This window comes from Polypterus senegalus, chromosome 3 (genome assembly GCF_016835505.1).
Source record: "Polypterus senegalus isolate Bchr_013 chromosome 3, ASM1683550v1, whole genome shotgun sequence".
In the NCBI taxonomy this organism is placed as follows: Eukaryota; Metazoa; Chordata; class Cladistia; order Polypteriformes; family Polypteridae; genus Polypterus; species Polypterus senegalus.
The window spans coordinates 277791313-277935491 of record NC_053156.1 but is presented as its reverse complement, the minus strand read 5'-3'; the positions used below and the strand labels follow the sequence as shown (position 1 = coordinate 277935491).

The 144179-nt window shown below is 38.8% G+C and overlaps 1 protein-coding gene and 3 long non-coding RNA genes across 6 annotated transcripts; 3 read left to right on the top strand and 1 right to left on the bottom strand.

Moving 5' to 3' along the window:
• Positions 1-30004: 30004 nt before the first annotated feature.
• On the bottom strand, positions 30005-33659 carry LOC120526910. The gene is made up of 3 exons (XR_005633232.1): positions 33370-33659; positions 32027-32203; positions 30005-30239 (listed from the first exon to the last, which is right to left on the bottom strand). It is a non-coding gene; the product is annotated as an uncharacterized LOC120526910 (long non-coding RNA).
• A 17341-nt stretch (positions 33660-51000) lies between these two features.
• Positions 51001-52136, top strand: LOC120526908. Its single transcript, XR_005633231.1, has 3 exons — positions 51001-51297; positions 51781-51843; positions 51940-52136. It is a non-coding gene; the product is annotated as an uncharacterized LOC120526908 (long non-coding RNA).
• Positions 52137-76621: 24485 nt separating this feature from the next.
• LOC120526210 lies at positions 76622-123478 on the top strand. 3 transcript variants are annotated; one of them, XM_039749249.1, is made up of 5 exons: positions 76624-76887; positions 83510-83740; positions 86635-87000; positions 87844-88194; positions 123328-123478. In XM_039749249.1, exons 2-5 carry the CDS (start codon positions 83647-83649, stop codon positions 123468-123470), a joined length of 954 nt encoding a protein of 317 aa, XP_039605183.1. In that variant the 5' UTR covers positions 76624-76887; positions 83510-83646; the 3' UTR covers positions 123471-123478. The 3 variants fall into 3 exon arrangements, with proteins under 3 accessions (XP_039605184.1, XP_039605183.1, XP_039605185.1); XM_039749251.1 differs by lacking the exon at positions 123328-123478 and adding an exon at positions 99486-99594 and having other exon boundaries at positions 76625-76887; XM_039749250.1 differs by lacking the exon at positions 83510-83740 and having other exon boundaries at positions 76622-76887.
• A 3132-nt stretch (positions 123479-126610) lies between these two features.
• On the top strand, positions 126611-129294 carry LOC120526209. Its single transcript, XR_005633100.1, has 2 exons — positions 126611-126707; positions 128556-129294. It is a non-coding gene; the product is annotated as an uncharacterized LOC120526209 (long non-coding RNA).
• The last annotated feature ends 14885 nt before the right edge of the window (positions 129295-144179 follow it).

Genomic DNA, 144179 nt, shown 5'->3' with positions numbered 1-144179 from the left:
GATAGATAGATAGATAGATAGATAGATAGATAGATAGATAGATAGATAGATAGATAGATAGATAGATAGATAGATAGAGGATGCCACTGAGCCCCAACCCCTGAAACATACCAACACCAATACAAGTCCATGGTTCAAATAAATTAATTTTATTTTCACAACACCTTTACAAATCTCTATTTTAGTAACAGCACCACCCAAGAACAATTTTCCCTCTCTTTTATCTTCTCTTTCTACTCCTCATTGTGAGCTTCATCCTCTGACTCCCAACTGACTCCCCGAGGTGAGGTGTGAGTCATTTTATACCTCACCCAGGAGTACTACCAGTGTTGTAGCATTGAAAGCACTTTCAGGTCAGGTGGAAGTTCCTTAAAGAAAGGACATTCTGTCCCTGCAGCTCCCCTGGTGGCACCCAAGAAATTCAGTAGGGCTCACTCACGGGACTGCAGTCTTTATAAGTACGACATGATAAGCTTCACATACCTGGATTTGAAGATTTATAACCAAGATCCTCTGAGGGTCTATCAGGTTGGATGAAGATTGTTAGTGGTGTCACAAACTCCACAAAGAGCCATAGCAAGGTTTGGGGCAGCCACCCATATATTTGGTTTCCTGACTGCAAATTGACACAAATGATAGCACTGCTGTGCACAAAACCAAGTCCAAAACAGAACTGAGGCAATAAGGAAAAGGTGGAGACTTTTAAAGGGGAAGGCAGGAAGTGAGGTTAAAGAGGTCGGGCTCATAAGGGTCTTCAGCCATAGGCTCGAGCCCGGACGTGACATTACAGGGGCCAGAGCCGACAAGGTCTTCTTCCATAGGCTCGGTCCCAGAAGTGTAGTCAAGAGGACCAGGTGGAATTTCCCGTGAATGGTCTGCAGGAAAGGGAGAAAAAGAGCCAGTGCACTCTGCTATATCCCGGTATGATTCGGAATTGCCCTTACTCAAGCCCTTTAGCTGCCTCCCATGCACACGTGTGTGACAATGGACAGCTATTTTCAGGTCTCTAAAGAAATGTTTGATTGGCTTCAAGTGAAGGACTGGCTGGATAAGTCTAGAACATTCTCAGAGTTGTCCCTAAGCCACTCCCATTTTGTCTTTGCTTTGTGCTTAGGGTCATTGTCCTATTGGAAGGCAAACCCCTCGCCCAATCTAAGGTCCAGAGTGCTCTGAAGCAAGTTTTCATCAAGGATATCTCTGTGCTTTGTTCTTCTCAGATTACACTTAAACCCGGCTAGTCTCCCAGTTCCTGCTGCTGAAAAATAATGTCATTTCATGATGCTACCATCATCATTCATTTAGAATGATGCTGCACAAGTGGTGAGGGGTGCCTGGTTTCCTCTAGACCAGGGGTGTCCAAACTACGGCCCACGGTCCATTTTTAATTGGCCCACAGCAAATTCTTAAATATACAGTAATCCCTCCTTGATCGCAGGGGTTGCATTCCAGAACGGTGAACATCCGTGAAGTAGAAACCATATGTTTTTACGGTTATTTTTATATATTTTAAGCCCTTATAAACTCTCCCACACTGTTAACATTATTAGAGCCCTCTAGACATGAAATAACACCCTTTAGTCAAAAGTTTAAACTGTACTCCATGACAAGACAGAGATGACAGTTCTTTCTCACAATTAAAAGAATGCAAACATATCTTCTCTTCAAAGGAGTGCATGCGTCAGGAGCGCAGAATTTCAGAGAGAGAGCGCTCGCTAAGAAAAGCAAACAATCAAAAAATCAATATGTGCTTTTGTGCTTTTAAGTATGACGAAGCACCGCGATAAAGCATCGTTTTTTAAGAGGAGCATCTGTATCCTCTAGGCAAACAGCCTCTGTGCAAACAGGCCCTCTGCTCACACCCCCTCCTTCAGGCTGAGAGAATGAGAGAGAGAGAGAAAAGCAAACAATCAAGCACCGCGCGGGAAGCATATCGTATATCATTGAGGAGTTTTATTTAATATGTAATACATGCTCTGATTGGGTAGCTTCTAAGCCATCCGCCAATAGCGTCCTTTGTATGAAATCAACTGGGCAAACAAACTGAGGAAGCGTGTACCATAAATTAAAAGACACATTGTCCACAGAAATCCGCAAACCAGCGAAAAATCCGTGATATATATTTAGATATACTTAGAGTTAAAATCCGCGATGGAGTGAAGCCGCGAAAGTCAAAGCGCGATATAGAGAGGGATCACTGTAATGAAATATGACCCACACGCTAAACTCGTTTTTAACAGTATTGTACTTCTTAGGTTTAACACAAGGTGGAGCTACTGTCTTGATCAAGGTAGCATCTTCACAAACAAGCGCAACCAAAGAACAATTTTGCTACAGGTGACCAAAAATGGCAGAACCAAAGAAACGCACAATAGCAAGTTAGTGCAGAAAATTTCAGACATGGTGGGAAAATTAATAGTTCTTCCTAGAAGTCAAGGGCAAGTGTGACTCTTTAACTTGCAATGAAACTATTGCAGTAATAAAAGAGTATAATGTGTGTTGACACTACAAAACCAAACATTTGACCACCACGTCCTAAGGGAGATCAGAAAGTTAAGCAAATGGTGGCAAGTCTGCAAGCTCAACAGCAGTATTTTTTATTTCCTAACAAAACACAAGAAAATGCCACATTAGCCAGTTACAAGTTTAGCGCAACTCACTGCCCGTCACGGGAAACCTTTCTCAGATGGTGACTTCATAAAACAGTGCCTCACTAAAGTCACAGGAATAATGTGCCCAGAGAAAATGCAGGAATTCAACAATGTTTGCTTGTCCAGAAACGCAGTTGTGCAGCAGACTGAAAATTTGTCAGCTAACTTAAAACATCAAGGGTCAGATAAAGCTTGTACTTTTGATATTTACTCAATTGCATGTGATGAGAGCACTGTGTAATACAATAAATGAAAACCAATTAATGGAGAGCTGTGATGCTGTTTTTTCTTTAAGCATATTCAATTATAAAGCATAATTTACCCATATTCAATTGATTTTGCTAGTTTAATACACAGGAGGTGAGGTATACAGTTTCCAGTTAATCCAAAATGCGGCTGCAAGAATTATTACAAGAACAAAAATATATGAACACATAACTCCAGTTCTTAAATCCTTACACTGGCTCCTGGTTAAGTTTAGGGCAGATTTCAAAATCCTCCTTTTAACATATAAAGCATTAAATGGCCAAGGTCCGGCTTACTTGTCTGAACTTATCATGACTTACAAACCTGAGCGCACATTAAGATCTCAAGATGCCGGTCTGCTTATGATTCCAAGGATTAATAAAACAACAGTGGGAGGTCAAGCTTTTAGTTACAGGGTTCCTAAACTGTGGACTGGTCTGCCTGCTACTATAAGAGATGCCCCTTCGGTCTCAGCCTTTAAATACCAGCTGAAGACTCACTACTTCGGTTTAGCACACCCTGACTAGAGCTGCTGATTAACTGTACAGACTGCATCTCTGTTGTTAGTCATTAGCACTAAAACATAAGTAACATGATAGTTATAATTGAATACTAACCCTCACCTATTCTGTTTCTGTTCTTGGTACTCAAATGTGGCACTTGGTGCCACGGCCCATCTGCCAAGTTGTTTGCCTGCCTATGGTAAAGTCATCCCTGATTGAGGATCACAGGAATCATGGGAAAGAGGGGTCCTTTCATCGGATTGGCTGGCCCAGCACTGTTTTAGCCGTGGAATGGCCACATGGGGAAGGCAGCTTGATGGATGAGGTCTCCAGGACTCTAAAAATATCCATATCTTATTATGTGATATCATCTGCCATTAAATTCTGCTCCGTACTTCTAAAATTTTTATTTTTATGCTGTATTAAGGATTTGTTCTGTTCTGTGTATTGTATTGTATTGACTCCCTTCTTTTGACACCCACTGCATGCCCAGCCTACTTGGAAAGGGGTCTCTCTTTGAACAACCTTTCTCATTTTCTTCCATTTGTCCCTAGAAGGTTTTTTTGGGAGTTTTTCCTTGTCTTCTCGGAGAGTCAAGGCTGGTGTGTCAAGAAGCAGGGCCTGTTAAAGCCCATTGCGGCACTTCCTGTGTGATTTTGGGCTATACAAAAATAAACTGTATTGTACTGTATTGTATACAGGAGGTGGCCTAGCCCTTCGTATATTTCTCTGTATGTGACCCCCAGAGAAAATACTTTGGACACCCCTGCTCTAGACACTATTCTTGGTTTCGTTAGAATAGAGAATCTTGTCTCTCACAGTCTGAGAGTCCTTTAGTTGCTTTTTTGCAAAATCCAAATGGCCTTGCATGTGTCTTTTGCTGAGGAGAGGGATCAGTCTGGCTACCCTTCATAAAGCCCAGATTGGAGTAGTCGTTGTCTTTCTCATCTTCACTCAGGTTGTCTGGAGCTCAGTCAAAGTGGCCATTGGGTTCTTGGTCACCTCTCTTACCATGGCCCTTCTCCTCCAACTGCTCAGTTGGGCCAAATGGCTGCTATAGGAGGATCATAGATCCAAATTTCTGCTATTAAAGAACTGTGTAGGCCATTTTGCTCCTGGGAACCTTCAAAGTTGCAGGAAGCCTTCAGTTCTACATCTTAACACAATTCTTTCTACAGACCTCAGGGACTGGTTTGTGCTCAACTATGGGACCTTCTATAGACTGGTGTGTGTCTTTGACAATCGGGTGTGTTCAATTGAATTGACCTCAGGTGAGCTACAAAGGAGGTGTAGAAACACCTCAATGAAAATTAAAAGAATGGGATTCATGTGAGCCAAATTTCAAGTGTCATAGCAAAGGGTCTGAATACTTGTGTCAACATAATATTTCACTTTTATATTTTTACTAGCTAACATAGCTGAAATACCGGGCGTTGTCCGGGAGGAAAATAAACAGTTTTTTTTCATTGTTTGAGAAAAATATAATAAAAAAAAACACAACTTTAAAAATTAAAATAAATAAACAAACAATGAAGACTATTGTGCTTGTCTTGCAGTCTTGTATATATTGTGGCAGGAAGCTGGGGGCCAGACCAAGCCAGGAGGCCTGGAAGAATCAGAAGGCAGTTTATACGTTCCCCAGGCCACAAGGGGGCAACCACCCTGGACAAGGAAGGGACCACGGAGACGGAGCAAGGAGGCTCAAACTCATTGGGGCCCGTGGCCGCCACCAGGGGGCACCCTAAGCATAGTGGTGCCTGGGAGATCTGCACTTCTGCCACACCTAGGAAGGTGGAGGAAGGACCTTCCAGGGATGCCCGGAGTGCTTCTGGGTGCTCATCCGGCACTTCCGCCACACAGCTTCGGTTTTGCTTACGGCTCGGCACGACCCGGAGGTTTCCCTTCGGTTCACCAAGTCGTTTTGTCAGGTGCTGCACAGCCGTCGAAACTGCATAGTCAAGCTGGAGGGGAAGGCGATCACGCCATAGAAGATGCTGGGACAGTGGACTGAGCGGCGTGGTGCTGGAATCTCCGGCAGGAGGAACATGGCAGTGCAGGTAGGTGATGTCTGTACCGTAAAGAGAAATGGAGACGTGAGCAAAAGAGTCTCGGTATTGTGTGGTTCTGGTGACCGAGTCGCCGCATCTCCTATAGTGGATGCGACATGGAGGGCTGATCGCATGGTCGGAATGGAGCCAAGACGCCGGCTGACGAGTGCCGTGGATCTTAATGCCCTACTCCCAAAGCCAATGTCAGTCTCTCATCACTCCACAGGGGTGCATACAGCCAGGGGTCTCTTCCTTTACCTTAAGGAGACTGTCAGGGAGCCCCAGAGGGAAAGGAGGAACAGGAGGTGTAAAGCCGGCACTTCCCACAGAGAGAGACATGAGCCTCGAGGTCAGCGGGGAAGACAGTAATGCGAGTGGTCCCGTTGGAAAACCCGAAGAAGGGGGCACCAAGGCTGCGGAGCAGATGCCGAGGTTTCGGCTGCCAGCGTGCCTGCCGAAGGGGGGAGCATTGGCCCTTTTCCATAGCGGAGGAAGCAAAGCGGTGGTGTCAGGGCAATGTCTCTACCCCTGTTTCCACTTTGTGTTTTGCAGGACCGGGCCCTGGACGAGTGTGAGTTGGACCCGCTTCGTGGGAGACCTGCTCTCGCAGGATGGGCCGCTGCACCCAACGTGTCTCCGCTGGTAAGGGCAGTGTGGCAGGAGGCTGGGGGCCAGACCCAGCAGGGACACCTGGAAGGACCGGAAGGCAGTTTATACGTTCCCCGGGACATGAGGGGGCAACCACTCTGGACAAGGAAGGGACCAGTGGGATGGAGAAAGGAGGCTCAAACCCACTGGGGCCTGTGGCTGCCACCAGGGGGGCGCCCCAAGCATAGTGGAGCCCGGGAGATCTGCACTTCCGCTACACCTGGGAAGGTGGAGGAAGTACCTTCCAGGGACGCCTGGAGTGCTTCCGGGTGCTCATGCGACACTTCCGTCACACCAGGAAGTACCACCTGAAGAACGTCAGTGAGCACCTGGAGCACGTCCGGGTGACTATAAAGGGGGTCACCTTCCTACAGTCAGGGAGAGAGAGTCGGGAGCTGGAGGAGGACGAAGCTCCAGCGAGACGAAGAAAGGCGGCCCACGGATGTTAAATGGCCCGTATAAGGATGTTTGGTGTTGGAAACACTGTGTGTGTGCGTGACTTGGTTCTTGGGGACTGTATTATGAATAAACGTGTGGGTTTTAAGAACTACTGGTGTCTGTCTGGTTCTGTCCATTCTGTATGTTATCCAGTTGATGCTCGGAACCAACCAAAAGTCCCAAAAGTCACTATACGCTTTTAATAAATTCCTAAAGATTACACAAGAAACTGAGTTTATTAATATGTGCTAGGCTTACCATCACGTTCTAACGCCTCGAAGACTAGTTGTATACCTCCACATGAGCACCTCCATTTTCGACAACTTTCAGCCACCATCGGACGCAAGCCTCTCCAACATTTTGCATCATCTCTTTCCTGACCTTGCTGCAGGCTGTGCGGATTCTTTCCTCAAGCTGTGACAGGTTATGGGGCTTAGTGGCATACACCTTGCTTTTAATATAGCCCCACAAAAAAGTCACAAGATGTAATGTTAGAGGAGTGTGGAGCCAATTGGAGGGGACCCCTTCAACCGATCCATCAGTCAGCAAACTTGATGTTCAGGAAATCTCTGACTAACCTGGCAAAGTGGGGAGGGGATCCGTCTTGTTAGCAATGTCACTTCTCACCTGAAGTTGTGGCAGAGCAAACTCCTACAGCGTCTCCAGGTAATTTTCCCCTGTAACGGTGGTTGTAATAGAAAAAAGGAGGTGTATAGTGACTTTTGGGACACCCTGTATTTAATTTCAGAAGCAACAGGCAGGCGGTGGTGCTCAGACATAAAGAATGCTGGCAGTCACCTCCAGCTCGCCCTCTGGTGGCATACAAGACCGCAAGATTACCCCCCACCCTACCTAGAAGGGGTTGGGTTAGGGTTGATTTCATCCTACAGTATTTTTAGTCAACCAATGAGAAATATGTGTACCAAGTTTCATGAAAATCACTCCAGCCATTTGAAGCGATGCTGGAACATACAGTACATGCATATACACACACGTACATTGACTTTTATATACAGTATATAGATTACATTTTCAGACATTCTAAAAATTCTGTTTTCTCTTTGTCATTTCGAGGTATTGAGTGTTGTTTAATATAGGGAGAAAATTTAATTTAAATGATTTTAGCAGAATGCTGCAGCATAAAAAAATGTGAGAAAAGTGAAGGGGTCTCAATACGTTTTGAATCCACAGTATATCACAGTACAAGAAAAAGGGTTGTAACCCTCAACCAGTTACTGTATTTTTAGGATTTTATTTGGGTATGACTCCCACATCCCAAAAATGTGCAAGTTAGTTTGGCTATTGACCATAATTTGGTCTTAGTATGGCTGAGAGTGTCCAGCCTAATTTTTTTAATTTCACTAAATCCTTCAAAGCTCCAGCTGCTGAAAGAAGAAGGTAGAAGGTAAATAAGAAAATGATTGGGTGTGCTCCTGTGAACTATGACTCAGACAGACTGGTATGATTTCATATTTCTTCCATTAACCACCATTTAACCTCTGTATAATTTTCTCATAGGGCATACAAGTCTCTGGCTCCTTAACTAGGGTTGATCGCTGCCTTGCAGACCCCACTGCCACAACAGACACCAGCTCCCCATGACCCTGAACTGGAGAAGTGAGCTAAAAAGTGACTGGATCAATGAACGCATTTGTGTTTGACATCTTAGGTAATATGTCTTGAAGACAGACCTGTCAGAGCCCACATAAGCTTGCAGCCATTAGACTAATGAGAAAAACTGAGTCATGCTATGCTGTTACATAACCTTTTGTTTTGATGTAAAGGTGTGGTGCTTGGCCTAAGGTCTGACAGCTAATGATTTATAGCTTAGCTGTAATTTTGAATGTTTACTGAACTAATTACTTGGATTAAACATTATGGGTTTCATACATAAAAGCAGCACCTTTTCACTGGCATAAAATTAAGTCTTAATAAACTAATGGCTGTTTAACAGGTTCTAAAACCCCATATCTTTGCTTTTTCAGCAAAACAGCAAATTCTGCATCTTTTACACAGTCCACACTACAGATTGAGTGACTCACTCCAGGTCACCCTGAGTGTCAGTGGATAAGGCTGAAGTCACATCTTTGTGGTGCACAGTCCAGCAGGTATCCTAGCAGGCGACCCCTGAAGTCCTCTGTTGCCATTCCTTAATGCCTTCAAGCAAATGTTTTGATTTTGGGTGAGGATGCTGTGGTTTGGGATTGCCACGTCTTTAGTAATGCATGTGTCTTGTGACTTCTCGCAATTGGTGTCTGCACCTCCCTTCACCGTATCTTCACTTTTCAAAACAAATTAAATTTCTTCTATGGAACGTTTGCCCTTGCCCACAAACACACCTCATCAAATATTATATGCTGAGCCCTCAGGGAGTAGGTACCGATTTATTTAACCACCTGAGATGTTTTAAATCTGAAATCCCACCCCTTAGGTAAATTAAAATATCGTAATTGGTGACTGCAAACCAACCTGCTAAGAGTGAAAGAGAGTCAAACTGAAAGTGCTCAGCCATAGACTGGAAACGTGTTACAAATTTGGTTTCTGTTTTGTATCCAGTGCTCCGGCAAAAAAGTGTTGCATCATTGTGTACTGAAAAATAGTGTCACATTACACAACTTCTAGTTGGAGGAGATGTCAAACTTGACAATTGCAGTTTCTGACCTTGTCGTCTGGGTATGTTGATTATTCAATGACATTTCAGCATTTCAGTTTCACATTTGCGAAGTATTGTGAGTTCACCCCATTCTCAGAGCTGGTTTGCCATGATTTAAGCTGAAAATTCATAATTTTAGTCTTCTCCTTTAACCTCCTTATTTTTTCTCATAAAACCATCTAAAAAGCATTGCATTTTTTTAGCTTGAAAAATGATATTTTTATTAAATCTCATCTTTCTACTGTGAAATGAGCTAAACACTAAAATTACATGAAATGTAGGAAGTATAATAATCCATCCATCCATTTTCTAACCCGCTGAATCCGAATACAGGGTCACGGGGGTCTGCTGGAGCCAATCCCAGCCCACACCAAGCACACACTAGGGCCAAGTATAATAATGCTACAAATAATAATAATAATCCTCGCAGTAAGGAGACCTGGGTTCGCTTCCTGGGTCCTCCCTGCGTGAAGTTTGCATGTCTCTCCTCCAGGTACTCCGGTTTCCTCCCACAGTCCAAAGACATGCAGGTTAGGTGCATTGGTGATCCTAAATTGTCCCTAGTGTGTGCTTGGTGTGTGGTGTGTGTGTGTGCCCTGCGGCGGGCTGGCGCCCTGCCCGGGGTTTGTTTCCTGCCATACTCCCAGTGTTGGCTGGGATTGGCTCCAACACACCCACTGTAGTTAGGATATAGCGGTTAGGATAATAATAATAATAATAATAATAATATGAACAGCACACTGCACATGTGCAAGTAATGAGAGCGTCACTTTCAGATTCCCAGAATTACGTTCGATTTCACTGCCTGTTTCAGTTTCACTGCCTGTAGACAGATTCACTTCTTCATTACTGCTGATGAGAGGCATTTTTTAATGAGGCACCATTATGAGGCTAGGTGAAGAGCCATCTACACCGTTGACTTGGTAATGCTCAGGCCTGATGCCTATGTAAGACCCACCTATACCATTGCCCAAGTAATGTTTGGCACTAACTCAATTGGCACTTTTACAGCAGAGTAAACCTCAGGTCTTACACAAGATGAGTCTATAACATTACCCTAGTGACACTCGGGAATATCTCTTTTAGCATCTGTTTTTACAGCCCAAGTGACACTCAAGTCTAACACTAAGGGGATTAAGAGAAACCATATTGTGTACCAATGCCAGGGTCACCTCCCACATTTATTTCAATTTAGGTTCAAAGACCACCTCCTACAAAATGAGGGAAGCATCAAGGGTAAAAGTCGATTCATTTGTATTCATTTTAGAGGATGAATTGATTCAGGATGAATCATTTTTTAGTAATCTGTATTGGAACTGCTGTGCAGTTTGACATTTAATTTAAAGCACTGAGATGAAGAATACGTTCTAGTACAGGGGTGGCGAACTCCAGACCTCGAGTGCCGCAGTGGCTGCAGGTTTTCATTTTTACCATCTTCTTAATTTGTGACCAGTTTTTGCTGCTGATTATTTCTTTTAATTAACTTGACTCAGGCCCCATAGTTGTTTCTTTTTCTTTAATTAGCAGCCAAAAAATAATGAGACGTAAAACAAGCCACCACATGACGAGCTCCCCTGTGCCCATTACACAATATCTGAAATTAAAGAGAAGTGATGGTCTTGGTAAGGTTGATCTCTCAGGTCACTAAAACATTTTGACGGTGCTGTTTAGAAAGAACAGAAACAGAATGAGAGCAGCAACAAGCTGTGGAATTAAATAATGGGTTTAATTAACAGCAAGAATTGGCTTCTCATTAAGAAAGTGACTGGAGTGAAATTAATTGGAGTTTGAAGCCCCAGTTTAGCTGGTCATCTGTTGGCTAGTTTCTGCTTGGCTGTCATTTAATGAAGAAAGGAATCAATTCAGAGGGCTGAACTCTTCTAACAGGGCTATTAAAGCGATGGGGAAAAAGTTAATTAGCACTGAAAACTGGTCACTGATTAGGAAAAGAGTTAGAATGAAAACCTGTAGCCACTGCAGCCCTCCAGGCCTGGAGTTCACCACCCCTGTTCTAGTAAATTGTAAAGGAGACTTCACTTTTTAGAAAATTGCTTACAAAGAATTTCTGAAGTTCTAGTTATAGAAAAAGCAAACAGTTGTGTAAAATCTCATCATTTGACTATTATGCCTTACATATTTTAAGCCAGGAGAGGCCACTATTGCTCAACAAAAGAAAACTCTGCCTTTAACACAGCGCCTAAAATATTCAAAAGAATTCTTCACCTCATTTCATTATCTCTGCTCAATGATCTCGGGACATATCTCAGCAGCAATGAGTTCAGTAAAGGAATAATTTTAGTTCTGGCCAATACTGCACCTGCTCAGCAATGTGTTTTCCCTTTTAATCTACTGTATTAACATGAAAATCTTTAAATACTTTTAGATTGGGGTGTCCAACTCCGGTCCCGGTGACCCGCAGTGGCTGCAGGTTTTCATTCTAACCCTTTTCCTAATCAGTGACCAGTTTTCACTGCTCCTTTTCCCTTTATTTTAATCACCACGTTTTTAAGGATTCAGTCCTCTGAATTGATTTGTTTCTTCATTAAATGGCAGCCAAACAGAAATGAGATATGAAACGAGCCAACAGATGACCAGCTAAATTGAAATGTCAAACTCCAGCCAATTTTACTCCAACCAGTTTCTTAATGAGAAGCCAATTCGTGCTGTTAGTTAAAGCCATTATTGAATATCATGACTTATCGCTTCTCTCATTCTGCCACAGCAGACTGTTGATTTTCTGTTTTTTCTAAGACCACCATCAAGATGTTTTGGTGAAATGAGCAGACCAACATGACCAAGACCTTCACCTTTATTTAATTTCAGGTCAGCTGGTCATGTGGTGGCTTGTTTTGTGTGTCATTATTGTTTGCCTGCTCATTAAGGAAAAAGAGACACCTGAGGGGTCTGAGTCATGTCAATTAAAACTAAGGCAAAAGAAGTTAATCAGCAGCCAAAACTGCTCACTAATTAAGGTTATGGTTAGGATAAAAACCTGCCGCCGCTGCGGCCCTCCAGGAACAGAGTTCAACACCCCTGTTTTAAATGGTTGTGGTAGACAGCTACAGATCTTAATTACTTTCCATGCCATTATTATTTTTAATTAATTAGGGTGGTACAGGGGTTAGTGCTGCTGTCATATTGGGTTCAACTCCCAGTGATCACTCTTTTATATCAAGGTACTGAGTAAATAGTAAAGGAGACAGAGCACACCCTTGAACTTAGTTAATTGGTACAGAATCTAAATGGATGGATAGCTAAATAGAATACATGTCAGTATGTTAACTCAGATTTGATACAAAATGTTGATAGACACCTAGGATCAGTCGCAGTGTACTTGAGACAGTACTGCACTAGCAAGACCAGACCATATAATATGGTACTAAGAGGAGATGATCCACAGGTTCAAGTGCTGTCTCAGCGGGAGAAGATCAGTCTTGGGTTAAACTAACCTACAGCTAGGTTAGATAGTTAGTTAGTTTTGGCCTCGTATTTCTCCTGCGTTTGCTCATCTGGCCATCTGAATGTCTGTTAACAGCACTGTGAGAACAATTAATGTATCATTCCCTCTCAATTGAAATCCTACTGCTACCCATTCCTTTTGATTTAAACAGGGAAAAAGTACATCCTCGTGTAAACTTGATAAGGAATAATTGCAACTAGCCAACCCGCGGCGTTGCATACGCCGCATAATCAGGATGCTTTTTAAATGGTTTTTAAGCACAGAGGAAAAAATAAACATTTGAAAAATCTGTAATTTAATAAACCACCATGAAAAGTAACATTGCAACAATGCACGCTACGAACCAACATACAATTGTCCTGAAAACCTGGGAATTTCTCGTTCGTGGGGAACAATTGCAAGCCACGGTCTCCATCACGAATGGGGTTCAACGGCTTATCCACGCCTCCCCGCGCCGGGTAGACACACGTTGATCCATTCAGTGTAGCGCGCGTGCAGTACCGGACATATAAGTGCATCACAGACCTGTTAATGCTCAATCTCACGTGGCTGAAAGCCACTTGTCCCTCTAAGAATTTGGACGCCGACCGCTGTTGGGTCGTGTAACTATTTAGCAGGTGGGAGTCTCGTTTGTTTTCGGAAATAACCAGCCAAATCGCTCCACCAACTAAGAACTGCCATGCACCACCACCCACGGAATTGAGAAAGAGCTATCAATCTGTCAATCCTGTCCGTGTCCGGGCCGGGTGAGGTTTCCTGTGTTGAGTCAAATGAAGCGAAAGGCTCCACACCTTGTGGTGCCCTTCCGTCAATTCCTTTAAGTTTCAGCTTTGTAACCATACTCCCCACTGAACCCAAAGACTATGGTTATCCGGTTGGCTGCCCGTTGCGGGGCCTGCATTGGTGAAGCAGGTGAGATGGTAATGAAACAGAGGCACAGGGCTTATTGGTTTTTAAAGACTGCTTCCTTCATTGGGTTTTAACCAATGCACGGAACGAACCAACACACAATCGTCCGTTCAGCGCTCAGGGTGGAACGAGAGGAGAGGAGAAGGACATCCACTCCGCTCCCTCCGTCATGCTAGTCTGCTGATTTCTCGTCCAGTATGCACTGCCTGCTCATGTACCCACCTTCAACTCGTCACTCGAGTCGTTGTCGTCTTTGCACAGTCCAGATGCACCTGTGACTCAAGCAGACTTTTCATTGCTCTGTGCGGTTTTGGCTGCCTTTCTATATATAATCCACCAAGACACCCAACCACGGTGGGAGGGGGGTGTGTATAAAGTGCAGGAGTATCTAAGAAGACGCATGTTTGTCGCGGATGTGAATTGCTGTATGTAGCGTTTAAAACAGTTTGCTATAGTGCACGCGATCGTGCATCGTAACCGAAAACTCGATTTTTAAAGACTGCTCACTTCATTGTGTTGTAAAGGAACGTTTTAAGGATCCCATGGGATACCCCTCGCAAACAGTTTTACACGCCGCATATGGCGATTCACCTCCGCGAGAAACATGCCTCTATTAACAGTCAACATGGGTCGGAGTTACATGTGACCTCTACGACAGATGAATATAAATGACGCCGGTTTTTCTGTGTCATCGCGTCTGAGTTGGTGGCCGTGGCTCTGTGAGTTGTCGTCGTATCCAATGGTCTTGGAGTTGGTGGGCGTGGCTCCTTCCTGCGTGCGCCATAGGTGTCTCACTTGTTGGCGGCTTAGTGAATCCACGCCCCTTCCGGCGTGCTTTCATGGTTGTCTTGCCTTAGTGAATTATATATATAAATTGTTAATCTACATTAGATCAAAATGAGTGTCCTTGTCGTTATTTCTTTCGACAGGTAAAGGGACGCTGACACACGCAAGTTGCTGCCGCTCCTCCCTGTTAACAACACCTCCCTGTTAACAACACTTTTCGCAAAATTCGCTTTAATTCTACACTTTCTCACGCTTGTTTTATTTCTTTTATTGTACGTATAGTTCGTGGATACAGCCGACTTGAATTGCATGGATTTGGCTTAATATTTACAGATTTTATGGACTCTACTTTGACTGTTAACAGCTGAGTCTGTGGATCGCGGGACGAGACCTGTGAACATTTCTTTGTACCTGGAATATATGACCTTGGGATGATCTGTCTCTGTGATTATATTCGCTATGCTGATCTGCTCCCGATTCAATTTACAGTAGGCTACTCTACGACTGGGATCTGATCTGACGCTCATACTAACCTGGCTTATGGCTCCGGGGCGATCACGCATGAAATTACCAAGCGTTACTGTTTGTGGCTGTGTATTGGAACCTCCAAATCCTGCTACCTCTTCCTGCTATGCTTTCTGCTGCTTTGCTATCGCCGTTCACCTCATATATGCTACCACACCCGCCTGTCCTAATGGTTCTGCTATGCTGTGCTGCTTCTCCACTGCTTTTCAGATAAGTATTGCCCAGTATCATGCTAAAATACTCTCATGACAAACTCCTTCTTATTAAACAGTTTGTCCAGAGCAAATGGTCTGATTGGAACATCCTAAAAGACGCCGGTATTTTGAAGCGCCCGAAATATATACATCGCGGGTCAGGTCGCCGCCAATGAAAAGACAACCGGCAGCATTTGCTCAGGAATAATCCTTCCTTCTCATGGCCCTTGAAATACAAGTGTCAGTGTGCCAAATTTACAATGTGTGGAAATAAACCCTGATCACGGCTCTGTTCAAAAGATGCCTCATTAACTAATATTGCACTGTTTAACTCGAGATCTCTTAATGGCAAAGCATTGGTGCTGTCAGAACTCATCACTGACACCAAACTTGATATACTGTGTTTAACGGAGACTTGGCAAAAACCAAAAGAATTGACGTCTCTCACGGAGGCGACTCCACCTGGTTTCACTTTCCATACAGAACCTCGCAGCTCTAGACAAGGAGGTGGGCTAGCGGTAATTATCAGAGCAGACTTAAATATCAAACGAATCCCAATTGACTGTCCACTGTCTTTTGAGTGCCTGGCTCTTAAACTAATAACGGAAACAGGTCCTGTCTCACTCATTGTTCTTTATCGTCCCCCAAAATACAATGCATCCTTCTTATCTGATCTGATTGAACTTTTAACCCACCTAAGCTCTTACTCTCAGAGAATTATCCTTCTTGGTGATTTCAACATCCATATTGTTACTACTACATCTAAACTGAGAAATGAATTCCTATCCTTACTGGACTGTTTTGACTTGACACAACATGTTGATTTTCCCACCCACTCTGGTGGTCATATATTGGATCTGATCTGCACTTCTGGACTATCTGTTGCCAATATTTACAGCACTGATTTGGGACTCTCTGACCATAAAGCAATATTTTTTACTGTCTCACTGCCTTTACCTCCTCTTATCTGTAAATGACAAATTTCTTACAGAAACCTTAAAAATATCTGTCCCTCTATCCTTTCTGGATCCATTTCTGATCTTTTACTGTCTGCACCTATTCCATCAACACTAGATAGTCTTGTTGACCACTATAACTCAGCCCTTCATTCAGCATTAGATAAAACAGCTCCTTTAAAACATAAGGAGGTTTCCTTTAAACGTTCAGCTCCTTGGTATAACTCAGAATTGCGATCTATGAAAGCAGCTGGCCGATGCCTTGAGAGAATGTCACATAAGACTGGCCTCACCTGCACATCCAGGCTTTCTCTGACCACCAAAGAGCTTACAGAGAAGCACTAACTGCTGCTAAGAACACCCACTATGGCAGAATAATAGAAAGTGGCCACATAACCCAAGGGTTTTGTTTTCTGTAGTTAATAAACTACTCAACCTGCATCTGGCCCAACTACCTCTTCTACTGAAGTCTGTGAGGATTTCCTCCACTTTTCCGTAACAAAATTAAAGATCTAATTAATTCAATTAACATAAATACATCATCTGTTTATATCTCTCCCTGTTTTCCCACTCCATCCAGCTCCTTCTCTAAGTTCTCACCAGTCACATCTGCATTTGTTAATAACCTGCTTTGTAAGATGAGGCCGACTACTTGTGTACTGGACCCCATAATCCCGACTGCTACAACAATAATAAACTCATCTCTTGACACTGGCTCTGTGCCGCTCACTTTTAAAATCGCTTCTGTAACCCCAATGTTAAAAAAGTCTGGTCTTGATGTTGACAATCTTAACAATTTCCGCCTATTTCCCACTTACCTTTCCTGTCAAAAGCTCTTGAGCGTGTTGTAGCCTCCCAGCTCACCAATTACTTAACCACTAATAATTTGATGGAACCCTTTCAATCTGGTTTCAGGGCATGGCACAGCTGTGAAACTGCTCTGCTACGGGTAACCAATGATTTGCTTATGGCAGCAGACTCTGGACAAACCAGCATATTAATTCTATTAGACCTCAGTGCAGCATTTGACACTGTCAGACATGACATTCTACTGTCCAGAATGGAGAACATGCTGGGTATCTCTGGCACTGCCCTCCAGTGGTTCAAGTCCTATCTGACTGATAGGCAAGAGTTTGTTAGTCTTGGCAACAGCAGATCCAGCTCAGTGCCAGTCACATAAAGAGCTCCTCAGGGCTCTGTCCTCGGCCCTCTTCTCTTCTGTATTTATATGCTTCCCTTGGCCATATTATTGTAGCTATGGACTGGGCTATCATTTTATGCAGATGATACTCGACTCTACTTCAATGTTAAAAGTGGAACTTCATCAGAGCTTTTTCAGCTCACAACCTGCCTTAGTGAAATTAAAACCTGGATGGAGCAGAACTCTTTAAAATTAAACTGCAACAAAACTGAACTCCTGCAAATTGGGACTAAAATGCAACTTAATAAAATGAGCTCCTTCCCAGTCCATCTTGGTGGTGATCTCATCAGACCTGCCTCTACTGCAAAGAATCTTGGTGTCATTTTTGATTCCTCCCTTTCTTACTCCACCCACATAAATCACATTAAGAAACTTTCTTACTTTCACCTCCGTAACATATCCTGTGTTCGCTCCTTCCTCTCCTTTTCTAATGCTGAGAAACGTGTCCATGCTTTTATCACATTCCACATCGATTATTGTAATTTCCTACTGGCAGGTGCCCTTCTAATCTTATATCACAGCTCCAGCTTATTCAAAACTCAGCTGCAAGAGTCCTTACTCGAACCAGCAGCAGCGAGCACATCACACCCATCCTGCTCCGTCTTCACTGGCTCCCTGTGTCTTACAGAATCGAATATAAAATCCTACTAATAACCTACAAAGCCTTACATAACCTTGCGCCAAACTACATCAGTGACCTTCTCCATCACTATGTGCCTGCCGCCCACTAAGGTCCTCTGATTCTGGCAATCTTGTTGTGCCCCACACTAATCTACACTCCATGGGTGACAGGGCCTTCAGCTGTATAGCCCAGACTCTGGAATGACCTACCGAAATTAATCAGGTCAGCTGACTCCATGAATTCTTTTAAAAAACAACTCAAAACGCATCTGTTCAGGAAGGCTTTTAGCTCTACTTGACTTCATTCCCCTTCTCTCAGTTTACCTCTCTGTCAAGATGCTCATGTAACCTGTGTGTGTGTGTGTGTTAGACCATCAATTCTGTTGTCTGTTAGGCTTTCTCTGAATTTACTGTCTTAATCTTCTTTATCTATTTATCTGGTTTGTACAATGCTATATACTGTATACCCTGTCATTCTTTCTTATATTCTGTAAGTGCCTTGAGCATGGGAAAGGCGCTATATAAATACAATGTATTATTATTATTATTATAAACATTAGTCATAGTGTGCCCTGAAATCCCTATACGGAAAGTAATAACGACAACAGGAACACTCTAGTAGAATCGTATCTGAAGCTTATTTGTCTCTCTGTAACTCAGTTTTCAATTTCAAAGATAATACAGAAGATCTTATACTTGTCATTCATTATGCTTCAAGTTTTTCCTAATAGACCAATTAATCCAACAATCACCAAAGCATATAAAGTACCTCATCAGAGGCTCAACAATAATCATAATCGTCATAGACTTCACAGCAGAGCACATGCTCAATATAATACATACTGTGAGAGATCTCATATCAGATCTGGAGGGCAGCCACCAAATTATCTCCAAATCACTCTGAAGGAATGCAGCATTACAAGAAACTTGCAGCTTCTTCCAGCGCACATGTTCTGAACTGCCAAGGTAAAGGAGCTCATAGCTATGGCTAGGTAATGGAGAGTGAAGAATAATCTCTTTGGCAAAGTGACTCACATTTTCTTTCACGGCTCCTGAAATAAAGTGTCTAAAGGATTGAAACTTTTTCTTCTTCTTCTGTAGCTATTCCCATTTTCATATGGGGTAGCTATTTCTTTTGCCTAGGTTTCTCTGATAGAGGTTTAGGTGAGATTTTTTCAGCCGGATACCTTTCCTCCCCCTTTAGCAGAATGGCTTCCTATTGGGCAGTATTGTAATTTTTCTATCTTGTCTTCTGACACAATGGGCCTCCAGTCCTTCATCAATTTTGTTGGACATTTTCTGTCCATTGTAACACAGTAGAGTATCTCAGCAGTGGTGAGACAGGTCACTTAGTCCATCACACACACACACACACACACAAACCAATTAATATTGTACATGAGTGAGTTTGAGTAATCAGTCAACCAAACTTATTGTTAGGATCTGCCTAGTTATGAAGGGAAACTTGCTCCTACACATACAGTAGATATTGACAAACCTAGGAATTAAGTCCAGCTACACATTACAGCAGTTTATGGACACCTTCCCATCACACCAATATGAAGTTGTTGCTCATCCCATTCTAAAGCCATGGGCATACTGTAAATATGGAGTTGCATAAGTATGTCAATCCTCCCATGTTCTCTTTGGGGCTTTAACAGTTTCCACTATCCTGGGAAGGCTGTCCATAATATCTGATGTAACTGTGTGAATTTGTGCCCATTCAGTTAAAAGAGTATTTATGAGGTCAGGAACCTGTTGAATGAGAAGACCTTACTCATAATCTGCCTTTCTAATGCACCCCAAATGTGTTCAATAGGGTTAAGGTCAGGGCTTATTCAAGTCCCTCTGTGTCTTTACGGACTTGGTTTTGCGCACAGAAGCACAGTCATGCTGGGATGTAAAAGGGCCTTCACCAAATTGTTGCTACAAAGTTGGAAGCACACAATTGTTAAATATGTTTCAGTTTGCTGTAGCATTAACAGTAAACAAGGGGCCCAGACCAAACCCTGAAAAGCAGCCCCAGACCGCTATCCCTTTTCACCATAGTACCTGTAAGCACTATGCAGTCCAGAAACTTGCATTCTCTTGGCATCCACCGAACCCTGGCTTGTCCATAAGACTGCCAGGTATTGAAGCATGATTCATCACCCCAGAGAACACATTTCCACTACTCCAGACTCCAATGGCTCTGTGCTTTACTCTACTCCAGCTGATTCTTGGCATTGTGTATAGTGATCTTGTGTTGTGTGCAGCAGCCATTGAAATCCATTTCATGAAGCTCCCAATGCACAGGTCTTGTGCTGTGTGAATGATGCAACAGAGGATAGGCACCTGGGGTTTCAGCACTGGCTGCCCACACTTTGTGAGATTGTAAGGTCTACTTCTTTATGGCTGAGATGTTAATCCTCCTTGACACTTTCACTTTACAATAATATCTCTTTTAGTTGACTGGAGATTTAGCAGAGAAGAAATTCCACATACTGACTTGAAGTAAAGGTTGCATCCTCTGACACTGCCATGTTTATTGTCACTGGGCTCTTGAGTGTGACCCATTGTACTTCCAGTGTTTGTCATTAGAGACTGAGTGGCTATGTTAAGAATGGGGACAGCTGAAACACCAGAACTCAATCATTAGGTGGGTTGTCCACATACTTTTGGTAATATAATGTATCTGGAGCTGTGACACAGCCGTGCAAACCATGGCACCACTGTAAATCCCCTAAATGTATACAAATACAATGAGAAGCACCAGTCAGTCAACCAGCTTATGAGCATTAAAGAGAGAGTCCATTATTCACATTATAGTTCATAATTCTACAGGTGTGAGGAGGATTCTGGAGGTGAGGCTCATCATGAAAGGCCTACAATACATTACAACCATTGCCCAGTTTTAAAAGTGTTTCTTTATTTATTGACCAGTTTCTTTCTACTGCTACCTTCATCCACACTAAGTTTGGATAACATATGTCATGAACTGTGGCTCAGTGGACTATAAACCCTTCTTTGTTGGTCTTACTCAATTTTCACTCAATGAGATCTTCTAAGCACGGTAACTGTTCCCACTCAAGCCATTTTTATAAAGCAGGCTTGGCATAAAGAGTGAGGTTACAAAACACTAAGAAAAGAAGGCTCAGAACTTTCTGGGACTAAGATCACAAGATTGTGAGAACAACAGGCAATGCTTGTCACCTTATATACTGTTGTTTTAGTTTCTATTGCAACGAATCATCATTACATCCTCCTTTCGCAGCACTAAAATTGTAACTTTCAGGCCTAAATAAAGTTGCACTCACAGTAGTAGATGAGGCAAGAATGCACAGGTATTGGTGTGCAAGTTGGCCTAAAAAATGGAACAGGGTCTGATTGTCAGTACAGGAGGACATCAGACTCCTCAGTATGGAATGGTAGGCTTAGTAACTTGATAACTCCTGTGATGCCTGTGATGTTGGTACCTATGTGGTTGTGGATGGGACTTGATCATCTATAAATGGAAAAAAGCTTTGCTCTCTTTTTTGGTGGTTCAGAGCAATCCTTTGTAGTTCATCATTTTTGTGGTGAGAAAGAGTACCTTGTTTGTTAGTATCGCTTTGATGTTCTGACTTTCTCCACCCATTCACCAGTCAAGACTGAATTTTGGATTCATGGTGGCAGCCAGCTGAAACCACTCCACTTCAAACTTAGAAACATTTTTCAATTAAAGATTTCATTGCTTGGACAATTTTGCTTCGTCTCAAGGTTGCCACAGCATGGCAAAGACCTCTGACAAATCAATTCATGTAACTAGCAGTTACAATTCTATCAGCCTGGTGTCAGTCTGCTGCTTTCTCAATGGGCTCTAGTGATTCACAGTGTCATTGATTCACTTGATCTCATTTATTGTGCATTGAACTGTGCTGGAGTTTGCAGTTCTGGAAATACATGTGAAGGTATCAGAAGAAATGATCTTAGCATGTTCATCTGCTGTTCATCTATGTAGTTCAAAGATTCCCATTGCTGTTGTTGATGAGTGGTCAAAATGATGTCTGCATACTTTGGCCATCAAGATTGTCTTAAGTAACATGTAATACATGCATTATACTTGAATATATTTGATGTGCTTGTATTTTACATGATTTATAATATTTTAGGTATAATATTTAGCAAAAGCAAGACAAATTATCTCAGAAGTGGAAATTTTTGGAAGTTATTGCAATTAAATTCTATGTCCTTTTATTCCAATTCAATTTCAATTCTTTTTCACTTGAAATGGGTGCAATTCCAATTCACATTCCAGAAAGTGAACTGTCGAGAGGATTACTTACCTCAGCAGCAACATTCATGTCTCTGGTGAATCTTCCTATGAAGTCATTAGATGGATTGGGAGTGCATGAGGGGGTCATGAGGTCACTGGAAAGGGGTGTGTGGCACACAGGGTATCTTTACAAAAGGACGAAGGTCCAAGTCTTTAGAATCCTGGTGCTTCCTGTTTTGCTACATGGTTGCAAGACATGGACGCTATCCAGTGACCTGAGTAAAAGACTGGTCTAATTCAGTGCTGTGTCTCTTTGGAGAATCCTTGGGTATGGCTGGATTTACTTTGTGTCGAATAAGCATTTGCTCATGGAGTCCAGAATGAGGCACATTACCTGCATTGTGAGGGAGCATCAGTTACGGCACTACAGCCATGTGGCGCAATTTCCTGAGGATGATCAGCTCACAGGATCCTCATTGTTAAGTGGTTGAACCATGCCAAGGGAACACCCACATAACACCTGGCTGCAGCAGATAGAGGGTCACAAGAATGTGTGTCTGGCTGGGAGGTTGTCAACCAGTATCTTGAGCTGTTTCGTCGTGTTCTGGGTGCAGCAACGCACTATACCAGTGCATGCACCCCATCCTGACTTAAACTGGAATTGACCGAGCATTCCTAATTTAATTCATAAATGATTGTTTCGTTACTTCAGATCTGCATATCTTTCATTATGATGATCACTTCATAGCAGCAGAAACAACTCCAAAACTTTAGTATCACATGCTTAAGGTACATAAAAAAAGTTAAAGTACAATTACTATTTTATAGCTGCCAACCTGATTAAAGTACACGTTGGCACAAGTTCCTTTATTGCTCATAGCTTTCTTGGGACTTCTACAGTATATGGTTTCAAGGTGTGGGACATGGCATGCTAGTCACAACAGGGCTCCAGAGTTTAAATGAAAAGCATGGCAGGTGACACCGTGTGTCTTACCATTACGGCCTGACTTCTTTACATACTCTAAGTGCAATGTGCACATCTTTAGTAAATGTTTAGTCTTGGTAGAGTAATATATTATTCTACTTTCCCCTTTTGTATTTTTAATATGTAGCCTTTGTCAGAATGCCTCAAATCTCACAGACTTACCACTGTTTATAAGGTATTATAGTATATAACTTCTCCCCACCTTCCCTTCTCCATCTGTAACCTCAGGAAATTAGGTGTAGTAAAAGACAAGCAGGAGTTAAGTTACAATTTAAATAATATATTATTAATAATATTCATAAATAATAACAATATGCAAAGTACATTTGAATATTGGCAACCACACAACCTGATTAATGTTGATGTGTAGTTTCAGGTGGCACACAAACTTGTTAGTTACTTAAAATGTCTCTAGTTAAGGCAGTGATTGTCAAACATTCATATTTCTCGCCCCCCGTTTTCTACCTGGAATTATTCTCCGCCCCCTGCATAATATAAGATAGATGAGAATAACCTGTGATACAACTAACAAAAGTATGATACTCATGCGGTGTTGCGGTATCCTATCATTTTTACTTCCATAAGATTTGCATCTGTTCGGCTAACTTCGATGAAATATTTGCAGTTTTTTTTTTAAGTGCTTTAATAACTGTTAAAATGCCTTGTGTGGTTTTTGGTACTAATTCTAATCCCAAAAACAAAGAATAAATTATTTATTCTTATTTAATGATTTTTTTATGTAAAGAAATGATTAAATATGTTTTAATTTTTAAAAATGTCGTAAACGAGGACATCGATGAAGTCAATCTGCGCGAGACAAACGTATTTCGTCCAATAAATATTATACTGCTGTTAGTTGTATCATGAAAATAACCCAATATGCAGTAAATTATTTAACTCAATTTGGCAATATTGGCTATGCTGCTAATGTGGTGCAGTCACGCCGCATTATCACCTGATGTACTGTTACTCGAATGTACGCGACAGATACCGATACGTCTCGAACTTTCTGGATTGAAAATACGCGACTATAAAAGCAGCAGTGGCGGTGCGACTCGTCATAGAAACAAACTTCAAATAGGAAAGTAGCTCAGAGTGTCTATCTCAAATATCAAACCAAACCTGGACAGGCTGTGTACTTTAAAGCAGGCACATATTAGTCATTAGATCGATGCCTTAGAAATGTTTTATTTTAATTTTAGTTATAATGCATTCATTGTGATTATATGCTTGCAAATTTATACTTGAAATAAAAATGTAAAAAATTAATTTTGATGTCTTGTTCATTTATTCGACACCCCCCCTTGTACAGCTTCAGTGCCCAGGGGTGCGTCCCACAGTTTGAGAACCGCTGAGTTAAGGCATCATTTCTGGTCAGCTTTCTTCAGAAAAGGCCGCATGCCTGTCTCAATATGGCTGCCGAGCTGTGCTCTTCATTGTGTTGTCCTTTTCAGTTCATGATGTGTTAGATGCTTGTTCATCAGTTTGGTGAGAGAGAGAGAGCGAGGTAAAGCAAGCAAATTTAAAGGTTTTCTGTCCAGCCCCTACAGCCAATAGGGTGTCGTGGTACTTAATGCCTTTTGATACAAGCCAGTTCCAAAACAGCAATACTTCAGACCAATGGGGCAGAGAACACCTTCACACCTGCCCTCATGAAGTTTGCCAGTTTGGCAGTCTGGCTTTCATGTGGGGGTTGACTGAAAGACTTTAGCAAGGAAACATTTACCAGACGTTTCAGGCCCTTCCGCCAACACTTTCGTAAAATTACAAAGATCCATTCCTAAAAGGGGGGAAGGGGTTGTTAACCATGAAACCATTGCTATTATTATCAATAATGTAACACTAATATTACATTGGTTTGTCTAAGTTACAAATAAAGACATACAAAATATTTCTCAACTTGTATGAAAAATTTCATATCACAACAGTAAAAAAATAACAAAAAACTGGAAAATGTAGAGGAATAAACCATTGCACACACATGGAGAAAGGAAAAAATCCACACAGAAGATGGGTGAGCTGTAATTCAATAGAGTTATGAAGACATTGCACTGAGCATTCCACTAATCTCTAGTCCAGTCTAGTATACACATCAGCTGCCTCTCTGCTGGTTTTGAATTATGTGCCGGGCTAATGTGCAGGGTTTTTATGTTCTTTTCCACTTTGAATGTATTTTTTGGAGTATTGTATTTCATTTTTCCTCATACATCCCAAAAATGTGCTGGTTAAATTAATTGGTAACCCTAAACTGGTTTGGTATGAGTAACCATGGCTGTGCCCTGTGATGAAGTGGTGCCCTGTTAAGGGTTAGTTCCCTCTTTTAACTGAATGCTGCTAGGACAGACATCTGTTCTTCATGACGAGGCATTAAAAGCTTAGAAAATGGATAAATGAATGGATATTCTTTTTTTTTGCTTGCTCTTCTACCTGATATATTCCTTAGCCTAAAACCTTCATCCAACCATTTAGGTAGCACTGGTAGCAGCTCCTTGCATACACAAGGACAAGGAGTTCCTAACCATCCATTTACCTCATAAGTCAGATGTTGGAGCTGGGAATGTCACCATACCTGAGTTGATTATATTGCAGTTAAACATTCAGAAAACCAATACTGACACCTCCAGGGAGACCCATTGTACTTGGTCTTTTGGAATACACAAAACTACTGAACAAATAACAACACATTATGCCATGTTTTGTGCACCTAAATATCAAAGCAACGTGTCCACAGAGAGAAGTTGGACAGTGCTGAGAATACGACTGATTTAACGAAACACAAAGAGACAGAATTGCTAGTAAACAGCATAATGCTACAGCTTTCAATTCTTTTGATGTATGGTGCAGCCATCTTTGATTTTGAAGTTGAGGTTAGTTTAATCGAATTAGTTCATTTAAGATCAATTATCTTTAAGAGTGCAGGACCAAAACTCAATCAAATGCGTTTAAAATATTCTTTTCTCCAGCTATCATCTAAGATAGGACATGTCTCTGAGAATATTTTTTCTTCCTATTTTTCATCCTTCCCACTTATATTTGTGGGTGATGGCATACAGAGAATATTAATATCTTCTAACACTCTAAACACTCTAAAAGAAACAATGATAGGTGTAGAATCTTAAAAAGCAAGTCAATAAATGTGGTGGCAAAAGAGGTTCAGTGCATTCATTTATCAGGAGAAATGAACTACTGATTGAGCCATTGGGTGGAAAGAAAACCTGCAGCCACAACACCCCAACCAAACGTCTAACACTCCTGGGTTTAAATGAATTTATTGTTTAATCTGAAAGTGTCTAAATTGAAATAAAATCTATTTGATGCACCTGCAACAGAAACAAGACGTTCAATATTTGCTTTACTTAATGGCAGAGGAGTGATGTTGTATTCTTCAGTTGTGGAAACAAAATCAACTTTCCACTTTAAAGAAAAAAAAATACATTTCCACTATGTATTACTATTATGATGTAGTAATTTAATAATGCAATTTAATAAGACCATCACTCCGTAGCTTTATCATTCTTCAGCTGCCTGAAAAATAAAGCCCCCTCTTATAGCGGATCTTTCAAAGTAACTAGTCTCCCCTAGAGCGAGTTGCCATTAGAGAGCGCAGGCGAATTAAGTCCTGAATGTTTCTGCTCGCGCAATCTTTTGCGCGCCTTGTTTAACTTGGTTTAACTCACGCTCCGTGACAAGTGCAATCGAGGCAGTTGCTATCGTGCATCTGTGGTATTGTTAATTCTGAGATTGCAGGTGCTGTACGTGTTATTTCGATTCAATCGAAAGAGGCATTACATTTAACGGGAAACTGATGTCTTTGATAACAAGTGACAAGGACAAAGAGCAAGTGCTAGGAGTGGGTATTAATGGCAGGTACGATTTTATGCGTCTACAAAATCTGATCCTTTTTTAAATGCATTCAGGCACTGTGGCCCTTGCCAGCAAGTGCTCAGTAAACTGCATGTGGAATTCGAACTTCTTATCTGTTCTATTGATTTATCCTGGGCATTCCCATTCCCTCCCATTTTTGCAAAATTCATTTGGAATATGGAAATGAGTGCAAACCGCAATATTCTGGGGCCTGGATAAGCAATATTTGAAATAAAAAGGTAAGTGTTTTTTGCCAAATGCGTGTTTTAAGGCTGACACGAGTAATATTGACCGAAGAAGAAGCGCAGCCATAGAGAACAAATCTTCAAACGTTCGGACAGCATGTTCAAACTGTAATGTCCGTTTCGGTTTGTCTGCTTGATCTGTATGTGTTTTACTTACTTAATTGTTCATATTAAATGGAGTAGTGATTAAAATTATCATCGAAACGTATTTATATTGTATAGCACCTTGATTGTCAAATGTACATTTAGTTTTTAGTTTTAAATTAACTCATTCAACTCTCATCATGAGGAACAAAGTATTTTAATGATGTAAACCCAACCACACTGCGTTTTAGATAATCCTATGATAGCTGGAGTGATATTTTTTATAAAATCATATTGATTTATCTTTATTTTTTTATCTCTCTTCCCAAAATTTGTGGCAGTAAACTGGATTATTCAAAGAAAGATCTTCTGGAAGTTAGGCTGCTAGGTAACATTTATAGAGACGGGAAATGTGCTGTGAATTAAATTCTGCTTCTTTCATAAGCCATCAACACTATGTACAGTGTCACCTAGAACTTTAGAACATTTCTTAAAATTGTTTTATGTTTTTATATTTCTGCAATACTGTACGTTTTCAAGGTGATACATCTACTGTTTTTAGTTATACTGTTTTTCATCAATTCAATTTTTATTTGAATCATAGTCTTTATATACAGGTTTCTGCAAAAAATGTTTTTATTTTACATTATTACAGTATACTGAATTTGTATAGTTTTTATTAAATTATAGTTTAAATTCTGTGGTTGTCTGGCGCCCTGCCCCGGGATTTGTTCCTGTCTTGCGCCCTGTGTTGACTGGGATTGCCTCCAGCAAACCCCCATGACCCTGTGTTAGGATATAGCGGATTGAATAATGGATGGATGGATGGATAGTTTAAATTCAGGGTGACTTTCCTTAACTGTTAATGGTTTGGAACTGTTTGCAAGTCAAATCAAGAGGCTTTCTTGTCATACCATCCATTTAGCATGTTGCAACATACAGTGACACAAAATAAGGCCCTCCGGACCACAAATACATCCATCCATCCATCCATCCCGCTGAATCCGAACACAGGGTCACGGGGGTCTGCCGGAGCCAATCCCAGCCAACACAGGGCAGAAGGCAGGAATCAATCCTGGGCAGGGTGCCAACCCACCGCAGGACACACACCAAGCACACACTAGGGCCAATTTAGTAATGCCAATCCACCTAACCTGCATGTCTTTGGAAGGAAACCGGAGTGCCCGGAGGAAACCCACACAGACACGGGGAGAACATGCAAACTCCACGCAGGGAGGACCCGGGAAGTGAACCCGGGTCTCCTAACTGTGAGGCAGCAGCGCTACCACTGCACCACCGTGCCACCCACAAATACATGAACACATAATAACTGCAAGATAAGTAAAGAACTATACTATACTATAAATAGATAATGAATAAGTGAATAGATAATAAAATATTCAAATAGATAGTAATAAGTAAATTAATGACAACATCAACTACTAATAAAGACAGCAGTAGTATAAACTACTAGGAGCAGATCTGAGGGCAGGGGGGCAGCCCAGAGTTCATAGTCTGGACAGCCAAGGGGTTGAAGCTGTTGCAGAACCTGGCAGAACTGCTTTGGATGCTACATTACCCTCTACCAGATGGAAGTAGGACAAAGTGACTGTGGGTGGGAGAGGTCCTCCACAATGCTGTAGGCTTTGCAAATGATGGACGTGATGAAGATGCCTTTAATGGAGGGCAGACAGGTCCCAGTGATCTTTTCTGTAGTGTACACTATCTGTTGTAGGACCTTGCGGTCAGAGACATGCACCTCCCAAATCAGGCAGTGATGCAGCTGCATGGTCAGAATACTCCTGATGGGTGCCTCTGTGAAATGTGTTAAGATTAGGGGGAGTTAGGCAATGGTGTTAATTGATCAAGTAAGTTCAGCTACCAAGTGCACACCAAAGAATTTTGTGCAGTTGACCAGTTCTACCACAGAGCCTTAGATGTGCAGTGGTGCGTAGAAAGCACAGACCTTTCTGATGTCAACAATCCTCTCTTTTGTTTTGTCCACGTTGAGCTTGCAGAGGTATGCCAGTTGTTGTGTCTTCATTCTGTAATTCTGAATGGGAGTGGGCCAATTATGCAACTCTAGGAGGTGCCAGTGCTCAGTGTGATGGTGTTTTTGGTAATGACTGCCTGGGGGTCTCTCTGTCAAGAAGTTACCATTGTTAATTGTCTAAAGATTTTCACTCTGCAAAAGAACAAGGCAAAGAGCACGAAAAGGTTTTGGGATAGCCACCCTGTATACTGAAAATTAATGCAAGCAAACAAAACACATCTTTACAAATCAGAACTGCCTGACAGAAATTGGCTGAAACAGGAAGGGGATGGATCAGGGTGGCCAGAAGAGGAAATGAGGTCTTCACTAGGTGGATTCTGGAATGGATGGGACGTCATCAGTGATGTCATCAGTGGGAGGGGTTGGTGGTGACATCACTGGAATGTACATTCTTCGGTGGGTCTGTAGAAGGACAAAAGGAGAAAGGGTCGTATGACAGCACCAACCCCTGGCGCGACTGAGTAATAACAACATTTGAGCTCATGAATCGTCTCCCATGTGCACATGTGACATTTACATTATTGTTGCATGAATGCCTTGATATCACTATATGTTGATTTTATATTTGTCAAATTGCGCCTGGTCTGCTTAATTAAGACTTTGCACCATTCCTATTTAGAAAAATATTTCAATTGACCTTAGTATTTTAAACTTTGCATTTCACCAGACAGACCACACAAATCCAGAATAAGTATAGGCGCCAGCTGGGTTATCCCATTTAATTGTCACAACCAAAAGTGCCCAATGCACAAAATAAAGTCAGTTCTAATCAGCCAGTTAAATCTTTCTCTGAATGGTTCCATCAGTGGGAGTTCTGTCTTCATTGAAGCAAAGGGTCCAAAATGAGAAGCTACTTTAATGGGACTGCCCGCTTCTTATGGCGTCTTCTCAGGGTGTCGTAGGTGGGGTAGGCGTCCTCTTTAAGTTTAGTTTTAGGACTGTGGATCAAAGAGACCATACAGTTAGTGACAGTGCCCCCTCTTGACCCAGAATGACATTGCATACCTCAGCTGAGGCAAGAAGGTGATCCCCAGGTGCACATGTATGACATTGATGACGATAAAATGAATAAGAACAAATATAAAGATAAGTTCAGCTTCTTGTGGTAATTCAATAATACTTCATATCACATTTCATCAGCTCTTCATTAATGACAGAAAGCTTAGATGGAATGATGTGCTTGTGCCAGGGACTCATCTTTACTAGCATCACTATTTAACTCTTTAAAAAATATTTTTGACTGAAACTTTACTGTATGCTGTGGCTTTTGTTTTCAGGAGATCCCATCATTTATTTGTATTTTCATTTTTAACTTGATATGTTTTTTTTTTAGCTTCACCTCTGTAGGAGCAAACCTTATGCAGCCTTGAAATAAACTGGAATAACATACACATGTAGAGCTGGTTTAAAAAAAGAGTGAAGAATGAAGACCGAAAATTCTGGAAAGAAGGAAGAGCTTGAGGTGAATATAGCATGTATCTCAGTAAAAAGAACATTTTTTATCTGTTAATTGATACGTATAAACATGAGTATGTGTGTATTAGCAAAACCTTAAGGCAGTGGTTCTCAAACTGTGGGGCGGGCTCCCCTGGGGGGCACGAAATAACAAAAAGGGGGGGAGGCGCGAAGATGTGAAGAAAAGAAAACAAGAATTAAAAATATGAAAAATACATCTATTGAAACCAAAACAAATGAACTTAAACTACATTCTGATACTAGAAAAATAAACGTAGAGTTAGATAAATGTCGATAAAAGTTAAGTAGGTATAATATAATAAAATATGCATCTATGATATATCATTAATTAAGAAGGAACAAATTGGTATTAGTGGGCTCCTTTCAAAAAAAGTTAGGGGGGGCGCGATTAAAACTTATGAAAAGTTGGGTTGCAAATACTTAAAGGTTGAGAAACGCTGCCTTAAGGAATATTTTCAGTGAAGCCAAAAAAACTGTAGCATTTGAAGTAAGCCTATATATGTATTATTTTAAGTCATGACATTTTTATTGAAATTAACAAATGTAACAAGTGAACATTTGCAGATAAAAGAGAATAATGCTAGAAATAGATAGATAAGAAAGGCACTATGATAACAGCATTATAAAATCTCACAGTAGTATGAACAAAAGGTCTTTTAATGCATTGTGTTCTGCAGCACAGTGAAAGAAGACGACTCTTACATTTACTTTCTAGCCCATTAAAATGCTGTGGAGAGGGTGCCTGCTATTATCCATGATCGCCTGTACCTTCTTCCCCATACAACTTTCCACCACAATTCCCTGTGAGACAAAATACATTACATTTTTCATTCCAGCAGATGGTGCATTACAAATATTGATAGTAATGAAATGCATTACTTCAAATGTTTGTGGTGCACCATCTGTTGGATTAACAAATGCAATGCATATGTCGGTGTTATAAGCCATTTGGTAGGGGATTTATAAAGTCATTGTTAATGTTTGTGATGCACCACCTGATACAGTGACAAAAGCAATGACTTTTATTATTAAAAATATTTGTGATGCAGTATCTGTTTGAATGACAGACATTGCAACCAGATGGACACGCAGATACACAAACACTAATTCTTTTATTAAGGTGGATATTAATTGAATAAAAATGAGGAGAAAGGTACAGTGCTGGGAACTACTTTTGCACTTTTGCAATAGACAAGGCTGAAAATAAAAGTTAAAAAAACAAGAGAATGGGGACGGCATGCATACTCACAAAGAGTTAGATTGCGTAGACAGTGTCATCTTCTTCAGTCTCAGGTTCAGAACTGACTGACGATTTCTGAATCAATGATCTCTTAAATACCTGCTGGGGTGTAAGAGGTGATATTTCGAGCTGCTACTGGAAGTGACATCAGAGGTCCTTCTGTTTTTCCTCTGTTCTACCTAAATACTGCATAAAAAATAGCAAGTTTAGTTTATTTTATAGTTAATGTCTTATAAAGGAGACAGCTGCAGAGATTTAACTTTTGTGAAGTTGTAGGTACAAGTACTGCACATGTGCAGCTGCTAATATTGACTCTATAAACCTATAAATATGAAATGTTCTAATGTCAGCTCTTTCACTTTTGTTATAAAGGAGATGAGAAACATCTGGGGTCACTTCAGACAGCTCCTAAGAGAAGTGTTTCTTATTTGTTTGACAGCAGTTTCTTATTACATCCCAAGACTGTGCCTACTAAACTGAATTGTATTTCAGAACTTTTCCTGCAAAAACATGTCTGTTTATATGTGGGGAAAAGAATCCTATGAAGGCCTGGCGTCTCTTTGATGCCTAGTGACAGATGCTTCTGATCTCGGTTTTCTCTTTTTGCAATGCTGTAATGAACAAATTGGGTAGTGAAAGTGAACAGATGGATGAAGTACAGAGACACAGTGTTGGAACCTGAAGACATCATACAGGAAATAAATGCAGAGAGGAGAGAGGGATGAGGAGTAGTGTTACCAGACTTGAATACTTTATTGTAAAGTAAGACTAAATAAATTAACTAGCTAAATTGTAAGGTGTGCAGAAGACCATACTGGGTAACACTTTATAATAACTGCACACTATGAAGCATTAGTTAAGCATCACTAAATACTTTGTTCATCATTTAGAAAGCATCTCTTCCACATTAATTGGCATTACCAACCACTTTTTCATAGTGTGCAGTTATTATAAAGTGTTACCGCATTTATAAAGTGGTTGCTAATGCCAATTAATGTGGAAGCGATGCTTTCTAAATGATGAACAAAGTATTTAGTCATGCTTAACCAATACTGCAGACAATAATTAGGTTTAAAAGTATAATGTTGAATCATTAGATAACTAAATATCTTTAGCAAGAGATATTTTCATACTGTGACTGGGACAAAAATCAGGCTGGCAATACTTGCAATGTGTCTTGTCTCAGAGAGGTTTCTCCCCTGGCTGGGGTTCAGATTCATGTTTTATGTCGCTTTTGTTAATTTTTGATTCTTTGATTTATGTTATTTGTGTGTAGTACTCTTTTTGTTTTTGATTTTGTTTATGTATGTAAGCTGCCTGTGTTATGATCCATGTATTTTGTGGGTGGTCACCTGCCAATCACCGTCAGGGACTGTTCTCCATCCTATACATTACACGTCAAAAGTTTTTTAGAAGACATCAGTTTTTCCAGTTTGTCTCCACATTTAATCAGTTGAAATGCAATGAATGACCTAAAATGATGAAAAGGTAAGCAGTAAATTGTCAGAGGTTTAAATTTAAAGTTTTAGGTTAGTGAAAACTGAAACAAGGACATTTCAGAATATTACAAATAGGGAACAACTAAAAGGTTACAATGTACAGATGTTCTGCAGCAATTAAAGTAAACAAAGCCTTGCAAGTACAATACACAATACAATACAGTTTATTTTTGTATAGCCCAAAATCACACAGGAAGTGCCGCAATGGGCTTTAACAGGCCCTGCCTCTTGACAGCCCCCCAGCCTTGACTCTCTGAGAAGACAAGGAAAAACTCCCAAAAACCTTGTAGGAAAATGGAAGAAACCTCGGGAAAGGCAGTTCAAAGAGAGACCCCTTTCCAGGTAGGTTTGGCGTGCAGTGGGTGTCAAAAGAAGGGGGTCAATACAACACAATATACAGAACAGAACAATTCCTTAATACAGCATAATAATAAAAAGTTTAGAAGTACGGAGCAGAATTTAACAGTAGATGATATCACATAATAAGATTTGGATATTTTTAGAGCCCTGGAGACCTCATCCATCAAGCTGCCTCCCTATTTGGCCATGCCACGGCTGAAACGTTGCTCCGATGAAAGGGCCCCTCTTTCCCATGATTCCTGTGATCCTCCATCAGGGATGACTTTACCATAGGCAGGCAAACAACTTGGCAGGTGGGCCGTGGCACCAATTGCCACATTTGAGTACCGAGAACAGAAACAGAATAGGTGAGGGTTAGTAACAAATTATAACAATCATGTTACTTATGTTTTAGTGCTAATGACTAACAACAGAGATGCAGTCTGTACAGTTAATCAGCAGCTCTAGTCAGGATATGCTAAACTGAAGTAGTGAGTCTTCAGCCGGGATTTAAAGGCTGAGACTGAAGGGGCATCACTTATGGAAGCAGGAAGACCAAGTACTTCTGTTGAATACTTAAAAACCCTTATCAATTTTAAAGCAGAGTTGGAACACCCTCTGAAGTATTACTTGGGCAATATTCCTTGTATAATGGGAAGAAACTGGCAACTAACAAATGAAATGAGGCATTCTTATCCTTTGATGTTTAGGCCTTTCATTTAGAGAAACTGCAAAAAAATCAAAATGTCATAATCCAATCAGAGGACAAGTTTCTGAAGGTCACCAGCTTAAATGATAGGAGCCTCATAGGACAACAGCTTCAAATAGTGGTAGAGAAAATCAAGTCTTAGTTTCTACTCTGAAGAGGAGACTTTGTGCTGCAGGTTTGATTTAAAGGACAAAATAGGGTCTTGAAATACGGGCTGTGAACTGCTGCCGACTGTAAGAAAGTCTTATGGACCGGCGAATTCAAATTTGAAATTTTCGGTTCATCACGTAGGGTGTTTGTATGCCGTCGAGGTGGTGAAAGGATGGTTCCTCAGTGTGTGACACCAACTGTCAAACATGAAGTGGGACGTGTGATGGTCTGGGGTTCTTTTGCTTGAGGCAGAGTTGGTGACTTGCGCAGAGTGACTGGCATTCTGAATCAAAAGGGTTACCACAGTTTGGTTGTTATATCAGCAAAAGGTGGCAACTTTGATGTATCAAAAATTTTGCATACTTAACGATTCCTGAACTTATTTTTTATTTGCCATTGTTTATTTGATCTATGTCTTGATTTCATAAAAAATGAAGACATTAAACTGTATACATTTCCATAAAAACTGAAAAAACTTTTGACCAGTAGTGTAAATCTGGAGGATTATTAGATCTCTGACATTTCTGCTTTGTTTTTTGGCTTTACCTTTGGAATCTGTTTTGGGACTTGTTTGATTTGGTTTGCCTTTTGTATTTCCACTTGGCCTTTATGCTCCATGGAGCTTCACTGTGACTGGAATTCTTTTTGTGAAGAATAAATAATTTATCTTATAAAGATTTGGTGCTTGCTCTTATTACTAGCCAGGGTTTGACAGTGATATCCCCCTCTAGTGGTAATTATTTGGTGGTGCTTTGAAAGTCCTTAGTGCTTAGGGCTCCTAGTTCATGACATAATTAAGTCACCATATATGTAAGACTTAACAGCAAATATGTAAATTTAATTCAAATTAATAAATCACTAACACATGCAATCAATTTTTAAGTCTATCTTTTCAATAATGGCCTATCCATAAAAAAAATTAAAACAATGTGGGCAAAGCTAACCAATAAAGATGTAACAGTAATGGTTAAGGAAGCTGCTTTTATTTTAGAAACTAGTTGTTAAATTTTCCTTTTTGTCATCAACCTTAAATTACAAAGCAAGTTAACTGACATGCTGTGACCCAGTAACAGACATATTTGGGAGCAAACTATTCACACTGCAGTTTTATGGTTTCTAATATTTTAACACATCTGCTGTAAAACAAATTATTGCTGCTAATATCAGAAGAAATCGAACTATGCAGTTTTTAAAGTTATTTTTCTGTTTTGTTAATATTTCAGCTATATTTTTTACAAATAAGATAACAGATTTATCTTTATTTTCATGTGTTACTCTGGAGTACAATGCACAGTGAGTGTTCTGGAGAGCTTGCTTTGATGGTTCAATGCTCGCAGTCTATGCACAGTGGCAAGCTTGTCTTCCCCAATCTCTGTTCCAGTTTCTGCAGTCTAATGTAAGAGGGTGTGGTACAGTACAGTTACAGTCATGGTGTAGGCCATTGAATTTTAAAATTGTTTCCATATTTCCATAGGAGATGCATCATGCAAGGCATGCTTCATAGACAATATCTAAAATAGTTTGTCTTAAGGATGATGTTCACTAGTCCTATAGTTTAGTCTAAAGTTCTCAGCATATCTATCAAACGTTAAATGTTGGGAGTATCTGTTACAGTCATCCTTGAGTTTATTTACTTCATTTTGGGAACTGTTGGTATATGGCTGTGTGATCTCTTGATCACACTTCTTTAATAGAGCCCTCAGCTCCCCTTCTGAGATGTTAACTTCACATACTGCTATTATTCAGGAGATGCCTTATTCTGGACCTTTATTGTACATTTCTCCTCAAGGCATAACTAGTTAGCTACTTCAAATGAATTAGTAGTATAGAAAAAACATTCCATTTTGAATTTTGACACTATAATGGTTGCATTCTTATTATGAATTAGTGTGTGAACATTTCATTGTACTGAAGTCTTCATGTTGTATGTGTTTTTGGTTAAAAGAAACCGTCAAGATTACATTTATTGTAGTTTATAATTACTTTAAAATAGTCATTGAAAATCACTTGACAAACACCTGAACTCAGTAAGGTTATATGATGGTAAAAAGTTTTTATTCTTGGTAACGAGCCTACAATTTTTTTTTTTTTTATGACACGTAAAACTTTTTCCCATTGGAGCTCTTCCCAGCAATAAAAATGATATTAAATTAGAAGATGTTTAATCCACTCTGCTTGATTATTTTTCAAGTGGCTTAACTTATAACTTTTATCTTAGATGAAGAATACATGTTGGCTTTACCTAAGACAGCACTTGCCCAATGATCTTTTCATCTGTTGGTGTAAAAACGTCTGGGTCACCTGTACTTTGATGCTGTATGCATCCAGAATTTACTCTGGACCTTCCCCAAGGATTTCTTGGTGAAATCTACATTTTCATTGATGGTTTGGTTGTTATCTTGCATTTGTTTGGCCATGAATTAAGTACCACATTACTTCTCTGAGGCCCTACTAAACAGTTGTGTAAATAACAAAGGGGTCTCCAACTTTTCAAACTGTACTTTGACTTGTTTCTTTATGTTATTTCAGACCACCAGCTTCTCTTAGTTTATATTGTCTAATGGCTGTTTCTTTATTTTATGTACATGTTCCTGTGAAATAAATTGCACACACACTAATTGGAAGCTGTAACATGGATGATGAATGGTGGGGTAACATTCTGACTGTCAACTTCATCAAAAGAAAGGATTTATAGAAAGGCAGTTTAGTTCTTGTGGAGCAGAAATCACAGTGAAGACCACTTCAAAAAGACACTCATTTGGAGTTTACACCTGATGTTCCCTATGGATAACTTCCTGATATTTTCTTCAGTGGTCTTGTTATCATTTTGCAATTATTTAGGTAAGACATAAGTACTAAGTGATTTTTTTTCTGATTCTCATTGAGTGATGTTGCCAAAATCACATAATACTACAGAGAGATTTGGGATCCCCAAATTGTCCCTTGAATTTTTTAATGTTCTTGCCACTCGTATTTTTTTCCAAATAAATTGACTAATAGCATGTCTCAGGAAATCTAATCTACTCTGCTGTACTAAAGTTCATTCTTCTGAGTGGTTAGCTCTTTTCTGCTTAAATACTCGATATTGTAATCATTTTGGTGAAGTTAATTTTTTTTGAGGGTACAAGTTCTTTGCAGATTATTTTTATGTAAAAAAGAAGATGAATTATCCTTCCATTTATTATGTTTTTTAAATGTTTTATACAGTTTATGCTACAGACCCTGAAACTGAGGGTCCCATTGCCATGTGCCACTGTAGTTTCTCCACTAATGGCAACGTTACCTCAAAGAAGCTAAATATGAAGTGGGAGACGGTGGATGGTCTTCCTATTGAGACTCTATTGGTGTATCATGACAAGAGGATTCAGGTACCCAGCTTCAACTGCTCCTACATGGAAGATTCAGACTGCCTCATAGAGAAGCTGGAGAAAACTAATATCTCCTTACGGCTTAAGTGTGTGAAGACAGGTCACCAGGAGAAAAACACAGGCACAGGGAAAGAAACCTTAGCTGATAGATTTGGGAAAGACAACATGAAAGTTGATCAAACAGGTGAGGTAAAACCATCTTATCATTTCTATTGAACTACTGATACGCATTACAAACCTTGCTGTATCTTATGTAAAAAGGCAAAGAATACAGATCACATCATAATTCGGTTCATATTTACTGCATTTTACTTGACAAAATTATACAGAGAAAATTACATTAACTAACCTATTCAAAAGTATCCAAGATTTTCCAAGTATAAAATACTACATCTGGGTGTTCGAAAGAGCTAAACCATTATAATTTAGGAAATATAATGACTTTAACTTCTGCCCACTCAAAGATCTCTCTTTCACGTTACAGTACTGATACCAGAAATATGAAGAGATCTTTACAGTGTATCAACGAGGTTCATTAATCGGTGGAAACCTACATCAAATAGCTTTCTTTTTCCCTGTTGTGATGTGGACATGACTTTTTTTCAACAAGTAACCCAGGCATGCTTGCTGCAATAAACCAAATAATACAATTTATTTATAACAAATGCTTCGCTCGCCAACCCCTTTCTACCAATCCAGCAAGCGCTACGCACCGTTGTTAACAGGGGGGCTGAACACACCCTAAGGAGACACGGCCGCTCCTCCGAAACCCCTGTTAAACGGTGATCATCTGCTGCCTTGTCACTGCTCCTGTGTGCCATGATCTGCATTTTGTGCAGTTCTTCGAATGTTTAAAAGTCACTGTCTTGTCTCTCTTCTTCCCCAGACATCCTCAATCACTATTCAATCTCTTTTCGCTGCTCCGTTATTTCACTGATTAATATTTTCCGTTTGTTTGCGCTAATGCAATCTTTACGGCTACGCGTCGTTGTGAAGAGGGGGGCTGAATGCACCCCAAGGAGACGCAGTCACTCCTCCAAAACCCCTCTTTAACTGTGTGATACAAGGGGAAGAAAATAACAGTTGTTTTTTTTTAACCTCCTCTTCACTGTAAAAAATAAAACTTCCATGTGTGAAAAAAAAACAATAAAAAAATAGCTAACTGTACGCAAAATAATCATTACCTTAACTAATAAAAATGGGTTTTACCCTTTTAATTGATTATTTAATTCTAATTCAATAAAAAAATTAAGAATAATGTTAACTTATTATTTTTCTTAAAATGTAAACATTTTTTATAACTTATTCTAAGTAAAAAAAAAAACAATACTGTGAATTGAACACATTTGAGTTAAGTTAAATTTAATGACACGGCACTTCCTCTCACATCGAAATGTAATGACACGGCACTTTCTCTCACATCGATTTCTTGGTCTTTACAACGCATTCAGCTGTAATGCTTATCCATAATAAGTGTTATTTTACTATGAATGTGTAAGTGTAAAGCATATTAATTCCATAATGAATAACTAGTATTTCATTTCGTATAGTTACAGACGTAAGCATTTGTTGTTTTCACGAAACCTTTCCGTTCATGTGGGAAATCTTTCTAACAACCTACCTCGTTGGTTTGCTTTAAAAAGCAAGCACATTTCTTGGATAGTTACGTATGTTCATATATATATATATATATATATATATATATATATATATATATATATATATATATATATATATATATTTTATCCTTTAAAACTTTTATCTTACACAGAAATATAAAATGACACTTTGAGATAAGTTTGAGAAAGCTATGGCGTTTGTCCTAAACTACGACCTGTAAACAACATAAAAAGACGTTTGCCTAACTGTCACGGTATTATTTGACATCATATTTAATTGGTGTTCACGTATTTTCTGGTTAATTTTTAACACTGTGATTTATTTAGTGATGTTTGATCTCCTGCGTCCTATTTTATTTCAGGATGTTCGCTATCGGATACTGAAAAGTAGTGGAAAAGGCGGCCATTCATTTAAGCGGATATGTTGGCGTAAATGCAGGAAGTGTTTGAAGAGCGGCATCTGCCTCAGGATTTCACTCTTTCACTCTCTGTTTCCTTCCCGTTTACCACTCATTCCTGGGACATTATTTGATTGAGATATACTTTTTGAAGAAAGTTTAAAAAAAGAAAAGTTTCATTGACATTTGAATGTCAGTAATTCAGTAAAAATTATCCTCATACATTTGATTTAATTTTCCTTTGAAAATATAACTCTGTTGTAGTGACTATCTGTCTATGTTCAAATAAATAAAGATATATGGATTTTTTTAGCATGCATTTGTTATACAGTCATTACTGTACAGCGTTGCATACTCACTTTTTTTGAGTACTGTAATTCAAATGAAAATCAGAGTAAAATGAAACCATTTTTGCCACTACTTATATTTAACCAAACTCATTTATTTTAGGTAAATTTGAGTAAATTAATAAATTAAATTTACTCAATAGTGCAGTATATTAAATCTACTCAAAAATATTGCTTGTAATTTGTTGCCTTATTTTTTTTAAGCACTTTTACCGCATTATTTTTTATGATCAGCTGCTGGCTTGTTGCTGGTCCTGTGCAGCGTGATCTGCATTTCATGCAGTGATTCGAACGTTTTAAAGTCACTGCCTTGTGTCTTTTCTCCCCCAGACATCTTCAAAGTAATATTTTCTGTTTGTTTGTGCTAATGTGAGCTTTACTCTCATTTTCTTGAGACTTTCAAATTTTCCTACTTCCATTATCTCTAACCTGCTCTGCATGCGTATCACAGGACTTGCTTCCAAAGGTTAAAAGCATGACGGGACTTTCCTGTCTTGCGGAAAGTGAAAGTTGTCTCTCTTTCTCTCAAAGATCTCTCTTCAAAAGATCACGTCTCGTTGTAAGTTTCTCTTTTTTTTATAATAGAGAGATATAGATAAAGGACAATTAACAAACAACACAAAACCTAAAATTACAATATCTTAGTTGAACTTTTCCCCTCCTATAAAAAGGCACCTAACTTATTCTGATGTTCAATATAATACAATTCTGATCTTTCCATTCCTGTGGTCAAAATGGATAAGGTCTTTAACTAATTATTAGGCTTCTGTTGCCTGCACCACGGTGTTTATTTACTCACAACTATTCTACACTGCGTCACCTGCTCACAGAGTTTCTATCTGTGTGTTTGTGTGAGCGTGTGTGTGTGTGATACTATTTTGAACTTTCCTACTGGATTTAGGAGGAAACTTTTAACAGCTAAAGATTTATCCATCACAAAAGTTACTACATGTCAGATACAGTGTTACTAATACAGTAATACTTTAATTAGTTTCATCTTGTTAAATTACAAGTAATAGTTCTTGGAATCAAAGGAGTTGTACTTATGATTTGGTGGAAGGAATACATTTTTGCTTTCCTGGATGGTTTCCTCCAGCACATGGAAAGATCTTCAGTGCTCTTTTCTTTCTTTGTTCAGGAGCTCTTCTCCTTGGTTGTACCTTCTGACTGTGGGTGATAATGCAGTTTTCGCTTCTAGATTATTTTTTTACGGTGCCCTCGGTTGTTAGCAAAGTTACGCCTGCTGAACAATTGGTGATCAGTCAGCTCCTGTTATTACCAAATCAAACACATGCCTTTTATGTCCTGTCTCATTCTTATTAATGCTTTCCTTCCTTAGCAAGGTTTGGAATTATAGTCCCTCCATCCAACTCCAATACAGATAAGACTTCTGCCATTTTAGTCCTACACTGGTTGCCCATCAGAGTTAAACAGATTCCTCCAGCCTTTGTTACTGCCATGCCCTAGGCTATAGGGGCCCCTGCTCTAAAGAAAAGAGTTTATGGCTGGGTTAAGCAGTGAGCTAGACAGAATTACTGTAGATTTGTGGTGTACAAAGATTATTAAAGGACAGATTTCATGGGTGCGTATAAGCCCATCTTTTTGGTTGAGTATTGGAGCAACAATTTCTCCATCAAGGATGAATGTCATCGAGTTTATGGCCCTTTGTTTAAGCTGGAAATTTAGATGGTGCCTCAAAGAGCTAACTATTGCATGTCACTTGGCTTAGGTTTCATTCTTTTATCAAATAAGGTGCAGAGCCTGCATTCCAAAGAGAGGCTCTGTCCAGAAGAAGCTGACATTAAGAGTGTCCGGCAGCAGGTCTTTTGTTCCAGTCATACTATAGCAAAACAGATAATTCCAGTATGTCTTACAGTATAACTGAATAACATTCCACACTGAAACATCATTTCTAAAAATGACAAGATGGTGTAAGGAAATGTTGGCTAGTTTAAGATGAGCTCCTGTTACCATGGCTTACAGTGGTAAAGGTGTATAAACCCCAAAAACTAGATAGCAAGTATTTTTAATAACTGATTCATGTTTTATCTTTAACAACTGGGGAAAAAAAAACCTTCAGGGTTACAGACCACTTACCACATCATCAGCCTAAAATCTGAGTGAATGACACATTTACTGTGCAGTTAATATAATATAATATAAAGGTTAGTGTCATCTGTTATTGCAGGAACTGGAAGATTGTCGCACCTATTTCTTCTCTTTCTGATTTCCCTTTTTGTCTTCTTCTCAGATATTCAAGTCACAGTCAATAAGACAGTTGTTGCAGAGCTTTCCCATGACACTGTCATTCTCTGCAGTTTCAGTGGTACTGTTGAACTACAAACTTCTGCAGTTTACTGGATGAGAAAATACCCCACAGAAAGTGTCACTATAATGGCATATGAAAATGGGCTCAGGCAGCCAGCTAAAGAGAACTCAGCATACGTGAGCAGAACCCAACTGATATTCGACAACACAACTGGAGATGCCTCACTGCTTCTGAAGAGTGTAAACCTGGCAGACAGCGGGGTCTACGTGTGTCAGGTTGGAAATCGAAAAACAAACAAATCAGCAGAAGGATGGATGAACCTGACAGTGACGGGTAAATCCGTTTATCAACATTATTATTTAGGACTTTCAAATATAGTTGGGTTCTATTTTGAGGTGCTTTGGGTTTGATGTGGTAACATAAGATGTTTTGAGATCCCATAGTGAAGTTATTCCAAAAAGAAGCTCAAGAGAATACTCTTATTTTTACTCTTGAAGGTTCTGAATGACATGGGACCCATTGTGACCTCAACAGATTCATATCTATTTCATGACATTCCTCAAATTCAAGTAATTTCAACTGTGACGTGGCATTTCGAAGTTAACTCTCATTATAATAAGAGTATAGTGAAAATCAGGCAAGGAGTTGGAGATAAAACACACATGTGGGCAACAAAATGCAGTGAAGAATGGAGAAACCTGACAAATGTAAAGAGTTACGTGACATGGGGCCAAATACACTGCTAAAAACTGCAAGTGCATAGTCAGGATTATATAGTAGTAATATTTTCTTGTTTGAAAATACTAGGAATTCATGTCTGCCATTTTTGTATGTTTTGTATTGAAATTTCATTTTTTTAGTATCTTAGTTTTCTTTATTTAGGTAACTCCTAAGGATGCACCAATCAAGGGATTTTTAGGGGCTAATAACGATCACTAATTTCATGTTATTGAATTGGCTGATTCCTATTTTTTTAATCCCTTAAAAACACTTTTTACACTAAGCTCCCACATAACCAGATGTGTGAAAGCCTTATGTTCTATATTAAAGTGTTAACGTTGGTATTTTTATTATTAAACTTTAGACTACAGGTGTTATCTGTTAATTTTTTATTGACAAAATGAAATCCTCTAGACTTGTTGATCAGTGACCATAAAATACTAAAATAAATAAAATTACTGTAAAACACATACATTTTAGATAATAAAATATGTACAGGAATTATTTAACCAATAATACAAATTGCACAAGAGAAAATAAAATGTTTCTGATAATTACAAGCTGTCATATTATTTAATATCTTCTATAATGTACTTATGTGAAACAGTGCTTAATTAAAAAAAAATAGTTTTCACCATTTGTCTAACAAAAAAAAAATGTATTTTCCCACACATTGATTCTATTCATTGTTATTGGCAGTTAAACAGTGATTAATGTAAATTTAAGTAAACATGCACTTATAGATTTGAATCATTTTTCATTAATATACATTGACTATATTTATATAATATTTATATATCCTAATTCTTGAGGTGTAATTATAAATATGGTTCACCATTTTAATTTTGCACTATTTGTTTCTTGCCTAAATGTATATTGTATGACACACATAAATCACAAAGTACTAACCATTCAAAAAGCTGCAAACTGATCAAATGTTTATAAAATGTTTATCAAGAACATACAAGGCTAACACACTTAACACATTTACAAGTAAAACAAATTCTTCTGTTAAGCTAACAAGCCTATTGTTTACTAAGCATCCATCCATCCATTATCCAACCTGCTGTATCCTAACTACAGGGTCACGGGGGTTTCCTGTAGCCAATCCCAGCCAACACAGGGCGCAAGGCAGGAAACCAATCCCGGGCAGGGCTCCAGCTTACCACAGAGTGGGCACACACACACACACACACACACACACACACACACACACACACACACAATTTAGAATCTCCAGTGCACCTAACCTGCATGTCTTTGGACTGTGAGAGGAAACCAGAGTACCTCTTTACTAAGAAGAAGTTTCAAATTCTTCTTTGTCTTTTCTTTTTCTAATTGAAAATGTGAGCTGCTGTATTTAACACGAGCTCTCTCACCTTTCAAACTTTTCATTTTAATTAGAGGACAAAATAAAAATGTGTGAATTCATTACAGTAGCTTTTCTTGTTTTTTGTCTAATGGCACATCCTCCGAGTTGTTTTTTTTTTTTTTTTAATTTCTTTAAAGTAAAGGCTCATATTCTGGTCTTTTCTCTCTCTGATAAATTCTTCCTTGCTGCTCTCTGTTTACAGGATGTTTACAGCAAAACAAGAAGTGTGCTGGCTAAACTACAGTAATACCACACATAAATGAGCATTACAACTATAACATTATAACTATATATTACCGTAAAGCCTAGAAAATCAGATGTTTTTTCTATGATGGATCAATTTACTGATCACTAATCAAATATTTTTTATAGTGAAAATGGGCCAATTAATTGGAGCATCACTAGTAATGCTATTTTAATGGTCACAAGGCCTCAACTGGCACTGATAATGTAACAAAATTTACACTTTTGATATGTTATTGCTCACACTAAGCATTATCTCTCAGTGAATAAAGCAATTTCAAAATAATAAGGCTCAGTTTCCTTGTATCACAATCAGGCCCTAGCAGTAGGATTTTGGTTTTGGTTTCGACATTTGCTTTGTCTTTGACTGTTAGTCCTTACTGTTCTTGGTATCCCTGGATCTGATCCTTGCTTGCCTTTTCTCTCTGTATCATTTCCCAGAAATTTTCAGGGCTCATAATAATTTCCTTGTGGTACATTAACATCTCCATAACATGTAGAACATACAAGTTTGCTCAAAGGATTTTTGCACAGGTCTCTTTTCACTTTGACATTATAGAGTCTTTTTACATTGATCAGATGTCAAATGAGGCAAATTACATTCACAGTGATACATTATTATAAGGGCGGCACGGTGGCGCAGTGGTAGCGCTGCTGCCTCGCAGTTAGGAGACCAGGGTTCGCTTCCTGGGTCCTCCCTGCGTGGAGTTTGCATGTTCTCCCCGTGTCTGCGTGGGTTTCCTCCCACAATCCAAAGACATGCTGGTTAGGTGGATTGGCGATTCTAAATTGGCCCTAGTGTGTGCTTGGTGTGTTTGTGTGTGTCCTGCGGTGGGTTGGCACCCTGCCCAGGATTGGTTCCTGCCTTGTGCCCTGTGTTGGCTGGGATTGGCTCCAGCAGACCCCCGTGACCCTGTATTCGGATTCAGCAGGTTAGAAAATGGATGGATGGACATTATTATAAACAATAAGACGCTGAAACATCCTAGGAGGTAAATATTTTTATAAGCACTCTATGTCAATTTACCTTTTAGACAGGGTTACACTCGCCCATCTTATTGTACCTTTGCAGTGGGCATTGGTGATGTAATGGGTGCCATCTCGATGTTAGCTGACAACCATTTATCAGTCATCTTCCACCAGCTATTATTTTATGCTATTAATATTTTACTCCTTAAAACTTTAAATGTGTGTCTTCTTATTGCAGCATCTTCAAGAACATTGATTGTTAAAGGCATCCAGAATGATAGTCTCACCGTAATTTCCAATTCATGGTACCCTACTGTAACAATACAATGGCTAGATAGTAATGGAACAGACATTACAAACAAATCTCATTCAGAAGTCACGTGTAACGGCACAGTGGATGGACTCTGTCAGATTATCTCCTCTTATCCTCTTGATGATGTCCACAACTTGGATTTCAGCATCTCATGTATTAATCCTTACAGTTACAAGTCAACATCAGTGACCTTCAAGTACAGAGGTAATTATGTTTTATTTTGCTTTATTATACAATGAGCTTCTTTTCAACTGTAACATTTTGATTCCTTTTAAAAATTTGTTTTATATTGAACATAAGAGAGAGGTTTTTTGGAGATAGACATTTTCTTTTTCCTCGGGAAGAAATGTGGCTTTTTACAGAAACTCTTTAGATAGATAGATAGATAGATAGATAGATAGATAGATAGATAGATAGATAGATAGATAGATAGATAGATAGATAGATAGATAGATAGATAGATAGATACTATAGTGTGAACACGCACCATAATGACTAAAAAGACACTTGTTATTTGGCAGTTTTAGTCCCAATGAGGCATTACGTAGATGTGATCTTGTTGGTACAAAGGAGCCCCCCCACTCCAACGTTTCCTGACACACTTTTGCTGAATAATTTGTTGGCTGAAAATCCTCAGTGTTACTGTGTCATAATAACATGCATTTTCTTTTAATTCCCTCCCTTGCTACAGTGTGTCTCGTAACTGTGTCTACCCTTTTAATTAGATTGATATTTTGGTGGGTCTTTTATGAAGTGATATTACCATCCCAGCATACCACAATGTAGAAAATCACACTGTCCATCACAGAGTTGTAGAAGATGTGAAGGATGTCCGCACGCACATTAAAGGATTAGTGACACTTTTTTTGAGACCTTTTTTATTTCTTTAAGAAACTGTCACTTCATTGAATGTATTCTCCTAATAAGAGATTCTTATTAAACTGTCAAATATGACATAATTTAATCTAGAGCTTCAGCCAATAAATATTTGATAATTAATTACTTAAACATATATTGAAAGGATTAATAAATTAATCATCTTAACTGAAAATGATGGCATGTTAATGAGAAAGTCTGTAACCAATAGTTTGGCTTTATTTAGTATTAATACGCATTCATTCAGTAAAATAATGAGAAATACAAAACTTAAATTCATTAACATCTTATTCCTTATGAAATTGCACTATTTAATTTTGGGAAAATGTCTTCTTTTCTTTGTACAAAAATAATATTCAAAATATTGTTCAGTGTTAAATCAAAATGTCCTCCATCACCAGCATTTTAGCTCATTCCATCACCATGTGCTAAGAAGCATCTTTTAGGGTCTTTTCTGCTCACTGCTATCGGCAGCTCAATGCTTCCACCTGATGTACTCATTAAGTTTATTGTTGTTAATTTATTTACTTATCGATTGGTTGATTGACTGTATTGTCTGTTCTATGAGTCTGTATTCTTGTTTTTAATGGTTCTGCTGCTCTATGCATCTGAATTTCCCCACAGGATTAATAGTTTATCTAATAAATCAAAAAAATAATCACTCAAATAAGTTCAAAGGTCAATAAACTTCAAATCAATCTCTTGAGCTGTGAACTGACAACAGAAACAAATACATGTCTTTAGTTATAACCTGGTATGCAAGGTTTTCAGAAAAACTGAATATTAAAATTGTAATAAGTCAGCAGGCCAATAAGTGTCAGGCTTACTCTTTTGGTATGGTAGTGTCAATTAAGATCCACTTGAGCTGCTAAGAATAAACATGTGTACTGACCCAATCCATTCAATATTAGCGAAAAATAATAAACCTTGTGTGTACAATGGACAACAATCCAAAAAATGTATAAATTAGTACATGTCATACATCATATAAAGAATTAAAAACGCTTAAGCACAAAACAAGGGGCATCAATCCAAAGACCTCCGTCCATTTCAGTAATCCTAATGGTGCAGTAAATTCACTGTGTGCAGTCGTGGTCTGATGCAGAAGCTTGAGGTAGGAACCAAAATTCATGTTTGGGTTATGGCCACATGTAATCAACATCAATACAGTACTACTGTGTTACAATGTGTCATTTCACATATTGGTGCAAAAGTAACACAAAATGGCAGCTTATCAATTATATACAGGTGATCAGCCAAGGGAAGGCCAACCAGTATGTTAAATTTAGATCTTGGCTACAAAAATATCGAATATATATTAAAGCCAGAATCTGATGCAACAATAAATAAGTAAAAGTTACACAATACTAATACTAATGAATAACTCACCTACAAAGACAGGAAATCAACAAAAGTTTACAAGAGAAACAAGAAGGCTTGGTGGCTCCAAAAATGGAGATTCACTAGAGCCGTGCTTACTCGTACCAAAGAGTCAGAGATAACTAGTAAGATCAACGAACTCATTTAGCCCACCTAGAATAACTGTTCCCAATTTGTTGACCCAGTATGCCTCTCTTTTTAATAGGATTGTTGTAATCTCCGCCTCTGGGGTGGGGTTTAATATTTTCAACAATAGAGTACGTTAGCTGTGCTTCAGTGTGCATTTTATCATTGAAATGTCTAGGCACTGCGTGCTTTTCAGAGTTTGTGTGTATATTGTTTTTAGGTTCTAAGATCCTGCTGTGTATGCAATGTTTAGTTTTGGGCAAGAAACCCATATGTAAATAAATCCTTTCGTACTGCAGTTTGAATGAAATGTCAACGTTAAGTGTGTAACATTGACGTTAAGAGCATACTGTTTTTTGATTGTATTTTTCCAATTGAGAGCCTCCTATCCAGGGATGGTTCTTGCCTTGAACCTGATATTTCAGGTATAGGCTGTAATGGGGAAAGCAGTTTTGGAAATTAAACAGATTGATCTAAAGACCATCCTACAAATTGAGATTCAAAGGGTGGTTTTAAAAGCAGGCAAGATGAATAATTAAAAAAAAATGAGTTTAATAAAGTCATGAGAGTGGTACTGATTAAGATAATTCTTTCCTCTGCCTTTGACATGGTCGGACATCAACCCTATTTGTTACCCTCTCTGACCTTGGCATTACTGGGTCTATCATCTGATGGTTTGAATCCTATCCCTTGAGTAGATCCTACTATGTGACCTGACAAGGATGATTCAAAATGGTGTAGCACAACTGTTGTTCAACCAGCCATGGCAGACACTCCTCTTTTCAGATCACTACTTTGGCTCCCTGTACCAGCATGTGTTAAGTTTAAATCCTTGATATTTGCCTACAGAGTAGTCAATGTGTCACCACCTATGTAAATTTAGACAACTGTGAGGTCCTGTGCTCCTTCTCGACCTTCCGGTATGGAGAAAGGCATCTGGTGATGCTGCCTCTGCATTGCGCCAAATCTCAATCCAGAGTCTTTTCATGTGCAGCTGCTAGCTGAAGGATCTCACTGCCATTCAAATATCAAACTCCTTAAAAGTGTTTATAAGAAGCGTTTGAAGACTCTCTTGTTTGGTGAACTGAATTGATATTAGCTGTAATAATTGTAACTAAACTAACATTTTGACCTGAACTCTTCACTTGTGGTGATCCATTTTGCACCCTTGTTCCCAAACAGTCACCCAGACAGATGTTTACTTGATTATGTTGACCTGTTTTGTAAACTGCTTTGGATAAAAGTATTCTCTAAACAAATTAATGGAGAAATGTGAATGTAAGAGATTTGAAATGATGGTGTCAAGATCAGCTGAACCATTCTAATTTGATTTTGATTTGGTTGTACTCATTCTATCCCTGCATTTTGTCCTCCTAATTACAACATTTTCATTATGTTTTGTTTGTTCTTCGGGGTTGCGGGTTGATGTATGTCATGACGATCCCATAACAAGTCCCATCCTTGCTGTGCTATGTGTGTGTATTCTGTCATTTTTAAATTTAAGCACATTGGCATTATGAAATCATTGCCTGAGCATTTACTCAAGGTTAAGCGCAAATTCTGGCATGAGAGAAATCAATTCAAACTCTTAAAAGGATCAGGATTATGTAATTGTAAGATTTGCTTTTGTTCTTAAAGTGTTGGTGATTTCAAAGACAATATTAAAGTTATCAGATATTGCAAGTCATTATTTCTACCACTGAAATAATAATAAACTAATTTAACAGTCATTCATTCATCTATGAATGGTCTCTGACACGTCTTGACACTGACATTGTGACATTAGGGCCAGGAAACTCACTCCAAGTATACTCTACAGCAGGGGTCCTCAATCACAGTCCTGGAGGGCCGCAGTGGCAGCAGTTTTTTGTTCTAACCCGGTTGCCTAATTAGAAAGCAATTCTTGACAATAATTTAATTTCATGGCTTGTTAATGCTTTAACTCTGCCATGTCAGGTTATTCTCATATCCTAGATTTTCTTCCTCTCTCTAAGGATATCATCCCAATGATTTGAAGGCTAAAATGGAAGAGTAATTCTCAGTCCTTCACTTTTTAATTAATTAATAATTAGTATTTAATTAAACCCAATAGTACATGATAAACACACGCAGGTGTAAATGGTAGCAAGCGAAATGGAGAAATGCTGCTCTCTTTGTCATTTGCATGTTATTGCTAATTAGGAGCAACTAAAAACTGAGAATACAGCTGTTTAAGACTAAAATAAGCAATATGGGTTGAACATCTTAACGAGCAAGGCAACTAAAATGAAGCAGAAGTGTTGAGCAATAAGTGCTTCTTATTAAGCACTTGGGTTGGAGCAAAAACCTGCAGCCATTGCGACCCTCCAGGACTATGATTGAGGACCCCTGCGCTACAGTGTCCTACCTCTAGTTCACCCCCACATCTAGTGTCTTACACTTAACAGACAATTGTTTTATCCTGCAATTCACCAACAGGTCCAGAAGTCGAGATAGCAACTAAATGGATAGGAATTTCAGGATTACTAGGGGCACTACTAGGAGGATTACTGGGAGCTCTTCTGTACTACTTACAGAGACGCTGCTCTAAAAAAGACACTCAAGGTAAATATGTTTTTCACTTCTATACTTTGGATTTGGGCAAATGGGGAATAGAATGTCCACCTCTTGAACGTTTTTTTCTAATCTGTAATAACATTAGTGGCCATCAGTGCTTTCTTCTGATGGTGAAGGTGTTGATATCACAGCAATCCCTTGGTGGGATTTACTTGCTGTTTGGTTTTTACATTGAAGGACTAAAGTCAGTGGTATCATATCAAATGACATGCAGGACAGGGAAAGTGAATTCAAACAAAGAAGTGTTTTATCGGAAAAAAATGATTAGGACCTAAAATAAAAGTTCAGAACATTTCAGTTTGTTCACAAGCAGTTCAGGAAATATTTATGACTGCCTAGCATTCTCAAAGAGAATTAAGACAAAGAACCTAACCTTTGATCATGCCACACTCATTTTTAGAGTCGCTTTAGGAAATCTTCCAGGAAATCCTTAAATTCATATCTATGTTTTTTTTTTTTTTTTAATTGTAGAACATGAACTACGATCTGAGTGCTGTTCCTTAATTTCTGAACAGAGAAGAGATTCTATGGAGGGTGAGTTTCAGGGTTTTCTTCTGTTTCCTGCTGTTCTGCATATCATGATGGTGACACTTCTACAGTTTCTAATTGCTGTGTATTTTCTTTTGCTAGATATCCGTGTAAATATGTGATAATGTATCATCTCCTAAACACAAAGAACACAACTGACTTTCCTCCTTGAGTATCAAGATTTCAGACATGGCTGACCAAGAAATGTTCCTCCATTCTGTTGAATTACGTGGCTGAAATAGGTTGTAGTGTCAATGGTGGACTGAGAATCTGCTACTATTACTGATTTTTGTCACATACCTGCATATGAGCTGGGAAATATTAATCTGTTCATGTGACAAAAGCCTTTTCATAATGTGGGACATACCCAGCAATAATACAGTCATGCTACTAATCTCAAATGTGTTTGGAGTTGTTATATTTCAATTAGAGTTCAAATGTCTCTTATGTCTACCTTGTTCATTGTTTATGTTAACATGGTTGATTATTTCATTTTTTATATTTAAACATCCTTTACTATGTGTCATGAGTTTTCCCACCTCCCCATTACCTTTAAGGTACTGGCCTCAACCCTATAAAGGCTGAAGAAACCCCGCAGTCCCTTGCGGTTCATTGTGAATGAACTCATGGTGTTGTTCTGTGATTATTCTGTGCTTTTGTGAATTTCTGGATTGGAGATCTCTGTGCTGTGCTTTTTTGAGCATTCACATTGGGACTGTGTTTCAATTGGCATTGCCTATTTTGAAGGGAAATGCCTTCTGTTCGTTTCTGTGCCTCAGAGCTTATTTTTGTTACACAGATACTTTTAAAAAATAAATCTATTTATAAAGATACCACATTTGTCAATGTTTTGAGTAGCCAGGTTTTGATGGTCTTTCTCCCTCTAGTGTGCATTTTTGGAGATATTTCGGGAATTTGTGCTTCAAGACTCTTTAGTTCATAACAAGAGTCAATTCTGTCACAGAGATAATCTCTTATGGTGCCACATGTCTTTTATCTCTCCCAAATATGTTGATTTATACCACATGCATATTCATGACATTAGCAGATAGTGGCTCAACAATATCAATAAGTTCAGTAGTTTCAGTAGAATCAATAAGCTGCAGGACTAATTGTCTGTAAGTGACAGCGCATCAGTCTGGAGAGGCCTTAAACAGGTCACCAACTACAGGAAACAAACATCAAACAGTTCTGCCTGATCGTCTCACTATTTCAATTCTGAACTCCTCTTCTTCTCAGTATCCCCCTCCTGTCATCACTGCAAAATATGTCTGCAGCTTATTCAAAAAGGAAAATATTAAAAAATGCTTTAGGCCCAGAACTATTTTCCATTCCACACTGACATATACAACCAATCTCTGGATCTGTGCACTGTTCCTGCCTGCTTCAAGACCTCTACCATCATTCCAACAGCAAAATGAATTCAAAGGTCACAGGTCTAAATGACTGCAGACCAGTAGCTTTAACCTCAGTGGTAATGAAGACCTCTTAATATCTTATTCTGAATTACCTCAAGAATGCTACAAAAGACGTCCTGGACCCATTTCAGTTTGCAGAAAGAGCCAACCAGTCTGTGGATGATGCACTGAATTTAGGTCTGAGCTTTATTTCCCAACACTTTGATAATCCAGGGGCACTTGTGGACTTTACCTCTGCTTCAGTACAATAATTCCAGAGATTCTAGACAAGAATCTCACCAAGCGCGACCTGCCTAGTTCAATCTGTCATTGGATCATAGGCTTTCTATCAACACAAGCAGCAAGCAGCCTGTTATTCCATCCCCCTCCAACAATGCAGAATGGGCACAAAGTTCTCCCAGTTCCAGCTTTGATTATCTGGGAGTCAGGTACCTTCAATTGTATAGGGAATTAAAAGATCATTATTTAGAACACATGCATTTCATGTGTGTTCCGTTTCTACAATAATCTATGTAAACACATTATTAAAACAGAAACATTTTTCATATTTTAGTATTAAATGACAAAATGTAGACATAAACTGCATAATGTGTAAAGCCTGAAGTACAAAGATCAAATAAACACTTTCAAAAAGGTACAAGGATGGCACAATAGCTTCTGTGGCACAGCAGTAAGCGCTGCTGACTTGTAATCAAGAGTCCCCCGGTTCGATCCTGACTGCCTCGTATATTTACCGTTTCGAGTAGTGAGCTGCTCTTATTGTTAGTATTATACAATAACACATACATTTGATTTGCGTCTGTAACAGCCGGTGTAAATTTGTAGTACCTGTAAAAGTTAGCGTTTTTTTTTTTTTTCACTTTTATTCTCGCAGTCACGATCACAATTCATGCTACCCCCCCAGGAATCTGATGCTCTTAGTTTTTATTTGAAACTGGGAATAACTGTAGATGTGAGTGGTGTTTTAAAACAAACTAACTGGAAATTCTCTGATCTGGAGGGATAAAAGCTGACACACAAATGCTGATGAATCTGCCTTCTTCATATCTCACTGTCACTTGAAATTTTTTTTATTCAGTTTTATTGAGCGATCCTGCTCACGCTGAATTAGTATACACCTTATGGTCCATGATGTCAAAGCCACACTGACGAAAAACAGAGTCAAAGGTATATATGATATTTGGAATTAATCATTTTAAGACCTGTATGGTATATTTCAGAAAACATTGTGGCACAGATGCAACATTATTCATATTATTCATATTCATTCACATACCTTCTTGCGCTTGTAATCAGTGACCACGTTTATTTTTTTTTTCCCAATCTTGCCCAGTCTCCACATTTTGGTGCATGGTGGTGTTTCTTTTGTACTTCAGGATTTGCAGAGAAAAGAATAGTACAGATAGGTCAGTTCAGCGCTATATGCAGTCACCAAATTCAAATGTTAACAGTTCCCAAACACCCAAGGACCGTCCTTCCTACATTTACGATATGTGTACCTGTTGTAATGTGCACACTTCTCTCTATGCTGTGGTTTCTATTACATTGAAGGGGCAACTGACACTGACTGAGTTTGCTTTCCTGGGTGAATTGGCTGTCTTGGAAGAGAAGCTTATCGATGTTACATCCTCATTTTCTTTTACCATTACCTTTTCTTGTAAGAAGCGACAATGAAGTTCCTCTGCAAGGTGAGCAAAGAAAACTCTTCTTTTCTCAGTGGACCCATGCATGCCTTGCATAGTACATGTGCATTGATCGCCACCAGTTCAAGCGTGTTGTAGCACAAGCAACCGGCCACCTACGTGCTCCTGCTTGCACTGAATAAGTTCACACCTTCTGGTGCATGATGTCAACGCAGCACTGGGGAAAAAAAGAAAGAAAGAAATATATGTGACATTTTGAAGAAATCAGTTTATGACTTCAATAGTACCAATCAGAAAACATTTTCGCACTAATTGAATATTATTTGAAAACGAGCAGTGTCAGATCGGGTGTAAATTTATGGTACTTGTAAAAATTTGCTTTTTTTCAGTTTTATTCTCTCAGTCACGATCAAGCTCTCCCCATGATCTGACCCCAAGTAACAGCATCAGCATAAGTTTCAGTAACTTCACTAAACTCGGTTTCTGTTTGTTCTTCCAGAACCTTTCCTTTTTTTCAGAGTTTCAGAGCTTTGCTCCTCCATTTTCTTGCACTTCTTTTTTCCCTTTTCTTTTTGCCACGTCGCACCTTTTCACAAAGCCCACTCATCACAGCAGGCCTATTGGATGTCTTTGCCCCACTAACCAATCAGATACTTTTTAATCTGTGGCATGATGCACACCTACTGTATATCCTTGCTAACAGCATGTCTCTCTGCTAATGTGGAATAAGGAATTATTGAAGGGACAGTGTTCAGCTAATTTTGGTAGTCCCGAAATCCAACTGGGCTACACATATACAGACAAGAGGTGGCAAATCTGATATTGTAGTGCAGCCAAAATAATTTGGATCTTAACATTCAAAACACTCAGGAGATGATCTTAGACTTCAGGAAACAGTCACCTGCTCACCTATCACTTGCTATAAATGGCTCAGCTGTTGGGATGACAGAATTATTTAAGTTTCTGGGTACTCTCCTGTCACAAAACCTTAAGTGGGACGATAAAATCACATGCATTATTAAGAAAACGCATCAGAAAATGTGTTTCTTCTTGTGTCAGCTGAGGAAATTCCATCTCCCTTGAGCAATATTGGTCCAGTTCTACACAGCCATCATTGAGTCCATTCTGACCTCATCTATAATTGTCTGGTTTGGTGGTGCCACTGTTCAGGATAAGAACAATGTACAGTGCATCATCAAAACATAGCCTGTAACTTATCACCTACTGAAGACCTATATGAGTCCAGGGTAAGGAAGAGGGCCACAAAGATCATTGATCTGACTCATATAAGACCATCACCTGTTCCACTTCTTCCATTCACCTTATTTTCTCCCTTGCATGCTGCATCATATTTTATCTTTCATATCTTATCTTATAGTTGTTATTTATAGTTGTTATTTATTATTCTTTTTTGCTTTCTGTGTTGTCCTTAAATAAGTATGTGGCACCAATACTGTACTATGAAAACCTGGACAAACTTGTTAAGAAGGCAGGCTCTATTGTAGGATTAAAGTTGGACAGTTTAACATCTGTGGCAGAGCGACGGGCACTAAGCAAACTCCTGTCAATCATGAATAATCCACTGCATCCACTTAACAGGATCATCTCCAGACAGAGGAGTAGCTTCAGTGACAGACTTTTGTCACCATCCTGCTCCACTGACAGACTAAAGAGATCGTTCCTCCCCCACACCATGCGACTCTTCAATTCCACCCGGGGGAGTAAATGCGAACATTAATTTTATTTTAATTTTTTTCATTTTTATTACTATTTAATTTAATATTGTTTCTTTGTATCAGTATACTGCTGCTGGATTATGTGAATTTCCCTTTGGGATTAATAAAGTATCTATCTATCTATCTATCTATCTATCTATCTATCTATCTATCTATCTATCTATCTATCTATCTATCTATCTATCTATCTATCTATCTATCTATCTATCTATCTATCAGTTATATAGTGCCTATCTATCTATCTATCTATCTATCTATCTATCTATCTATCTATCTATCTATCTATCTATCTATCTATCTATCTATCTATCTATCTATCTATCTATCTATCTAAAACCGATTCCTAGTATACCTTAGTGTACCTGGCCAATAAAGTGAATTCTGATTCTGATTCTTATTTTAAAAAGGACAAACTCAGCTATAGGACACACTTTGGACCCCCTGGAGGAAACAGAGGAGGAGAGAATTAAATCAAAACTGAGTGCCATTATGAAAAATGCTGCACATTCTCTCTCTGACACACAAACACTGAGGACTTTCAGCTAACAAATTATTCAGTGATGGTGGCCCCTTTATAACAACAGCAAAACATCTGCATAGTGCCTCACTGTATCTGTGACAGCCAAGTCAGGATGTTTTTTTCTTTGTTCAGACCAAAGTGTGTGTGTATTTTTTATTTACTATTTATGTAAGTATTGTATGTACTTAATTATGTATTCATTTAAAGAGTTTCTATAAAAAGCCAAATATCCCCCTGGGGACAAATAAAGATCTATCTATCTATCTATCTATCTATCTATCTATCTATCTATCTATCTATCTATCTATCTATCTATCTATCTGTCTGTCAAAATTCACATATCTGATATTGTTTATTGTGCTTATTTTTAATTAGTGTTCAATCCTAATTGTCCCCAAAAAGGTACTAGTATTTATTTGTTTATTTATTTATTTTCAATCACAGCATCTGCAAGATCAATAATTGTCAAACTGTTACCCAATGACTATCTGAGTGTTTCATCGGCTCCTTGGTTCCCTGCTCCAGAAATACACTGGCTAGATGGTGCAGGCCAAGACATTACCAGCAGGTCAATCCGTAACATCACACTTATGGCAGATGGACTGTTAGAGATTAATTCCTATTACCCTCTTAAAGATATTCATACAATGAACTTCAACATCAGCTTTGTTAGCCCTCTCAGCAGAGTGACAACATCAGTGATCTTCATTTACAAAGGTAATTACAATTAGCTTTTATTAATTATACTGTGAAATTTGTTTTGAGTTATATTTGTTAATTTCTGTGTAAAGCTTTCCTTGATATAACATGATAGAAAATTAATGATTCAAAATATGTTATACAAAAAAACTCTTGATTTAATTGCATAATTTTCAACAACCTCACTAGCCTTTAGTTGGTTATGCTTGGGTCACAGGAGATTGTAACCAACATCTTCACTTCCTGCCATAATTAAGTGCTTTGTTTTTTTATTGTTTTTACATGCTCACTAATAGAGTAGAAGTATTGTACACACTGTGTGTTTACCTTTTGTTAGAGCAGAGTTTGACCTCACTGAACAGCTATAAAAATAAGAAGAATCCTTATAAAATTATGAAAATATTTCTTTTGGAAAACACTGAAAGTGAAATCAATCCAAACTGAGTTTTAATGTACTGCATACATTTTACCAAATCTGTGAAACTGAACAAATATTTTTGTAATTAATTACTTAGCAGAAAACAAGGTACATTATTTTATACCTAATTGTTACATCGATTTATTCCTGGGTGGTGTTTTTGAGGACTGTTAAGGATTTTTTTCTCGACTTCCAATTCAAGTAGTAAGAAATGCACTAAACATTACTTTCACTTCTAAGAATTCTATCGTGTTTCTGTAGTCTATTAAAAGAAATGGAATTTTTGTAAGTAGAAAAAGGTTAAAAACATGAATGTATTCTGCACAGGAGAGTGGTGGGTGGTTTAGTTGGCAAGAAGATGTCAGTGAGGAAACTGAAGTTTTGGATGGGGAAAGAATCAGTGGCAGCAACCAATATGGTTGGTGTACTCCATGTGTGAAATGAAAGTAAGGATTTCAGATAATCAGTTGTTTTTCTACAGCACATTAGGCAGATGGCAAATAGTCGTGGAACAGAAGGAATGGAGCAGAATGGCCTTTTAGAAAGGCAGCCTAGCCTAACAGGCTTGGCCTTTGAATGGCTAAGGAAGGGCTTAATGTGCTTAATTACTCAAAACATTATAGACACATCCCTTATTCAAGATTTTGTTAGAGTTTGACAACAGGAGGAGTCTAAAGCTGCTTCACTCCAGAAGTTATATATATATATTATCTAGAGTTAGAAAGCCAGGTGACAGTTCATTAACTGATTGAAGATAAGTCTCGATTATATGAGACAGAGAGAATAGAGTGTGTTTGATTAGGGTTAGAAGTATATAGTAGGAAGTTTAAATAATTAAATATAATTCAATTGTGTAAAAAAAATCTGCAGTGGGCTGGCACCCTGACAGGGGTTTGTTTCCTGCCTTGTGCCCTGTGTTGGCTGGGATTGGCTCCAGCAGACCCCCATAACCCTGTAGTTAGGATATAGCGGGTTGGATAATGGATGGATGTCTCGGAAAATGAATGCAGGGTTATCTCTATTTTCAGATAATTTCAGCATTGAGTTACTCCTAATATGCAATCAGTGTGCAGTATTTGTGGGGTTTTTTTTCACATTTGGATAATGCCTAGAATTAGCTTTTTGATTTTTGCATGATTAAAACATTTGCCAGTACTGCCATTAACACAATGAACATCCTCCTGCCTCTTAAAAAGGACACTACTTCAAAGAAAGACACACACCTGTGTATATCACAGAGTTTGGAACCACCAGGGCCCTTACTAGGGTTAGCTGTCCAAACAAACTGAGAAACAGGCAAGAAGAGCCTTGGTTGGGAAGGTGAACAAGAAACCAATGTTTTTTCTAGCAGAGCGTTAGAAGTCCTCTGCTAAGGTGGGAGAACCTGTCAAAGTGACAACCATCTCAGCAGCACTTCATGAGTCAAGCATTTATTGCAGTTTAAAGGACTGTTAGAGCAAACAATTCTGTGGTTTAATGAGATAAAGGCTCAACTCTTTGGTCAGAACTCCAAACATTATGTCTGGTGAGGACCCCGCACTGCACATCACCTGCCTAATCTCATATTTACAGTTGGATATGGTGATAGCGGTGCCTGGCTATGGAGATGCTTCTCAGCAGCAGTGACAGGACAGGGAAACTGGCCAGAACTGAGAGAAGGTTGACTAAGCTGTATTCGCTGAATCAAGTTAAACTTTTGCAGTTGTCCAAGGCTTTTATTGATTGTGCATTCTTTTCCTAAATAACATTGATTTTTGCTTCTAAATGGGTTCTTTGGTGTCTTCTAGTAGTTGGTATTTTAATGCACATCAGTTTTGTGTTGTCGCAGTTTTTGAGAACACTTACTGTTTGTACTTTGTGTTTTACACATGATGGTCATTTTAGAGGTTTAAATTCAAAGAAGGCATACAAATTTTTAATGAAAAGAAAAAGCTGCTTATTAAGATGTTTATTTGCAAAGAAATCCAAACGAAATGTGTTTGTCCAGGACTAATTTATATTTCTCCAGCTCTGTAATGTGATTTTTTTTTCTTGTTCTTTAACTATTGATGAATATAAAAAGCAAAACTATTTTTTTTTACATTCAGGACCAACCCCAACAGATGGAAAGCAAAACTTCTGCCAACAAGTGGGATTTGGCCTTTGCATTGTACCAATATTAACACTGTGTATATTTCTTTTGGCCCGTCGCTTAAAACGTTTCACTCAAGGTAAGAACATCATACATGTTTGTCCTGTGAGTTAGAATCTGATAGATGGTAGGGTGCAATGATCATGTGTTTACAGATATAATGTTAGAACATTAAATACTATACAAAAGGAGGAAAAAAGAGTATCAGAGGAAAGCAAATGTGGTATCTGGGGTCATTGCTAGGGGTTTACAGCTTTAGTCCTTCTGTTTCCTTGTGTTCTCACCAAATATTGTGGAATTTCATGAACTCTTCTAAATCTTTTACTATGTTTCTTTTTGTTGCTAGATATTGCTGAAACTCAAAACTATTCCCCATTAATTACTGAAAAACGATTGCATTCACGGGAAGGTAAGTATCTCACTTCCTTCTAGGTTCTTTTAATATAATTTTTGTAAGCTGTTTCTATGCTTTCAATGCTTTTTTCACCTTAATTCTTATAAACTAGTCAAAAACATCTGAGTTTTTTTTTTCCTTAGGTGTTTATATAGATATGTAAGGAACTGCTTCTGAATACAGAGACCACAATTCAACTTCTACCATATTAATTTATCTCTAAATATCAAAACTAGACTCAACTTCTTATCACCTGCAGACCTACTTTGAATTTATTTCTTCTGGGTACGAATGCTGCACATTCCATTTCAATGAAAACATCATAAAAGAAATGTAAAAAAAAATACAGATTGTTATAACAGAGAGCAGACAGCTATACGACGCTGATACCAATACCCATGTTGAGAGCTGATTTTTCATTGAATATTTGAAAATCTGGCCATCAGTTTTGTGGTATAAACCGGTATTATCGAGGAGGTATTTCATGAAGTACGCTTATAAAATTGAGACTTAAATGAGTAAGTGTTGTTTGAATATATCACATTTTCCAAATGAGGTTTAATCAGTTCCATGAATGTCAAGGGCCTGACAATCCACAGTTAAGCATGCACTCATGATATGACAAAGGAAAGATCATCGAGATCACATGTCAAGGATCAAAAACCACAGAGAAGAACGTAACATCTATAGACTGAGTAGCTGTGAAGTTGATGGGGAGAAACGGTATATTATGGAAAACTTCATAAATCATAGTACAACGCAGACAGTGGCAGTCTTTCAACTGCTGAACAAAAAGTAAGATTTGACCTTTAATAACATAAAAATAGTGAAAAGGTCTGGCAATCTACAGCCACAGAATGAAATAACTAAGGACAATAGTGATAAGTGATTAGTGACTTCTCTGCACTTTTCCTTCATAGTACCTAAGCGACCACTTCAATAAAATTTTAAGGCACTCAAGTGGGGGTTGAAGTCTGTTTGGTTCAGTTTTGGCTCTTTTTGTTCATGCTTTCTTTTTAAGTTTTTGGTATTTTTTTTTTTATTTTCTTTATTTTCTCTAGTTTAACTATGAAGTTATTTGTTGTGAAGTTCGACTTGATTGTATGCAATGTTTTGTTCAAATAAAATAAATAAAAAATAAAATAAAAAGATCTTCAAAGAACACCATAGTTGCTAAAATGTTTTGAATTGTGGCTTTTCTTTTAGCAGGTTTAACTTTGAACACACCTTTATAACTTTATAGGTTTTAATAACTATATTTTTCATGTGACTTCTGTTGGCATAAAAGTGTATCAGGGTCAAATAGTGTAATTTAAATGTGATATATTATTAACTTTTGCAGCTTTAATGGACATTATATTTTTAATGTTTTATCAATTTGTAACGAGCATGTCACATTAATGTAATTAATATGCCACACACTTGGATAATCTAAAAAATATCCTCCTATTAACAAAAAAATATGAAGAAGAATAACGTGTTGCATCTTTTGCAGGTTCCCAAATTCAAGCAGCTACTGAGTCAAATACCTAATAAAATGCCTAATATTTTCAGTCCAATAAAGTATTTTTAAAAGTTTAGTGAAAATTTATAAAGAAACTAATTACAAAAATTCTGAAAAATGTTATTACACACACTTTTTAAAGGCAAAAAGAGAAAAGGGGTTTGTTTCACAGTCTTAACCTTTTCTTGTTAAACTTCAGCTACTTTTTGTACTTAAAAGCTGTGTTATTTTTCAATGGCTTCACTTAATATATTGCGTACATTCTGTAAGTATGGTAGTTTGAAACTGTTTACCCTCCATGCCTTATAAACTGCAAGGCTGATCATAAACTACAGATCATAATCTGTAGGCAGAGGGACAAGAAATAATTTGAATTTTCCATTCATAGTTTAGCTGGTGGGGGTTATAAAAGAACCTCCCATTGTATATGCTCTAATACAGGGGTTCTTAACCTGAGATCTGTGGGCCCCTAGGGGGTCCTTAGATGGGTTTCAGTGGGTTTCATGATGGTCAGATAAAAAATAACATTTATATTCACTATACAGCCCGGTACTGTTGATTTAGAGTAGATGTAGTATTAGTAGTAGTAATGGTAGTAGAAAATGTAGTAGTAGTAGTAGATCTGTTTTAATTTGCACACGAGGATTATATTTCATAATTATAATGAGTGGCCATTACATTTTGCATAAAAATGGAATATTTTAGATTGTTTACTTTAAAGTTTAATAATAATTTGTGTATGTCATATATGTATGAGACAAATCAAATCTCGATAAATAAAGTACATTATATTCATTACGTGCAAAGTTGTGTTTATGTGAACATTTCTGGGAAAGGGGGCCCATAGGTTTCATCAGATTCTTAAAGAGGTCCGTGACTCAAAAATGTTAAGAATCACTGCTCTCATGTATTTAGGCAATCATTTTGCCGTCTTGCGGAAGCAACTTCGTCAAGCTACCACCAAATACTGACAGAAAAATCCACAAGTTAATACACACGCTGTCTCTAGAGTTTCTCCACACTCAATGTATTCCTCGCATCTCCTTTATACCCTCTGATTTCCCATTTCAATTCAGATGCCGTCCAATTTCCAGTAAGGCTCTGCTGCGCGATGACAAGTAATAAGTCTCAGGGACAGACCCTACAAAACGATGCCATTGATTTCAGGCAAGATTGCTTTTCTCCTGGACAACTATACGTTGCATTCTCAAGAGTGAGCTCGCACAGCTTCGTCATATTACAACCGGAGTGCAGCCAGAAACTTTTAAGTGCCGGGTCTTAGCTAACATTAAATAAAGCCGTGGACATCGCAACATCACACAAGAGAGCAGCTCACGTGAACTGACTGAACGCAGTACGAGTGATCACTTCCATGCATCAAACCTGTTCAAAAAATGTATTACACAATTGACAAGGTGATGGCTTTATATGTCGTTTGTTTATAAAACAGCAGAGAAGCTGTGTAAAGGCTGTTTCACAAAAAAACAATGGAGCGTCTTATATGAGCAGTCAGTCAGCTAAAGAAGGGAATCAATAAATATCTACATAATCGTAATAAACGAACAAAAAATAACGTACAAGCCGCAGATTAAATAAAGGAAATGGGTACCTGAACAGTAAAGTAAGTCTTGAATAGCTACACAATAACTATAAGAATTGTAATAAACGAACAATAAAACAGTACAGAACCGCGAAGCAAGGAGAAACGATGGCCTTATATGGCGTTCGTTTATAAAGAAGCGGAGAAGCTGTGTGAAGGCAGCTACACAAAAAAACAGCAAAGTGTCACACTCTGAATGTATTCCTGGCATCACCATTATACCCTCTGATCTCCCATTTCAATTGAAATGCCTTTAAATTTCCAGTAAGGCTCTGCTTCACGATGACAATTAATAAGTCTCAGGGACACACCCTACAAAAGGTTGCCATTGATTTGAGGCAACATTGCTTTCCTCCTGGACAAAACTATACGTTGCACTCTCAAAAGTAATATATATATATAAATATATACACACCCCGATCTACATACTGTCAAATAAACAAACCACACACCCTGGCGCAAAATGAGAGGCTTCGCCTCTATTGCTGATGTCCGAGGTTCGATTCCCGAGAGGGGGTGCAGTGAGTGTGTACTGCCTGATGAGCCCAGAATTAGGCGCGTACTGCATTATTTGACAGTAAAACTATTTCAATTTATTCAATATATATATATATATATATATATATCAGCGCTTCCCAATTCATTTTACCCTCGCACCCCGTTGGTTTGAGAAGGAGTATGACAAAATATGAGGTTAACGCAGAAAAACAGATCACCAATTGAAGCTTTATGAATAACGGATACTTTATTCGCCATCAATAATTGTTTTAGTAAAGCCATACTCAGTGTAATCCTCCTTCCATGTTATAATTTTTCCGCAACTAGCCATGATTAAATGAACGGTAAAAAAAGTTAGAGCGAAGCGAGGGTGACTTATTCAGGCAGCTCAATAACTCGAATTTGGATATAAGTAGGTTCTATTTAGTTGCCAGAAATATCTTTGGTAGGAATGGAAGTTGGATTTAGTCTTTAAATTTCTATGGTGAAGAAAAATTTATGCAATGATGACAAAATTTAACTAACTTATACTGCTAGTATATATATATATAGCAAAATACCCGTGCTTCGCAGTGGAGAAGGAGTGTGTTAAATAAGTTATGAAAAAGAAAAGGGAACATTTTAAAAATAACGTAACATGATTGTGAATGTAATTGTTTTGTGACTGTTATGAGTGTTGCTCTCATCAATGATTTGATCATCATTATTTCTTTCAATCAGGTTCGTATTTGGAGGATGTGTTCTGTTCAAGTTACATCCCGTGTTTGTCAACCATTGTAAAGATAACAGGTTTCATTTATCGATTCCTCTCTTACTGCATCAACAAACAGCAAACATCTTCCTCTTTATTTGAGACGTGACACACTGCATGCATGTTTTTTTTTTACACTGTTCCTTTAGCTGGACATTGACTTCTTCCACTGTGTGCTTTGTTTCCGCAGTAGTTGCACTTATTAATATGCTTGTATGTATCACACGCTTCATATTGTTTTGCTGCCTTCTCAATTGTGTAATGCTTTTTTGTTCTGCGTTCTTTGGAGCTCTTTTCACGGCTTTATTTAATGTTAGCTAAGACCCGGCACTTAAAAGTTTCTCTCGCAGTTTTGCTGAGTTTGTGCCAAATACCACCCTGACCATCTCATCTTCCTCTGCATAAGCACAGTCCTTCACCCGTGAATATTTAACGGCAGTGTTTCTATTGGATTGCCGCTGACGGACGGCCTTATATGGGCAGGCACTAAATTATGTGGGAGGCGTAACTCCTCCTCCCACGGGCATCCAGCAGAAGTCTATTATAGTATATGGATGAAAAAATAGGTTCCAGTTATGACCATTACGCGTAGAATTTCGAAATGAAACCTGCCAAGTTTTTGTAAGTAAGCTGTAAGGAATGAGCCTGCCAAATTTCAGCCTTTCTACTTACACGGGAAGTTGGAGAATTAGTGATGAGTCAGTGAGTGAGTGAGCGAATGAGTCAGTCAGTCAGTCAGTGAGTGAGGGCTTTGCCTTTTATTAGTATAGATACACAGATATGTTGTATGTAACAAAAATCCAGTATACATTTAAATATAACTTCCAAATGATGACATGAAACCAAATGTATTTTTGTACAAAAAGATAAAAACATTGCAAAACATACAGTGATGTCCTGTAATGTAAATACAATGCAAGCATAATTTCAAATCACCTCAGCATTTAGCCTGCCTTCTCTGATTGGTTGCAACACTTCATCTCCATCACATCTGATGTCTTGTCTTCCAAGGCAGAAGTGGATTGGTTATGTCACCACCATGTTGACCTGGCACATCCACTGTGGCTTGATGGCCTATTATGTTCCTGCCAAGTCGAATGACTTTGTTCAAGTTGAATCCAACATCATCCACGTACACAAACGTGTATGTGGTGTCAATCACTTCCAGATCTATCACTCTCTGCAAAGCAAAAATCAGCATATCAGATTAAATGTCAAATGAACCTCCAATAGTGCAGGTTTTTGTTCCAACCCAGTTGCTTAATTAGAAACCAGACCTTATTTAATTTTATGTCTTGTTATTCTGCAATGTCAGGTTCATATATAATAGATGTTCTGTTACAACCTTTTAAAACTGTTTATGTATTAAGATTTGCAGTTTAGCTCCATCTAGTGGGTACAGCTGGTATTTTCCCTCCCCTCCCTTGCTTTGTGTCATGTGAGGTAATCAGGAAGTTAATTTAAAAATCAGGAAGGCTGTTGTCATGTGCATGGAAACGCATTAGTCAAATCCTTTGTCATCTGTGCTTATCTTCAGTGCTTGTGATAGCATCATCTTTTCACCCTTTTTAATTCCAATAAACCTGTGGATAAAGAAACAACATCTATAGAGTTTTGGATAAGGAAAGGTGTTTATCTGCCTGTCAAAACACGTAGTCAATGTAGAGGACAGAACAGTAGAATTTTTAATTTCCAAGGATATCATTTAAATGATTTGAAGCCTAAAAGAGATCATTTTCAGTTTGTTACATTTTTCTCTTAAGTGTTTTATTAAACCAAATAGTGCATGATGAATCAACATGGGTGTAAACTGAAACAAGTTAGATGGAGAACTGCTAGCTCCTTTGTCATTTGCAACTTATTACTAATAAGGAACAATCAATTAAGTGAATGCATCTGTTCAAGACTGAAATAAACAATTAAGGATGAGGACCTTAATAAAGCAAGACCACTAAAATGAAGCATCAAAATGTCACTTCAGCATTAAGTGCTTCATCAGCAACAGTTGAATTCTTATTATGATACAGGGTTAGGACAAAAACCTGCAGCCAATGCAGTCCTCCAGGACCAACACTGTCCACCCCTGCAATAGTGTAACACACAACTCAAAGAAAAAAAATTAAAAAACTGTATGTGTAAAAGTATGGTCTCAAATTACATTGACATTTTGAAGGAAAAAACATTACTGTACTTGCACATACAGCAAGTTTTGATCCTTCACCCTCTCATTATTTCTGGAAAAAGGAACCCTGTAGATAGCTGTTTCATTGTTACAGCAGGTCTCTTCAGCACCCTATCTATGGCAGATAGACCGACAGAGGTGATGTTCGTAAAGGTGGTGTCATCTTGTCAACAATTGCTATCTCTTATTCTGGTGTAAATAATGGGCCTCTGCCACCAGAATGGGGAAGCAGTACAATCCTGAAATGGCACAAACTTGAATCCATGAATTCAGCAGTACAAATATCAGTTAGAGTATGCCATTACCAAGTTTGCACAGAAACAGTAAAATATATATGCAATATGCAGGATTTTGGTTACCATATATAGTCGCAGATATGTTCTCCCACAGATAAGTCGGGACTTGATTTTACAGTATAATTTCTGGTATTTTATAATGTCGGTCATATAAGTCGAATGCAGTAAGCTTATGCTATTGGTACAAGGGATGATATGCTAACGCCCACCTGAAAGAGTAACCACGGATGACACGGCCTTTTTTTTCTATGTGGGTGTGGCAATGCGCTGTATCAGAGTGTGCTCCTAACCTCTCTCTCTGTCTATTGTGCCTACGTGACCACACGGTAATACCCAAACTATTCCGAAGTGACATTTTCCCTTAATTTCTGTTTTTTGTACTTCACACCCTCATACACCTTTATCATAAAAACATCCCTTATCTACGATGGAGCGTTCGTTCAGAAGAAAATATGAAGCTGCTTTTAAATTAAACGTCGCTGAAGTAGCGAAAGAAATTGGTAACTGCGCTGCTAAAACAAAATTCGATGCGTCTGTGGAATAATAAAAATTTTAATCAATATATTAAATAATAGTTGAACAAAGAATCTTGAGGACCTTTTGACTGAGGAAGGGGAAGAAGATTTCTGTCAAACTGCTGACCTTTTAGTCTGTACTCAGGAAACTGTTAATCTTAACAAACATCTAGGATTGTAAAATCAACAGCAACCGACTTTTTCACTTCATCTTTAGTGGTTGAACAAATGTGTTGTAATTTTTGGGCATATTACTGAATCCTGTGTAACCTTGTCTCATGATAGGCTATCTCTGTAAGATGTAAAAATTTCTGTTATAAAAAGGAAACTCACCCCAAGATTGGGCTTTTTGCTGATTATTGTCACAGCACTAGTTGACAGGACCTACAAAGAGTATCTCTGCCAACAAGAATAAAGAAATTGCTTTTTACTTTAAATCTGCTGTCTGCCTGCAGTTTGCCTCGAACCTTTATCCACACCTTTAAGAAACTCATGTGAGATTGGAGGAGGCAAGAAGATATAAAAAAATAATAAGTGTCGTATTTTTGAACAGGTGTACAAGTCAGGGTATGATTTTATGATCAATTTTTCGGGTTTCAAGACCCAACTTACACGTGAGTATATACGGTATATACCGATTTTCATTTCTGAACATTCATATAATGGATGCCACTAATGTGCGGCTGGACCCTACGCCCAGCCATGCTTAGGCTGTTGTTTATTACATGGTCAATAATGGTGGCCCTGATCTCATTTGATATGTTTAGTCACCTTTGACTCTCCCTGCCTCTTCCTCATTCCCTCTCTCTTCCACCATGCATTCTGACACCTCTACCTCTTGCTCTTAAATTTGCTGCTTGCTCCATTGTTTTCCTGCAGCAACACTGAGGTAGGCTTTATAAAGACTTGTAATTAGTAATTGGTTACAATTATCCATGATTTTCACATGTAGAATAGGAAGGTGGTTGTTATTCTTAAATACCTTCTGAATGAATACACTGCTCATTGTACATTACATTTAGCATGCAATGGTTTACTCAATGACCCATTGTGCTCAAATGAATGAGAAATGTATATTGGTAAATATGATAAATGATAAAAGGATAATCTCTTCTTATTGGCTTATCTGAGTCATTTGAGAATTGTGTCTTGTGAAAGAACCAGTCTCAACACACAAAAAAAAAGAATGGGGCAGCCACCCGTATATTGTACCTGGCTGCAAATGGTTATTTGAAAGTTAGCAGTAATGCTCGGTTGAGTTCCAAGATTGAACTAACTGGTAATGAAAAAGATGGTGGCCTTATAAGCCGAAACCGGAATTGATGTCATCTAGGGTTGAAACCAGAAACAATGTTGCTCTGGGCGCTGGAACCAGAAGTGACGTCAGTCTGAGTGCCAGAAAACTAGAAGAGGCGTCGTTGATGTTGAATCAGGTAGGTTTTCCTGTAATTGACCTGCAGAGATAACAGAGGTAGGTTTAGTGCACCCCACCATCCCCTAACCTCTACTTGGTCCAAACAGCTCCCTCCTAATCGCACGTATGTGACACAGCCTCTCCCTCAGCGCAGACCTACCTGTACGTAGGGGTCGTGGTTCAGGAAAAGTTTGGCATTGGCCTGAAGTACAACTCGACAATAAACAACCAAAAACTTGTAAGGCTGTAAGTCTAAAAACCACCTCCTGACTCGTGGGTTCGAGTCGCTGTGCAATGCCATTCACTGTAAAGGTACATGGTCTTTCACCAGGGTGAACTCATGTACTAAGAGGTAGTACCTCAGCTTAATTATCACCCATTTAATCACTAAAGCCTCCCGCTCCACTACTGCATACCTGGTTTCATGGTCTAACAGTTTCTGACTCAGGTACATTACGGGGTGTTCCACTCTGTTGATGCTTTGGCTCAGCATGGCACCAAGACCTATGTCCAAAGCATCTGTCTGGAGGATGAAAGGTAGAGAAACGGTAGGTGCTTTCAACACTAGAGCTGACATAAGAGCCTGCTTGAGGTCACTAAATGCAGCTTCTGTTACCTCATCCCATACCACATGATTCGGTTTCCCCTTCTTTCGGAGAAACAGGGTACAAACTGGAGATAGTAGACTGCTAAGCCGAGAAAGGCCTGTACCTGCCTCTTGGTCATTGGGCAGGGCCAATTCAAGATGGCATCTATTTTGGAGCACTGTGGCTTTACTGTATTCCGGTCCACTAGGTAACCTAAATATTTGGCTTCGACCAATCCAGAGTAACATTTGTTATGAAAACTGGCTTCAGCTAGTAACCGCAATACAGCTCGGACCTGCTGTAAGTGTTCTTTCCAGGTGCTGGAACAGATGACAATGACATCTAGGTAGGCAGCACTACACGAATTATGAGGATGGAGCACTTTTTCCACCAGACATTGAAAGGTCACAGGCGCCCCATGTAATCTGAATGGAAGAACACAATACTGCCAGTGTCCATTAGGGGTACTAGATGCTGTCTTTTCCTTAGTGGAGTGTTTTAAGAGAACCTGCCAGTACCCCTTTGTCATGTCTATGGTAGTCAAACATTTGGCTTATTCTAGCCTCTCGAGGAGGTCGTCCACTCGCGGCATCGAATATGCATTGAATTGGTAGACTTAAGCCTATGGAAGTCATTGCAAAACCTCCAACTCCTGTAAGGCTTTCTGACTAAAATGATAGAACTGGACCAACTGGACTATAAGTTTCCTCTATCACACCTAGATCCAGCATTCATTTGATCTACAGCTCCACTTCTGCCTTTTTTGTTTTGGGAAGTCGATATGGGCTTTCTCAGATTATTATGTCATGCGCAACCAGGGAGGTTTGTTCAAGTTTTTCAGTTACTACCTCTGGGACAGGCAGGATAACTGCCTCAAGCTCCTGTTGTTGTAGGCGAGTCAAATTATCACCGAAGTTAAGGGTTAATTTATAAGTGAAGAGTGAGCAGGGCTGTCCAGAAGAGGGATCAGCGTCCCTTTCCTTCCATGGTTTCAGCAGGTTAACGTGATAAATCCACTCGCTATGTCTATGATTTGGTTGCGATATAATTGCGTGATATATTCAAATATATATGTAGAAGGAAGGGCCTTCTCCTTCCAACCTTCTTTAAATATATCCAATATGCCTCGGGGTTGTTGTCCATACAGTAATTCAAAGGGTGAGAATCCCGTGGAGGATTGTGGGACTTCCCGATATGCAAAAAGGATGAGGGGGAAGGGAGGATCTAATCCCAGTTCCGTCCATCCTCATTGACTACCTTACGTAGCATCTGTTTGAGAGTTTGGTTAAATCTCTCGACTAGACCATTGGTTTGAGGATGATATATCCAGGTCTTTAAATGTTTTATTTTAAGTAACGTACATGTCTCCCTGAACATCTCCGCAGTAAAGGGCATCTCTTGATCCATCAAGATTTCTTCAGGGATGGCAATTCACGCATAGACTCCTACTAACACCCATGCAACAGCTTTTGAAGTCTCAGAGAGCAAGGGAACAGCTTTGAGATTTTGGGTAGCATAATCTACCATGACCATTATATATTTATGACCCTTGGCCGAGTGCTCTAGGGGTCCCATCAGTTCGACCCTGATTGTCTCAAAGGGGACATCAATTAAGTGTATAGGGACTGGAGCAGCACAGTCCCTCCTAGGAATCTGCCGCAATTGACATTTTGGACAGGACATGCAAAAGCGGCTGACCTTATTAATCCGGCCAAAAAAATCAGAGCTTGAACCACTCTTATGTTTTCTCGGGACACAGATGGGCTCCCAGGTGGTGTGTCGGTAAGTCTGTGGAACTAACACCAGGGACCATACCTTCCCCTCGTGTTCTGCCACCTAATACAAAAGGCCATTATTTAACACAAAGTAGGGACCCTGTGGCATGGCAAGTAATGTGCGTTGGCCATCAATCAGAATTACTGCATTTTTTGCAAATTTAAGGGAGTCATCATTTCATTGCTCTCTTTTAAATGAAGCTGGGTTCTGCCTAAACTGAAACTGCAGAAGGCTGGGAGGATCAGATCTGACCTCAAGGGGTGTGGTGTTAGTCTGAGCCGGAGCAGCGCTCAAAGATGACGTGTTGTATTGGGACGGCCCAGCCATTTCCACTTCACCGTCAGAGGCCAAATTCTGACCCTCTTCCAGCTGTGGATAGCTGAAGATAGCTGAGGAGGTGGTATCAGCGTTCATGACAAGTCCTAGTGCCTTTGTGGGATTAGCGAATATTATACCGCAGTTGTTGTCTGACCAATCTCTACCCAGTGTCATGGGAAATGAAGGATTTTTGAGTACTGCCACCGCCATTTTCTTCAAGATGCCATCTTGGCAGATGTAACAGATGGCAGACTCATAAGATCGGATGTCCCCGTCAATACAGGTTAGACTGGTCTTTACTTTTAACCATTGTCATGGCACCACTAAATGGCAAGCAACAATTGAAATGTTACTGCGATAATTAAATAAAGACAAAGCTTTGTGGCCGTTGACAAGTGCTTCTAATTTATACAAAAAAGCCAGAGGATTAGCAAGAGCACACTGACCAACTCTTTTGTCACCTCGCAGAAAACTCCGTTGTGCATCAGAGTTCACCAAAGCATGTTCCGCAATGTAAGAGTAGGACTCCGAATCAGGGACACAACTCCGTCTAGGTTCACAGGGATTCCATTCTGGATCTCCCAAGTAGGTTTCTGCCCTAAGGGTTTTAATGACCCCTAACAGAGAAATCATGCTAATATAAAGCTGTCTCCAGGTCAGCTGGGCAGTTTAGGTGGAAAGGATTTTATAAATAATGCACAGGATATCTGTTCTACTTGTTTAGCCTTAGCCAACATCCAATTTTGTGCCAAAGGATAAAGTCCTGGTTCTGGAGGGATTTTTCTGGGTTAATTTCTCAGGTCATTATTTCCCTCAGGGCGGCACGGTGGCGCAATGGGTAGCCCTCACAGTTAGGAGACCTGGGTTTGCTTTGGAGCCCGTCCCTGCATGGACTTTGCATGTTCTTCCCGTGTCTGTGTGGGTTTCCTCCAGGTGCCCCGGTTTCCTCTCACAGCCCAAAGACATGCAGGTTAGGTGCATTGGTGATTCCAAATTGTCCCTAGTGTGTGTATGTCTGTGTGCGTGCCCTGTGGTGGGCTGTCGCCCTGCCCGGGGTTTGTTCCTGCCTTGCGCCCTGGGATTGGCTCCAGTAGACCCCTGTGACCCTGTAGTTAGGATATAGCGGGTTGAATAATGGATGGATGGATGGATTATTTCCCTCGCCTGCTAACGTGAGGCACCTCCAGCTTTCTCAAAGGTTTTTACCTTTGTGGGGCTTTTGTGTTTGGTTCCCATCCTCGGGAGCCCATAATAAGTCTCCACTCTGTTCCTTTCACAACCCAACCCTCACCTGTAGGTCCCCAACCTACAGTCCCAGGTTCTCTCTAGAGATGTCTGGGTTGGAATGTGCTCTAGATTCCCTGGACACACACCGTCTGACCCCAGCTCGATAACAAGGGCATGGTACTCTCCTACCTGACTGATCTTCAGTTGGTTGAGAGGAGTGTGTGTTGAGACTTTTTTCTGGGTGGGCTTCCAGTTCCAAAAGGAGGCCATGATCCTGCCGACTATGCCACTGTGAAAGAACTAGTCTCAACACACAAAAAAAAGAATGGGGCAGCCACTCGCATATTGTACATGACTGCAAATGGTTATTTGAAAGTAAGCAGTAATGCTCAGTTGAGTTCCCAGATTGAATGGACTGGTAATGAAAAAGATGGCTGCTTTATAAGCCGAAACTGGAAGTGACGTCCGTCTGGGTGCTGGAGCTGGAAATTACGTCATTGATGTTGAATTGAGTAGGTTTTCCTGTATTTGACAAGCAGAGATAACAGTGGTAGGTTTAGTGCACCCCACCACACCCTGGCCTTGTGGGCAATTACCTCTACTTGGTCCAATCAGCTCCCTCCTATTCGAATGTGTGTGACAGTCTGTACAATACAAATTGTGTCTATGCAATGATGCATGGACTTAGTGATTTGCAAAATACATTTTACTAATTGCCACTTTGCGCATACACATTATGAAATGAAATAGCACTATGGGCAATGGCGCCAAGATTGTGGGGTTCTGAGGCTATGTTATAGGAATGACATTAGCATTTTGAGAACTTCATTTAAGCAATTTAAAAATCAGTAATATATACTATGATTGTGAAGAAATAAATTAGGCTTGAAAAATGTATCCTTCCATATTTAAAACAGGTATCTTGCCTATCTTTTGAAAACATGAAAAATGGATTACATGCAGAGCATTAAACAGTGAAGACACAAACTAAGATAGGTTTCCTCTATTTCTAGTGTACGCAAATATTTGTCAAATAATTTGATACAATTACTGTATAAGCAAACCTCATTTACCACCTGATCATAATGAACAACGATCGAATCTAGGAAGTCAGACAGATTCTGGTTCATTGAGGCTCTTGTGATTAGTGGAAAATCATGAAGATGTAATCGTTTTTGAAATATATTTGCACATTTCATTTAGTCTAAACAGCAGAAAGCATTAGTGTCTTGTGTTCAGGTTCAGTGGCTTGAAGCAAAGTAATAATGTAATGCAGACCTTCATAAAGTGGTGATTACATGAACACAGCTGCATACCATGCATGTAAAAAAACCTATGACTCAATGACTAGGACAATGAAAAATCTTTGTAAATGGTTTATCAAAAAATAAAAATGCCTCGAAAGCTTATATATTGTAATATTCTTAGTTAGCCAATAAAAGGTGTCATTTTGCTTGACTTCTCATTGTAACACATAACTCTCTATTATAAAAAAAAAATCTTCTCAGAAATTCTCAGAAGACACTTAAAAGATCCGCGAGACAAAAGAGACTGACCACGGAGCGTCTCACGGGGAACGTAAACATGAGACTTGGTGCCAAGAGATTGTCTCAGGACCATCTTGCGGGGACGTGGAACATGAGATTCTTGGAAGACACACCCTACTTACAACCAATATCAAATAAGAGCTCAGCCAGCAATTACTCAGTCGTGTAAAAGCACGTAGCACTTTATATAAGGACAATACGTTCTAGATGAAACGACTAAGCAAAAAAGAAAGAGCAGCACAGAGAAAAGAGACCCAAAAACGTTGGAGAGAAAAAAGGCAGATAAGAGATTATGAAAGCAGTGGAATTCGAAAGGCTCAAACAACAATGGCGCGATACACATGCAGAGAAAGGTAAAGAATATGAAAGCAGTAAAATTCGAAGGTATTGTAGCGTCCCAGCCAAGTTGAAGCCTTTTTTGTTTTAAGTGACTGTTAGATCCGATTGAGGGAGGGCAGAGTACACCACGGAAGACTGATAGCGGGGTATTGATTGATGTGGTAAGGGGGGTCGAGACTCGGGGGAGAAGGTGGTAGAGAGGGTGGCTAGAAAGTTGTGTTTGGGGTTTCGAAGTCGGTGATTGTTCAGGTAAAACTTTTGTGACACTTTATTATGACAGGCTGTTTTTCTTACTTCTTCTCTTTTGAGCCAGACCCAGAGGTCGCTACAGTAAAAAAAAAAAGATAGTAAAGATTGCATTAGTGCAAACAAAAGGAAATTAATCAACAGGATCAGGTGTAATTGAAAAAATAGCAGGGCAAAGCGAGGTCAGAAATAAAAGGCAAAGATTAGAAAACAAAGTAAAACATCATAAAGAGGTTCAAAAACGAGGGGGCTAAACACATGCAGAGCAGGTTACAGATAACGAAAACAGTGGAATTCAAAAGATACAAAAAAACATGGGCACGATATACATACAGAGCAAGTTACAGAATATAAAAGCAGAAAAATTCAAAAGTATCAAAACAAGATGAAGATCACATTAGTGCTAAAAAAGAGAAATTATGGACCATACGCTATGATATTCTGTGGTCCCACAACAGTTAAAGCTATGACAAGTTTGATTTCAAAGAAAACACAAATTGAAAGGTGTATATTTATGTTCACGGAGAGGCGATGCACATTTAAACTGGCGAAAAGAAAGATAATGTAGTATATATTCCACGCATAACATTAGACACCAAAGGAGACCTTGATATACTGTTTGTATTAAAATGTTTACAGTTTCTCGTGAGAATAGTTTTTGCTATGACAATTAACAAATCACAGGGACAAACATTAAAAAAAATCGGATTTTTTATTAGAGAAAAAGAAACAATATTCACTCACAGGCAGTTATACTTTGCGTTGTCACAATGTATCTCCAGAAACGGAATCAAAATTCAATGCGATCCTGAAGAAAAGGTAATTCCAGATATTGTTTTTAATGAAGCTTGTAAAAGTGCAAATAATGACACTGAAACAATTCTAAAGAAAAAAATACAGCTTTTAAAATTGTATATCCGATTAACCAAACACAGGGGTTGGCAAGTGAAGCGAGCAGTGGGCAGAGCCCCCTAGTAGCTAAAATGATTGCAATCAGATGCTTTGGTGATCGACCAAAGAGCGATTCTTTTTTTAGAACCGTTGTTGTCAGGCAGCAAAGAAGTGAAGACCATTACTGTCACAAGATTAAAAGCTGTAACAGGAAATGTACTTGTGGTACAGAGACCAAGTGCAGAATACAAGCGTTAATTTGCTCACATTCTACCTTGAGCAGTAACAGCAATCAGTAATTAACCAGAGGGTGTCAGTGATTTTGACAGGAACAAGAAGAAGAGGTGAATGTTGAGGATAACAACTTGGATACTGAAGAAAAACCCTGATGGTGGAAAAGGTAGGCTTAAGAAGAATGTTCAGGTTGTCAGTATACAGTAAATGAGAGATGAAATATAGAATCTACAAACATTGATGAACCATTCATTAAACAATGTCTGAAAAACAGTACAGCCTGTGGGTGATGTTTCTGCCTTGTAACTGTGAGTTAGTCTGGTGAAAGACTCCATGAGTTACATATACATATGCATATAGAATTGTTGTTGATCAAATTAGAGGGTTGCCACATTTGAGATTATAGGAGTCACATCTAAACCTCTTGTCACTGTGATTAAACTCATTAAAGTTTGCTGTTGCTCCTTTTCCTTTATTCCAGTGGGTTATGTAATTGCAGATTTTTTTCGTGGCTTTGCAAAAGGAACTGCAGAGCAATTCTTGTGGGTATACATGCGCTGTGGATATTAAAACTTGGTAACAATTTACGTTGGTACTACCTATAGCACATCCCTTAGTCACCTAGTGTTATGTAGCTAGACGTTAACAGAGGTGTCTTTTGGACTTAAAAACAATTTCAAAGCATCAATAGAGTGGCTATGTAATTTCATTCAATGTAATGAGCTAAAATATCTTCATTTTGGTGGTTCCAGATGGTGATAATACATCTCTCAGTATTACAGTTAAAGGCCTGTAAATTCTTAATTTATTCTTATTATGACAAGATGAAACACTAATATTTATAATTTCTATTTCTAGTTTATTGCAAACTCTCATAATGCAATGCTAAATAACCTCTTTGCTTTGCTCTCTGCAGCCAATACACCTTCTGTGGTTAAAACAGTTTCCTGTAGTGTGCTCTTCAAAACATCAAATGTGGGCCAAGAGAAGCAAACAAAAACAAAGCTCTCTTGCACGTATGGCTGTTATAATAATGTTACCACAACTGATCTTCTGACTTTACTAATGCAGTCTTAGAATTTGACCTTTCTCGATGCCTCCGTTTGTTTTTTCTTTGTTTCCTTTTTCCAAACAATGCACATTCTTAACTGCTCCACTTTAATTTTAAAATATTTGAATTACTTTGGCCTCTGACTCACAACTATTAATCTTGTCTTTTGTGTTTATGACTTAAATCCTTCAGCCGCACACAGCTCATTTAACAGAGTGGTGTCTTGTTGTCACCTGCCATGGAATTCTGTGCTGAGTTTGTGACTTTGGACTTTTCTTTAACAGTTTTGGGGTTTGCTAATGAAGAGCTGGGGCCTCATGTATAAACGATGTGTACACACAGAAATGTTACGTAAAAACGTTTCCACGTTTATAAAACCTAAACTTGGCGTAAAGGCATGCATTTCCACGGTACCTCATACCCTGTCATAAGCAAGTTCTCCACTCGGTTTTGCAGACTGGCGGAACCCAGTGTCAAAGCAGTGTGACTGTTCCTGTGTGGTTTATCTTTCTTTTTTAGATCAACGTCCCTAACGCAGCTTTATAAGTACACTGAAGTTAACCGCATATTGTTTATTAGTTAATGCATCTGATTGTAATTAACCAGTAATAATATAATGGTCCACGGAATGGTCAAACTATTCTAAATACCATAGCTGCTTTAACATTGTTACTCTCACTGCACCTTCTTTTTCTTCTTCCTTCAGCTGCTCCCGTTAGGAGTTGCCACAGCGGATCATCTTTTTCCATATTACTCTCACTGCACCACTCAGAGTATTTATATCACTGTATCTGAGTGGGGAATCAAAGATCTACAGAAGCTGAGAAAGAGAATTATCTTTATACAGCATCAAGCAAATGCTGCCTCAGCCATGTTGTCTATTGAACTGCTTTCACAGGGCAAACATTTCAAAGCCTTTCCTGTACGGACCTCACGGTTCAGAAAGAGTTTCATCCCAAGGACTATAAATGCACTCAATCAATTGCTCCTTGTAGAACTGTCTGTACTTATAAGTAGAATTACCTTGCTGTAAACTTGCACTACAGTTATAGTATTGCACAACCTGAGGCACTTCATAAAGCGCATATTTATATATGATGACGATATCTTTTTTAAGATCAAATGCAGCAAAATATGTTTATTATATTATACAGATAAAATTTTTACTTCATTTAAATAATCTATATTGTCAATAATTAAACATGCCAGGACACAGTGCCGCAGCGCTAGCTATTAGCTTGCGCTCCGTTCATGAATTGCTCCTGCACTGCGTTGTATTCTTACTGGGACTGGCATGACACTAGAAGGATAGAATAATTAAACACATACTATGAAGATATTTCAATGTTCCTTAAAAGTTTTGAAGAATCAGCATTCAAAGCTTACAGATGGCTTAATGTCTATTACAGAGCTGATTGTGTGGCGATTGGGTATTTGGAGAAAGAAAAGTAAGGACAGGAATTGGAGGTTAGTACGTTTGAAAGAGACAGTTCTTCTGTACTAAAGCATTTCATCGAAGGTCGCACATGGCACAGCAAGCATCTGAGACATGAACAATCACTGCGACACGTTTTCCCATGTTTAATAACATGATTTAACTCCTATCATCATGAAAATGATATCACGTATACATCTCAGTATTTAAATTATTCAGAGAGCTGTAATATCACGAATGTAATGGATTCTGTGTCCAGTCGGAGGAAGAGAGCTGGTTTAAGAAGCATGTAGTGGTTCACACACATAGAGAACATAGAAGATCAAATACAAAACAAAGCATTTAACTTGCTACTTTAGTTATTATGGGATTTGAGAAACTAATAAAGGAAAAATTTTAAGATGAAGTTCATGATGTTCTGCTTTAATGACAAAATAAAGTGGAAATTTCAAGATTAAAGTTGACATTTCGTCCTTTTTTCCCACCGTGTGCCTATTTTTTTTTTCTCTGTACCCAAATAAGCTTTCATATGACACTCAGACGGTGGGTTACGACTCATCTTTTCATGGCGACTTTGATATGTGACAACTTCTTTTTTATTTCGGGCACTGTGCGACTTTGTGAACTTGGCTTTCGTGTTTCTCTGACATGCTATGTCACTCGATCGACTTCCTTTTGTTGTTTATACCACTGTTTAAACCAACAAATAGTACGTTTTTCCTTGCCTCCACTTGGTATTTGCTGAAATTCTTATATGTTCCCCCGTACTTTTAACCATTGTCTTTTCACAGAAGGCTGATCTTAATTACTATTTATATTGATTTGCATATTCAAAGAGGTGTAATTCTGGGAGGAGTTTGGGTGGGACAGCAGGCGAGTGCATGAGCGTTACTTTTTATGCTGACCGGGATTTATGTAGCGGAAAAACATGGAAGTTGGAGTACGCACAAATCCCTTTATCAGGAATTTTTTGTGCGGAAGCACATTTCGGCTTTTGTGCTTACGTCATGTTATAGTGGGAATTCTACGCACAGCGTTATACATGAGGCCCCTGGTGATTGCTGTTTGCCTACTTAGCCACTAAATAAGAGATTTAATACCCCAAAAATTATCACAGGTTCCTTATGTAAATTGTACTTACTGAGTTTGTTAAAAAATGTTTTTTTCCAAAGTTTTTCCAGTACTTCTCAAAATGGCAAACATAATCATCAAAATCATTAGAGAATATTCATAAATCATCACTATCCACTGACACTAAAACTCCCAATAAGTCTAGAAATATATAATTAATGAAATTTTTAAAAAACACCTGTGTATTGGCTTCCTACTAACATATTGAAATAATCTCTTTAATACATCTTAAACTTTCCTCTCCAACTGCCTTTTAGCCTCCCTAATATCCTTTTTAATGGTTTCTCGCATGCTCTCTTACACATATATGATTAGCACTCGTGTTATTAATCTTAAATGCCTTATATAGTTACTGACTCACCTTTATGAGAAAACCCTAACTTGTGATATAAATTTCATCTTCATCTCTAGTTATACAAAACATCAAGTATTTTTGGGACCCCTGCCTATTTTTGGCTTTCTAGACCTGAGAAGCCATTATTTTAAGGCAATTTTGGATACATTTAGTATTTTGTTCAGGAAATTATATCATTATGATGAAGAATAAACTAATAGGCTTCTTTAGTAGAAATTATTAAAAGAGTTTGAAGTTGTTCATGTTACATCAACTGACCCCAGGGGATCATCACCTAATGGGAAAATGAGCGGTCAAACTTACTCCTTTTTTGCAAAGCTTTTGAAAAATGGTGTGAGAGAGTAATTTTAAGGTAACATAGCATTCATCGGAAAGAAATAGCATAGAGAGTTAATATGTACCTAACATCTTTATTCAAGGTGATGTATGACATTTCTGATGCAATTGGTTTTCCATTTGGAGCAGACGCAGGTCGAGTGCTACTAGCAGGACTTAAACTCACAACCTCAGGGCTTGGTTCAAACGTTAATGACTGCACAACACTGCCTGGCAGAAACTACTTTAGGCATATCAGGAAAGCAGATAAAGGTCAAGTGAACAACAAAGACAAAGAAGTAATACACAAAATGTACTAAAAGATAACTAAGATCATCAGGTGTCCTGTAAGTAATACTGGACAGTAGTCACGTAATAAAAGAGGATTTTATTTTACTGAAGTCATTTAGGTGTAAACCAAAGAACAAACCAAAATAAATGTATGCACTGATTGACGCTCTATGTAATTTCCATAGTTTATAAAATCTACTTCTACTGCCTGTTTCTTTGATTATTCTGACTATGCTGTAACAGACTGCTGTAATGAGCCTGGTGCTGAAGAGTAATAAATGTCACAAATGGACAGCTTTTCTCCTGCCTGATTACTGACTTTTTATGAAACTTGTCCAGGTAGAAGGTAAGTTTCTTTCTTTAATTAAGATGTTAATTTCTACAACAATGGGGATTAGTAATACAGGCATGTGGAGTGTTGTTTTTTTTTATTTCGATGTTGCTGATCACGAATATGATAAGATTTTTCATATATGATTCTTTACTGGTGGTCCTGACCCTCTAAGAGTCACTCCAAGAAAGTAAAAAGTATATAGGGAATCGTTTTACACTATTTCAAGGTCAGTGATTATGAAAATAATATCATGTTTAATTTTGATCCTTCAAAGGGATCAAGCCGTCTAAGGATCTCCATCAGATGATAAAAAATAATGAATTTTAGTAAAACTAGTAAAGCTTTTTATTGTCATTTCAACCATATAGTACAGTCAGTACACTACACAGTGAAATGAAACAATGCTCCTCTGGGATCACAGTGCTAAATAGAAAAAAGGACTACAGAAACGCACACATGTGCAAGCATATGCAGACATTACAGGCCAGAGCAACAATAGACAGTGGTACAAACAAAGACAGTGTAGTGCCAACCAGTGCACATTTATGCTGTAATATCTTCAGGTACAAAATATTAGCGTGTTGTGCCAAAATGTGACAATATCTTAATACAAGGAACAGATGTAGAGATGACACTGGAAGTAGGAAGAAAATAGCAGTATGATAATAAATATAAAAATAAATATAAGGACATATTCTGGCTGAGTGGAAAGATGTGTATGTGCTATCAGTCATCCCTGAATGTTTAGGAGCCTCATGGCTTGACGGAAGAAACTATTAAACATTCTGGTAGTGATTGCCTGAATGCTTCGGTAACCTTTTCCAGGCAGCTAGAATTGTAATTCTATAACAATTGAGAATATTTAGATTTTAAACATTTAATCTGAAGCACAAGTTGGAATATTTAAAATATTTGATGTAACTATTCTTGTAAATTATGTACTTCTTCCTCATGAAGTAAATCATTACATTTATAATGAACACCCTGAATTAAGGCAGTTTTCGTTAATTCAATATTTTTTTGCTTTGCAGCTTCTTTCTTTCCCCTCCCTTATAACATCCCCTGAGGAGTTTCCTTTAATCTCTTACTGTATTAAAATTTCAAGTTGAACCGATTCCACACTTAAAGGTTTTTCCAAGTTTATCTTGTTCAGTCTTTGCTGCATCTGCTGCAAAAGTTGCCCTACTGTAGTTAAACTTAGAGGTGTCAAGTGAATTTTGCTATTGTGTATCATTAAGGGCGGCACGGTGGCGCTGCTGCCTCACAGTAAGGAGACCTGGGTTCGCTTCCCGGGTCCTACCTGCGTGGAGTTTGCATGTTCTCTCCTTGTCTGTGTGGGTTTCCTCTGGGTACTCTGGTTTCCTTCCACAGTCCACAAACATGCAGGTTAGGTGCATGGGCAATTCTAAATTGACCCTGGTGTGTGTGTGCATGCCCCGAGGTGGGGTGGCGCCCTGCCCAGGGTTTGTTTCCTGCCTTGTTGGCTGGGATTGGCTCCAGCAGACCTCCATGACCATGTAGTTGGGATATAGCAGGTTGGATAATGGATGGATGTAATCACTATTCATGGTACCTGCGAGTGGTTTGGTACATCATATATATAAAAATTGATAGTTTTACTTTCCCTACCTAAAAAATCTCAGAACACATTTGTGATTTCCAATGCAAGTTGAACCCAACCTATTGATATCACCTTAGAACAGATACACTGAAAAAAGAGGATTTCTGTGTTTGCAAGGATAACTCACTCTATGTGTTTCATATCTTTGCAGGATGGATCAATGACTTGTATAAAAGAAAAGAATAAACAAATCAACCTCATTTGTACCTTATAACACTAAAAATGCTAAAATTATATTTGGTATTTCTTTTGCAGAAAACATTATAAGCAAAATTCAAGAAACAAAAGGAGGATCAACTGGTGACATCAGCATTTAATGAGACAACTGCCCTGCCTTTACCAGATCTTCTAGAGCAATAGCCTGTCTGAAGTCAGGAGGTTCTTCTGTTACTATGGCCCCCAATATTCTCTCATTGTTCTCCTCTGTATACTCCATACAAATATATGCATGTGCTATAATGCTTTGTGTGTTTTATGATGTCAAAGGTGAGAGCTCATAGTTTAACTTGTCTTCTGTACATCTTCTTCTGGTGCTTTGTAAATGAGACAAAATAAGGCAAGTTTTGGTTGATTAGGGTATCTCCATCCATCCTTCCATTTTCCAACCCGCTGAATCCGAACACATGGTCACAGGGGTCTGCTGGAGCCAATCCCAGCCAACACAGGGCGCAAGGCAGGAACAAATCCCAGGCAGGGCGCCAACCCACCACAGTTAGGGTATCTCATTCAGTCGAGATACTCTCATTTACTTGTTTGACTGATGCTTTTATCCAAGGTAACTTAAAACATTTATGATACAATTAATACTCCACACAATTAATACTCCACTCTGGTAAACTCCATACTGCAGTTGTAATGGAAGGATTTTTCTCTGTAAAAAGCAAAGGTGAAATAAAGAGAGGGAGGGGGAAATCAGGAGAGCAGATGGGCGTTGGTCGCTTCAGCGCGAAACCCAGCTGCATTACTAATGTTTTGGGAGAAACAGTCGGGAATGTTCTAAAGATACAGCCATGGCTATGTAAGGAGTTGTTTTTCACTTGGAGAGGCTTTTTTCACATGTAAGGATATTACTGTGTCTTCTGGTATTAGGCACTAGTCTCAAGGCCGAGTAGAAGAAAAAACAACGCCATGTCCCATGGAAGGGGGTGTATTCTGGAACTGATCACTTCTGCATACACTGCTTCCACGTAAGCCGCTTTTGGGCAAGGACACCTAATTAGTATACAAGGGAAGGTTCCGCCCTCAGTTTCTTTGGACGCTCAACCGTGGGGAAAGGCGCACACCGCCCGGTCTTATCTGATAAAAGGCACACGGGGTTGATCCTCTGACGAGACTGACATGCGGGCTGCTTCAGTCTACTGGTCTAGGATGATGGCTCTGGGTCTTTTGATGTATGTTTCTGTATGTATGTATGTTATTGTAAGTATAAGTTTGTCTCTTTAAGCATATATATTTATTTCTATAACCCATTCATATGTATTTATATGTTATAATTGAATAAGTAAATTTTATTGAAGTATCGGACCTCTTCTCTCTGATTTTTGCCCACTTATTTTAAAAGAACCCCTTGAACCATTTTCCCAAATCAAAACAGCAGTTCATCATTTTTCCTTCGAAAGTTTTCATGTTTACTATTACAAATTTAGGCGTGTTCATGTACAGGTATATTATGTTTATTATTGTTATGTTTGTTGTTTGAGTTATTTCATAACACATTTTATGTATTCCTTATTATGTGTATAATTATGTTCTGTCTTTTTGAATGTTCTGTTGTTTCTTGTTCTTTGTGGGAGGAGGACACTCTGACGTCATGACTACTGAACCCTAACCCTCTATAAGTATTGTTTGCTGCTTGAATTTATTAGATGTTTTATTAATTCTTATTTTAGAATTAATATTTGGGAATTATTTGCTTTGGATTCATTTTAGGAAACTCCTTGTTCATCTCTTTGCTCTGTTGAGCATTGTATGTACTTTGCTAAGAGAAACAAGTACCAGAGAATTATGGGATATTGACCAGGATATGTTACGAGCGAGTGAGGACTCAGTGAGGAGGTATTGTTGGTGTAACAGAAAAAAAATCCCATTTAGAGTAGGTCTGCACCGGGGATCTTCTTTAACTCCTTACCTCTTTGATCTGTTGAAAGAGGTAGTTGAAAGAATGGAAAATGGCTGAAAAAAATGTAGGATTGAAGATAAAAAGGAAAAGAATATATGAGGTTTAGTGATGCCCAATACTCATACGTTAGCCTGCAGGGAGAGCTACTGAAAAGAGATTTGAAAGATTGGTTAGGAGGTGAAATACTGAACTGTATGGAGATGGTTGATCAGGCACATTAACTCAACACAGAAGTGGGAAAACAAGAAGAAGAAGAAGATAATGGTCTTTTTTTCCCTTTAATACATTTTGAGGGTTTATGGTCATCCCTTCTCTTGTGGGGCTTTCATTAGTTGTTTTTCCAGTTTCCCGCTTTTTGGGGTCTGTAGGAAGTATCAGTTATTTCAGAAACAAATATTTAACAGGGGCGGCACGGTGGCGCAGTGGTAGCGCTGCTGCCTCGCAGTTAGGAGACCCAGGTTCGCTTCCTGGGTCCTCCCTGCATGGAGTTTGCATGTTCTCTGCGTGGGTTTCCTCCGGGCACTCCGGTTTCCTCCCACAGTTCAAAGACATGCCAGTTAGGTGGATTGGCAATTGTAGTGTGTGTGTTTGCGTGTGTCCCGTGGTGGGTTGGCACCCTGCCCAGGATTGGTTCCTGCCTTGTGCCCTGTCCTGTGTTGGCTGGGATTGGCTCCAGCAGACCCCCGTGACCCTGTGTTCGGATTCAGCAGGTTGGAAAATGGATGGATACTCAACATATAACTTAACTGCTATTGTCTAATGACTCATTTTTAATTGTGTTTTTCTATATATGAAGACCTCTGCTACTTACTTCCCATTCAGCTCTCACAGTTTAACAAGTCTTTGTTTGTCATTCAAATGTGATGCATTTGTTTTGTGGAAAGAGAGGTATATTCAAACCTATTCAAAGCACCGTGATGTCCCTACACTGCTGGATTACACTGCCAGAAGTCTACATGACCGTCATCATTAAGTTCTTCCATGAGAACCCTGAATATAATGAGGACTGATTCAGGTCATTTATGTTAGGTAGAGTGCCTAGAGGGGGCTGGGTGGTCTCATGGCCTGGAACTTTTATTCAATGTTAATTAGTGTTCCCTAATTTTAATTCTTATTTATTTTGTCTGTTTTCTCTTTCTTCATCATGTAAAGCACTTTGAGCTAATTTGTTTGCATGAAAATGTCCTATATAAATAAATGTTGTTGTTGTTATCTTCACACCTTCCTTTTCCATTCAGCTTTCTATTATTTTATTTTGTAGTCTATTCTTCAGAGATGTCAGAAACTCCCATTGCATTGTGCCACTGCAGCTTCATAACTAATACCAGTTCTACCCTCGTAGAATTGGAGAAAGAGGTCAAGACATTCCAAAAGACTTTGCTGCTGTACTCGGATAGAAAAGTCCAGCCATCCAATTGCTCTCATTCTCAGAGTACAGTGTGCATTATAGAGGAGCTGGAAATGGGGAGCAACTGTTTAAATTTGAGGCACTTTGAGTCAACAGACCATTTAAAACATACTGACAAGATGAATAACACTTGTGCTGGCTGGTCTGAAATAAAGAACTTGACTGTAAATGCGACAGCTGAGGCACAACTGACATCTTCTTCAAACATGAACTCAAAAGGTATGTAAATCTTTGTTCTTCTGAGTCAATAGCTACATTTTCAAAAACTCATCACAGTGTTGCATGCTAATATAATATTTAAAATAACATATGAAACATTTAATCTTTTCAAGGGCTAGGAGAGTAAGTTGAAATCACTAATGACACTAATGTAAGGACTCCATAGATGAAACTGCATTGAGACAACCAGACAGGAAGGGATAAATGCTTCATCGTTGTGTTTTCGTGTCCTGTAAACCCCATCTTAACCTATTTATGGGTTTTTTATTCTGGATTCCATCCTATTGTAAACTGTCTGTGTGTGACTGGCAGACATCTGGCAGGAATTCTGAAAAACACATTAAAAAACTAAACATCCATCTACTCTTTATGTTATTGTATGGTAAGTTTAACCTTCCGTGCAAGCTGTTCAATAACAAATATTATTCAAGGCACGTTCAGCTCTCAAGGTTCAGTCCCTGAGCAGTCCCTTCAGGCTCCATTTTGTCCAAGTGAAGTAATTATTTTGAATCCTTCTCTTACTGCCTGACAGTATTTTTGAGAGTACAGCACTGTGTTGAGTTTTGTCTGTTTCAACCACAACCACAACAATGGATTTTGCAGCTTACCACTAGAGACTGAAACAGCTCACTGGCTTGGGATGAAAATAAACACAAATTTTACATGCCTCTCTCTCTAGACTCAGTTTTCCCATTTGGTTAAAATATTTCATTAAGATAATGAACTTTAATATGTCACCAGGGTAACAAAAGTATCTACGATTATAACCTCATTGTGTATTTTTCTAGATAAAGGTGCTCTTGATTTATTAACTTTGAGAATGTCTTCCTTTTATGTTCTCAGAAATCCATGTCACGGTAAATAAGACGGTGGTTGTTGATCTTTTCCATGATGTTGTCATTCCTTGTACCTTCAATGGATCCGTTGAGCTACTGAGCTCTTTTGTGTACTGGACAAAGCAGAACTCCTCTAAAACCTCCATTATCATGGCTTATGAGAATGGAACCAGGCAGCCTGGGAAAGAATCCTCAAGTTATAGGAACCGAACCAAACTTATGTTTGATACCACACTGGGAGACGCCTCCTTGTTTCTAAAGAAAGTATTGTTGACAGACAGTGGAAGCTATTTTTGTCGAGTTGGTAGCTTAAAAAGTGGAACCTTTGGTGAAGCAGGAATGAATCTGACAGTAACTGGTAAGTGTCAGCAAGACAAAGTTAATTGGTATTAATAACTTAGCAATTCACACACAGGACCAGAAGGGAGGTGGGGGTAAAAATAAGTATATCAGACCTAAGAACATAAGAATAAAAGAAATTTGACAAACAAAACAAGATCATTCAGTCCATCATGCCCATTTGTTTAGCTAATAGCTATGCTGTCCCAATATCGTATCCATATTCTTCTTAACAGTTGAGTCCTACAGCACTTTGTGTAAAGAAGTGCTTCCTGGCTAAAGTTTTAAATTCATTCCCTCTTAAATTCTACTGATCTCCTCCAGTATGTGATTCATCCTTAATCTGAAAGAATGTTGATGGATCTACTTTATCAATGCCTTTGAGGATTTTAAATACCTGGATTAGGCCCCCACATTGTCTCCTCTGATCATACTAACAGGTTTATTTCTCTGAATCTGTCAGAGGAGGACATGTCCTTAAGTTCTGGAATGCACTTGGTTGCTCTCCTCTGCACAAGTGCTGCTATGTCTTTCTTATACCATGGTGACCAGAACTGCACAAAACACTTCAGATGCGGTCTTACCAGTGCATTGTACTGTTTAAGAAAAACATCCTGTGACTTAAATTCAATAGTTTGTATAATATAACTTAACATTTTATTTGGCTTTCTAATCACATCTGTGTATTGCTTAGTCAATGAAAATATTGCATTAAGATAAACCCCAAAATACTTTGCATAGGTTGCTTCTTACATGACGGTGTTTCCCGCCTTGTATTTGTAACTGACATCCTTTTGGCCATGCATAGCACTTTGCACTTTTCTATAAATTTAACTGAATTTTCCAGGTGCTCACCCAGGTCTGAAGGCTGTCCAGGTCTTTTGGAATTTGTTTTGCTTCCTCCTTAGTGTCTACCATCTCTCCAATTCTAGTGTCATCTGCCAGTTTACCAAGTTTACTAACTAAACTAGAATGAATTTCATTAATATAAATCAGAAAAAGTAATGGTCAAAGGACAGACACCTGAGGAACTCCACTGGTGACCTCACTCCATTCTTGTTTTGGCAGGATCTTCCCTAAGAGTCAAACCCATGCTGGTTGCTATTTTCAATATCATTTCCATTTATGTAAAATTTAAATTTATTTCTTATTATAGTACCATAATTTTGCATGTCACAGAAGTAAGAGTAACAGGTCTGTAATTACTAGAATCCATTTTCTCTCCCTTCTTGAAGACTGAAGTCACATTTGTAACTTTCCAGTCCTCAGGTACTTCTTCTTTCTGAAGTGACAACAGCAAATGCCTATTAAGGGTTTATAGATAACGTCTTTCATTTCTTTCAACACAATTGGTAAGGTCCCACCAGGTCCAGACATCATTTGAACGTAGGGGAAATGTGGAAAAGTTCTCAATGCAAAAAAAAAAAAATGAAAATAATGTGAAATAATATGGAATAAAGGACAACTAGATACTATGTTGTTTTTGGAACATTGTGTTAAAACAAATCAAAACCACCAGTATCTGATTTTTGTTTTTTTTTTGCCTTTATAAAAAATCACAAGAGGCTTTAAGATTCCATCCTAAAAAAACAACACCTGTAATCAACAAAAATTGATAAAAAGGCACAAAAACACTGTTGAAACATTGATCTGTGCTTCAAGATGGTGTTCCATCTTGCAGGTCAGTGCCCTAGCTTGAACCCTTTGACTGCCTCCCAAGTGCACGTGTGTGACAGGGGAATTTGGAAAAACCTCTCACAGTCAGATCTCAATGCAGTAAAATTAAAATAATAATGAAAAAATATGGAATAAAGAACAAATAGATACTTGTTGTTTTGGGATCATTATGTTAAAACAAAGCAAAACTATTGTACCAGTATCTCATTTTTTTTCATATGTACCAAAAATCTCCAGAGGCTTTAAGATGTTCGGACAAGAGAGAGACGTAAATAACAATACGATTTCAAGCTGAAAAACCACAACTCTAATAGACAAAAGCTGATTTATAAAAGGTACAAAAACACTGTTAAAACATTGATCTGTGCTTCAAGATATTGTTCCATCAACTGACATCAGCTTCATGTTGTTGTGCTTGTATAGCCTGGCGACTGAAGTGCTGAAGCTGGAGATGTGGTGGAAATTATGTCAGTGGATTATTTCTGTTCCACTATAGAGACTCTGTCTTTACTCCATTTTTCATCATTACATTAGTATCCATACTAACTTTTAACAAAAAATCATTCTTCTAATTAGAACAGCAAAAATAACATTCACACAAGTTAGGTTATTTTGTTTGAGAAAATATGAATTATGAGATCCCCATGTAGTGGAATGGCATTCTGTCCAGGACTGCTTTGGTGTTTGTACCCAATTAATGAATAATTACTTTAGTGACATTGATTTAAAATATGCATGTTCTCCCTATTTCTATTAAAGCTTTTTTTTCTTCTGGTACCATAGTTTTCCTCTCATATTACCAAAGATGTGCTGGTTAAGTTGATTATTGATATCAAATTAGGCCCTGTGTGAGTGTGGGTTTTGTCGGTGAAGCCTGTGAAAAACCAAACCATACTCAGGGCTTTTTTCTGTCATGCTCCCAGTGCTACTAGGATTGTTTCTGGTCAAACAAATATGAGAATGACATGACATGATTTAAAATACACCCTGTCATACACTGGTGTCCTGTCCAGGGACTGTTCCTGTCATGTACATGATGCTTGTTGGAATAGTTTTCAGCTTCTCATGACTCTGTTCTGGATAAGCAGGTTTAGAAAAATGGATGAAAAATAAAAAAATTTAAATAGCACCCAATACAGACAGGCTCGGACACAAGTATAAAATAAACAAGAGGATTTTTTTATTGGTGAGAAACCCCAAGTAAGGGTTTCCCACAACACAGTTTTTTATCTTGGTAGAGTAATATATTGCTCTACTTTCCCCTATTGTATTATTAATAAGTAGCCTTTGTCAGAATGCCTCAATTCTCACAGACTTACCACTGTTTATAAGGTATTATAGTATATAACTTATCCCCATCTTCTCTTCTATAACCTCAGGCGATTAGGTGTAGTAAAAAGACAAGCAGGAGTTAATTACACATAAAACAATGTATTATTGATAATATTCATAAATAATAACAAAATGCAAAGTACATTTGAATATTGGCATCCATACATCCTGATTAAATGGTGATGTGTATTTTCAGGCGGCACACAGACTTGTTTGCTACTTAATGTCTCTAGTTAAGGCATCATTGGTGCTCAGCTTTCTTTAGAACAGGCTGTATGCCTGTTCCAATATGGCTGAAGCCGAGCTGTGCTCTTCATTGTGTTGTCTTCTTCATCAGATGTTAGTAAGAGAGAGACACTTCTTCATCATCAGAGGTTAGTAAGAGATGCTTCTTTCAGATGTTAGTAAGAGAGAGAGAGTGAGGTTAAGCAAGCAGATTTATAGATTCTCTGTCCAACACCTAGAGCCAATAAGACATCATGGTACTTAAAGGCCTCTGAGACAAGCCAATTCCAAACAGCCATACCTCAGACCAATGGGGGAATAGAACATCTTAACACCTGCCACACCCCCAAGACCATATGTGTAGGTAACCTGGCTACCTTGCGGGGGCTGAAAGACCTTAGCAGAGAAATATTCACCAAACTGGTTTAAGACACATCATTACCCATCTCTGTTGTACAATTCATAGAGACGCATTCTTAAGGGGGGTGGGGAGGGGGGTTATAAACATGAATGCATCTCACTAATGTAAAACTAAATTATATCGCTTTTCCTAAATTACAGATAAAGACATACAAAATATTTATGAAGCTATATGCAGAATCTCAAATCACAACACACAGTCACCATCATAAATCAAGCACACAGCAATGCTTATCTTCTTCTCTTTGTTTTTCTGTTTTCTCTCTCTGAGTCACTGCCCAGTAAGCATTGTTCCCTTCTTCCTGACTCTGGCTACTCGAGTTGAGAGAGGCAGTTCCTTTTATATTGTCCCCTGAAGTACACCACCCCCTTGTGCACCCATGGAACCCAATAGGACTGAGTAAAAGAACTTCAATTCCCCTGATGCACTGTGGGAATTCCATGGTGCTGCAGCAGCTCAGGGGGCTGCCATCTGGCAGTCTGGAGAAGCAATTCCCTGTAGAGACTGTTTCTCCCCATCCTTTCATCTTGAGGGAGTCCCACCTGGGTAAGGATGCCGGCTGTCTCTCCAAAGTGTAGTCATTTTCCATTACACCAGTTGCTAGTATTCCCACAAATTTCATAAGGGTTCAGTTCCAGACTCTGAATTTCATATCAATCATTTTTAAAACAAAATTAACTAACTGTATTCTTAAGTGTAAATTTTGATGTCAAAGAGATTTTTGTCCTGAGTTGTTTCCTGCCTTAATGGATTATATATATTTCCCTGAGTTCCCTGATGGAGCTATATTATTAAAAACTGATTTTTAATAAACCTGACTTAAGATACATTTGCATGTTTTGGCAATTTGAAAATAATCAAAATTTACATCTTTAACTTTTCAGGTACTTGTTTTGGAATTACAGTATTTGAATCTCACAACAATCTAGACAAGAAAAGATAATTTAGCTGAACAAAACTTGCCAGTTCTATTCACTTAATTCCTACACAATAATATCAAGTCCAGTTTTGAAAATCCCCAAAGTCCTACTGTCCACCACACTACTTGGTAACTTATTCCAAGTAATAATAATAATAATAATAATGCATTTTATTTAATAGGCGCCTTTCTTATCAATCAAGGTCACCTTACAATAAAGTTAAACAACAATTAATAAAATAAAAACAAGAAAATGATAAATCACAAAGCAATAATTAGCAAACAAACTTATATGACAGGCAGTAACTGTGTAGAATTCACAGTTGATATGCCAGCTTGAAAAGAAAAGTTTTGAGGGTAGTTTTAAACTGTGTTATTGAATCGAGCTGACGAATATGAGAGGGAAGAGAATTCCCGCGTTGAGGAGCACTATGTGAGATGCTCGAGCTCCCATAACACAGAGTTTGATGTGTGGTACAGAAAGTAGAGCTGCAGATGAAGATCTGAGTGAGTGAGAGGAGTGTCAGTCTGGAGGAGATCAGTGAGGTTGTGGAGAGCTTTAAATGTTAAGAGCGGTATTTAGTATTGTATTCTGTAATTAACAGGGAGCTAGTGAAGTTGAGAGAGAATAGGTGTAGTATGTTCAGTGGATTTAAAACAGCAGGTTATTATCCTGGCAGCAGAATTTTGAATAAGCTGTAAGCGATGAATACGTTTTTGTGGAATGCCAGATAGAATAGCGTTACAGTAATCTATACATGAGGTGACTCAGGCATTACCCAATACTTCATTACTGTGTTGCGTAAGAACAGGACGAAGTCTAGAAATGTTTCGGAGATGGTAGAAGGCAGTCTGAGAAATGTTACTTAAATGGGAGGAAAAAGAGAGAGTACTGTCAAGAATAATGCCAAGGCTTTTAACTTGGGAAGAAATATTTGTGTTAATATTGTTAATTAAAAGAGAAGAATGGTTAACCTTAGCAAGTGTAGATTTAGAGCCAATGAGGAGCACCTCAGTGTTATTGCTATTTAGTTGGAGGAAATTGTGAGTCATCCATGTCTTTATGTCTTGGAGACATGCCATAAGGGCATCTCAAGTGGATTTAGTGGATAGATATAGCTGTGTGTCATCAGCATAGCAATGAAACTTAATATCATGGTGCCTGGAAGATATTACCTATTGGGAAGATATAAATGAGAAAAATATGCGGCCCCAAAACAGAACCCTGCGGAACTCCCTGAGTAACGACTGCATTCTCAGATTTAAAGCCCTTTATTTGAACAAATTGCTTCCTATCAGTGAGGAAGGAAGAAAACTGCTGGAGGACAAGGCCACAGACTCCAAGACAACTAGACGTTTAAAAAGTATCTGGTAAGATATGGTGTCAAATGCAGAGCTGAGGTCAAGAAGCACAAGAATTGATGAAAGTCCCATGTCAGCTGCCCAGAGAAGATAATTTGTGATTTTGACCAGGGCAGTCTCTGTGCTGTGTTTAGGGCGAAACCCAGATTGAAACTGTTCAAAAAAGTTATTTTTTGAAAGGTGGGACTGGAGTTGGGAGGCAACTATCTTTTCAAGAATTTTGGATATAAATGGAACATTTGAAATAGGCCGATATTTGCTAAGAATATTTGGGTCTAAACCAGGTATTTTAAGAATTGGAGTAATTGAGGCTGTTTTCAGTGAGAGGGGGACCAGGCCTATAGTATGGGAAGAGTTAACTATAGTAGTTATCTTTGGGGATATATAAGACAGACAAGACTTAACAAAGCTTGTAGGTATTGGATCTAATTGGCATGTGGAAGAATTAGATTTTGTTACAAGCTCCAAGATATTATTTTCAGCTGGCAAACTGAAATCTGAGAATAGGGTAGTTGGTAAGGGAACATGGGTGATAGTGGAGAGTATGTCATTTTCTGCAGGAATAGAGGAGGCGAGTTGCTGCTGGATTTTTTCAATTTTTGAGTTGAAGAAATCCAAAAAAGTGCAGCAGTATTTAAGAGAGAGGTTATGGTGAGTGGCATTTTCTGATGGTGTAATTAGCTTTTTCATTGTAGAAAAAAGAGCTCTAGTATTATTCTCTCCTGTATTGATAATGTTAGAATAATATACAGTTTTGGCAGCAGAGAGAACAATTTTGTATTTCAACATGTGACATGAGTACATTTTCTTGTGTACAACAAGACCCGTCTTTTTAGCTAGGCGCTCCAGCTGTCGGCCCAAAGCTTTGAGCTGACGGAGTTCAGATGTAAACCAGGGAGAAGTGTTAATAAATGAGACAGTCTATGTTTTTAAGGGAGCTAGTGTATCAAAGGCAGAGGACAGAGCAGTATTGTAATGGTCTATTAATTCCGATGGTGTGGTAGCGGAAGGAGAAACAGACTAGGATTGCAATAAATGTATAAGGGTCTCTGGGTTTACATGCTTGACATTACGGAATGAAATTACACGTGGAACCATTGATTTACTGAGAGGTAAGCTAACATGACATGTGATTATTCTGTGATCTGAGATAGGTAATTCAGTGGGAATAAGATTGTAAAGTGTGATACCAGAGTAGCAAATTAAGTCTAAAATATGACCCTTGTTATGAGTCTGAAAGTTGACATATTGAATTAAATTAAAACAGTCAAGGATTTCATTAAAATCATTTGTCAGTGCATCAGTTGGCATGTCAATGTGTATGTTAAAATCACCCACGAGGATGACATTAGCAGACATTGCACACAAAGTTGTTAAAACAGCAAAATGTTCAGCAATACAAGCACTTGATAATTTAGGAGGTCTATATAAAACAGCAATTATAATAGGTGAAGATCCGTTGAGTTTGCCAGCTAACAGTTCAAAGGATGGATACGCTGGAAGAGGTATCGGTGACAGTTTTAAGTCCTTATGGTATATTATTGCAAGACTGCCTCCCCTCCCCGAAGAACAGGATTTGGAGATGCAGATAACCTCTGGAGGGAGCGCTTGATTTAGATGGAAATAATCACCGGGTTGCTGCCAGGTCTCCGTAAGACATAACATCACCAATCAGTAGAGCTTTGTTAGAGATAGATCGAGTATTAAATAATCCGAACTTCAAAGCATCTATTGACGTATACTCTGGTGATTTTACCAAAGGATGTTGTGATTAGCACATCGCTCAGAAGTACGTGGACATGTGCGTGCTTCAGACCAAATTGAAGGAATAGACCCGCTGCTACTCCTGCTGAGGCAAAAACGATGACGAGAGCCTCGGTGAACGTACTTTGGTCATCGGAGAATGCCGCGTTGCACTAAGAGATCAACAGGCACTTCATATTTTGATTGAAGTCGATACAATTCATCTGGTGAATATTTTAGTTTTGAGGATGTGACTGCATTAGATAGCAAAGTAGACATAATAATCCATGACAACCAATTGAGGTTTATCATAGTGAATTTCCAGAAGTCACCCAAGCAAATTCCAGATTGGAAGCAAAACAATGTACCCCTTGTGTACCTACTCGGCCCAATTAAAATAACATGTTAGCCAGTAGACTGTACCCTCTGAGATTTCCACAAGCACTCAGCAATTGACAAGGGGCAGTTTCAACCACCTATTTATCAAAGCTAGTTACTTGAGCAGAGAAACAATGAGAAAGTTTACACTTACCCACAGCCAGCAAAGAACAGTTCTACGAGGGCTGGTGTTGAGGCCGAAGGAGGCAAGGGACGCACATGCAAATGCATGTTATCAATTTTTAATCCAATGCAAAGGTGAAGGAAAATCCAATACAAAAGACAAAAAAAAAAAAAACAAGTAAAAAACAACTAGGAAAAGTACACAAACAGAACACCAGCAAGAAGCGGCAGACAGAAACGCCAGCGTTCACTTCCGGTCAGCAGGTCCAGACTTGTGTCATATCTCTGTGGTTCTCTGTGTGAAGAACAACTTCATAATGTTTGTGGCAAATGTACCACTAACAAGTTTCCAAACTGTGTCCCCAAGTTCTTGATAAACTCATTTTAAAGTAATAGCCTGGGCCCACTGTACTAATTCCCTTTAGAATTTTAAACCTTTAATTCATGTCTCTTTCAAATCTCCTTTAGCTTTTAATCTTTCCTCATAACTCATCCTATGTAGCCCTGGAATCAGCCTTGTGGCTTTTCTCTAGACATTTTCTAGCGCTGCTATGTCTATTTTGTAGCCTGGAGACTAAAACTACACACAATACTCCATATGAGGCCTCACCAGTGCATTATAAAGCTTCAGCAGAACCTCCCTGGACTTGTACTTTACACACCAGGGCACTATATGACCAGACATTCTGTTAGCCTTCTTAATGGCTACTGAACTCTGTCTGTCACTTGGTCATGATGAGTCCACTATGACTGCTAACTCCTTCTCATAAGTTATACTCAATTTTCAGACATCCCATTGTGTATTCAGACATAACATTTTTACTTCACATGTGCAATACTTTACATTTGCTGACATTAAACTTCATCTGCCTGTATGCTGTCCAAGTCCCTCTGTAATGATTCAATGGATTAAAGATTATCTGCCAATCCAACTACACCCTGAATTCTCACTTCTTTCAGTTTGATTCCCAAACTTTCATGTGGTACCATGTCAAATGCTTCCTGAAAGTGATGATAAATTATATCTTATACATACTCTGATCATATACTTTTGTTTGCTTCCTCATTAAATTCTAGAATGTTGGTAAAACATGACCTTCCTCTTCTGAACCCATGCTGATGGTTCAGTAAAACTCCTGTTCTTGCTGCTCTGTTTTTCTTTCTATTAATTTTCCTGTGATGCATATGAAGCCTACTGACCTATAGTTGCTTGAATCTGCCAAGTCACACTTTTTATATTCTTCAGAATTCAATTAGTATGCAGTGACTTCCTAAACATATGCTTCAAGGATTTATTCTTTACTCACTAACTGCCTTAAGAACTCAAGGGTAAATATTAGCTAGGCCTGCTGATTTTTTTGACTTCAACCTATTTAATCTAAGCAGTACTTTTCTCTGTAGAATTTCCAAATCCTTCAGTACCTCTTTAGTAGTCCCTTTTAACCCTGGGAGGTTATCCACTTCCTCACATGTGAAGACCTCAAATAAATGCAAGTTTATATAGATAGATAGATAGATAGATAGATAGATAGATAGATAGATAGATAGATAGATAGATAGATAGATAGATAGATAGATGGATAAATAGATGGATAAATAGATAGATAGATAGATAGATAGATAGATAGATAGATAGATAGATAGATAGATAGATAGATAGATAGATAGATACTTTATTAATCCCAAGGGGAAATTCACATACTCAGCAGCAGCACACTGATAAAATAAAACAATAAAAACAATATTAAAGTAAAGAGTGATAAAAATGCAGGTATAACAGACAATAACTTTGTATAATGTTAACATTTACTCCCCTGGGTGGAATTGAAGAGTCGCATAGTGTGGGGTCTCCTCAGTCTGTCAGTGGAGCAGGACGGTGACAGCAGTCTGTTGCTGAAGCTACTCCTCTGTCTGGAGATGATACTGTTTAGAGGATGCAGTGGATTCTCCATTGACAGGAGCTTGCTCAGTGCCCGTCACTCTGCCACGGATGACAAACTGTCCAGCTCTGTGCCTACAATAGAGCCTGCCTTCCTCACCAGCTTGTCCAGGCATGACATCTGCAGAGCAATCAATATTTCACTGCTTGTAATTGTTTAATTCCCAGTTCCCTTTACAATTCCTAATACAATTCACCTCCTCCTTGGCTATTCTTTTACTACTAAAATACTGACAGAATTTCAGTAGGTCGTTATTTATTATATTCCTGTCAAACTGCCTTTTAGCCTCCCTAATATCCTTTTTAATGGCTGCCCTCATACTCTCATATGCACTACAATTTTCATTGGAGTTATTAGTCTTATACACCTTATACAGTTTTTTTGTTCTTTATTTCACCTTATACAATTTCTTATATTAGGAATTTGTAAGTTTTCGCATACCCCTTAGGGTCAGAGCGCAGGGTCAGCCATTGTACAGCACCTCTGGACCAATTGTAGGTTAAAAGCCTTGCTCAAGGGCCCAGCAGAGTAGGATTTATTTTTTGGCAGTGACAGGAATTTAAACCGGCAACCTTCTGGTTACCAGTGCAGATCCTTAGCCTAACAGCCACCACTCCATTTTTAAACTCTTTATTAACCCCGTGCACTTTTTAAATTTCCTAATTCCAAATTTTGCAATGTATTTGTCAATTATATGTAAAGTATTTTTAAACCTTTTCTACTGCTATTTGACTGTCTCCACACATAAAAGCTCATCCTAGTTTATCCCTTTTAGACCTTTCCACATCTGTACAAAATTTACTCTACCAAAGTTAAACTTAACAGTTTAGATCTTCGCACTTGTGCTCTACCAAAACTTAAAACAAACTGTATTATATTATGGACAGTTGATCCTAGTGGTTCGGTCTCGTCTACACCCTCAATTTTATAATGATTATTACAAAATTCTAAATCTAGACAGGCATCCAAAGCCCTGTTGATGCTTTAACATACTGTGCCACGAAACAGTCACTGATTACTACTAAAAAATTCTGATAATTTGCTCCACTATTTGCAAGGTTATCTAATTTAAAGTCCCCTGTAAACTTGCCAATTTAATTTTACTAAGAAGATGCACATCAAAACTACTGTCTATGATCCAGGGACTATAATACTTCTAAAATGAGACCTCTTTTGGTAATGTTTTGTAGATGAATCTAGATGTCCTTACTAAGATGGGGCTTATTATCCAAAAGAAGAGGATCTACATTTAAATTATGTTTCACATAAACTACAACCCCCTTCCTCTCCTTTTCTGTTCTGCCTTTCCTTCCTAAAAATGTGTATCTCTCTTTGTTATACTCATCTCCATCTTTGTTATTTAGCCAGGTGTCTGTTATTGCTCAAAAAACATACTGTAATTATGCTCTGCTTCATACCACTCCAACTCACTTGTTTTATTCTTGATACTGCTAGCATTAAGGTAAGCTATTTTTAATGCATTATGTTTTACCTTTGCACTTAAACTTTGGGTTAGAATATATAATACTATGTATATTCATTTGTACAGTATTGTTTGCCCCCATTAGGTAAAATTCTAGACCTTAACTCCTTAACTCCCACTCCATTCCCTAGACTTAACCTGTCTGTTCCCCAACTCTTAAAAAATAAATGGTATACTTGTAATATGCTTTGATAATGGGAAAGGCACTTAATAAATAAAATGAATTATTATTGTGTTGAGGAGCATACCCTACCTAAAAATATTTTTTTATATGTTACCTACCTTATGTACTGTGCATTGGGAGCTGAGAAAATGTTTTAGCTTCATGTTTTCATGCAGAATGGAGAGAAAGAAGCTTAAGACATATTAGAAGGTGTGAAGATGCAACTCCCTTTAACGCAATGTAGGTACATAGAAGGCCTTATCAACTTTAGGCAGGACAGTTTCAGGTTTATCCGCTGTATTATAAATTAAACGTGGAGAAATAGCACATGCCTGCATCTTTTCTGGTGCTCGTGAGGGGGTATGGGGCAGTGTCAGAGGTCGCTTGGGGGGGATTTTGGATGGTGTGGGTGGCGTCTCTCCTCTGTGGGCTTTCCGGGAGTTAAGTCGCCGGCCGCCTTGTCCGTGTCCTCGGGAGACGCTTACTAGCAGCCTGAGGCTTCGAGGCAGCAAGACAGGGCACAGCAATGGGTCTTTGAAGGCTAGATTTGTTTTGGGGACGGTTTTTGTTTTGTTGCTTTTGTTGTTCGCTGAGGAGGCGCAATTGAGGAGGACCAGTGCGGGTGTCGGGAGTTGTGCGTGGGCGAGAACTAGCGGCATCTGGTGATCCGTTGAGCGTGCATGCGCGGATAGCTCCCAGATTTAAAGGTACATGAAACGTGTGACTGGGGGGTGGGTGTCCAGGTCCCTTATCAGCTGATTGCTGGGAGAACTTATAAAGGTTTATTGGGGAAGTGTGAAAGGAAAAAAAAAGGCTGGGTGAGCAGGAGAACATACGGTGTTGCTTCAGAACAGGAGTAGGTTAATAAAATGAATTTATATTTGAGAGAAGGACCCTGAGGGAACAATTGGATGAGTGCAATTTTTACAAGATTTTTTTTTTATTTCTTTGCCTTTTTGCAATGCACAACTTTTGTGACTGTTTGCGCCATTTACTGCACAATAAATTGCATTTTTTTTTTCAAATTACATTTCTGTGTCAACATCTCTTACTGTTCGACTGACCTCTGTCCCACTATCAATGACCTGTGGTCTGCCAGATTTATCTGTTAAGGACCTGAGTGCCTGATAGAAGGCAATAGCAACCAATGCTATCCAATGGCAAATGATGTGACAATCATCTATGAAAGAAAAGAAAACATAATCTCATGTTATTCATGTCACTGTTATAATACATTTTGCTGTAATATTAAGGTTAATGTCACCGTCTCTGTAAAACACTTTTAAAGGATTTATTCACATGTGCAGGCTAAGTTTGGCACGCAGGGGCTAATCTGCCTGCATTTAGAAAACCATTACTTTAGCAGTTTGAAGAATGAACAAACTGCAGTGTAGGCATTGTGCTATTCTTGTATATTTTGGAGGTGGGGTTGAGTCTTTACTGTCCTTGTTTGGAGACCAGAAATGACCAGCACATGGAGCAGCCAATATAAAAAGGCTTGGACACGGCCAAACCCTTTGAAGCTGACGGACGGATGATGTTGTCTTCATCTGTCCCGAAAATCCTTTCAGCGCAGTGACGAAAATGGCAGACTCTATAGATCAAGATCCGACCTTGGTAGTGTATGCTATAGCTTCCTTTCGACTGTTACACCGCGTAAATCATTATTAAAGAAAGCTAAGTGTAATTCTCTTATGTGATTTTTGTACCGCCGTAATCACTATGGGAGGGATATCACCTTTTAATAACATATCTCTATATTTTTGCTTACTTAAAATGCCGCAGTTTAAAAGAACGTATTCCAATTAGGGAGCTTCTGCTTCTAAAAGAAGCAGTAACATAATCCACATGTCAGTTATCCAGTCATATGTTAAAAACACGCAAAAAGTATACTGTATTGCTGAAATCCATCCATCCATTTTCTCCCACTTATCTGGTTCAGGTTTCAGAAGCAGTAGTCCAAGCAGAGATGCCCAGGCGTCCCTTTTCCCCTCCACCTCTTCCAACTCCACTGAGGGACACTGAGGCATTCCCAGGCCAGTTGAGAGATATAATCTCTATAGTGTATCCTAGGTCTTCCCTGAGGTCTCCCCCTGGTTGAACATGCCCAAAACATATCCACAGTAAGGTGTTAAGGAGGCTTCCACCTCAGCTGGATCCTTTCGATGCAGAGGAGCAGTGAAGTTCATCCTGAATGTATGCGTTCCTCACCCTATCTCCAAGGTTGAGCCTTGGTACCTTGCAAAGGAAACTCATTTCTGCTGCTTCTATCCATGATCAAGTTCTTTCAGTCATTACCAACAGCTTGTGCCAATTGATGATGGTAGGACTGGAACAGCTCGAACGGTAAATTGAGAGCTTTCCTTTTCAGCTCAGCCCCCTCTTTATCACAAATGACCAGTACAATATCTGCATGACTGTGAACACTGTTCTGATCCACTTGTCGATCTCCTGCTACCTCCTTACCTTACTCATAAACAAGATCCCAAGATACTTCAACTTCTTTGCTTAAAGCAGATTCTCATGCACAACTGGGAGAGGGTAATGCACCTGGAAAAGCTGGAGAACCATGACCTCGGACTTGGAGGTTCTGATCCTCATCCTGACTGCTTCACACTGAAAACTGCCTACTGGACCACATCATCTGCAAAAAGAAGACATGCAATTTTTAGGTCAACTGAACATCCTCGACTCCATGGCTAGAAATTCTGTTCTTAAAAATTATGAATAGAATTGGGTACAAAGTGCAACCCTGTCAGAGGAGTAGCATCCACTTGCAGAGCCACAGCACCATATGTCACCACAGTTGTAGACCTGCAGTTACAGACCCGGAAGTGATGTTTCCATCGTTTCAGGACTGACTTTGTAAAATTACTTTTGGAAGGTTTCAGCAGGTCTCGGCAAAGCCCGGAAAGTAACGTCGGGTGAAGGACCCGTTCAGAAATTAAGCGATAAAAATGAGAAGGAAAAAAGTACATCAAACCAAATAATACGCATCATTGTGAAGTTCAGAGAGTTTCTGCCATCATGTCATGTCATACATCAAACTAAACAATAAGGATCGTTTCTGTGAAATACACCATTAACATTTACGTTGTGTTTGGGTCTGTGGGAACCATTTAACACGTCGACAAAATTAAAATCATCAAGATCTGTTTTAATTGAAAACAGTTTTTCGGTTACATTCATGTGTGGGGCACAGAATCAGAGGACCTTAGTGGACAGATCAATAACAGAATTTGATATTCAATCCTGTAAGACACAGGGAGCAGTGAAGGTGCAGCAGGATGGCTATTATGTGCTTGCTGTTGGTGGTTTGTGTCAGGACTGTTGCAGTTGAGTTTTGAATCAGCTGGATATGATTATATTATTATTAAATTAAGATAACTTAATTATTATATTATAAATTAAGGCATGAGGGTTGCCCTGGACATAACATAAGCTACATAGTGTCTGACAGTTGGTCCAAGGATTTCATCCCGATACCTAATGGCAGTCAAGGTGCCGTTGTCTAGCCTGTAGAGGTCTGTGTGTCCCTTTGTGGATATGCCTCCCCAGACTGACCATCACTGACCGACCACCAAACCAGTTATGCTGAATGATGTTACAAGCAGCATAACGTTCTCCACGGCTTCTCCAGACCCTTTCACGTCTGTCACATGTGCTCAAGGTGAACCTGCTCTCATCTGTGAAAAACACAGGGCGCCAATGGTGGACCTGCCAATTCTGGTATTCTATGGCAAATGCCAATCAAGCTTCACAGGGCCCACTAGAGAACATTGGGCCCTCAGGCCACCCTCATGAGGTCTGTTTCTTTTTGTCAGATAAGTCAGAGACATTCACACCAGTGGCCTGCCTGCTGGAGGTAATTTTGTAGGCTCTGCCAGTGCTCATCCTGTTCCTCCAGTCCTCCTGATGGGATAAGGAACTTCTCTGGCCCTGTCCAGCTCTCCTAGAGTAACTGTGTGTCTCCTGGAATATCCTCAATGCACTTGAGACTGTGCTAGGAGACAAAGTAAATCTTCTGGCAATTGTACGTATTGATATAACGTCCTAGTTGGACTACCTATGCCACCTCTGTAGTTTCCAGGTATCGCCTCAGGCTACCAGTAGTGACACTGACCATAGCCAAATGCAAAACGAGTAACAAAACAGATGAGGAGGGAAAAATGTTAGTGGCCTTCCTTTACCTGTTAAACCATTCGTTCCTGTTTTGGGGGTCGTCTCATTGTTGCCCCTCTAGTGCACCAAAGCATCTGAAACTGATGAACAAGCCCCTCTGCTACTTCACTGACCTGATCAACAGCCCAGAAGTTTCATTGACTTGATGCAATACTCGGATTAAAAAGGGTTCCTTTAAATTTAAATCTCATTACGTTTTTGCTACGTATGCACAATTGAGGGACTTTTTTTTTAATCAGATGGTCACTTTATTTTAACAAGCAATAAATAACCTATTTACACTTTACCCTCAGATCACATTCTATTTGTTTATCAAGCAGAATTGAATATTTTCATTTTCTACACAATACTGTAATAACTGTACAGTTCACATAGTGAGACACACAAACGCACTCACTATGCATATGCACTACCCGTGTCGTCATTGGTTCCCCTGTGGATTGGACTGTTAAAATGACACAATGGCTGTACACACTGGGGTCTTTGGTACATGTTGTCCCAGTTGTCTAAATTCTCCACTCTTCTTTTTGTAGCATTATAGTCCATTATCATTTCTGGCCATGGACTTTCCTGTCACTGTGCAGATCACATTGTGCACCAAGGATGTGTCATTTGTTTAGACAAACGTGAAAGTCTTCACTTGCCTATTCTGTGTGGCCAGCAGTTGAGATGGGAGCTCTGGCTTATTTTTCCTTATTGTGCTAAGCATTGTTATCTTCCTCTTGAGGGGCTCCTGTCCCAGTTTGTGTAAAAGTTATTGCATATGGCGTTGTGGCCATGCAGCTTATGTCATGTCCAGGGCAACCCTCATGCCTTAATTTCTCACAGAAGGTCCTCCATCTGAATGTTAATGAAATGACATCATCTGCTCTTCTGTATCTCTATGCTTCCCCTTGAGCATGTTATTAATAGCTTTGGAATGGGTTATCTTTTTATGCAGATGATGCTTAAATCTATTTCAGTGTGAAAAGTGACACTTCATCACAGCTTTCTCAGCTCACAACTTGCCTCAGTGAAATTAAATTAAAATTGAAACCTGAACAGAGCAAAACTCTTAAAATTAAATTGCTACATAACTGAACTCCTGCAAAGTGGCACTAAAGTGTAACTTAAGAAAACAAACTCCTCTTCAATCATTCTGGGTGATGATCTCATCAGACGTTCTTTTACTGCAAAGAATCTCGGTGTCACTTTGATTCCTCCTTTTCTTATTTCACCCATGTAAGCCACATTAAGAAACTTTTGTCACATTTCTTATGTTTGCTCATTCCTCTCTTTTTCTAATGCTGAGAAGTTTGTCCATGCTTTTATCACATCCCACATTGATTATTGTAAGTCACTACTGGCAGGTGACACTTCTAATCTTATATCACAGCTCCAGCTGATTCAAAACTCAACTGCAACAGTCCTGACACAAACCAACAACACATCCTAGCCATCCTGCTGCACCTTCACTGCTCCATGTGTCTTACAGGATTGAACATCAAATTCTGTTATTAACCTGCCCACTAATGTCCTCTGAATCTGTTCCCCACACTAACCTGCACTCTGTGGGTGACAGCAGGACCTTCAGTTGTATAGAGTCCTGACTGTGGAATGACCTCCTGAAATTAATGACATCAGCTGACTCCATTCATTTGTTTTTAACTCATTTGTTTAGGAAGACATTAAACAGACCTGACGTTTGGCCCCTTCTTTCAGTTTACCCCGTCTGTCTGCTCAGATTCTCAGGGTTTGAATTCTTATCACAGTTTATGTTATTTGTTCAAGATTTTTTTGTAGTATATGTTGTATTTTAGTCTGCATTATTGTCTTTTATTCTATTTGAATGTTTTGTATATCCTGTATTTATCTTTATTTAGTGAAGATATCATTTGTAGCCAATGTTAATAATAATGATTCTTTGCATTTATATAGCTCACTACTCAAATTGCTCAGCAATTACAGGTTAAGGGCCTTGCTCAAGGGCCCAACAGAGCAGAGTCCCTTTTGGCATTTACGGGATTTGAACCAGCAACCTTCCTATTACTAGTGCAGATCCCTAGCCTCAGAGCCACCACTCCGCCTGCAATGTTATTTAGGTCCTGTTCTTCTTTCTGAATTTTGGGCATATGAAGGGTGCTATATAAATAAATTGTGTTCTTATTAGTATTTTTCTTTATCTTCTTTTGATGGCCCATTGTTTATAATAATAAGTGACAAATACTAGATTAGTTCTATATAATGCAATTAAAATATAGCATAATTCAGTGTAGAATATGTATTGCCATTTTCTTCGCATACATATTTAAAAATATTAGATTTGCTTAAATGTTAATTCTAAATTGGTTTAAAACAATATTGCATGCATGCATTGTACATTTTAAAAAATGTATCACTTTTATTATTAATGTTTTACTAAACTCTAACGTGGTGTAAACATTGTAATTATATTGTATACTTCACTTCATGAATGTAAATGAAACACTATTTTCAATTAGCACAGATCTTGATGATTTTAATTTTGTCGACATGTTAAATGGTTCCCACAGACCCGAACACAACGTAAATGTTAATATTAATATTTCACTGAAATGATCCATATTCTTCAGTTTGATGTATGACACGATGTGATGGCAGAAACCCTCCGAACTTCACAATGATGCGTATTGTTTGGTTTGATGTACTTAATTTTTGAACGGATGCTTGACTCAACATTACTTTCCAGGCTTTGCCCTGCCAAAACCTTCCAAAAGTAGTTTTACAAAGTCGGTCCTGAAACTACAGAGACATCACTTCCGGGTCTGTAACTGCGGTGATGTATGGTGCTGTGGCTCTGCAAGTGAATAGTATTGTGTCAGAGTCCCAAACCACCCAGGAATGAGTCTACCTTACTGCAATGTGAATTAAGCTTTTGCTCCAGTTGTACCTGGACCAAATAGCTTTCAACAGCTCCCCATACTTCCAAAGCACCCCCCCACAGGACACTCTGAACTATGCAGTTGTATGCCTTTTCTAAGTTCACAAAACACATGTAGACTGGTTGGGCATATATCTTTGAACCCTTCAGAAGGGTACAAAGTTAGTCCAGTGTTCTGTAAAGACAAAATCCATACTGTTCCTCCTAAATCTGAGCCCTCCTAAAGTTGGAACACACCCTCTGGTCCTATTTCTTAAAGATGGGGACCCCCACCACCCCAATTTGCATATCCAGAGACATTGTCCTTTATGTCCATGAAATGTTTAAGAGGTGTATTACCCAAGATAGTTCAACAACACCCAGAGCCTTTAAGAACTCAGGGTGAATATCATACACCTTCACAGAACTGCCACCGAGGAGTTTTTTTACATACTCAGTGACCTCAGCTCCAATGATGGGTGAGTCCTCCTTTGAGTCCCCTGACTCTGCTTTCTCAAAAGAAGGTGGCATTTAGGAGATCCTCGAAATGCTCCTTCCTCTGTGTGACTCGCCCCAGGTGACGTCAGCAGCTACAAACCACGTGGGAGAAGCACTGTTTTTTCCTCCTGAGTTGCCCGACAATTTGCAAAAATCTCTCCGAGGCTAACCGATAGTCATTTTCATGGCCTCACCGAACTCCCACACCCAAGTTTTTGCTTCTGCAACCTCCATCAACCTTATTCAGTTTGGCCTGTTATCTGCCTCTGGAGTTCCAACAAGCTAAACAAGTTTAAAAGGCCTCCTTCCTATGTCTAACGGTGCTCCCTTTACCTGCTAGCATCGACCACTGGGTTTGGATATTACTGCCAGTACAGGTACCAATGACCTTAGTGCCATATGTCTGTGCAGCTGCTTTAGCAATGGTAAATTAAAAGTTAATTCATTTGCTAAAATATTTTCAAGTACTTAGTTGTGGAATTATCAGCACACACATAAACAGGAAGCTAAAGCCTCTTAGGAAGGACTTCTTAAGTTGTAGACCTGCCTCTCCCCTTCATCTGTTGTTCAGGAGCTGTCTCCAAGTTCAAAAAGTAATTCTCATTAAGCGCTGATAATTCCAGAAATAACTATTTAACAAAATTTTAGCAAATAAACATGCTTTTTGCATATTTGTGCTTATACCTGGATAACTGATGTGTGGATTTTGCTGCATTAGTGATATGAGTTTTTTTTTTAGATTCTTTTCTCTATGAACTTTTTTCACATTGCTTGCCATTTTATGCCATTTGGCACTTTGGCTTTTATTAAATCATACAGTTCTTTCTCTCCATTTCTTGGCCACTACTACAGAGTACATGGGTTAAGTAACATACAGTGTAAATAAAGATACATTTTTTGAGACTTTATTGTAGTTAAGAGTACTTAGTCTGTATAAAGTAGAATGCTAACTAAATATGACAATAAGCAGAGGTTTTATTAATTAAAACTAAATTTAAAATTTTCAGAGTCTGTGAAATAATAAGTGAATGTACAAATATACTGTATACTGCTCATTTCAGCAGTAACATAAACTGGATGAAAAAACATAAATAGCATTCAAAAAATACACTAAAGTTTATGAGAATAATTACCAGGATAATAGAATAAGTAACTTTGTTTATTGCCATAACACTTAATTCATTATTGTTTTAAATGACCCTTTAAGGCCTTTGGGATATAAATACCATTTGTGACAAAACAAAATAAATAAAATGGCTATTGTGAAATAATCGCATGCAAAAGTACAGTGATATGTACAGTGTACATAATGCATAATTAAATAAAATTAATCTAATAATAATGAAAAGCCATCAAATTATTATGAAATGCAAAGTTATTATTTTATTATTATTGCAGGTTTTATTTTTGTTAAAGATCGTTTTATTTCACAATGCAAGTTTTCCGAATGGCTCTTTTAATGCCCACACTATTTATTTCCCAATGCCTCTTATTTTAATGATGACTTCATCACATGTCAATCAACACAAAGACCACCCAACCTTTCCTGTTGCTATTGATTAATCTTTTCCCTGACTATAGGCAGTAGGCTCACAATGGTCCTTTAGCGTTACTGGCAAACAAGCAGAGGTAGTTGAAAGCTGGGATGGTTAGTTTGAATAGAAACAGAACATTTAACACCTGACGCTATTCTTGAAACAAATTGGCAAAATAATGCTCAGACAGAGATGTGCTTTTCAAATTGAGGACGTTAATGAAGGAGTTGTTAGTAGTTTACGACTGAGTGTGTTAAACCTTTGAGTCAGCCCTGGGCCTGATGTGCTTTCCTTACCATTCAGGATGGATTGTTGTTAAAAGGGACTGGGCCTGTCATACTTCCACACTAAGAAAAGCTGTCTAAGACCCATGAGTGACATCAAAGGGTGGTAAAGTGCTGAGAACGTGCCTGCCAGTCTGTGTTTTGGCCTGGCATCAGCCATCAACTGAACAAGCTTGTACAGAATTTCAGGACATGCATAAGAAAGAACAAAACACAACAAACCATTAAAACCAACCGGCTACCCTGGCAGAACTTGTCAAAGACGTGGTGCAGATCTATTTTCATTAAAAGGCTAAAACTACCTACTAGTAGTGGAGTATCACTCTAGGTATGTAGAGATTGCTCATCTGAGTGCCTGAAAATCTACCAATGTCATATTATTTTTAATGTCTATTTTTTCTCATCATGGCATACCTGAAATTTTAGTCACAGATGACAGACCACAATTTTCTGGACTAGACTTATATATAGATTTAACTATGTGACTAGTAGCCCAAACATTCCTCAAAGTAAAGGTGAAGCAGAGTGAGCAATAAAAACCATAAAAAATCTGTCATCCACATACAGTATAGCACAGCTTGCCTATATACTGTATCTACACTTCTTCACAATGGGTACAGTCCTGCTCAGCTGCTTATAGGAAGACAACTCCATATTACTGTATCCAGTACTCCCATAATAGTTGAACCTTTCAGTTCTTGATTCATTCACAGTTGCTTTGTGAGAAATGGAAAAGAGGATAGCAGATATTCATAACTTTAACAAAGGCACAAAGTTAGAAAGTAGCCAACTAGAAGTGAAGTCTGGTTGACTGATTCTAACATACACAGAACAGTGGTTTAAGAACATTTGACCACACTTTCATATTTGGTTGATGTGCCTCATGAAACAATACTCCACAATCACTGTTACTTGATCCATATGCAGCCATCTACTACAGAAAACAAGGATGTCACTCAAGAACAAACTGAGGTGCCAACACTTTTGTTTTTCACGGCATCACCATTGCCAGAAAATAATGTTATATCAAACCAGACTTCAACACCAAGAACCAGATTTGGGAGAAGTAAAGTTAAACCTAAGAAACTGGACTTATAAGGACAAATAAAATAAGTGAGAATAAACTGAAATTCTATAATTGAGGTTAAATATTGTTTAAGGAAAAGTGTTTAATTCATTGTAATAGTTTTTATTTTTGTTTTATACTGTTGAGTGTTAGAGGTGTAACGTACGCTGTGAGAGGAGGAATGCTGGGAATTGGAAGAGAGGGAGAGTAGGGCAGAGCGAGAAGGTCTTTGGCTGTAAGACTGTGTTTGTTAAATAAAAGTTACCAAGTTCTCACAGCAGAGTGTCAAACTCACTTATACACATTGACATAACTTGGGAGCAGATACTGTCATCTTTAAGATGCTCTCTCAGGCTCTCAATATAGGCAGTGCTGCCTGGAAGATGTTCTATAATTGGATCAATATAAATATTGGTGCTTTTCATGAATTCATCTTCCTCATGATTTGCTTTCCATCTGACTGGTGTATGTGACAGAGCACCTGCAATCCACAGACTTTTCCCTGGGACATGAACAATTGAATAAGAGTACCTCATCAGTCTCATCCCAGAGCACTGAGTTCTTGGTGGAAGAGTATCCAATGCATGAGTTCCAAGAAGGCTCAGGAGAGGCGTATAATCAGCTTTCATCATATTGTGTTTCCCAATTGTAGTCTCTGAATCTCTTGCATGCCAATGTTAGGCCCAGTGCTTCTTTCTCCACCTGTGCATATATCATTGTTTAGTTTGTGTTAGCAAATATGATGCATATGCCACAGGCTTCCACTCCACTGCCCACCTCTACAGAAGGACTGCTCTTATTGCAAAAGATGAAGCATCTGTCTCTCAATGGTTTGTCCTTTTCTGCCAAGTGTGTAATAAATTTTCCAAGCTAATTTACTAAGTCTAGAAATTCCTTAGCTCATGGACATTAGAAGGCTCTTGCATTTTAAGCATAGCATCTGTTTTGCTAGGGTCTGGTTTAATCCTATCAGCTGAGATTATATGATTTAAAACCTGCACCTCTTTTTTGTTCAAACATTACTAAATACTACTAAAAGTGATACGTGCTTTCTGGATTTTCTTTAATATTGTGTGCAGCCGTGCACCACGGTCTTCTTGTGTTTTCCCCAAATGAGCACATCATCCGTATGGCTATGTGACTCCTTCCAGTGACATCTGAGACCATGTGATATTGAAAGTCCTGATGTGCAGAAGCAATGCCAAATGGAAGGCGATTAAAATAATACTTCCTAAAAGGGGTTATGAATGCTGTGAACTTGGCTGACTCTTTAGTCAGGGGAATGTGGAAGAAATTTACCAGCACTCCCTCAGGGTGCCCTGTTTTCCCCATGTAATGGAGGCAATAAAACACAGGCAGGAGAAAGCATCAGTTAATGTACTTTATTATCTAACTCTTGCAAGAGGAAACCTATACAGGAGCACAAGCACCTTATTAGCAAGTGTTACAAGGGAGAGGTGTCTGTTGTGCTATATTTATACCCTTAATAATAAAAAGAATAATCATAATAATACATTTTATTTATATAGCACTTTTTCCGTGCTCAAGACGCTCAAGGCACTTCATTGATTAGATCACAAGTCCAAGGAATTCATTACATAATCAGAAAACCTTTAACATGATTGGTTACATCCACTTGCTAAAGAAACCTGGCAGAACATTGATTAATAATATTCCTTAGATAATAATTTTCCTATAAAGAACGGCATCAGTTCAGCACACAGCTCCAAGAGGATAGCCCTTGGAATTCCAAATGGACTTAGAAGCCAGTCATGATCATTATTTATAAATACATTGTCTCTTCTAATTCTTGTAATTGCAGTGTCTTCTAACCATGCTAAAGCAGTCATGGTAGCTGAAAAAGTTTGGTCAGTCCATGCACTATTAACTTGTTACAAAATGATTACAATCAAGTGCCTTAAATTTGTAAACAATATGCAATTAATTTCACTGGAAAGGGGTGTGTGGCGCTCCAGAATTCTCTGTCATTTTTAAGAAATTAACCAGATTTTTTTCATAATATAAAACCCTATTCTAATAAAGGGTACATTTTAAAATGGTAAAATGCTATATAGAACTGTGGAATTTTTATGTTCTTTCTGTGTCTGCATGAGTTTTCCACCTACATCCCAGGTTGGATGGCAATTCCATATTGATGTCAGTGTGATCTTGAGTGTGGGTATGTATGTCAGTGGGCTCTACAATAAACTGGCACCCTGTCCAAAGCTGCTTCTTGCATTGCCCCTAATGCGGCTGGGATTGTCTCGGGTCAATAATAATTCTGAACTGGATTAAGTGGGTTTCAGAATAACTATAAATTTGAATAAATACTTTGTATTTTCAGCAGTGCAATATATTTACAAAAGTATTTGAATTGATTGATTTAATATATAGCACAATTAAATAAAAAATAGTTGCATATCTGTACATTTTTAACAATACTGTGATAAAAAGAGGTTAGAAAAATACAGTATAAGGTATAAGAGATAAAGAATGATATAAAGAAAAGCGAAAAGGCAAGTGAAAAGCTGTGGTGGGAGCTGCAAGAGCTGTGACAGGATAATAAAGACTCAGAGAAACGCGTTCCTGTATATATTCGCTTTGAGTCGGCCTTTAAAGGTCTGCTGGATAAAATAGAGGGGCACATTCAGGAAAATGCGTCTAAACTAAGCACACTTGCCGATCAGCTGGAGGATGTTAAGCAGACATTCACGTCTCGAATTGAAACAGCCAAATATCTAGCATCCACCACTGATGGAAAAGCAACAGCTGCCAATTCCGAATGCAAAAACCTCAGAGACAGACTTGCTGCTCTGGAAGATGGAAGCAGAAGGAATAATATTAGAATCGAAGGTCTACCTGAGAATCATGAAAGTCCAAACCCAGTGAAATTCGCAGCTGAATTATTCTCTAAAATAATTGGAGAGGACTTTAAATTAGATATCGAGATAGCAGCAGCTTATCACATACACAGATCAAACACCTTTAAACCTAAGTCTTTTATTATCCGCTTCGAGAGGTTACTACATAAGCTAGATGAGATGGCATTCCTTAGACACAAGCAAGATATTATATATGAAAATAACCACATTTGTATTTTCCCTGATTTCTCTCCCGCAACAGCTGGCAAAAGTGCAGCCTTCTATAACATTAAACAGCGGTTACGGCAATCCGATATCAAATACAGCCTCTAGTTTCCTTCCAAACTGAAAGTGGATGTGCAAGACCAATACTACATCTTCTCCAGCAAGGAGGAAGCAGAAAAAGAAATAAGAAAGCTGATCCCGACACTATTTTGAAACACAATAGTGAGTTGCATCCTGTTATGGCATGGCAAGGATATATAACTTGCTGTCAGATCCACTTGTAATGATATGGGTATTATACGGGTATTATAATTATACATCCTTTTCATTACTCGGACGCTTTCTGTTTATGTTTTAATTACAGTTATAGACGTTTGTGTGTGGAAGAAATTAACTTTTTTTTTTTTTTACTACCCTAAATGAGACTGTTTAACATCATACCCTTGGTTTATTGTTATTGTTATTATTGCATTAAGACAGTGGTTCTCAACCTGTGTGGTGAGGGCCCCCCTAGGGATGCGCGAAGTAACAAAAAGGGGGACGCGAAGATGTGAAAAAAAGAAAACAAGAATCAAAAATATAAAGTAAAACATCTGTTGAAACCAAAATAAATTAACTTAAACTACATTCTAATACTAGAACAATAAATATAGAGTTAGATAAATGTCGATAAAAGTTAAGTAGGTATAATAAAATATGCATCTACATTTCAAAAAAATGTTAGGGGAGGTGCGATTAAAACTGTTATGAAAACTCGGGTCACAAATACTTAAAGGTTGAGAAACACTGCATTAAGACTTACTATGCTTATCCTGGACCACTTTCTAACACCATTCCCTGGGTTTATTATCTTAATACTTTAAGATTGCTGAAGATTATATTTATGCTTATACTTTGTTAATGATTATATTTTAGGCATATAGTATTTAGACTATATTGGCAATAGATATCTCTACTTTTAATCCTAAAGTGCCGCTGCGTGGGGACTTGTTTTGCTTTGGACGTGCTCTGTCTCTAGGTATGTCAGAGGACCGAGACTTTGCAAAGTGGGGTCCAGCCAAACGTGGGGAGGCAAAATGGGGGGGTGGGGGGATAAGAGGAAGAGAGAAAGAGAGCAGGTTATATCTAATCTATTCTTTCAATCCTTATAATTCTAACTACCAATGTGACAATAGTCTGCATGGCAATAACTCTCGGGGAAATAGGAAATAAAGGTTAAAGCTGTTTCACTTCCAGTTAAGACTATAAAATGACATCAAAAATTCAGAATCAATGTCTCCATGATGGGAGAGTTAACTTTGTGAGCTGGAATGTTAAAGGCCTGAATCACGAATTAAAGAGAAAGAAAGTACCCTCTCACCTAACAGGTTTAATCGCTAAAATAGTATTTTTACAGGAGACCCACTTACTAAGCAAGGATCAGTTCTGGCTGCAAAAGGACTGGACTGGCCAAATGTTCCATTCTAGCTTTACAAAGAAAACTAGAGGTGTGGGAATTCTCATACATAGAACAGTCTCATTTTTAGCATCAGATGTAGTATCTGATCCTGAAGGGAGATATGTGATAGTCATGGGCAACTTATTTAACTGTAAAATGATTCTGATAAATGTTTATGCACCTAATATTGATGACAAGGAATTCATACAAAATGCATTTGCATCCATTCCCAATGTGAACACTCATAAAATTATAATGGCTGAGGACTTTAATTGTGTTTTAAATCCACTCTTAGATAGGACTTCTCTCACATGGGGGTGACATCTAACACTACAAAGACAATTACACAGTTTGTAACTGACCACAACTTATAAGACCCCTGGAGGTTTCTAAACCCAAACTCAAGAACATATTCTTTCTACTCACCAGTACAGCATTGCTAGTCAAGAATAGATTATTTCTTTTTAGATAATAATTTCTTGCCTACAATTAAATCTTGCAAGTATGATACTATTGTTATTTCTGACCATGCAGCTCTGATCTTGGAGCTAAAGATGGCATCTTAACCCATCTTCTATTAGCAGGCGAGAACTGTACAGAATTTATTTCCAAACAAATCAATTTCTTCCTAGAGACAAATACATCCTCAGAGGTGTCTGCAGGAATACTCAGGGAAACTCTAAAGGTCTTCTTAAGAGGACAGATTATTTCATATCTCTCCCACAGGAATAAATTAGAAACCAAGAAAGTATCAGAGGTAAAAAGCGAAATTACTAGAATAGATGAAGGACATGCCAGACTTCCAAGCAAGGCTCTACATAGGAAAAGGCAGGCTCTGCATTCAGAACTCAACCTCTTGACAACTAAAGAAACTGAACAACTAATTTATACATCCAGACATTATTACTATGATCACGGAGAGAAGGCTAATAAGCTTTTAGCTCAACAAATCTACAAGCAAGAAGTTCGCAATGCAATCCCAGTAAACACCAACACGAACAGAGACGAAATCATTAACCATAAAAATATAATGCAAACATTTAGAGAGCATTAATCATTAATCAAGCATTAATCATCGTCTTTCCTAAAAAAAATAAGGACTTATTACAATGTGCATCATACAGACCAATTTCTCTTCTGAATAATGATACTAAGATACTCTCAAAAATCATAGCTAGAAGGATGGAGAAAGTGCTACCTTCGGTAATATCACAAGATCAAATTGGATTTATCAAGGGTCAACACTTATCTTCCAATCTTCGAAGTCTGTTTAATGTAATATACTCACCAACAAAGTCAAACACCCCAGAAATATTATTATCTTTGGATGCAGAAAAAGCATTTGGCATGATTGAATGAAAATACCTTTTCACTACATTAGAGAAATTTGGGTATCGCCCGAACATTTGTGCATGGATCAAACTACTGTATATCAATCCAGAAGCTTCAGTTTGTATTAACAATATTTGTTCACACTACTTTAAAACTAGAACGTTGTACCAGACAAGGATGCCCCTTGTCACCACTGCTATTTGCAATCGCCATTGAACCACTGGCGGTTCACTGTTGAAATGCTGATCAGATAAATTATCAAAAAAGGACTGGAACAGAAAATTTCTCTCTATGCAGATGATATGGTACTGTATATATCAGACCCACAAAATTCTGTGCCTGCAGTCTTAACAGCACTTATAGAATTTCAAAAGATCTCTGGTCTCAGAATTAATCTGAATAAAAGTGTACTCTTTCCAGTGAATTCTCAAGCATATAATATTAGATTAGACACCCTACCTTTTACCTTTTGCAGATCAGTTTAAATGCCTAGGGGTTAACATCACAAGTAAACACAAAACTCTTTATCAACAAAATTTCACCGTCTGTATGGAACAAATTAAGCAAGACTTGCATAGATGGTCAACCCTTCATCTCACTCTAGCTGGAAAAATTAACATTGTTAAGATGAATATTCTTTCTACCCTTCTTTTTTTATTTCAAAACATTCCAATATACATTAATAAATCATTTTCTAAGCAATTAGATTCAACAATAACCTAATTTATTTGGAACTCAAAACATCCACGTATCCAAAGAGTGACCCTACAAAGACCTAAGGCAGAAGGTGGCATGGCTCTACCTAACTTTCAGTTTTATTACTGGGCAGCAAACATACAAGCTATAAAAACCTGGACACAAATAGAAGAACATACACAGACTTGGTCCGCAATAGAAGTGAAATCCTGCAGTACTTCTTTATATTCCCTGCTTTGTGCCCCAATAAATGCAAGTTATCTGCAATATACTAATAACCCAATTGTGCTTCACTCACTCAGAATATGGAACCAGTGTAGAAAGCATTTTAAGATGGGGAAGCTTTTATCTGTTGTACCTCTGCAAGAGAACCACCTCTTTCAACCCTCGCAAGCATATGCAGTTTTTAATATCTGGAAAAGATTTGGGATTAAATTGCTTAGAGATCTTTATATAGACAACATTTTTGCATCCTATGAACAATTATATTCCAAATTTAACATTCCAGCTACAGATTTTTTTTCAAAACCTGGCAGGATTTAATCAGTAACCTTTTACAATAAGCTCTTAAAGCACAGAGGAAGCAATTATTTCCTCATTTCTTTTTTCTCTCCATTCATCTCTATTGGCTTATCAAACTCATCAATTTAGGTATGTTTACAAGCCTTAAACTTTACCCCATTGGCCATGCTCTTTCTCTCAGGGGTGGGGGTTGACTAGTTTTTCAATCTCAATCCTATTTTTTGTAAACATTGATCGATTTGTATAGAATGAATACAATAAGATTATTAAAAAAAAGAAAAGAAAAATACAGTATTTTGTATAATATATTATCAATATTAATATATTAGCTAAAAGTCTTTAAAACATGTGTAGGATATTTTCAGATTTTATTTAAAAAATAACTACACTTTTGTTCTATAGTATCATAATGCATCTCAGACTAAGAGTAGTTTTATGCTGTAAGTTATTTAACAGTATTTACAATTTGTAGGGTTGTCTATTGTTGTCTGATGTCTGCACCCTCTACTCATCTGTTAACTACTAGGCACATATGATCTACACTAAAACACAAGTAAATACTAAATGTATAATTCTGAAGCACAATTCCAACAGTAGAAGAAACTCTGAATCACTAACTGTCTATTCACTCAAAATATTCTAAATGAGAAGGAAAATTTTGTTTATTCATACTTTCATTATGATGAACATCTGTTGCACTTTCAAGATGGAGTTTTAAAAAACTGCATCACAATAAAATACTGAACTCACACTCAAAATATTACAAACATCCATCCATCCATTATCCAACCCATTATATCCTAACTACAGGGTTATGGGGTCTGCTGGAGTAAATCCCAGCCAACACAGGGCACAAGGCAGGAAACAAACCCCGGGCAGGGCACCAGCCCACCACAGATATTACAAACATTATAAAAGAAAATATCTGTTTTATTACAGTTAAATCACAAGAGTACAGATACAGTATGTTACTAAATTCCATTAAACTGTGCTATTTAATTGATTCATTTATACTAAAATCCACAATACTGTTTCTGAAACACTTCACTATAAGAATATATAGAACATATTCATTTATAAGTACTTTTCACAGTAACATGACCCTCTGTGTTGTAAAATAACAATGATTGTGAGAAAATGAGCTTCAGTAGAACTTAACACAGACTGGTGGGGCTGTAGAAGATGCAGATATTTTATAAATCTCTCCATTTATTTATCCTGCTTTATCCAGTTTAAGGTCAATAGAGACTTTTCAAGATGCATCAGATGACAGATAAGAAACAACCCTGGGATGGGACATCAGGCTATTGCAGAGCACAGACACATTAGATATATTAGAACAATTTTGCCAAGAACAGGCCATTTAATCCACCAAAGATTGCCACTCCTATCTACTTTATTCCTCTAAAATAACATGGAGTGGAGTTTTGAAGGTCCCTAAAATCCTACTGTCCTTCACATTACTTGTGTCTATTGCTTTCTGTAAGAAGAAAACATCAGATTAAATGAGATTAGATTAGAAAAAAATAAAACTTTATTAATCCCAATGGGAAATTGAAATGCATACAGCAGCAGAAACATATAAAACAACTTTACAGACTCACGGAACATATAATACATCTAATCAATCAATCAATTGATAAACAAACAAAAAAAAACATCAAAGGCCTGAGTCTCCTTAGCAAGTCCAGTCTGCTCTGGCATTTCTTGTCCAGTGCCACTGTGTTGTCAGACCAGTCCATTTTGTTGTTTATGTGCACCTCCAGGTACTTGTAGCACTGCACTACTTCCATGTCCTCCTCTGAGTGGTGACTGGTCTCAGAGGCTTTTTGGCATGTTGGAAGTCCATCACCAGTTTTGTTTTGATCATGTTGTGTTGCAGGTTGTTGTCCCTGCACCACAAGACAAGTCCTTTGGAAACTTTGTTGTACTCTGACTCATCTCAATTATTAATGCAGCCCATAATGAATGAGTCATTTGAAAATTTCGGTAGATGACAAGCACTGACATTCTGCTGTGTAGAGGAGGGAGGAAACCATAGTATCCAGAGGAAACCCACACAGATATGGGGAGAAGATGCAAACTCCAAACACAGAGGGAGGACCCGGGAAGCGAACTCGGGTCTCCTAACTGCGAGGCAGCAGCGCTACCCACTGAGCCACCATGCCTTCCTGCCTTAATATGACATACCTAAATCATCAGTGGTGCAGTCAATTGGGTTTAGAAGTCACAGAATTAGTTCAATGGAAATCACATGCCGTGGGGTTTCAATGAATTATAGTTCAAATGCTCCTGTAGCTGGAAGGTCCAACATGTGGTGTGTCAGTATGGCGGTCTAGCCTACACAATGAAGACAAAAGAAACAGGATTGAAAAAAACAAGTTGAGGAATGGTACCAAGAATATGTCAAAGTGACTGAATATCTTTGGAGTCCAGTTAATCAGTTATTATGAAATAGAAAGAGAATAGCAGAGCAAATCTGCAGACAGCAGGCCATCCAAAATAATGGAGTGATTGTGCAAGAAGAAGACAAGTGAGTGAGGCTGTCAAGAGGCCAATTCAAAAGGAGTTACAAGCTACAAATGGCCCAGATTGGAGAGTCTGCTTAGACAACAACAGAGTTTGTTAATGGCAGAGTGGAAAAGGGAAAATGACACACATGCCATCTCAGGTTCTGATTTCCAGAAGGTACATGGGAGAATCTGACATCAGCTGAATGAAGGCTCTGTGGTCTGATGAGACCAAAATTGACCTTTATGGCCATCAGATTAAATGTCATGTTTGAACACTGCATAATAACAAAAACACATCATACCCATTGTGGACTATGGAGGTGCCAACATCAGGCTGTGGAGATGTAGGCCCTAGAAGACTTGTGGGGATAAAATGAATGCAACAAAATGCAGGAAATTCTGGAAGAAAACCTAATGCAGTGAAAGAAACATGTGTCTTACTAGAAGATTTCTTTTCCACGAAGACAACAACCCCAAGCTCAAAGCCAAACCTTCACAGGAATTTCAAAACATTAATGTTCACGTCCAGGGGGCTATTCCACAAAGCGTGCTTCATAAATAAGCCTTTCTTAAATTGAGATGCTGGACTTACCTGAGCCAGTTTCGCTTTCATCAAAGAGGATTAGGGCAAGTCATGTTTACTAACTGAGGCAACTAAGGGTCATGTCTTAGGCTGGTCCATACCAGGCTAAACATGAAGGACTGAGAGTTCATGAAGTTCCCATTCGATGACAACTTTGAAGGAAGGTTTTTTTTTTTTCTTTATTTCTTTTTATAATAGTGCTCATCTAATGTTGTGGAATTCTAGCTTAAAATAAAATTACATGTTAATAAAATGATAAAACATTATAACCTAAACTATCAATTGAAAATGAGTCATATTTAAACTATGCCTTTCATTACCACCTTGTCTGTCAGTGAGAGGGTTTTTTTAGTATATAAAATGTTGCTGCATTCTTACTCAGTTATTTAAATTAATGTGATGTTTGTTGCAAAGTGGAAAAACACTGAAAGCTCTAGTAGTTATTGAAAAAAAATCACAAGAATTAATAGAATATCACATTTAAATTATTCTACCATTCAGCCCTATCACCTTTTTGTCAGCAAGAGACAAAAAAGAAAAGATACAGTAATAAAAAAGGCAAAAAAGGTATCTACAATGTTAAGATAATCAGTTTTATAAAGTCTCAATTCTAAGTCAGTAAACTTCTAACACTAATGTAATGCTGAGATGTCTAATATATAAACAATGGTGCACTTAACAAACCTTCAAAGATCAATGCCATATTTGAGCTTGAGTACAAAAAAGGATGAGAAAGAAACCTCCTCATCACTTGTGATACCAGTCATGAAAGTGCTGTACATTGTAAAAAAATAAAGAGTAACGATTGTTAATAGAGTCAATTGCGTATGTCAATAATTAAATGCTTTTGACTTCTTTATTATTTCATAAAAGTCCAAGTTATATTTTTCCCATTAGTAAAATATTAAAATTACAAAATGTTCTGTAACTGAGGTAATGCCAGTAAAACAGGAGCACACTTTCTGAAAATGTTTTAAGTCTGGCTGGGTGCTCTTGATGATGATTTTCATCCTGATGTTTGAGGTTACTTTCAATGCATGAAATGTCAGTTTGTTGGGATAATACACGAAACATCTTTTCTTTAAAAGGCCTATGAATGGGGAAGCTCTGATAGTCTGTAACAAACAGATAAAGGACAGCACAGACCCCTTGGCATTTCCTGGACTGCAGAATTGCAAAAAACTCAATTATTTGAAGACAGACATTATGAAGTCATCTCACCAGAGCTATACCTAACTACTGTGCAGGCCATTTGCATTAATTTGACTCTTTTTGGCAAGTTTATGTAAAATGTATTTAGCCAAAGTTGTATTAGTGCCACTAGATGATGTTATTTAAACTTCCCTAATGTCACAGGCTCAACAGACTGCACTTGTGTGCGAGTAATAGCACCGCCAAGATATTTAGAGACCAAATATGTAAAATACAAATCACTCATTCAATCATTTCACATGTCATTGGCGTGAAAGTCCAGTCGTCTAATCTGGTTTTCTGGTGAGGGCAAACTAAACAGCAGCAGTGACATCGGGGCATCGCTACAGTGGCAGAAGGTGCAGCTTTCTATGATTGTTAAATGTGCAACATGTGTTTGTATATAAATATATATTTAAGGAATTCTGAAGTATGTTCTTATACCATATATAATTTTCAGTTGACTGCACTTAATATTGCTACCGATATGTTTTTTGAATACAAATAATGTAATTAATGTTTAGTTATGTAATAAACAAATTCTGAACTGATTGCTCTGTTAACAGTTCCCTCGTGACCTCTCTGTCTTTCTTAATAGAAGACACACTTCCTTTTCATGTTATTATTGATCAGCTATTATTTCTTGATCAACTGTTCTGCTATTTTATGACAAAAAATGAAAATACTGATCAAATGAAAACTGAACTAAACTGCTACTGTATAGGAAAAAAATAATTTACAATGTTGTGGGAGAAGAAAGAAATGCACTTTATTTTGAAAAAGAGTTCATTAGAATTACATTTTAATTGCAGATGTTGATTATTGTAGGAATGGAAGTAAATGTGAAACAAAGATACTGCAGGCTTAAAGTATGGTAGAAATGTGGTCCTTAGGAGACTGAGGTTGGGAATTTCAATCTTTGTGCTAATGTTCAAGGGAGACTACAAATATTTGTTGAATGATCGATTTTCAAATCTTTTCCATTTTCATTTCACTTGTTGACTTAGCTAGAGCTCAAGAACATTAGGCAGCAGGCACCAAAAAACCTCAGGCTGATAACCAATCCTTGTCTGGTTACACCCAAACACCCACCTACTCTAATGCTGGGCCACTTTAGAACTTCTATACCCACTTTGGTCAACGAGAGTAAATATGGAAGAGCAAGAGGAGAGCATGTTAGTGAGAATCGAGTCAAAGGTCTGGAAAATGCATGCAGGCACTAAACACCACACACCATTAAAAATGTAGATTGTCTTTTTCAAAAGTGTGTCTCTCTCGTGCATAAGTTTGGAATTTTTTTTTTCTTCAAAAACATTTAATAACAATAATCAAAGTGAAGCAATGTTCAGAAATTACAGCAGACACTTGTCACTTGTTTGTGGCGCATGGAATAAGTGCTGCTGAAGACAGAACATGTTTACAGCATTTTTTGCAAAATGCTTTTTATTTTCTAAATTCATTTCCAGAGTTTGGCTGAATAAACTTCACTCAGAATTGAGCTTATTTCAGATGTTTGAATATTCAGATGTAAATGACATTCCATACAGCTTATAAACTAAAACTTTCCTTTTTTTTACTCCAGGGACACATCCTGATTCTCATTCATCCACAAGTATATTATGGATTACTTTAGGTGTATCTGCACTGATCATTTTTGGGATCGGTATATTACAGTTTTTCTCGATTGGTTTGGCTCATTTCTTGAAACAGAAATTACATTCTTAAAACTATAAGATCATTTGGCCAAACAGTCTTACAGTTCTGCGCAACATTACAGCTCACTAGCAAAAGGTCATATCTTTCCCAAAACTGTTCATACATGCTTCAAAATAGATTCCTTTCCCATATAAAGAGTCAGTACCATCAAAATGTCAAAGATCTTTCTCAATTGCGTTGGCTCATTTGCATTCACTTAGTGCGTTTTTCCAAAATAACCTGGATGGTTTAGCACAACACCATGGATCACCTGCAAAAGCTCGTATCTCTCCCAAAATAGTTTACCCATGTGTCAAAACTAAATTCCTTTCCCATTTAAATAGTTAGTGCCCCCAAAATGCATCGTCCCTTTGGCATCGTGTAAGCACTGCAAGTCAAAATGCCTAGATGTTTTGTCACTATGGCAGAGGTCTAGCCAACAGAATACAATTATGTATAAAACTGAAAAAAAAAGGATTTTACAGTAAGAGCAGCCTCCAAAGTTTGACATCAGACACACTGCACTCCTACTTCCAAGGAAATTGTAATCATTTTTATTGACACACATAAAGTAACTTCCATACATTAGAGTACATAAAAATGTATACAGTATTCTGTACATGTACGAAATATAAACACAAACAAAAACAAGAAAAATTATATCTAGCCTACAGTAGGGCTTACAGTAAATAAAGTTTCACAACTAAGGTAACTTTCACTGGTTGTTGTCGTCACCGTCCCTCTCCTGGCCACCATCCTCATCCTCCTGGCCATCCACGCTGCTCTCTGTTTGGCCATAGATTCTCATCCACATCGCAGCGGATATTTTCCCTTGCGATGCAGCGAGGAAGAAACGCGCAATGTCTCAACCATCCCCTACACTGATCCCCTGTAATGTCCTCACATGCAGCATCCATTGCATGGAGCAGGGATCTCTGGTCTTGAGCCTGATGTTCATAGACTTTCCACCTCCAAGCGGAAAAAAATTCCTCAATGGGATTAAGGAAAGGAGAGTATGGTGGTAGTAGCTCCATGAGCATCCTTGGATGGGTGGTGAACCAGGCCCTGATGAGCGCCCACGGTGGAAATTTACATTGTCCCACACGATCACATAGTGTGGTAGGTGAGGCCCTTCGAGACCTCTCTCATTTTCTGGGACCAGATGTGTATAAAGACGGTCCAAGAAAATGAGGAGCTTTGAGTGTTATATGGGCCTAAACTGGGGATGTGTGTGGCCACACCATTCTCAGATATGGCAGCACACATTGTTAAATTGCCCCTCGCTGGCCTGGGACATCCACCGTGGCCCGCTGACCAATGATGTTACGCCACGTCTGCGGCCCTTGGCCAGGTTGAAACCCAGCCTCATCGACAAATACAAGGATGTGAGATGTTTCATTCCCTTCCAATGCCATTATTCTCTACAATAGAGTAAAAAATCAAATCAGTCATATAGAGGAGTCATACACAACAGAAATAGAAAATTACATGGGATTGTTCTATGTTCTCCTCCACAAGTTCAATATAGCCTGCTACTGGCCACTACTCCAGTGGTTCCAAACCTGGGGTACAGGCCTATGCAGAGGCACTGCAGGGAGTATTTGACACAAAGAGGGAGAAACACTGTTGCAGTTTTAGGCAAAATGCTGTAGTCAGATAAAGCTGGATTCTAAAGGTAAAGAGGATACTGAAAACCAAACAAATTGGGAACCACTGCTTACTGTAATGTTACTATAATAGACAACCAATAACTGACTTACATGCACATACTGGTACCGCAGCTCTTTCACTCTGTCAGAATTCCTCTCAAATGGTACCCTGTAAATCTGCTTCATGGTCATCTGATGCTTCTTCAATACCGGTCTATTGTGGAGATGCTGATAGAGTTGACATTTTGGAATATGGCATTGTCTTGAAGGATTGCATCACGGATCTGTCTCAAAGTGAGAGCATTATTTGCAATCACCATGTTACAGATCTCTTGTTCTTGTTGTTCATTGAGAAGTTTTCTTCTGCCACCCATGTGAGGTTGTCGTCCAATCCTAGACGTAGAAGTCAAAGGACAACACTGTATGACAATTCGTAATGTATGCCGTATTTGTTACAGAATGAGTTACTGTACTGTAACATCATATTGCAACATCACATTGAGGTAATATATTACAGTACTGTAGGCCTACACACACACACACGGAATGAAGAGTTTATACATGTCTTGCTTTACAGTATGCACAGTACTGTATACTGTAATGACTCCATCATTGACTGAGTACATACCTGTTTTCCCTGCGAAAGGTTTGGATGATGGAGGAGACAGTAGAGCGAGGCACATTAGGCTGCACTCGGCCCAGCCTCTGCCATTGTCAGGCGATGGTTAACCACATGGTCTACAATTGTGGCCCGAATCTCATCCGGGACAGCATGGTGTCTTCGTGCTCCTCGGCCTCTTCCCCCTATTCCACCACCACGCATCCTCACTCCTCCTCCTCCGCCTCTTCTTCTTCTTCCTCTTCCTCCTCCTCCTCCTCCTCCTCCTCCTCCTCCTCCTCTTCTTCTTCTTCCTCCTCCTCCTCCTTCTCGAGCAGGAGGTTGCCCTTCTTGATTTACTTGGTGAGGTACCTCCATGTTCAAATGGTACTGGCCCTAGCCAAGCTCTATATATACACGTTTGGCAGCATTCACAACAATAGACAGCACCTGTCAGGTAACTAAACAAACTGTTTGGTTGGTCATCTGAGATGTGGGAAACTCCTCCTTCGTTGGTCAAGTTCTAATTTCACCTGATTGTCAATTACTGTCATGAATTTATCAAATGTTCCAAGAAATTCATATATGGTGTTCATGGTATTATGTTCTTGACTAATTTTGACAATTGAACAGACTATTGTGCATATGATGACTTACACGATGAAATCATGCTGACATGTTTTGGAGAGAACAACCATTAGACTGAGAATCAACTAATCAGTTTAGATCAGCAAGATCTATTTATTTGGAAAATGTGCTAAATGTGGGCTTATTGTGCTAACTGCAGGCTACTTGTACTTAACCATTTGCAAAGATGCACTGAGACACTTGAGACATGTACTAAGGCATTTGCAATTTGATGAAATCAATGAGAAATGCCATTCTGTTGTGAACATTTGCAAGGTGGTTTGGAGATCTGTCCATGTTATTTTGAGAATGTCATCTCGGTTTCAAGAAATGAGCCAAACCAATCGAGAAAAACTGTAATAGGGAAGCGCTACTGTGCAGGATCAAAGAAAGGTAAGCATGTTCCTTATCCTGTAAATTCTTTATCTATCTATCTATCTATCTATCTATCTATCTATCTATCTATCTATCTATCTATCTATCTATCTATCTATCTATCTATCTATTATGTAGTGCCTTTCACTCTATCTATCTATCTATCTATCTATCTATCTATCTATCTATCTATCTATCTATCTATCTATTGATTTATGATTTTGTAGAAACACGCCTTGTTCATTGCATCCAGGATAAGAAGAAAGAATTTTTGGATGAAATCTAAGTGTCAAAAATGACGAACATCTTCAGCTTTTATTTAACTTCTTTAAAATATAAATGACTGTTTTTGGAAGTAACACTAAAAAATCCGAAGGCAACTCTTACCTAATGTGTTCCTTTTCCAGTAATTGTTTAAATGTTTTTTTTTTTTTGCAGATGACCAAAATACAGAAACTGCTCCTTTGATTAGCACAAATCGAGCAAATTCAATGGACAGTGGGTTTTCCACTCCTTTTATATTATTACTTTTTCTGACTTTGTCCTAATTGAAAAACACACAAAAATATAAAAATATTTACATATTCTGCTTATGTTGCAAAAAAAATGCTATGATATTTAGGGTAACAGAGCTTCTATCACTGTTGCCTTACAGATCTGAAGTCTAAGGTTCAAATTCTGGCTCAAACCTTGACTTTGTGAATCTTGTGTTTTCTCTCCATGTCTATATGATATTATTCTGGGCACTTTAGTTTTATTATTTTTTTTTTTTTACCATATCCCAAGAAAATGAGTGTTAGTTTATTTTAACTGACAACTCTGAATTGAAAATGGGAGAAGTTTAGTGCCCCCTCTCCAGGGGTGGTTTCTGTGTTGAGGCTGCCAGGATAAGCTCTGGCCCCTTTGTAATGTCCTGAACAATTCTGTTATGATTGTTTAGAAGCACATTCTATATTTACATATTACTATTTTAAGAGGACTATTCTCTTCTACTACATCACAGCTGACTGCCCATGTTTAGCTATCATTGTGTTACTGATGACACAGCAGGCTCCATAAAATTCAAAAGACTGTCAGCATCAGCCTGCTGTTGCCATTTATTTATGTGGATAAACAGTGATTTTCTCTAGACACGTTCTCCAGTCCTTATAGAGATGTGTATCCTGTCCAGGGAGGGCTCTGTGGTGTAGTTCAGAACACATCCTGGACACGTCAACCACATCAGTGCAACATCCTCCAGCATCTACCTTCCACTTACAGTAGCTGAGAGTTGCATTTCCAAGGAAAGAATCACAACACTTTGCATTGAAAAATTGAAAAAAAAAAATTAATCATTTTTGATAATTTTGCCCTTTCTTAGTTGTGTTTTCTGCTTAAATGATCTTTCAGAATATTTGTTATTCTTCTAACAAAACAAATTCAATTTATTATACAAAATTACACTAAATGAACAATGATATAGAAATGCTTTAGTCACACTCACCACGTGAAATCATGAGAGCCACACAAACCTAAACATACAGTAAAATATGTTTCAAAACTTAGTGAATACTTCATGACAACATGCTGAAAAGAATCCCAGGTCTTCACATCTGACACTTTGATGCTGCTCATTTTTTATATTTTTTTATTTTAGTAACTTTATATGGAGATGAAACATCAGCCTTAGTTCTGAATTAATTTAATTCTTAGCATGGGCTGTGGACAAAATGTCTGAATTAGTGGGTTATAAATTAATGGATTTGTTGGATGAGGGGAAATCAATGGCTGGAATAATATTTCATAATGTTTCGCACATGGTTATGTTCAAACAAATTGTTTAATTATTAATCATTTTTAGTAAATGTTCTGTTACTTTCTTTTCAGATGTTCGACTAAATATGTGAGAAAGCTGTTCCTCCTGAACACAGAGATCATGAGCCACACTGAGCCATCTCCACTCGCTTCCTTAACATGATGTCATTGGATAAAGCTTCTAGTTACTTTTCCTACATAACATAAATTGTCTTAAAACTTTAGGCTTAATCTTGATTATACCAATGATTTGACAATATCTGACTTACCTGTATTTGTGATGATGTACCAAATCAAATTCAAATTTAGCTGGATTTGATACAGAAGGGGAACAGGACACCTATTGGTAACTCTCAGAACAAATGCTGAAGTAAAGAAGCAAATTCTACCGGTTTGACCATCGACATTGGAATAAAATACAAGTAGAAATAAGAAATTACAATAGCTTGCCAACATTTCAGCACTCATGCTAGTGGTATCACCAACAAAAAGATATCATGCTTGACCTGGAGATTGCAGCGGCCCTAGAAATAACAGTGTTCATTTTTTTTCTCCTTCAGGGGCCTATGGATTGTCCATAAACCCACAATCTCAAAAACTAGAGTTAAAGAAACCTGAAACCGAGCAGCGTTATTTATAAGGTTAAAAGTATGGCAGCGTAAAGGAAGGGCACTTACAATTTATGTGCTGAAGGCGCTGCCACAGGAACACGGGGCTATTTAGCAGATGAGCGCTGTGAGGCACGATGTGTCTGGGCACACACACCGGTGCCCTCGCAACCTGCCCAGCGCAGGCGGTTTAAGGTGCGGAGCACCTGAAAAAAAAAGCCAGCATTTGCTTTCATAACCAAGGTTGAGTCAGAGATGGGGATCCTGTACAGTATTGTAAATAAATGAGATTTACCAACTAATATGCGTGAGCTCTGCATATCCGTTAGTCGTCTAGGGGGGGCTTAAGTACGCGCAACCGGCAGGGGTGCGATTTTAAATAGAAAAGTTGCCCATGGCGGGTCATGGCGTGTGGCATGTACTTGCCAGCGCCTATCTGGATTGGCTGGGTAGACGGCAGAGGCAGATTGGTTGGATAATCTTGCCGGTGATATTTCAGGAGTTGCTGTCCAATAGGGGTCATCAGTGGACCTGAAGGTGACGTAGGATTAAGCACTGCTGTGAAATTGAAGGAGCAGTTGTGAATTTTTAACGGCTTTGTAAATATTCTTTTTGTACATATATTTATATATCTCCTGGTGGTGTTAAGTGAAGGGGCTCAGGGCTTTTCCACTTTCGTTAACATAGAAAGTGGGATGGGGATTGATTAGAATATGTTGTGCTGTTGTTAAAATATTTGAGTTTAGTTAATCAATTTAACATTAAAATAGGCATTGTTTTTAAATTAAGAAAAGGAGCTATTAACATTTCCTTTTGAAGTCCCCACTGCCGGCCACAGTGTTATCTATTGTCTTCCTTTCTGAGTTTTTTTGCCATTGTGGTAGCCAGCATCGACACAGACAGACAGACATTGTTCTAAGTCCACCACACATGGCTTATCTATACTAATAAAACGCAAAGCTCTCACTGACTGACTGACTGACTCACTCACTCATCACTAATTCTCCAACTTCCCGTGTAGGTAGAAGGCTCAGATTTGGCAGGCTCACTCCTTACAGCTTACTTACAGAAGTTAAGCAGGTTTCATTTTGAAATTCTACGCGTAATGGTCATAACTGACTCCTACTTAAGTACATATATATATACGGCCATAGCCTGCAGCTCAGTCGCCGTGTGAGGTGGAGTTGCATCCCCCATCACCATGCCTCCCACGTAGTTGGCTGCTTGCCTATATTGTGTCCCCCATACTCATACATCCCACGTAATTGAGTGCCTGCCCATATAAGGCCGTCCTTCAGCAGCAATCCAATAGACACGCTGCCGCTAAATATTCGCAGGCAAATCAAAAAGTTAATATCGGGAATGCCTGTTAAACACCTTAGATTCACAAGTAGCGATTTGGGTGGTGAGATGTCTATTGAGGTGATCACTGTAATATTTATATGTCATTGAAATGTATTATTATCAGGCATGGTTTGGCACAAACTCAGCGAAAGTGCGAGAGAAACTTTTAAGTGCCGGGTCTTAGCTAACATTAAATATTGGACATTGCAAGATTGCACGAGATAGCACCAGCACAGCTGAGAACCTTCGATGCATGTACTCCGAGCGGCTCACGTGAACTGACTGTGAACGTAGTACACAGACAACAAGCAAGAACTCCAAAGAGCGCTGAACAAAAAACGCATTACACAATTGAGAAGGCAGCAAAAGAATATGAAGCGAATGACGCATACAAGCATATTCATAAGTGCAGCTACTGCGGAAACAAAGCACACGGTGGAAAAAGTCAATGTCCAGCTAAAGGAAGACAATGCAAAAAATGTGGTAAATTGAACAACTTCGCTATAGTTTGCAGGACTGGAAAAGGTAAACCCGTACATGCAGTGTGTGATGTCTCAGATAAAGAGGAAGACGAGCTGTTTATTGATGGAGTAAGAAAGGAACAACCCTCTGAAGCTGAACAAGCCTTTGTAGACTTATCAATAGGAAAGCACGGTGTAAAGCTTAAGTTTACATTAAGTTCATAGACACACTGCCGCTAAATATTCACAGGCAAATCCACAACTTAATGCCGGGAATGCCTGTTAAACACCTTAGATTCACAAGTACCGATTTGGGTAGTGAACACTTCGATGAATGAAACCTCTTATCTTTACAACGGTTGACAAACATGGAATGTAACTTGAAAACAACACATCCTCCAAATACGAACCTGATTGAAAGAAATAATGATAATCAAATCCTTGATGACAGCAACACTCATAACAGTCACAAAACAATTACATTGACAAGCATGTTACGTTATTCTTAAAGTGTTTCCTTTTCTTTTTCATAACGTCTTTAACACACTACTTCTCCGCTGCGAAGTGGGTATTTTGCTAGTTTACAATATTTACAATAAAGTGTCCCGCACACAATCCAGTGCCACTGCACCACACACCCTTAGTCCAGGCCTCTTAAGTTCCTTTCCTCTCTTCACCGTCTCCACCCTTCTCCTCCGAGCTTCATCCTCTTCCACCTAACTCCAACTGATGAATGGAGGGAGGCAGTCCCTTTTATGTCCACCTGGACGTGCTCCAGGTGCCTCCTGACGAGCTTCCTGCGGCACTTCCTGGTATGGCAGAAGTGCCGCATGAGCACCTGGAAGCACGCCAGGTGTCCCTGGTATTCCTTCAAGTGCTGACATCCAGGACTTCACAGGCCCCTACAGGGTTGAGCTTCCATGCTCCTTTCCCATTAGATGTCTTGGAGGGGAGAGGTGTTAAAATTGCATCACATAAGCACAGGGGTGCCCTAAGGATTGGTGGTGGGTCCTTTCCACTTCTTGTTACACACCTTCATACTAAGTCTTATTATTAACTGCCATGGCTTCTCATATCACTGGTATGCCAAAAGTACTCAGCTGTCCCCTTTGTTTCCTATGGAGGACCACACGGTCTCAGCTAGAATCTCAGCACATCTCACTGACATCTCAGCTTGGAAGAAGGAACAAGAGCAGGTTCCATACCTTTGAGCAGTGAGTTTAAAACTTTAATTTAGTTGTTCCACAGCACTTCCTTCTTGTTAACCGACTACCATTGTCAGCAGTTTGATTGAGGATGGTACTTTATTATAATTAAAATCATACGCCTCATACAGGAGCAAAACCAGTCCTCTATCAGTGGGTATGATGTTTTCTCCACTCACAATATATTACAATATATTATAGGTAATCATACACTGAGGGCTTGTATACTTAGAAGGGGAACGTTTAAGACAAGTTTTATGTACTTATTGGTTACTATGCACATGAATAGAATAAGCATAATAAATGTACTTTTTTCTACAAAATGCAGGTGATTTTTTTCCATAGGATTTTATTAGACTTACTTATTACTTTTTTGGATTGAATTTCCAAGTTGAGTGTTTCTAATTAAAATTTTATTTATGTAGTCATTTGTGGAAAGTGGATTAAATGATTATACTGTATGAGTCTGTTTCAACATTTTTTGATGAGAAAGATGAGTTATATTTATGGGCACTAAACACTTAAAACAACTTTACACTCTGAGTATCATTCATCCTTATGTGTATTTTGACCTGTGCTCAGTGTTGCCAGGATGGGTGCCACAATGCTGAATTGGATTGTTCGTCTGACAGTGTTATGTTATTGTAAATAGCAGTTGCAGTTGCAGTTGTAAAGCTACTGGTTGATTTGGAGGTCATATAAAATGACAAATAATGGTGTAAGTAAGCTAGCTACAAAAAAAAGCAGTTTTCCTGCTATAGGATAAAAAAATACAACATTATATATTTTAATCCCTTTTTTTTTTTTAACATTTTTTAACTTTGGGCACCACAGTGTAGTAAGCCCTACTAGACCTACAGCAGTAAGCCCCTCTTATCTTGGAGTGTTCCCCCCTCTAAAACTTAGTTTTTATTTTATATACTGAACATTTTTTAATGTATGTGTTTTATACAAAAGGCTCATTTTGGCAAAAAAATTAAATTGTGGTGTTAGTACCTGGGTAGCAAATCACTGAAGTTTTAAGTAGTATGACTTAAGAGCGTTGGACTGAATGGCAAGCAACTATAAATACTTTCACATCCAGATCATTGTCATGTCTCTTCTCTTCTGCCAGGCATTTTCAATTCACATCTGCTAGAATGGCTGCAGATTTGTCTTCCCAGTAATTGGGCTTTTGGGCTGTGTGGAAAAGAACAGGAATTGAATTTGGTGGACTTTTAAAAAACATAGATAAGAGGATCTCCTGCACTATTTCTCTGGCTGTATTTACTCAATGCAACTTATAACGTTCAAGTGAATGATATAAAAGTTCAGAAAAAAAAAATAAAAACAGAATAACTGAGATGGTTAAAGGATAACCCCCTCCTAGAAAATACTAGTAAACTCAATCAGGTGTCACTAATCACCTTCTCCATTGCACACCAAGCTTCACACCTCTGCTCAGCTGTAATCATTCTGATTCATTCAGCTATTCCTGGAGAGTTCCAGTGCTTGGAAGTGCAACTGAAAGCAAACAATCAATTATGGAGGGCAAAGTATTGTGAGGAGATCTCAGGATAAAGTTGTGGACAGACACAAGTCAGGAGGTGAATATAAAAAGATCTCAAAGGCTTTATCAGTCCCTAGGAGCACACAGTAAAGTCCATGATGAAGAAGTGGAAGGCGTTTGGTACTACTAGGACCCTTACTGGATCAGGCCATCCCTCCAAACTCAATGGAAGAGCGAAGAGGAAACTGGTCAGAGAGGCAACCAAGAGGCCAATAGCAACTCTGAAGCAGTTATAGAAATTTTTGGCAAAGAGTGGTCATGTAACAGCGATATCCCAAATGCTCCACAAATGTGGCTTATATGGGAGGGTGGCAAGAAAAAAACCCACTCCTCAAGAAAGGCCACATTAAGTCTCCATTGAGTTTTGCCAAAATGTAGCTTGGTGGTGTTATTGTCATATGAGACCAAAATCAAACTATTTAAACTCAACACCAAATTTCTAAATGAAAGCCAATACAGCCCACCATCCAAAGAACACCATACCTAGAATAAAGCATGGAAGTGGCACCATCCTGTTCTGGGGGTGTTTCTCTGTAGCAAGGATTGGGGCACTTTAAGACAGAAGGAAAAACAGATGGAGAAAATAATGTAAAGTTCTTGAGGAAAACCTGCTGTCCTCTTCCGAAAAGTTGTAAATGGGAAGAAGGTTCAGCTTCCAACATTACTGTGACCCGAAGCACACAGCAAAGTGTAATCAGAATATACGTTTAATGTCACTGTGCTCTTTGCAAATATTTGAAATCTGCTTTTCTTTTCTTTCTACATGCACAGCTGAGCCTGATTTAGTACAAAGGGTCTCAGCATTTAGAACTGCTAGGCCAAGCATAGGACAAGATAGACAAAGACAAATGGGCAATGTGCACTATTTCTGTGTCACAGAGTCAGCATGATATTGGATCTTCTCTTTGCCTTGTTTGGAATGGCATGATTTTACCTAAGTAAGAGCCTGCACATGGAAAAAGAGTATAAAGCCTTGGAACATTGCCTGGCACACCTTTGAAGCCAATGGACGAATGGGAGATAACGTCATCCGATCCTGAAAAACCTTCCAGTGCAGCGACGAAAATGGCAGACTGTATACATAGAGATCCCACTTCGATAATAGTCTGGCTATGGCTTCCTCGTCTGTTATGCCGCGTACTTTCTCTTATGCGATTTTTTACCGCTGTATCACTATGGGAGGGGTATCGCCTTTTAATATTATATCTATATAGTTTCGGGTTACTTAAGACTCAGCAATTAAAAAAGAACTTGTTCCAGCCAGGGAGCTAGTGCCTCCTGCTTTATTAGACAAAGTTGACCACATTGTGGCCGAAGAAGAAAAAGGTGAATGTCATTGCATGGCCTCGTCAGAAACCAAACTTCTGTAAAGATGAATGGACAACGTTGGGAGAGAAACAGCCCAACAGACTCATGGCTGTAATCAGAGGTAACCCTTTAACCATCTCAGTGATTCTGTTTTTTTATTTTATTTTATTTCCCTGAACTGTTACTATTATATCTTTCACTTGGCAGCTATAAGTTGCATTGAATAAATACAACTAGAAAAATATATTTATTTGTGTGTATGGCTTTCAAGCTGTAAAGCAACAAAATGTGAATATTTTGAAGGGGGGATACTTTTCAATATCCACTGTATATCCAGACAGTGTACAGAAGCCATCAAGACGGCTCACAGAATGGTAAGTTATATAGTGTCCTGACATGTGGAGTACAAGACTAGGGAGGTGAAACTTTATAACACACTGGTAAGGCCTCACCTGAAATACTCTGGGCATTTTAGTCTCCTTGTTACAACAAGTTAGAAAATGTACACATGGTTGAACATTCTGCTTCATGCAGAGACTTTTTATTTTTGTTTATTTGCTCCATCAAAAAGATAGATATATGTTATTTATAAAAGATTTTTGCAATCATGAATAAAATACAAAACTAACAGTGATAATAAAATGTAGTTACATATGTTAGTAGGATACATAAATAAAATACATGTTTTAGTAGTATTTTTCAATATCTTATAGATAAAGACATGTATTTAACATGTAGTTAGAGCATTCCAGTAATCCCATGGACTATAAACCAGTTGCTCTTACTTCATATATCATAAAAAACTATGTGAGGAAGGTCCTAAAACAGCTACAGCCCCTGATTTCAGAACATCTGGATCCTCTGCAGCTTGGTAGGTGTGGAGAACATGCTCATCTACACCTACTCCCACTTCAACAAAGCCGGCTCCACAGTCAGCATAATATTCTTTGATTTTTCCAGTGCTTTCAACACCATCCTGCCTCTTTGTCTGTGGATAAAAGCTCAAGGCTCTGCATCCCGATGCCCCCCACAATCTCCTGGATCATGGACCTACCTGACCAAGAGATAGCAGATTGTGAGGCTGAGGGACTGTGTATCAGAAATGGTGGAGCACAACAGGGAACTATCCTGTCTCCCTCCCGCTATACAACAGACTTCCAGTAGAACACCAGTCCTTCCCATCTACAGAAATTTCAGATGACTCCTCCATTATAGGCTGCATTAATAATAGAGAAGACTCAGAGTAAAGGAAGATTGTGGAGGACTTTGTGTTGTGGTGCAGGGACAACAAACTGCCGCTGAACATGAAATGCCAAGGAGCATCTGCACCAGTCACTATTCAGGGGGAGGATGTTGAAGTGGTGCAAAGCCACAAGTACCTAGGGGTCCACTTAAACCTCAAACTGGCCTGACGACACAGTGTCGCTGGATACAAACTAGACTGTACTTCCTAAGGAGACTCAAATCTTTTGATGGATGCAGCAAGCTGCCGTAAATGTTCTATCAGTCCATAGTGGTCAGTATGTTGTCTCCTAAAGAAACTACTTTCTTTGGCCTACTATCCATTTCCCTAGATACTGGAAGCTGTTGTGTAAAAGAAGATGGTGACAAAACTGAATGCCATCATGAAAAATATCCTCCATTCCTTCCAATAGGTGCTCTGTTGTAGCACTTTTGATCACAGGGTCAATCCACCATGCTGTGCTAAGAAGGGCCTCTGGGGGGTCTTTTCTGCCCACTGCTATCAAAAAATTCAATGCCTTCTTTTTTGGAAGAAATATCTGAGTGGCAGTTAAAATCTATGTTTAAGTCAATGGTGTTGGACAGCATGATCCACCTGAAGACAAGCCCTGACAAAGCAACAGAAGGATGGAAACCCAGCACTTGGAGGTGGCCATGGGTTTCAGACTTCATGCAGTAATTAACTGTAAAGGATTTTCAACCAAATATTGAAAATAATTGTTATTTTCATGATTATGATAGTTTGTCCAAAACACTTTTCAGATTCAGAAAATGAGGGGACCATGTGCAGAAATTGTTATCATTCCTATCATATGATATTAACATTAAACCCCTTAAATTAAAGCTGAAAGTCTACACTTTAATCATGTAATGACTGCTTAATATTCAAATCTATTGTGGTGGTGTACTGAGACAAAATTATGAAAATTGTGTCACTGTCCAAATACTTATGGATCTAAGTGTAAGCTCTCCCAATATCTCATCCATAGTCTTGTTAAAGGTTGTCAAGATTTCTGCTTTGTCTCCATGCCTCTGTATTTTGTTACAGACTACCACAACTCTGTGTAAAGAAGTGCTACCAGGCTTCAGTCTTACATGCACTTCCCATTAATTTCCACTGATATCCTCAAGCTCATGATTCACAAAGCTGAAAGGATATTGCTGTATTTAGTTTATCATTGGTTTTGAGAATTTTAAATACCTGGATGAGGTCTCCTCTGCTCGAGACTGAACAGGTTTAAATCTCTGAGCCTGTCACAGTAGAAAATGACCTTTAGTCCTGGGATGCACCAGGTTGTTCTCTGCACAGCTTCAAGTGCTGTTATGTCTTTCTTGCAGCACAATGACAAGAACTGCACAGAATACTCCATTTGTGGTCTCACTAATGCATTATATAGTGTGTACTTAACATCCTTTGGCTTAAATTCAAGAGTTTTTATTATTTAACTTAACATTTTGTTTGCCTTTTTATCTGTTTCTCTGCATCACTTAGTCAATGAAAATGTTGTCAACATAAGCTCCTAAATCATTTTCAGAAGTGGATTACTGAATGACATTGTCTCCTATCTTGTATTTATAATTGATGTTGCTTTTCCCCGCTTGTTGCACTTTATACTCAATTTTCCAAGTGTTCATCTAGTTCTGAAGCTTGTTCAGGTCTTTTTGAATTCTTTTTCTGTGTTTACCATCCCACCAATTGTAATGTCATCTGCAAATTTCACAAGTGTACTAACTGTACCAAATTCAATGTGATTAAAAAAATATGAAAAAGTTATGGTTCAAGGACAGATCCTTGAGGGACTCCCTGCCAGGAGAGATGACATGATAATGATAATAGCGTATGTCTGAAGGAACACACATTCACATGAAGTGGTGATGAGAGTCGCCACCTTCGCCACTGGTGGTAACTAAGTGTTGCATCAGGTTGTAAGTCCCAACTTATACGTGAGTATATACTGTATATACCGGTTTTCATTTCTGAACATTCATATAATGGATGCCACTAACGTGCGGCTGGACCCTTCGCCCAACCATGCTTAGCCCATGGATTATTACATGGTCAATAATGGTGGCCCTGATCTCCTTTGATATGTTTAGTCACCTTTGACTCTCCCTGCCTCTTTCTCATCCCCTCTCTCCTCCAACACGCATTCTGACACCTCTACCTTTTGCTCTTGCTCTTACATTTGCTGCTTGCTCCAATGTTTTCCTGCAGCAACACTGAGATAGACTTTATAAAGGCTTGTACTTAGTAATTGGTTACATTTAGCCATGAATTGCACATGTAGAATGGGAAGGTGGTTGTTATTCTTAAATACCTTCTGAATGAATACACTGCTCATTGTACATTATATTTAGCATGCAATGGTTTACTCAATGACCCATTGTGCTCAAATGAATGAGAAATGTATATTGGTAAATATGATAAATGATAAAAGGATAATCTCTTCTTATTGGCTTATCTGAGTCATTTGAGAATTGTGTCTTGTGAAAGAACCAGTCTCAACACACGAAAAAAGAATGGGTCAGCCACCCATATTTTGTACCTGGCTGCAAATGGTTATTTGAAAGTTAGCAGTAATGCTCTGTTGAGTTCCAAGATTGAACTGACTGGTAATGAAAAAGATGGTGGCCTTATAAGCCGAAACCGGAATTGATGTCATCTAGGGTTGAAACCAGAAACGACGTTGTTCTGGGTGCCGGAACCAGAAGTGACGTCATTCTGAGTGCCAGAAAACTAGAAAAGGCTTCGTTGATGTTGAATCGGGTATTTTTTCCTGTATTTGAACTGCAGAGATAACAGAGGTAGGTTTAGTGCACCCCACCACCCCCTGGCCTGGTGAGTAATTACCTCTACTTGGTCCAAACAGCTCCTTCCTAATCGTACGTATGTGACATGGCCTTTGTCCACCAGAAGTTGAAAGGTCACAGGCGTAACATGTAATCCAAATCGAAGAACACGATACTGCTAGTGTCTGTTAGGAGTACTAAACGCTGTGTTTTCCTTAGCAGAGTCCGTTAAGAGAACCTGCCAGTACCCCTTTGTCATATCTATGGTAGTCAAACATTTGGCTTGTCCTAGTCGCTCGAGGAGGTCATCGGATATGCATCAAATTGGGAGACTTAAGCCGATGGAAGTCATTGCAAAACCTCCAACTCCCGTCAGGCTTTCCGTTGAAAATGATAGGACTGGACCAAGGACTAGTTTTCTCTATCATACCTAGATCCAGCATTCGTTTGATCTACAGCTTCACTTCTGCCTTTTTTGCTTTGGGAAGTCGATATGGGCGTTCTCAGACTATTATGTTATGCGCAACCAGGGAGGTTCGTCCAGATTTTTCACTTACTACCTCTGGGACAGGCAGGATAACTGCCTGAAGCTCTTGTTTTTGTAGGCGAGTCAAATTATCACCAAAGTTAAGGGTTAATTTATGAGCGAAGAGTGAGTGGGGCTCTCAGGAGGAGGGATCAGGGTCCCTTCCCTTCCACAGTTTCAGCAGTTTAATGTGATAAATCTACTCACTAGGTTGACAATTTGGTTGTTTAACCAAATAATTGACCAGCCCCTTCCTCTCCTTAACCTCGTATGGGCCTTGCCAATGTGCCAGTAATTTAGAGTGTGAGGTAGGAACCAATACCATGACCCGATCCCCCGTGTGGAACTCCCGAAGAGATGTACCACAATTATAACAATGGACTTGGGCTTCTTGTGCCTTCTCCATGTGAGATTTTAGAATAGATCTAATTTTTTCAAATCTATCACGTAATTGCGTGATAGATTCAAGTATATTTGTAGAGGGAAGGGCCTTCTACTCCCAACCTTCTTTTAATATATCCAATATGCCTCAGGGTTGACGTCCATACAGTAATTTAAAGCATGAGAATCCTGTGGAGGCTTGTGGGACTTTTCAATATGCCAAAAGGACGAGGGGGAGGAGCTAATCCTGGTTGCTTCCATCCTCATTGAGTACCTTATGTAGCATCTGTTTGAGAGTTTGTTTAAATTTCTTGACTAGACCATCGGTTTGAGGATGATATATCCAGGTCTTTAAATGTTTTATTTTAAGTAACGTAGCTGTCTCCGTGAAGGCTCCGAGGTAAAGGGCGACCCTAGTTCTATCAGGATTTCTTTAGAGATGCCGACTCGCGCAAAGACTCTTACTGACTCCCATGCAACAGCTGAGAGCATGGGAACAGCTTCAAGATATCAGGTAGCATAATCCACCATGACCATTGTATATTTATGACCCTTGGCTGAGTGCTCTAGGGGTCCCACCAGGTCGACCCCCATTCTCTCAAAGGGGACATCAATTAAGGGTATTGGGACTAGAGAAGCATGGTTCCTAATAGGAAACTGCCGCAACTGACACTTTGGACAGGACATGCAATAGCGGCTGACCTCCTTATTAATCCCGGGCCGAAAAAATCGGAGCTTGAACCACTCTAATGTTTTCTTGGGACCGAGATGGGCTCCCAGATGGGTATGAGCCAGTTTACAGACTTTTCATCGGTAAGTCTGTGGAACTTATAACAGGAACCATACCTCCCCCTGGTGTTCTGCCACCTGATACAGAATGTCATTATTTAACACAAAGTGGGGACCCTGTTGCATGGCATCGATCAGAATCACTGCATTTTTTTTCAAATTTAAGGGAGTCATCATTCAATTGCTCCCTTTTAAATGAAGCCAGGGTCTGCCTAAACTGAAACTGCAGAAAGCTGAGTGGATCAGATCTGACCTCAAGGGGCATGGTTTCAGTCTGAGCCTGAGCAGTGCTTGAAGATGACGTGTAGTATTGCGACGGCCCGGCCATTTCCACTTCACTGTCAGAGACTGAATTCGGACCCTCTTCCTGCTGTGAACACAGCGTGAAGGTAGCTGAGGACGCGGTATCAGCATCCATGACATGACCTAGTGCCTTTGTGGGAATAGCTAATATTATACTGCAGTTGTTGCCTGACCAATCTCAGTGTCATGGGAAATGAAGGATTTTCAAGTACTGCCACCACCATTTTCTTCAAGATGCCGTCTTGGCAGATGAAACAGATGGCAGACTCATAAGATTGGATGTCCCCGTGAATACAGGTTACCCTGGTCTTTACTTTTAACCATTGTCATAGCAATACTAAATAGCAAGCAACAATGCAAATGTTACTGCCAGAATCAAATATAGACGCTACTTTGTGGCCATTGACTAGTGCTTCTTCTGTATACGAAAAAGCCAGAGGATTAGCAAGAGCACACTGACCCACCCCCATGTCTCTTTGCAGACCCCTTTGTCACCTTGCAGAAAGCTCCGTCATTCATCAGAGTTCACCAAAGCATGTTCCACAATGTAAGAGTAGGACTCTGAATCAAGGACTCAACTCCATCTAGGTTCACAGGGATTCTGTTCTGGATCTCCCAAGTAGGTTTCTGCCCTAAGGGTTTTAATGACCCCTAACAGAGAAATCATGCTAATATAAAGCTGTCTCCAGGTCAGCTGGGTTAGTTTAGGTGTATATATATATAATATACAGGTTATCTGTTCTACTATTCGTCATGCATTCCCTTTGTTTGGCCTTAGCCAACATCCAATTTTGTGCCAAAGGGTAAACGCCTGGTCCTGGAGGGATTTTTCTGGGTTAAATTCCCAGGTCATTATTTCCCTCGCCTGCTAACCTAAGGCACCTCCAGCTTTCTCAAATGTTTTTACCTTTGTGGGACTTTTGGGTTTGTTCCCCATCCTCAGGAGCCAATGATAAGTCTTCTCTGTGTTCCTTTCTGAACGCGGCCCTCGCCTGTTGGTCCCCAACCTACATTCCCAGGTTCTCTCTAGAGATTTCAGGGTTGGAACATGCTCTAGATTCCCTGGACACACACCGTCGGACTCCAGCTCGGCAACAAGGGCACAGTACTCTCCTACCTGACTGATCTTCAGTTGGTTGAAAGGGGTGTGTGTTGAGACTTTTTTCTGGGTGGGCTTCCAGTTCCAAAAAGAAGCCATGATCCTGCTGACTACATCACTGTGAAAGAACCAGTCTCAACACACACAAAAAAAGATGGGGCAGCCACCCGTATATTGTACATGGCTGCAAATGGTTATTTGAAAGTAAGCAGTAATGTTCGGTTGAGTTCCAAGATTGAACTGATTGGTAAGGAAAAAGATGGCTGCTTTATAAGCCGAAACTGGAAGTGACATCAGTGTGGGCGCTGGAGCCAAAAGTGATGTCGTTGATGTTGAATCAGGTAGGTTTTCCTGTATTTGGCCTGCAGAGATAACAGATGTAGGTTTATTGCACCTTGTCACTAACTGGCCTGGTGGGTAATTACCTCTACTTGGTCCAATCAGCTCCCTCCTATTCGAACATGTGTGACAGTCTGTACAAACAAATTGTGTCAATGCAATGATGCACACACACCTCAAACACACACTAGGGACAATTAAGGATCGCCAATGCACTTAACCTGCATGTCTTTGGACTGTGGGAGGAAACTGGAGCACCCGGAGGAAACCCACTTAGATATGGGGAGAACATGCAAACTCCACAGAGGGAGGACCCGGAAGCGAACCCAGGTCTCCTTACTGTGAGGCAGAAGTGCTACCACTGTGGCACCGTGCCACCCTGCCTATCGTTTGAAAACATGAAAAATGGATTTCATGCAGAGCATTAAATAGTGAAGACACAAATTAAATTAGGTTTTCTCTATTTCTAGTGTGCACAAATATTTGTCACATAATTTGATACTATTACTGTATAAGCAAACCTCATTTACCACCTGATCATAATGAACAACGATTGAATATAGGAAGTCAGACAGATTCTGGTTCATTGAGGCTCTTGTGATTAGTGGAAAACCATGAAGATGTAATCATTTATGAAATATATTTGTACATTTCAGTTCGTCTAAACAGCAGAAAGCATTTGTGTCTTGTGTTCAGTTTCCGTGGCTTGAATCAAAGTAATCATGTGATGCAGACCTTCATAAAGTATTGATGATATGAATACAGCTGCATACCACATCACAAAATGGGGCACAGGCCTTTAACAGTTCAAGAACACACTAAATGTAAAATGTACACAAATAAACTCCATGGGAGAGAAACCTGTAAAAACCTATGACATGATGACTAGGCCAATGAAAAATCTCTGGAAATGGTTTATCCAAAATAAAAAATAAATGATCAAAGATGAAAGGAAGAGAAATAAAATGCAAACAGTAAGTAAAAAGGTTTTGCCAAAAAAGACAATCCAATGCCAAGATGTTCAATCTTTAATCAAGAAAATGTGAAAACTAAAAAACAAAAAATAACAGAAACTAGAATAAATACACTACAATACAACACAATATTTACAATATGCACTCCACAACCTTTAATGATGATCTGCTAGGACCTTCTTCATGAACTCAATAAAAGGCTGAGAGTGTTCCTATAGTAGTGACATCAAGGTGGCCCTGACTCTTAGGGTACTATCCACAAAACACAAGGAACACATTTAGAAAAACTTAAATAAAACAAAACAAAACAGACAAACTAAATTCCAAATAAACATAACAATATTAAATTAAATTGCATTACAAATATAGTATAACAATAATCAAAATTATATACTGTATATTGGAGGTTGAATTCTGTTTTCTTGCCTTCATTTTTTAACTTTCTGATTTTTTTTTTCTTTTCCTTTTTGTTTTCCTAGTTTTATGAAGCCTTTTGTTGTATACGTTCCAGTTGATTGTATGCAGTGTTAATTTAATGTATTTATTATATAAAATACAAAATGAAAAAATATGAAAAAGGAAAATATAGTTGCGCCTGGATATAAACCTTGGTTGAAACATAACAGGGTTAAAATCCCAAGATGTTGTTCTTCTCATTTCCAAAGGGGTATTATTCTGGGCCAACAGGTTTTTATTCACATCTTAAATAGCTCTATGTCATGTATAAAACCAACACAATTATCACACTGTGTAAATCTCCTCTTACACATAATAGCAG

Coding starts and splice junctions, on each gene's coding strand:
- LOC120526210 (XM_039749249.1), top strand. CDS start 83,647: ATGGCCCCCAATATTCTCTCATTGTTCTCCTCTGTATACTCCATACAA. Junction 83,741..86,634: donor TGTGTTTTATGATGTCAAAG/GTGAGAGCTCAT, acceptor TTTATTTTGTAG/TCTATTCTTCAGAGATGTCA. Junction 87,001..87,843: donor TTCAAACATGAACTCAAAAG/GTATGTAAATCT, acceptor TTATGTTCTCAG/AAATCCATGTCACGGTAAAT.